Source organism: Dama dama, chromosome X (assembly GCF_033118175.1).
Source record: "Dama dama isolate Ldn47 chromosome X, ASM3311817v1, whole genome shotgun sequence".
In the NCBI taxonomy this organism is placed as follows: domain Eukaryota; kingdom Metazoa; phylum Chordata; class Mammalia; order Artiodactyla; family Cervidae; genus Dama; species Dama dama.
The window spans coordinates 22,011,064-22,140,403 of record NC_083714.1 but is presented as its reverse complement, the minus strand read 5'-3'; the positions used below and the strand labels follow the sequence as shown (position 1 = coordinate 22,140,403).

The 129,340-nt window shown below is 37.9% G+C and overlaps 1 protein-coding gene and 1 non-coding gene across 3 annotated transcripts; both read right to left on the bottom strand.

The window, feature by feature from the left end:
* Window positions 1–40,410: 40,410 nt before the first annotated feature.
* Window positions 40,411–128,951, bottom strand: WDR44 (WD repeat domain 44). 2 transcript variants are annotated; one of them, XM_061136953.1, is made up of 20 exons: window positions 128,483–128,951; window positions 102,013–102,046; window positions 95,273–95,347; window positions 86,664–87,300; window positions 86,042–86,172; window positions 83,540–83,635; window positions 82,118–82,254; window positions 80,375–80,458; window positions 75,078–75,184; window positions 73,934–74,085; window positions 71,618–71,756; window positions 70,265–70,329; window positions 58,242–58,355; window positions 54,585–54,707; window positions 51,833–52,024; window positions 51,523–51,624; window positions 51,191–51,306; window positions 49,974–50,101; window positions 49,438–49,572; window positions 40,411–45,758 (listed from the first exon to the last, which is right to left on the bottom strand). In XM_061136953.1, exons 1-20 carry the CDS (start codon window positions 128,557–128,559, stop codon window positions 45,664–45,666), a joined length of 2,739 nt encoding a protein of 912 aa, XP_060992936.1. In that variant the 5' UTR covers window positions 128,560–128,951; the 3' UTR covers window positions 40,411–45,663. The 2 variants fall into 2 exon arrangements, with proteins under 2 accessions (XP_060992936.1, XP_060992937.1); XM_061136954.1 differs by lacking the exons at window positions 40,411–45,758; window positions 49,974–50,101 and having other exon boundaries at window positions 49,440–49,572.
* Window positions 67,404–67,509, bottom strand: LOC133053200 (U6 spliceosomal RNA). Its single transcript, XR_009692135.1, has one exon. It is a non-coding gene; the product is annotated as a U6 spliceosomal RNA (small nuclear RNA).
* Window positions 128,952–129,340: the final 389 nt, after the last annotated feature.

The window sequence follows — 129,340 nt, the reverse complement described above, 5'->3', positions numbered from 1 at the left end:
CTGGGTCGCCTGGATGAGGATTTCTCACTAGGCTATGATCAGGGCATTGGTTGAGGTCTCACTCATCTCAAGGTTCAACTGGTGGGTTAAGATCTCCAGCTAAGGTGGCTCAGTGGTTGTTGGCAGGATCTGGATCCTCACAAGTTCCTTGGCTGAAGGCCTCAGCTCCTCACTGGCAGTTGGCCATAGGCTACCTTCAGCTGTTGTTCACATGGGCTTCTCCATAGGGCGTTTAGAACATGGCACCTGGCTTCATCAAAGTGAGCTACTGAGAGAACAAGAGACTACCAGAAAGTGGAAGCTTCAGCCTTTAAGAACCTAATCTTGGAAGTGACACCCCTTCAGTTTTGCCATCTTCTATGCATTCTATGCATCAGACATGACTGAGCAACTGAACTGAACTGAACTGAATTCATTAGATCCAGTCCCCAGCCAGGGGGAGGGTTACACAAGGGTTTTTGCACCAGGAGGTGGGGACCATCGGGGACCGTGTCAGAAGCTGCCTGTCACAGACTAGACCATCTGTCGTACTACATATCCTTTCCTGTAACTCTCTGATCTCATCTCCTATTGACTCTCCCTCTTGTACTCTGTGCTGGATTCACACAGGCATCCTTATGGTTTCTTGAAATGGCAGGCATTGCCCATCATCAGAGCACGTGCTGTTCCCTCTCCCTGGAAGGCTCCTCACCACATAGCTTCATTGCTTTATTCCCTCACCTCCTTTGGGTCGTGCCCAATGTCAGCTTCTATTAGGTCTTCCTTGACCTCTCTGTTTAAAATGGTAACCCTCCCTCCTATCTAAATTACCCTTCTTTACTTTTCTCCAAAGGGCATATCACTATTTTATGTGCTGTATATGTATTTATGTAGTTATTCTGTTTAGCGTCTGTCTTTCACACTAAAATTTAAGTTCCATGCATGCATGCTGTCACTCCACTCATGTCCGAGTCTTTGTGACCCCATGGACTATAGCCCGCCAGGCTCCTCTGTCCATGAGATTCTGCAGGCAAGAATACTGAAAGGTTGTATTCAGGATAGAAGGGTTGTCATGCCCTTCTCCAGGGGAATCTTTCCAGCCCGGAGAGGTAATCCGCGTCTCCTGCAACTTCTGCATTGCAGGCAGATTCTTCACCCACTGAGCCACCTGGGAAGATCCAGGTTCTGTAAGGGCAGGACATTTTGTCTGCTTTGTTCACTATTCTGTCTTCAATGCTTAGGGCTGTGCTGTCTAATAGAAATAAGATGCAATTACATACGTAATTTTAAATTTATTAGTAGCCACATTAAAATTCACTAAAAAGAAAGTGGTGAAATATATTTTCAGAGTGTATTTTCTTTGACCCAATATATCCAAAATGCTGTCATTTCAACATGAAATCAATATATAGGCAGACCTCGTTTTATTGCACTTTGCAGATACTGCGTTTTTAAGTCAATTGACAGTTTGCATTAAAGGAATCCGCTGTTGTTATTTTTCCAACATTTGTTCACTTCATGTCTCTGTGTCACGCTTGGGTAATTCTCACAATATTTCAAACTTTTTCTATTTGTTATGATGATCTGTAATCAGTATCTTTGATGTTACTGTTGCAAAAAGACTACAACCTGCTCTGGGCTCAGATAATGGTTGGCATCTTTTGACTATAAATTACTTTTTAATTAAAGTGTGTACATTGTGTTTTAGACATAATGTTATTGCACACTATATATAAACTGCAGTATGATATAAACATGACTTTTTTGCCCACACCAAGTGACATGTGGGATCTTAGCTCTCCCGCTAGGGATCGAACCCATCCATGTCCTTTGCATTGGGAGCATGGAGTCTTAACCACTGGACCACCAGGGAAGTCCCTAAACTTGACTTTTATATGCATTGGAAAACCAGAAAACTCAATTGATATTTGCTTTATTGCAGTGGTCTGGAACCAAACCCACAATATCTCTAAGGTATGCCTGTAAAAATTGTTACTGAGATTTTTGTTTTTACTTTTTTTTATAGTAAGTCTTCAAAATCTAGGCTTCACCTTACATTGTTCAGATACTAAATTTTCATCAGAAATCCATGATCTGTATTTAGATTCATAATACTAGTTGAAAGAGTAGATTCACACATCCAAATTGTTTAAAAGTTTTCTAGTAACTGTATCATATATTTAGTTTTTATATTTAAATATACATTAAGTAAAATTATAAATTCAGTTCTTCACTTGCACAAGCTTCATTCCATGTGTGGCTAGTGACTACTACATTGGACAAAACTGGCTTAGAACAATGCCCAGTACATCAGGGTCACTCAATAATTAATTAAAATATGCAAATTTATTGTGTGAGGCTTTTCCAAAGAGAAGATATTCATGGTTAGTTAGATGAGACAAATAAAGCAAAATGAAAACAATCATGATGCCATGCCCACTTCTTTGTATTGAGGCATTTGTAGCAAGCACACTGTAATTGTGGAGAGCTGTAGAAACTCCAAAGCACATTTATATCCATTAGCTCTTGCAGTCCTCAACACAGTCTTGAGAGGTACATAGAGCCAAGACTGTTTTTCCCATTTTACAGATGAAGAAACTGAGAAAACTAAGTCCTATGTTATTTGGCAGAGCAAGAAAGAGAACCCGGGTCTTCTAGTTCTTTGCAGTACACCAGATAGTGTCAGGTAACCAGAATGGCCTTGAGAGGAACTCCATCTTACTTCATCTCATTATGGATCCATCATCCATGAATTTGTAGTGATGGTGTGTGATTGGATACAATAATATATGCAATATAGGGGTATCTGAAAATGTTAAGAGCCCTATTACAAGTATGAGACATTCTAAATTATATAAACGTTATTGTGTGTACACTGACAGCCTATTGCACCACTTGGAATAATAGGAGGTTTCTTATTCCCCGGTCAAAGCCACAAACCTCACCCTCTTTGTTACTTTTTCTGAATCCACCTCCTTCAAAGAGTGTAATAAAAATCTACCCATAAATTGTTTGTGAATTTAAGGATAACCTTTTCCCCTACTGGAGGCTAATGATATGTCTCTGAAAATGCAAATGTAGGGGTCTTGAGTATTTCAAAGGTTGTAGAAAGTACTAGGTGTTACTTTGGACTGTAAATGCATGTTTCTGAATGGGAAACTCGTGAGAGACTGAATGGTCCAGGCTAGGGCAGGAAGATGAGGGTTTGATGCTGGGCAAGATGAGTGGAAACCATCTCTGGTGCAGAGTTGAAAAGAGCAAAGGACGACTTTCAGAGGCCTTTGGGGGCAGATAGATTGTATCAGAAAACTGCAGGGACTAGGATCGGAGCAGGGACAAGCATGGCGAAGGCAGACACTTGGAGCTGGAGCAGATTTTAGAAATCACCTAATGACTAGATTCTAGTTCAAACTGCTTCTCTGTATAGGAGGCAAGACGGGGTTAAATTCAGACACAGGAAAAGAAACCACTTAGGAGAAGGGGCCAGTTACAGGCCAGAGAAAGCACCTGGCTTGACACCTAGTAGGAGTACAATCAACATTTATTGAACAGAGACTTTTCTGGTGGTCCAATGGCTAAGACTCTGTACTCCTAATGCAGGGGGCTGGGTTCGATCCCTTGTCAGGGAACTAGATCCTGCATGCTGCAAGTAAGAGCCAGCACAGCCAAATAAATAAACATATTTTTTAAAAGTTTACTGAACAAAAAGAACCTTACTTCTGCTGATGCCAAAAAGGGCTCTTCATGGTAATAAATGCAACCAAGCCTGGAGGGCACACTAAGGGGAGAGGAGAGGAGTGAACTTTTACTGAGCTCCTACCATATTCCAGGCATCATGATCACTGTGATCTGACCACCCTGGAGAAGTCACAGGAACACAACAACCCAAATGGTCAGGGCCAGTGAGAGGGTTTATAATCAACATGAACAGAATAGCATAGTGGGTATGCAGTAGGGCACAAGAGTCTAATTGAACTAGTTCAACTTCTGGTTTTCTACTCTCTAGCAAAGTAAGCATAAGCAGCTCACTTTCCCCCATTGGAAAAAATGGGAATAACAATTAGTATCTGACTTTCATGTTTATGGAAATTTAATGAAAGAAGGTGTCTGGCACACAGTAAGCCATCAAATAAACATTGGTTGTCTGTGGCAGAGGTTATGTTTCCCAAAGATGCTAGAGCGTGATCTCCCATCCCATGTGCTCTTTATATATATATATATATATATATATATATATATATATATATATAAGCTTATTTATTTATTTATTTTTGTCTGTGCTGGGTCTTCATTGTTGCCCCAGGGTGTTCTCTATTTGTGGTGTGAGGGCTTTTCATTGCGGTGGCTTCTCTTGTTGTGGAGTGCTGGCTGTAGGGTGTGAGGGCTTCAGTAGTTGTGGCACATGAGCTCAGTAGTTGCAGCTCCTGGGCTCTAGAGCACAGGCTCAATAGTTGTGGCCCACAGGCTTAGCTGCTTCAAGGTATGTGGGATCATCCTGGACCAGGGATCAAACCCATGTCCCCTGCATTGGCAGGCAGATTCTTTACCACTGAGCCACCAGGGAAGCACCAACATGCTCTTTTTACAACAGGACTTTGATGCTTTGGCCTCAAGGTGAGACCAGCTACATAATTTTCTGGGTTCAGTGTGAACTGCAAATGCAGGACCCCTTACTTGAAATGTATTCAAAATTTTACTTTTACACTTACAATGACAGGAGAACATTAAACCACCAAGCATGGGGTCCTTCTGATGGTGGGGCCCTGTGAGACTGTCTGAGTAGCACACCCATGAGGCCACAGGTCTGTGTTGCCTCTCCCAGAATCCCAGTGGGCTTGTGACCATGGCAGAATGACACAATGTGACTTCTGAGGAGAGATCATAAAAAGTGATACACTGTCTATCTGGTTCTTTGTTGATACCCTTTTGGAGCCCTGAGCTGCCTTTATAAGCAATCTGTCTCCAGGATACCATGCATGGAGGAAGCCCAGAATGACCCCTGTGGAGAGGTCACCTGGAGAGACCCTGAGGCTACATGAAATGAAAAGAATGCCTGGGCAATCTCCTTCTACTATGGTGCCTCTGCAATTCCAGCTTCAATCACCATGGGGGACCACAATCACATGTGAAATTCAGCAAGAACCATCCAGCTGAGCCCTTCCTGAAATTCCTGACCCACGAAAACCAAGAACAATAATAAAATAAGTGTTGTTTTCCTAAGTTACTAAGTTTTGGGGTGATGTGTTATGTAGCAATGGATAACTGGAACACTATCATTAAAACAAGGAATTAAAACAGCCAGTAACAGGAGCAGAAGTGATATAGCAGAATGAAAGGAACTGTGTCTGAATGTGTGAAACTTGTTTGGCTCCTGTCTCAATCAAACTAGCTTTAAGAGAATTTTGAGACAATAGGAAATATTTGAATCTGGACTGGGTATTAAATGATATTAAGGAATAATTGTTCATCTTGTTAAATATGACCATAGCATGATGACTATGTTAAAAACAGTCTTCAGAGATTTGAGATGCATACTGAAGTATTTACAAATGAAATGACATGACCTGGGATTTACTTAAAAATGCTTCTGAAAGTGCCAAGATCATTCAATGGGGGAAAATGTAGTTTCTTAAGCAAATGGTGCTGGGACAATCAGATTTCCACACGCATAAGGATAAATTTGGATTCTTTTTTCACTCCATAGATGAAAATTAACTCAAAATAGATCAATAATCTAGTCATAAGCAGTAAATCTGTAAAACTATTAGAAAAAAACATAGATGTATATCTTTATGACCTTTAATTTGGTGATGGACTCTTGATTTGACACCAAAACCAAAAGCACCAGAAGAAGAAGATAGATAACTTGGACTTTATCAAAATTAAAAATGTTTGTGCATCAAAGTACATTATCAAGAAGGTAAAGAGTGGGAAAAATATTTGAAAAATCATGTCTTTTAAAAGTTTAGTATCCAGTATAAAGAATTCTTATAACTCAACAAGAGACAAAACTCCATCAAAAAATGGGCAAAAGAAAAAAAAATGGGCAAAAGACTTGAACAAACATTCCTCCAAAGACATACAAATGGCCAAGTAACACATGAAAGGATGCTCAACATCATTGGTCATTGAAGATATGCAAATTAAAACCACAATGAGATACCACTTCCCATCCACTAGGATGACTATAATGAAAATAATAATAATAAAGAAAAAATAATCATAATAAAAAAGAGACTGAGCTGCTGAATCTACTAGCCCTGCACTTCGAACTTCTGGTTGTTCAAGACCATATGTATTCTCATTGGTTAAGTAACTTTTTTAGAAATTGGGGTGTAGTTTCTTTACAATGTTGGGTTGCTTTCTGCTGTACAATGAAGTGCATCAACTATATGTATACATTTATCCCCTCCCTCTTGGACCTCCCTCTCACCTCTGATTCTACCCCTCTAGGTCATCAGAATAGTATGAAAAGGCAAAAAGATAGGACACTGAAAGATGAACTCCCCAGGTCGGTAGGTGCCCAATATGTTACCAAAGATCACTGGAGAAATAACTCCAGAAAGAATGAAGAGACAGAGCCAAAGCAAACAAAGCACACAGTTGTGTGATGGTGATGGAAGTGACTGGTGATGGAAGTAATGTCCGATGCTGTAAAGAGCAATATTGCATAGGAACCTGAAATGTAAGGTCCATAAATCAAGGCAAATTGGAAGTGGTCAAACAGGAGATGACAAGAGTGAATGTCAACATTCTAGGAATCAGCGAACTAAAATGGACTGGAATGGCTGAATTTAACTCAGATGACCATTATATCTACTACTGTGGGCAAGAATCCCTTAGAAGAAATGGAGTAGCCATGATAGCCAACAAAAGAGTCTGAAATGCAGTACTTGGATGCAATCTCAAAAATGACAGAATGATCTCTCTTCATTTCCAAGGCAAACCATTCAATATCACAGTAATCCAAGTCTATGCCCCAACTAGTAATGCTGAAGAAGTTGAAGTTGAATGGTTCTATGAATACCCACAAGACCTTCTAGAACTAACACCCAAAAAAAGATATCCTTTTCATTATAGGGGACTGGAATGCAAAAATAGGAAGTCAAGAAACACCTGGAGTAAACAGGCAAATTTGGCCTTGGAGTACAGAATGAAGCAGGGCAAAGGCTAGAAGAGTTCTGCCAAGAGAACACACTGGTCATAGCAAACACCCTCTTCCAACAACACAAGAGAAGACTCTACACATGGACATCACCAGATGGTCAACACCGAAATCAGATTGATTATATTCTTTGCAGCCAAAAATGGAGAAGCTCTCTACAGTCAGCAAAAACAAAACCGGGAGCTGACTGTGGCTCAGATCATGAACACTTTATTGCCAAATTCAGACTTAAATTGAAGAAAGTAGGGAAAACCACTAGACCATTCAGGTATGACCTAAATCAAATCCCTTATGATTATACAGTGGAAGTGAGAAATGGATTCAAGGGATTAGATCTGATAGACAGAATGCCTGTTGAACTATGGACGTAGGTTCGTGACATTGTACAGGAGACAGGGATCAAGACCATTCCAAAGAAAAAGAAATACAAAAAAGCAAATGGCTGTCTGAGGAGGCCTTAAATATCTGTGAAAAGAAGAGAAAAAAAGCAAAGGAGAAAAGGAAAGATATACCCATTTGAATGCAGAGTTCCAAAGAATAGCAAGCAGAGATAAGAAAGCCTTCCTCAGTGATCAGTGCAAAGAAATAGAGGAAAACAATAGAATGGGAAAGAATGGGAAAGACTAGAGATCTCTTCAAGAAAATTAGAGATACTAAGGGAACATTTCATGCAAAGATGGGCTCAATAAAGGACAGAAATGGTATGGACCTAGCAGAAGCAGAAGATATTAAGAAGAGGTGGCCATTGCAACAAAAAGAATAAAATACTTAGGAGTATATCTACCTAAAGAAACAAAGGACCTATACATAGAAAACTATAAAACACTGATGAAAGAAATCAAAGAGGACACAAACAGATGGAGAAACATACCGTGTTCATGGATTGGGAGAATTAATATTGTCAAAATGGCTATTCTACCTAAAGCAGTCTATAGATTCAATGCAATCCCTATCAAGCTACCAATGGTATTTTTCACAGAACTAGACCAAAGAATTTCACAATTTGTATGGAAATACAAAAAACCTCGAATAGCCAAAGTAATCTTGAGAAAGAAGAATGGAGCTGGAGGAATCAACCTGCCTGACTTCAGACTCTACTACAAAGCCACAGTCATCAAGACAGTATGGTACTGGCACAAAGACAGAAATATAGATCAATGGAACAGAATAGAAAGCCCAGAGATAAATCCACGAACCTATGGACACCTTATCTTTGACAAAGGAGGCAAGGATATACAATGGAAAAAAGACAACCTCTTTAACAAGTGGTGCTGGGAAAACTGGTCAACCACTTGTAAAAGAATGAAACTAGAACACTTTCTAACACCATACACAAAAATAAACTCAAAATGGATTAAAGATCTAAATGTAAGACCAGAAACTATAAAACTCCTAGAGGAGAACATAGGCAAAACACTCTCCGACATAAATCACAGCAAGATCCTCTATGACCCACCTCCCAGAATATTGGAAATAAAAGCAAAACTAAACAAATGGGACCTAATGAAACTTAAAAGCTTTTGCACTACAAAGGAAACTATAAGTAAGGTGAAAAGACAGCCCTCAGATTGGGAGAAAATAATAGCAAATGAAGAAACAGACAAAGGATTAATCTCAAAAATATACAAGCAACTCCTAAAGCTCAATTCCAGAAAAATAAATGACCCAATCAAAAAATGGGCCAAAGAACTAAACAGACATTTCTCCAAAGAAGACATACAGATGGCTAACAAACACATGAAAAGATGCTCAACATCACTCATTATTAGAGAAATGCAAATCAAAACCACAATGAGGTACCATTACACACCAGTCAGGATGGCTGCTATCCAAAAGTCTACAAGCAATAAATGCTGGAGAGGGTGTGGAGAAAAGGGAACCCTCTTACACTGTTGGTGGGAATGCAAACTAGTACAGCCGCTATGGAGAACAGTGTGGAGATTTCTTAAAAAACTGGAAATAGAACTGCCATATGACCCAGCAATCCCACTTCTGGGCATACACACTGAGGAAACCAGATCTGAAAGAGACACGTGCACCCCAATGTTCATCGCAGCACTGTTTATAATAGCCAGGACATGGAAGCAACCTAGATGCCCATCAGCAGATGAATGGATAAGGAAGCTGTGGTACATATACACCATGGAATATTACTCAGCCATTAAAAAGAATTCATTTGAACCAGTCCTAATGAGATGGATGAAGCTGGAGCCCCTTATACAGAGTGAAGTAAGCCAGAAAGATAAAGAACATTACAGCATACTGACACATGTATATGGAATTTAGAAAGGTGATAACGATAACCCTATATGCAGAACAGAAAAAGAGACACAGAAATACAGAACAGACTTTTGAACTTTGTGGGAGAATGTGAGGGTGGGATATTTCAAAAGAACAGCATGTATACTATCTATGGTGAAACAGATCACCAGCCCAGGTGGGATGCACGAGACAAGTGCTCCAGCCTGGTGCAATGGGAAGACCCAGAGGAATCGGGTGGAGAGGGAGGTGGGAGGGGGGATCGGGATTGGGAATACATGTAAATCCATGGCTGATTCATATCAATGTATGACAAAACCCACTGGAAAAAAATAATAATAATAAAAAAATAAATAAATAAAAAAGAAAAAAAAAAAAAAGAAGAGGTGGCAAGAATACACAGAAGAACTGTACAAAAAAGATCTTCATGACCCAGATAATCACGATGATGTGATCACTCACCTAGAACCAGACATCCTGGAACGTGAAGTCAATTGGGCCTTAGGAAGCATCACTACAAACAAACTAGTGGATGTGATGAAATTCCAGTTGAGTTATTTCAAATCCTGAAAGATGATGCTGTGAAAGTGCTTCACTCAATATGCCAGCAAATTTGGAAAACTCAGCAGTTGCCACAGGACTGGAAAAGGTCAGTTTTCATTCCAACCCCAAAGAAAGGCAATGCCAAAGAATGCTCAAACTACTGCACAATTGCACTCATCTCTCATACTAATAAAGTAATGCTCAAAATTCTCCAAGCCAGGCTTCAATAATATGTGAACTGTGAACTTCCAGATATTCAAGCTGGTTTTAGAAAAGGCAGAGGAACCAGAGATCAAATTGCCAACATCTGTTAGATTATCAAAAAAGCAAGAGAGTTCCAGAAAAACATCTATTTCTGCTTTATTGACTATGCCAAAGCCTTTGACTGTGTGGATCACAACAAACTGTAGAAAATTCTTCAAGAGATGGGAATACCAGACCACCTGACCTGAGAAATCTGTATGCAGATCAGGAAGCAACAGTTAGAACTGGACATGGAACAACAGACTGGTTCCAAATAGGAAAAGGAGTACGTCAAGGCTGTATACTGTCACCCTGCTTATTTAATTTATATGCAGAGTACATCATGAGAAACGCTGGGCTGGAAGAAGCACAAGCTGGAATCAAAATTTCCAGGAGAAGTATCAGTAACCTCAGATATGCAGATGACACCACCCTTATGGCAGAAAGTGAAGAAGAACTAAAGAGCCTCTTGATGAAAGTGAAAGAGGAGAGTGAAAAAGTTGGCTTAAAACTCAACATTCAGAAAACTAAGATCATGGCATCTGGTCCCATCAGTTCATGGCAAATAGATGGGGAAACAGTGGAAACAGAGACAGACTTTATTTTTTTGGGCTCCAAAATCACTGCAGCCATGAAATTAAAAGACACTTACTCCTTGGAAGAAAAGTTATGACCAACTTTGACAGAATATGAAAAAGCAGAGACATTACTTTGCCAACTAAGGTCCGTCTAGTCAAAGGTATGGTTTTTCCAGTGGTCATGTATGGATGTGAGAGTTTGATTATAAAGAAAGCTGAGCGCTGAAAAATTGATGCTTTTGAACTGTGGTGTTGGAGAAGACTCTTGAGAGTCCCTTGGACTGCAAGGAGATCCAACCAGTCCATCCTAAAGGAGATCAGTCCTGGGTGTTCATTAGAAGGACTGATGCTGAAGCTGAAACTCCAATACTTTGGCCACCTGATGCGGAGAGCTGACTCATTTGAAAAGACCCTGAAGCTGGGAAAGATTGAGGGCAGGAGGAGAAGGGGATGACAGAGTATGAGATGGTTGGATGTCATCACTGACTCGATGGACATGAGTTTGAGTAATCTCTGGGAGTTGGTGATTAACAGGGAGGCCTGGCGTGCTGCAGTCCATGGGGTCGCAAAGAGTCGGACACGACTGCATGACTGAACTGAACTGAGGTCATCAAAGATCACCAAGCTGAGTTCCCTGTGCTATATAGCAGATTCCCACTAGCTATCTATTGTACACGAGGTAGTGCATATATGTAAATCTCATAAATAAATAGAAGGAAGGGAGAGAGAAAGAGGGGGGGAGGAGAAGAAAATAGCAAGCATTGGCCAGGATGTGCAGGAATTGGAATACTCATACATTGCTTGTGGGAATATAAAATGGTGCAGCTGCTATAGAAAAACATTTTGGCGATTCTTTGGAAAGTTAAACATGGAATTACCATATGATCAAGCAATTCGTTTCCTAGGTATTGATATATATCCAAGAGAAATGAAAGCATATGTCCATACAGAAACTTTACATGAATGTTTATAGCAGCATTATTCATAATAGCCAAAAGGTGGAAACAGCCCAAATGTTCATCAGTAGATGAATGGGTAAGGAAATTTTGGTCTAGCATATAATGAAATATCTTCATCCATAAAAAGAAGTGCTGATAAATGTTATAATTTGGATGAACCCTGAAAACATTATGCCAAGTGAAAGAAGCCAGACACAAAAAGTCACATATCATATGATTCTATTTACATGAAATACCCAGAAAAGGCAAATCCATAGAGACAGAAAGCAAATTAATGGTTGCCAGGGATTGGCAGAGGGGGGAATGGGGAGTAATTGCTTAATGGACATAGAGTGTTCTTCTAGGATGATGAATAAGTTCTGAAACTAAGAGAGAGATGGTAGTTGCACAGCATTTTGACTGCACTAAATGTCACTGAATTGTACATTTTAAAATTATTAACTCTAGAATATTATTCCAGTTTTAAAAAGAAGGAAATTCTGTCATGTAATCCACATGGCTGAACCTTGAGGACATTATGCTAAGTGAAATAAGCCAGTCACAAAAGGACAAATAGTGTATGATTCCACTTACACAAGATACCTAGAGTGGTCAAAATTACAGGAACAGAAATAGAATGGTGGTTGCCAGAGCCTGGGGAGAGGAGGAAATGGGGAGTTGTTCAATGGGTATACAGTTTCAGTTTTAGTAGAAGAAAAAGTTCTAGAAATCTGTTACACAGCGGTGTGATTGTAGTTTACACTACTGATAAATACACTTAAAAATGATGAAGAGAGTAGATTTTTTAAATAATTTTATTTATTTTTGGCTGTGCTGAGTCTTTGTTGCTGCACAGGCTTTTTTTTAGTTGTAGAGAGCAGGGGCTACCCTCTAGATGTGGTGTGCAGGCTTCTCATTGCAGTGGCTTCTCTTGTTGCAGAGCAAGGGCTCTAGGGTGTGCGGGCTTCAGTACTTGCAGTTCCAGGTCCCTAGAGCACAGGCTCAATATTTGTGGCACACGGGCTTAGCTGCTCTGAGGCATGTCAGATCTTCCTGGATCAGGGATCTAACCCATGTCTCCTGCATTGGCAGGCAGGTTCCTATTCACTGAGCCACCAGGGAAGCCCAAGAGTAAATTTTATATTATGTGTTTTATCAAAAATAATTCTTAAATAAAAAACTGGTTAGCTGTATGTTATTCAAATTTAACCTTAAAAAGTACTACAGCAAAAAAAAAAAAAAAAATGGAGGCATGGTGGTAGGTGAAACTAGTTTAGCAAAAAGCTGATAATTGTTGAAGTGGGTTAAGGGTATCTGAAGATTCATTATACTGGTCTCTCTTCTTTTGAGTATGTTGTATATAAAATTTTCCATAATGAAAAGTCAAGAGAGAAATGGTGCATATAAAACTATATAATACATATTGTCCGGTTTCAGGAATTTCTCTAAAGTTACTCTAAAAGTCTAGAGTAAATCATGCCCTGACAAACTGCCTATGTCTGCTGATTTGGCATGAATCAGGTGGCAAAAAAATAGACTGCCAAGAAAAACAGAAAGTGTTGGGAACGCTGATGCCTAGGGGAACACACTCATATAATTGTTCTTATGTGATAATCTGCCTTTTAAAATGGCGTGCTATGCCCAACAGCTACTAAAAGTCCATAAAAGATCACCAAGAGAAAGAAAACATGACAGTCCGAAAATTAATGCATAGGCAGCATTTATCAACTAAACATCTTACTAAAATGTATTGTCCTCATCCGTGACTACAGTTTCTGTGACACTCAAAATTATGTGTTAAACAAATGTACCACCAGGGCTGCCATACTGAATACTGAACAATTCTAGAGAACTCCAACCACGTCCTAGGCTATGTGAGTGGCACCCCCTAGGGACGTGGATGGACAACTTGTTCAGTCCCATGCAAGTGGTCCGATGCTGTATTAACTCATTCTCCTCATTCCCCAGGGATATTTTGGTTGGGAAAAAAGTTATAAACAAATAAAATAAACAAAACCCAGAGTCTTGGAGTGCTCAAGTGAAGTCTTTTTTTAAAATCTGTTATATTTCTTTAATTCATATAAGCGCTACTTTGTGGTTTTTAAAAAATATTTTATTTATTAGTTAGTTTGGCTGTGTCAGATCTTCATAGCTACGCCCAGATGTCTCACCAATTAAGGTGTGGGATCTTAGTTGCCGTACCAGGGATTGAACCTGCGTCCCCTGCATTGGAAGGCCATCCTTAACCACTGGACCACACAGGAAGTCTTTCAAATGGAGTCTTAATCTAACAAAAACAAAGTTAAAATTTCTAATTACAAGTGAATAATGTCCATTTAGAGATGAATGTATAAAGAAGATGTGGTACATATGTACAATGGAACATGACTCAGCCATAAAAAGGAATGAAATAATGCCATTTGCAGTGACATGGATGGACCTGGACATTGTCATACTAAGTGAAGTATATCAGAAAGAGATAGACAACGTATATCACTTATAGTGGAATCTAAAGAATGATAAAATGAACTTATTTACAAAACAGAAACAGATTCACAGACATAGAAAACAAACTATGGTTACCAAAGGGGAAAGGTGTAGGGGAGGGATAAACTGGGAGTTTGGGATTGACAAGTATACACTGCGCTGTGTACTTAGTCGCTCAGTTATGTACACCTCTTTGCAGTCCCATGGCTCCTCTGTCCATGGGGATTCTCCAGGCAAGAATACAAGACTGGGTTGCCATGCACTCCTCCAGGGGATCTTCCCAACCCAGAGATTGAACCTAGGTCTCCCACATTGCAGGTGGATTCTTTACCTACTGAGTCACCAGGTAAGCCCTACACACTAATATATTTAAAATAAATAACCAACAAGGACCTACTGTATAGCACAGGGAACTCTGCTCAATATTCTGTAATAACCTAAATGGGAAAATAATTTGAGAAAGAATAGATATATGTATTGTTGTTGTTCAGTCACTAAGTCATGTCCGACTCTTTGCAACCCCATGGACTGCAGCACACCAGGCCTCACTATCTCCTGGAGTTTGCCCAGGTTCATGACTATGAATACTGCCTTCTCGTGGTGAAGGGGCTTGTGTAACTCAGTGAAGCTATGGGCAAGTTAGACCTCTTACCTGAGAGAAGTTAGACCTCTCTCCTGATCCACAGACTTATATAACACATCCAAGTGCCTACTCAACCAACCCTACCTGAATTTAGTAGAGGTGTGTTAAAATTAATCTGCCCCAAATAAACCTTCTCATCTTTCCCTACAATTGTTCCAGAGGCTCACACATCTCAGTGAATGGCAACTCCGTGTTTCCAGTTGTTCAGGCCCCAAACCTTGGAGCCAATGCTACATTTGTCTCACACCCTACATCCAGTCCATCAGCATATTCTGCTGTCTCTACCTTCTCTGTATAAGATCATTTCTCACCATCTCCGCTGCCAATACTCTGGTCCAAAGGGCCATCCTCTCTTACTTAGGTGCTCCTTGGGTCTTCTTGCTCGCAGGTACCACTCCTTCAGTTTGTTCACAGCATGAGAGCCAGTGCAGTGCTGTTCAAAGGAAAGTCAGACCACAGCAGTCTGCTCAAGACTCCACTGACCCCTCATTTCTTTTTTTTTTCATTTATTTTTATTAGTTGGAGGCTAATTACTTTACAATATTGTAGTGGTTTTTGCCATACACTGACATGAATCAGCCATGGATTTACATGTGTTCCCATCCTGAACCCCCCTCCCACCTCCCTCCCCATCCCATCCCTCTGGGTCATCCCAGTGCACCAGCCCTGAGCACTTGTCTCATGCATCCAACCTGGACTGGCAATCTCTTTCACACTTGATAATATATATGTTTCAATGCTATTCTCTCAGATCATCCCACCCTTGCCTTCTCCCATAGAGTCCAAAAGTCTGTTCTATACATCTGTGTCTCTTTTTCTGTCTTGCATATAGGGTTATCGTTACCATCTTTCTAAATTCCATATATATGCGTTAGTATACTGTATTGGTGTTTATCTTTCTGGCTTACTTCACTCTGTATAATGGGCTCCAGTTTTATCCATCTCATTAGAACTGGTTCAAATGAATTCTTTTTAATGGCTGAGTAATATTCCATGGTGTATATGTATCACAGCTTCCTTATCCATTCATCTGCTGATGGGCATCTAGGTTGCTTCCATGTCCTGGCTATTATAAACAGTGCTGCGATGAACATTGGGGTGCACGTGTCTCTTTCAGTTCTGGTTTCCTTGGTGTGTATGCCCAGGAGTGGAATTTCTGGGTCATATGGCAGTTCTATTTCCAGTTTTTTTAAGAAATCTCCACACTGTTCTCCATAGTGGCTGTACTAGTTTGCATTCCCACCAGCAGTGTAAGAGGGTTCCCTTTTCTCCACACCCTCTCCAGCATTTATTGCTTGTAGACTTTTGGATAGCAGCCATTCTGACTGGCGTGTAATGGTACTTCATTGTGGTTCTGACCCCTCATTTCACTCAGCAAAAGCCAAAGTCCTGACAGGGGTTTATGCCCTCCAGTGACCATTCTGCCCTTCTCACTATCCTCATGTGGGAACTTCTGGTTTGGCTTTCCTGCTGTTTCTCAAACAAGCCAGGCAGGCTCCAGCCTCCAGGCATTTGCCCTTGCTGTCCCTTCTGTCTGGAATGCTGTTACCTCAGACATCCTGGAGGCTCCCTCTCTGCCCACTTTCAACCTTTGCTCAAATGCCACCTTCTCAGTGAGACCTTCCCTAAACAACCTATCTAAGCTTGCAACCCAGCTCTGCCCTCAGACTCCCTATTTTTTCTCTTCCCTGTTTTATTTTTTTCCCAAAGCACCCTATTACCTATATATTTTCTTTAGTGTTGATCTTTTCCCAGCTCTGTGTGAGAAGAATTTTTGTCCTTTTTTTTTTTCATCGCTTATATTCACAGCACCTAGAACAGTGCTTGGCACATAGCAGGTGCTCAATAAATATTTGTCAAATGACTGAATAATGTCAAACTCCTATTCAGCACAATTGTTTATAGTATGAAGAAAGTGTGTGATCAGAAGACACAGAAGTATTGTTCTCATCCCTAAGTATTGCTTTTTATACCACATCTTATAATAAAACTTGAAAACACAAGATATCTGAGCTTAATATATTTTGTTCTTTTATACATATATTTTTAAAAGTCTTTGTGGAATTTGTTTCAATTTTGCTTCTGTTTTATGTTTTGTGTGTTTTGGCTCTGAGGCATGTGGGATCTTAGCTCTCCAACCAGAGATCAAAAGTGCTCCCCACTGCATTGGAAGGCAAAGTTTTAGCCAGTGGGCCACCAGGGAAGTCCCTGTATTTTGTTCTTAATGAAATAAAAATAATTTAATCTTCTAAATGTGTTATCATAAGTATTTTGGTGTCTTATAAAATGTATAAAGCCTATGAATCAAATTGTAATCATTTCTTAGGGCAATTAATCTCCCAGTAAAACGCTTTTGTTGTTTGATTTTCTACTTTAATTCAAATGAGCATTATCTTGAGCTGTTGGTGGAGTTCCAGCCACACATGATAATTTTAATTTTGGTCAAATACACTCGGGAAATGCTGCTTAGTCTATTATCTTGTGTGAAACTACTCCATCTCCTTGGTCCTTTACCAGATTTTCTGGACTGCTACCAGCTGGGTGACTTCAATGGTCTCTTGTTCTTCTGTTTTGCAAGTCAGCCTGAATCTCTCGTCAAGTGCTTGCTGTAGCATTTGCTTTTCTGCTAGTATTAATAGTTAGAGAGCAATTTTTCCCTCTTAGAAAATTTATTTTTTTGTATCTAAGACTTAATGGCTATTGACTTCACTTTCACATTTCTCATGTAATAGCTGGAAATGTCTAAAGGTTCTATATACATTGGACTTCTTGTTCTCCCCACATGAAAAGTTTTCAAGATTTTCTTTCTCTATAATTATGACTGTTAGTCCATTTGAAACTTTGGGTCTGGTGTCAGCCTAAATGTTAAATTCTTTCTTCCTGTCCTTTTTGCAAAAGCTAAACATTTGAACAAATATAATATATACATATAATTATGTATATATCACATTTGTGCATGTATTTACATTTTTGTTCATTATAACAAATTTTGAATAATCTGTTAATTAGTATCATGAATAATTAAAATATATTCCATACACACACACACATACACATGGCTTCCCTGATGGCTCAGTGTTTAAAGGATCTGCCTCCATGCAGGAGACACAGGAGACCCTTGTATATGTGTGAATATGTATGTGTGTGTATACATATATATACACACAAAGTCTGTGTATATACTTCCCATGCATATTTATCTACTTTTGCTGTATATATGTATTTTATTCATAAACAGTATGTAGTATCTCCCCCTCTTTCATGGCCCATCTTCTAAAGTAAACAAGCTTCCACCGCTTCTTCCTTTGTTTCTTAGCTACTTGCCACCTAGACTCTCATCTCTGCATGACACAATCTTCTCATCTGAAAGTAATCACCATATTCAATAACTTTTCCTCAGTCCTGATTACCTGACTTCACAGTGTTCCTCATCCCCTCCCTCTTAAATCTCTTCTCTGACGGCCTGGAGTCTGTGACATGATGAAAAGGTGGAACTCAGGGCAAATATCCTGCTTTGGAACTTCCTATTTGCAGGCTAGTTTTCTTCCCAATCTCTGGCTTCACGAATCCTAAGTGCATTTTTAGCTGGATGTTCTGTTGTTTCGTAAGGTGAACGGGTCTGAAATATATAGCTCCTTATCTTCCACACAGCCTGCTTCCCTAGCTTCTCTCTTTCTGTCAATGACAGCATCACCAGACATAAAACCTGAGTCATCTCTGACTCCTTTCTTGACTTCACACCCACACTCTGTCAATCACCCAGCCTTGTTGATTCTTTTTTTTAATATTTGAATTTATGAAATATTTCAAACACATAGAATGAAGCATAGAATAAACACGTATTTAACCACTGCTCAGTTCAGTTCAGTTCAGTTCAGTCGTTCAGTCGTGTCCGACTCTTTACGACCCCATGGACTGCAGTATGCCAGGCCTCCCTATCCATCACCAACTCCTGGAGTTTACCCAAACTCATGTCCATTGAGTCGGTGATGCCATCCTGCCATCTCATCCTCTGTCGTCCCCTTCTCCTCCCACCTTCAATCCCTCCCAGCATCAGGGTCTTTTCAAATGAGTCAGCTCTTTGCATCAGGTGGCCAAAGTATTGGAGTTTCAGCTTCAGCATCAGTCCTTCCAATGAATATTCAAGACTGATCTCCTTTAGGATGGACTGGTTGGATCTCTTTGCTGTCCAAGGGACTCTCAAGAGTCTTCTCCAACACCACAGTTCAAAAGCATCAATTCCTCAGTGCTCAGCTTTCTTTACAGTTCAGCTCTCTCATCCATACATGACTACTGGAAAAACCATAGCTTTGACTATATGGATCTTTTTTGGCAAAGTAATGTCTCTGTTTTTTAATATTCTGTCTAGGTTGGTCATAACTTTTCTTCCAAGGAGTAAGCGTCTTTTAATTTCATGGCTGCAGTCACCATCTGCAGTGATTTTGGAGCCCATGACATATATTAATATTTTTCCATATGGGCTTCAGAGGTTTTCTTTTTAAAGCTTTTTCTAGTTTTATTGAGATATAATTGACATATATCTCTGTATAAGTTTAATGTGTACAGCATAATGACTTGGTGCACTTATATTGCGGAATAATTACCACAATAAGTTATCATCTCATATAGTTACAAATGTAACTCATATAGTTACAAATCTTTTTCAGAGTTTTTCAAGAAATAAGATGTTATTAATATATTTCAGATCTACTTTACACCTCTCTCCTCAATCCTATTCCTCACTCCCTTACAGGTAACCACTACGTAAATTCCAGGTATAACTTCCCATTCAAGGCTTTATACTTTTACTACATGTGCATTGGGGTTGCAAAGAGTTGGACACGACTGAGTGACTGAGCATACCCCTATGCATTTTTCCATTAATAATATATGGCATTGTTTAGTGTATTTTAAAATTTTTACATATATAGCGTATTGTACATACAACTTGGTTTTGTAATTCAACATAATGATTTTGAGTGTTATCCATGTTAATACATTTATACCTAGTTCATTCCTTTGAACTGCTATACCCTATTCCAGTGTATGAATATACTACAATTTATTTACCCATTTTCCTTTTGACTTGTAGGTTATTTCCAATTTTTCAGCATCAAGAATGATACTGGATGAGCATTCTTATACATGTTTCCTTGGGTACCTATGTAAAGTTTCTCTGGAGTCTGTATAGCCAAGACTGTCCTCACCTTTCCCATAAACTAGCAAATTGTCCTTCCAAGTAGTGGTACAGTATTGCACAAGCTATTTATGAAAATTTCCCTTTCTCTTCATTCTCATTACTATTTGGAATTTTCAGACTTTCTTCCAAAAGCATTAACATTCTGTTTTCATATTTGTGCTCAGTCGCTGAGTCATGTCCGACTCTTTACAACCCCATGAACTATAGCCCGCCAGGCTCCTCTGTCCGTGGAATTTTCCAGGCAAGAAAACTGGAGTGGATTGCCCTTTCCTCCTTTAGGGGATCTTGCCCACCTAGGGATCGAACCTGTATCTCTTGTGTATCCTGCATTGGCAAGTTGATTCTTTACCTTTAGTGCCACCTGGTTTTCATATTTGAGTGTTTCATTAGCCTGGGATTTAATTTTGTGAATGGTGTGTGGTAGTGATATTGTAAATCTCTTTCAGTCTGGACAGCCAGTTGTTCTAGTATCATTTAGTAAACAGTCCATCCTCTCTGTTCTTATATTTCAATTCACTTCTGTCATATACCAATTTTCCATATATGAATGAGTCTTTTCTGGTTTCTCTGTTCCAATCCATTGAACACCTTATCTATCCTTCTGCCAATAGCACAATGTCTTCATTGTTATGTCTTTATAATGTCATCAAATCTCATAAGGGAAATACTCTCATATTGTTCTTCAAAATGTGCTGGTTATTGGCACTTTTACATATGAATTAGAGGATCAACCTATCAAATTTCACAAAACACAAAAACCTCTGGGGATTTTTATTGGAATTGTATTGAACTTATAGATCAATTGGAGAAAATTGATCTCTTTATGATATTGAGTCTTCCTATTACTGAACTTGATATACTTCTTCTCTCTTTAGTAATGTCATCTTGTCCTATTGTGAGTATGATTATTTTTTTTCTTTTTACATTCATCTTTTATCCAGTAATCTTGCTGAATTCTTATATGAAATCAAACAGTTTGTGGATTATCTTAGATTTTCAATAAGTGGACAATCATATCATTTGCCAGTAAGAATAGCTTTGTCTCGTCCTTTCCAATTCTTATGCTCCTTTTGTTTCTTTCTTATTGGATTGACTAGATTGTCCAGTATAATGCTGGATAGCAGGTGCAATTTCTACATCAATAAGAAGATGGTAACGAAAACCCTATATGCAAGACAGAAAAAGAGACACAGATGTATAGAACAGACTTTTGGACTCTATGGGAGAAGGTGAGGGTGGGATGATCTGAGAGAACAGCATCAAAACATGTATATTATCAATTGTGAAACAGATCGCCAGCCCAGGTTGGATGTATGAGACAAGTGCTCGGGGCTGGTGCACTGGGATGACCCAGAGGGATGGGATGGGGAGGGAGGTGGGAGGGGGGATCGGGATGGGGAACACATGTAAATCCATGGCTGATTCATGTCAATGTATGGCAAAACCACTACAATATTGTAAAGTAATTAGCCTCCAACTAATAAAAATAAATGGAAAAAAAAGAATGCTTCAAAAGTATTATGAACACGGAGGATGATATTAATGATTTTTGGTAGATACCCTTTATCAATTTAAGAATGTTTCCTTCTATTCTCTGGTAGCTCAGTCGGTAAAGAATCTACCTGCAGTACAGGAGACCAGGGTTCAATCCCTGGGTTGGGAAGATCCCCTGGAGAAGGAAATGGCAACCCACTCCAGTATTCTTGCCTGGAGAATCTCATAGACAGAGGAGCCTGGGGGGCTACAGTTCATGGGGTCGCAACAGTTGGACACGACTTAGTGACTAAACCACCACCACCAGCTTCTATTCCAAGCTCACTAAAATTTTTGTGTTTCACCTCTTTCTAAACAGAGATTAAATAGTGTATTGCCTCTTTGTAAACAGATTAAATCATTATTAACAACATTTTATTGTAATGGAGAGCTTATTTTAGAGGCAGATCAAAATTACGAGAGAAACTATTCATATTCTCTGACTCAGCTATCTATGTCTACATAGAGGCAGACCATTTGGATCCCAAAGACATAAGCCCCTCATCATGGGAGTCACCTGAATGTTACATGTAATTCTTAGGAGTCAAGAGAGAACTTTTGAATGTCTTAAGAATCCAAATGTGTATAATGGGCAAAGAGAAGAGTCCAAATGACATTCCTGCCATTACTGGTAGGTGCTGGTTTCTAGTCACAGGGATATGCTGAAAGGAAGGCATTGAAAGGGCTCAGTGCTGTCAGGTAATGGAAGAGAGAAACTGACTATATTGACAAAGCATTTTGAGAAAGGAACTCCTGGTATTTTTCAACAAATCCTACTAGGAAAATGGGTTAACTATTTAGAAAAAAGTCTATAATCACTCCCACTCCATGCACATTGAAAAATTAACAAAAAATCAATCTGTAAAAAACTTGAAGAAAAGGTAAATGAATATTGGTTATCTAGATAAGGGAAATTATTCTATGTATGAGGGTGAAAGCAAGAGACTGGATCATATAAAACTTCTGTAAATAAAGGGATCATGACTTACAAGATCAACAATAAACTAGGCACAGAAATAATATATTTATTGTATGAAGAACCGATTCTCTCTTAAGATAAGAAACACAGAAAGATTGATCTGTTCACAAAGTGGGAGATAAAAATAATGAAGGATTGAAAGCCTGTTCAGCCTCACTAAAAATCAAAGAGAGGCAAATTAAAACAATTGTTAAATATCATTTATTGGTTATCAAATCAGCAAACTTTTTCTTGAAGTGTGACTATTGGTAAGTTAGAAACTCCTGTTCATTGTTGGTGCTTGAGTTTGCTATAGCAATGTGACAGTGTGGTGGGTGTTAGAAATATGCACTCATGGCTGCCCATCATCTTTTGAACACCATTTCTATTACGGTTGCCAAATTTAGCAAAGAAACATATAGGATGCCTGGTTAAGTTCAAATTTCAGATAAACAACAAATAATTTTTAATATAAGTATATTCCAAACATTTATGGGATATACTGGTTCTTAAAAATATTTGATTATCTGAAATTCACACTTAACCATCTTGTATTTTATCTGGCAACGTTCTATACTTGTGGGAATTCCAGGTTTATAAGGCCCATCTCATATTCTCTGTGTCCTTTGCAGTTAGCCTGCAAGCATATGACCTCAGCTTTGCTTTCAGAAGACTTAGACTCTACAGTAAGGAAGATAATTAAATCCAGCTCTGCATGGAGCTTTCATTCTTGCTGACATTGGTGATGAAAAGTGGGGTTCTGGTTTTGTTTTTTTTTTTTGGTGCTGGTGACAGTGCAGGGCAGTGGGATTTTTTATAGTGATGTTCAAGACCACCACATACCTACAACTCTAAAATGTGCTATTTACTTAGATTATGATATATTTTTCATCAAACTTGTTCTGTGACCTGGTTTGGAGCATCATTTCTGGCCATTTAGCCTTGATTATTCAGTCCTCCCAACAATTCTGTGAACGACTCAATATCCTTTAATAAATTTATTTTCTGCTTAATCTTCCAGAGTCAGCTTCTGTTGCTTTCAACTAAGAAACCTGACTGAGAGACAATATGTATCAAGAGCCTCAAAAATGTGCATATCCCTGAGTAAAATCAGCCAGTCACAAAAGGACAGATACTGTCTAAGTCCATTTATATAGGTTCTTAGAGGAAGTATATTCATAGAAAAAGTAGGGTGTTTGCCAGGGGCTGGAGAGAGCAGGGAGTAGAGAGTTAGTGTTTAATAGGGACAAGGTTTCAGTTTGGGAAGATGAAAAATTCCTGAAGATGTATGGTGGTGATGGTTACACGACAATGTGTATTACTTAATTCCACTGAACTGGATGCTTTAAAATGGGTAACACGGTGTACTTTATGTTACGTATACTTTACCTTGATGAGGAAAACCCCTACAATAACCTAAGCCAGTATAAATATATACAATATATATCTAATATATTATTAATATATCTAAATATATACAAAATATATGAAAACTCACATTCCTGCAGGGAAAAAAATGTGCATGTCCTTTGAGTCCCCATTCTAAGATGTTTACTTAAGTGCAGTCTATACTGTGGAAAAAATTTGTATACAAAAGTGTTCAGCCAAGTGTTATTGAAGAAAACTAAAACTTTGGAAACAATCTAAACCTCTAATATTAAGAGAATGATTGAGTAAATGATGGCATATTTAGAGAGCAGGACACTGCAATCGTTAAACAGAATCATTAAGGAATACTTAGGGTCATGGGAAAATGCTACCATAGTAAGTGACAAAAATCAAGATAAAATTTACATGTATGGTATGCTAACTATTGTGTTAAAAAAAAGAGTGAGGAAAAATAGCTGGAAGAAAACAAGTCAAAATGGAACAAAAATGCAGCCTTGGAGAAGGGTCCTGGTTCCCCCTCCAGGGACATACATAACAATATCTTTGAGCTGTTTTGCAGATACTGAAAACCCCACCAGGTGGGAGAAGGTAACTGTGTGCTTCCCACAAACACAGTCTTAGATCCCAAACCAGCTGGAACCAGATAGTTGATGATGCTGACTCCCACTTATCTCACCACCAACCAACCAGAAGAATGTCCTTGAGCTGATCACGCCCTCTTTGAATTGTTACCATAAGACTCCTCTACCCCTTCCAGGTCTGGACACATAGTTTTGAGGGCATTATCCCTCTGTGGCCCCCTTTGCCTGGCAAAGCAACAAAACTATCCTTTTCTACTTCAAGAAAAAAAAAGAAAGAAAGAAAGAAAAAGAAAATTTGCCAAAAAAAAAAGAAAATTTGCCAACCTCAGGTTGCTCTGGGTCATCAGCTTATTTTTCCCCCTACTTTTGAAATACTTTTCCATTTGTTACACAATGAATAAGAATTGCTTTTGTAACCATAAAAAGAAGCCTTTTCTCTAAACTTATTGGACAACCTATACCCCACCAGGCAGGCTCATGCCCATTGTGCAAACACACTGGATGATTTCTTTTGGGGCAAGGACTGTGCAGGCATAGGATTTTAGAGTGACATCTCAAGGCAGGGCAGGGGGGCAGAAATGCAAAAGCACTCACTGCTTCTCTCAATACCCATTCCTGGAAAAATATCCGAAGTGCCTCGGAGTAATAGCTCACTTGTTGATTATGATTGTTTGGTTTTTACATGCTTGGGATTCGCTTCTGGTATTCCTTTTGGGGAATGCCTCCTGTATAAGGTGGCAAAGTCCAGCCAGGCAGATCTAGAGATTATAATTTGATGAACAGGCCTGTTTCTTACACGGAGACAGGTGAGCCTAGGAAAGACGGGGGCAGGGTGGAGAAGGGGTCGTATGCAAAGCAACAAAGTGCATCTTCTCAAGTATCCATTTGATTTCTGTGCACTGTGCTGTGTTTAGTCGCTCAGTCCTGTCTGACTCTTCCCGACCCCATGGGCTGTAGCCCACCAGGCTCCTCTGTCCATGGGATTTCCCAGGCAAGAATACTGGAGTGTGTTGCCATGCCTTCCTCCAGGGTCCATTTGGCTAGCTCAGGAGTAATTTTAAACAGCATTTTTATATAACAACAAACTTGAATATATTATGGAGCTAAAAGCAAAAATTGCCTGGATTTTTAAAGTAAAACCCAATACTTCAATGAAATCTTATGCTCACAGCATTTATATGCCCCTGCACAGAACATCTCTGCGCACAGAGCCCCAGGTGGGGTTTAACTGAGAATAAGGCCCATTTTATTTAACAACTCCAGACTTATTCAACGTGACTAAGTAAATGCATGGTAAGCATTTCTTTTTTTCCCCTCACAGCTTGTGCAAGTTTTTCCTCCTTTGCCTACTTGGTTTATGTCCTGGAGTTTTTGCACAAAACTGGCTAACATGTTATTTCTGTTCAACTTCATCTGAATCCAGTGTCCTCAGAGGGATGTTCTTTATCAAAGCTTCCAGATATGTTCCATGATTACAGAGTCAGCCCTGAAGTCCAGCTTGTAGGTTCCTCTTTTAGAATCTCTTAAACAAACCGTTGTCCTTTTGTAATAGTTCCTTCCAAGTCTTTACAGAGATCTCTGTTCTCTCAAGTGATCGCAGGACATTTCTGACTGAATTGTGAAACACTCTGATATTCTAGAAAGAGAAATGGGTCATGTAAAAACTCTAATGGAACACACAGAGATCCATTTATTCATCTATTATTTCAATGACATTTATTAAGCATCTACTATGTACTAAGCACTGTTCTAGATGCTGGAGTTTCAACGATGAGCCAAATTTGACACCCTCTTACCCAGTGCAAGAGAGAGATCTGAGTTAAATAAGCACAAATACTTAAATAAGCACAAATGATAAGAATAAATAAACAGGCCTTCTCAGCCACCTCAACTCTGCTCTGGTGTGTGAACAAGGATGTCTAGAATACTGGCTCATTATTCTCATCTTTCCCACCTCCTTATTATAGAATTATACATCCACACCCTTTGCCATGCAACTTTGCAGTGCATTCCACCCAGTAGAGTAGATGGAGTATATTTCTTCATTCTATCTACTTTGGGTTTGAGCATGCGACCTACTTTGATCAAGGGTTCCATTTGGCCCAGCCAAAGTGGTAGTGTACCAGTTCTGAGCAGAGACTTTACCATCTTACAGAAAAACTGGAATGAACATTTTGGCCAACCCAATACTTTTGCTTCCGTCTTGTACTCTTGCCAGCCACTTAAAGATGACTGTCTCCAGGTAGCTGCTCCTCTTTGGCTTGGATCCTGAAAGGACAAGCAGACCTCAGAGGCCAGGCTAGTCAATCCCAATAGAACAAAACCAGCCTACAGAACCATGAACAAGAGACAAAGATTTGTTGTTGTATCTGGAATTTGAAGGGTTGTTATTATAGCGAAACCTGACCAGTCATCAGGTTATGGATAGTTATTTGAGGACCTACTGTATCCAAGGCTCTGGGCTAGGGGTTGGGTTTAAGAGGTTAGCAAACCCACTCTTCTCATGAAAATCACAGATTACCCCCTTTGTTTGGCTGCCATATTTTTCTCATTATTTTTTATTTTCTCTTTAAAGTGGGGCCAGTAAAATATGCTAAAAATATGTCTGAAACCCCAATGTTACTGATCTGGTCTTGAGTTTCTACCTTCCACTAACCCCTCAACTTAATTGGGCTCCTAGAATGGAGGTATTACCATCACATTTTCATTTCCAATGACATGGAAAATCTGTCTCCCTTGGGGGGAAAAAAAGGTTTCCTTTCCAGTGTCTGGGAATTGAAAAGATTGGAAACTACTCTTATTTTAAAATTCTGTCTTAAAAAAAATAAAATAAAATTCTGTCTTAAGTTATGAAAATCTTTCCAGTAATTTAGTGCCTTTAAGGTGTTTCTCAGATGTAAGCAGAGTATGCCCTATCTGGCTGTTTTCTATCCAAAAGCATGCAAGGTAGAGGTCTCCTAAGCTTAGCTCTATGAGGAGAGATTCGTCAGTCACAAAGCTTATATAGAAATGATAGGGCCCCTGCTAAAAAGTGACAAATTCATTTAAAACTTCCAGCACCAGGCCCGAGCACTTGTCTAAAGTAATTAGCCTCCAACTAATAAAAATAAATGAAAAAAAATAAAAAGCAAAAAAATTAAAAAAAAAAAAAACAACTTCCAGCAAAGGGGGGATTCCATGGTGGTCCAGCAGTTAGGACTTCATGCTTCCACTGCAGAGGGCTCAGCTTTGACCCCTGGTCGGGGAACTAAGATCCCACAAGCAAAGGATACCCAAAGTGTTATTTACATCATCCTATTTAACCTTTCCAACACTCATAGGGTTTAAGTCTTCATTGAAAGCATTACTGAGCACCCACTATGTGCCAGATATTATTCCAGACCCTTCTGGGCATATCATTAAACAAAATAGATAACAATCCCTGATTTCGGGGGCAATGAGGGAAGACAGAAAAGAAACTATTACAATATTAAATAAATTAATTAAATAATATTCTTCAGTCCAGTTCAGTTCAGTCGCTCAGTTGTGTCTGACTCTTTGCGGCCCCATGAACCGCAGCACGCCAGGCCTCCCTGTCCATCATCAACTGCCAGAGTCCACCCAAACCCATGCGCATCGAGTCGGTGATGCCATCCAACCATCTCATCCTCTGTCATCCCCTTCTCCTCCTGCCCTCAATCTTTCCCAGCATAATGGTCTTTTCCAATGAGTCAGCTCTTCGCATCAGGTGGCCAAAGTATTGGAGTTTCAGCTTCAGCATCAGTCCTTCCAATGAACACCCAGGACTGATTTCTTTTAGGATGGACTGGTTGGATCTCTTTGCTGTCCAAAGGACTCTCAAGAGTCTTCTCCAACACCATAGTTCAAAAGCATCAATTTTTCAATGCTCAGCTTTCTTTATAGTCCAACTCTCACATCCATACATGGCCACTGGAAAAACCATAGCCTTGACTAGACGGACCTTTGTTGGCAAAGTAATGTCTCTGCTTTTTAATATGCTGTCTAGGTTGGTCATAACTTTCCTTCCAAGGAGTAAGTGTCTTTTAATTTCATGGCTGAAATCACCATCTGCAGTGATTTTGGAGCCCAGAAAAATAAAGTCTGACACTGTTTCCACTGTTTCCCCATCTATTTGCCATGAAGTGATGGGACTGGATGCCATGATTTTAGTTTTTTGAATGTTGAATTTTAAGCCAGATTTTTCACTCTCCTCTTTCACTTTCTTCAAGAGGCTCTTTAATTCTTCGCTTTCTGCCATAAGGGTGGTGTCATCTGCCTATATGAGGTTATTGATATTTCTCCTGGCAATCTTGACTCCAGTTTGTGCTTCCTCCAGTGCAGCATTTCTCATGATGTACTCTGCATATAAGTTAAATAAGCAGGGTGACAATATACAACCTTGATGTACTCCTTTTCCTATTTGGAACCAGTCTGTTGTTCCATGTCCAGTTCTAACTGTTGCTTCTTGATCTGCATACAGATTTCTCAGGAGGCAGGTCAAGTGGTCTGATAGTCCCATCTCTTTCAGAATTTTCCACAGTTTATTGTGATCCACACAGTCAAAGGCTTTGGCATAGTCAATAAAGCAGAAACAGATGTTTTTCTGGAACTCTCTTGCTTTTTCGATGATCCAGCGGATATTGGCAACTTGATCTCTGGTTCCTCTGCCTTTTCTAAAACCAGCTTAAACATCTGGAAGTTCATGGTTCACATATTGCTGAAGCCTGTCTTGGAGAATTTTGAGCATTACTTTACTAGCATGTGAGATGAGTGCAACTGTGCAGTAGTTTGAGCATTCTTTGGCATTGCCTTTCTTTGGGATTGGGATAAAAACTGATCTTTTCCAGTCCTGTGGCCACTGCTGAATTTTCCAAATTTGCTGGCATATTGAGTGCAGCACTTTCACAGCATCAGCTTTCAGGATTTGAAATAGCTCAACTGGTATTCTATCACATCCACTAGCTTTGTTGGTAGTGATGCTTCCTAAGGCCCACTTGACTTCACATTCCAGGATGTCTGGCTCTAGGTGAGTGATCACACCATCGTGATTATCTGGGTCGTGAAGATCTCTTTTGTACAGTTCTTCTGTGTATTCTTGCCACCTCTTCTTAATATCTTCTGCTTCTGTTAGGTCCCTACCATTTCTTTTATTGAGCCCATCTTTGCATAAAATGTTCCCTTGGTATTTCTAATTTTCTTGAAGAGATCTCTAGTCTTTCCCATTCTAGGATATCATAATTACTGTGTAAAAAGAAAAATATGACTAAGTACGATTATCTTCTTTGGGAAAGAGTTACTAGTATCAGACGTGGGTTCAAATCTCAGCTCTACCACTTAATAACTAGGTGATCTTGGTCAAGTTACTTAACTTCTCTGAGCCTTCGTTTTCTCATCTATACAGGCAGGGTAAAACTTCCCCTGGACTACCATTTTGGGGACTGAGATCACGCAGGTACAATGCTTCCCACCTTGATCCATGGTAAGCATCAAGGACTGGTAGCTGCCCCTGTTGAGGAGTCATGTATGTTGCCTGAGATCTGAAGGGCATGATCAGGATTTGCAACCATATTTTTTAAGCTTGTAAATTGAGAAATAATTTCAAAATTACAGAAAAGTTGCAAGAATGGTACAGAGACTACCTCTGATTACTGTTATAACACATGCTCTCTCTGTGTATACGCATTCATTTTTTCTGAACCATTTGAGAATATTACATAATTTATGACTGATCGAAAGTGTCAGTTGCTCAGTCATGTCCAACTCTTTGCAACCCCCTGGATTGTAGCCCATCAAGCTCCTCTGACCATGGGACTCTCCAGGCAAGAATACTGGAGTGGGCTGCCATTCCCTTCTCCAGGAAGATCTTCTGACCCAGGGACTGAACCCAGGTCTGCCGCATTGCAAGTAGATTATTTACTTTCTGAGCCACCAGAAAAGTTTATGACTAATTATCCCTAAATATTTCAACACGTATTTCATAAGAATAAGGATATTCTTTTATATGACCACAGTATAGTTATCAACTTCAGTAAATTTAATATTGTTACAATTTTATGTGATCTACCATCTTATTCCAATTTTGTCAATTGACCAATAATGTCCTTTATAGCATGATCCTCCCATACAGGGTCTAGTCTAAGATCATGTATATATTTAATGGTCATGTCTCTTTAATCTGGAGACATTTCCATAGACTTTGTCTTTTACGATATTGATATTCTCAAGGAGTACAGTCCTCACTCTCCTCTTTATTTTTTCAATAGAATGTTCCTTATTTGAGATTTGTTTGACATTCAGGTGATGCATTCTCAACTGAAATACTACAGAGGTGATGCTGGGTCCTTCTCAGGGTGTCACACCTGGAGACACCTTGGTGATGTTAATTTTATCACTTGGTCAAGATGTTATTAAATTTCCTCACTGTATAGCTTTTTTGTTTTTTTTTACTATGCGATTAACAAGCAATCTGTGGGGTAATACTTTAAGACCATGCAACTATCCTACCGCTAATCAAAGTCATTGATGACTCTGACCAATACTTAACATGATGTTGATTTTCCAACTCAAGTACTCCTTTTGCCTTCACCATTGCATACTCTAAACAAGATCCCTTCGTGTCCTCCATTTATATATGTATGTATGTGTTTCTATCTATTATTGGTATGGACTCATGGCTTTCTATTTTTTCAGGGTTTCATATTTCATTACCATACTTATTTTGCTTCTCAATTTGTCAGAGATTTGACTTATGGCCCTTTCAAGCTGGTTCCTGTTCTTGTGACATACCCCCATCATTTATTTTGAGCACTTCCTTAATTTCTGGAATAACAGCATGTTCCAGGACCATCTTGTGCCTACCTTGTCTAGCCCTGAAATCAACCGTCTCTCCAAGTTCTGTGTAATAAGATCTTTTGATTATAGCTTGAGGCTCTTTTTGTCACACCACAGCTAGGTCAAGCCTGCAAAGACCATGGCTACATTGGGGGGATTTGCATGGAAAGGCGCATCTCTGGGGTACAGGATAATTCCTGGGGAGTTATGGGCAACAAAGTTGTCCAGAGTGTAGAATTTTTTGTGGTAAGCAAATGGAAATCAGTGAAGGTTTCTAATCAAAATTCTTGATTGGAAATCTCAGTAAAAAGATTGGGGAAGGGGTGAGCTTGAAGACTGATTTAGTCAAGATTGAATTTCTTAGCTGGGGATAGACAGTATGAACAATGCAAGTATATACTTGATTTCCTTATATTGAATAAAAAGAAAATTATGTAAATTACTTCTCTCAAAATTTCTTCGTGTAATATAGGAGCACAATCGCTAAGAAAAACGAAACCAGCAGAAATCCCAGTTTCATTTTTGTCCATGTAACATGTTCCTTCTGCCAACTTTTTTTTTTTTTTTTTTTTTGAGCATCATCTCCTTTCTCTGGCTGCCCTCTAGTGGAAATGAACTGAAATTACACAATGGCCTAAAACCAGATTGCTAAAGGGAAAATACACTGATGTATAAACGGTGAGAAATAGGTGAGATCACCAGTTAGAGCAGGAAGGACTTGAAATATCTTTGTGTTCAGTCCCTTATTCTGCAGGTAGGGATAATGAAGCCCAGGGAAGGGGGAAGCTACTTGTCCAAAGTCAGAAAGCCAATGAAACAGTCAGAATACAAGCTGATCCTGGAACACACCATCATTTCAAAGAAATCCTTGACAACTTTCCTATTACAAACAGCCCATTTGGATGTAGAAGAGTTTACTTAAATTTTTTAATACTTTGCCATCCAATATATATTTTTCAGAGTTTCATTTTTAAGAACAAGAGGGGAGCGATCAGTAGTTATTCCCTTATATGAAACACCTCAACCCATTCTCAATTTTCTGGTTTTTATTTATTTATTTATTTATTTATTTTTGGTTTTTATTTTCAATGTTTATTTATTTGGCTGCCTCAGGTCTTAGTTGTGACATGTGGGATCTAGTTCCCTGATCAGGGATCAAACCTACGTCCCCTGCATTACAAGCTGGATTCTCAACCACTGGACCACCAGGGAAGTCTCTCAGTTTTCCTTTTTTTTTTTTCCTTTTTTTAAATAGTAGCTTTTAAAAGATATATTTTATAAACCATAGGATTCATACCATAACTACTTGACAGCTACCATCATTCCTTTCAGATACATGTAGACAAGCTCTTCTTTAACAGTTGAAAATTACTTATTATTCCCTTTTCTCCTTGAATATATAGTTCTGTTCCTCTTCTCCCAGATTTGTATCCTAATATAAGATATTTTCATTCTTGGAAATGTTTGTATTGATCATCCTGCCATACTTCTTTGCAGCAATATACAGATACACATGTTAAACTTATATTTTTCATTTCGTGTGACCAAGATGCTCTAAATACTACCACTTTTCTTCTTAATTGAGTTAGCCTTACATTTATATTGCTGTCAGGCTCGATGGCAGAGAAGGCAATGGCACCCCACTCCAGTACTCTTGCCTGGAAAATCCCATGGGCAAAGGAGCCTGGTGGGCTGCAGTCCATGGGGTCGCTAAGAGTCGGACACGACTGAGCAACGTCCCTTTCACTTTTCACTTTCATGCATTGGAGAAGGAAATGGCAACCCACTCCAGTGTTCTTGCCTGGAGAATCCCAGGGATGGGGAGCCTGGTGGGCTGCCGTCTGTGGGGTCGCACAGAGTCGGACACGACTGAAGCGACTTAGCAGCAGCAGCAGCAGTACATTTTGATTGGAAATAGAGTTCTAAATGAGGTGTATGAGGCAATTTTCGATTAGTTCATATTTCTGTGGCTGACTAGTTCTTACCGCTAAAACAATACAGGGTTCAGCTTCACTTTATTCTGATTTCCCTTTCCAATTATAGACCTAAGCATTGAGGAAGATTATTCACAAATTTAAGTAGATGAGAATTTTGTTATAATATTGCCATTCAATTCTTTGAACCCTTTTCAAGTATATTAAAAAATACTGATCTATTATCAAAGTGATTTTTTAATGGTTAGCTGACAATTAGGTATTCATACAATTTTGTTCGAAGCAAAGAGTTGGAAACCAACACTACCCCATTGTTGTAGTCACTCATGTCCTCAGCCCCAATAATAGTATTTTGAATTGTCCCTCTCTGTCTCTATGGAGGTTTTTACACCCTAGGACCATTCCTTAGAGTAACTTTTGAGATGGGTGAGAAGCATGGTTTTTTATTGTTCTGCCAAGGGAGATACAGGTGATCATGAATGGGGGAGGCAGGAAAGGAGATTCTTCAGGTTGCTTCTTTCTCAGGCAGATGGATTTTAGGAAATCTGAAAACATATGAAAATGGAGGGTCTGGAAATTGATTCCTACAAAACTATCTTTGCTTATCTATGCTTACAAAACTACCTTTGCCTACAAAACTATTTATGCCTTGGAAAATCTTCATGTACCCTCAGGGGTATGTGTACTTATCTCTAACAGCTGCTCCAACCAAGGAGTTCTAAAATGTTAGTGCTTATCAGAATTGATGGTGAGTTTGTAAATATGCACATTCTGGAGCCAGATTCCCTTTGATCCTGATTCAGGAAGCCTGGGGAGGCCTGGACTCTGCATTCTAAGCACACCTCCTTCCCTCTCATCTGAGGCAAGTTGTCTGTGCGTGCCTGACACTCAAGAAATATTTGGTTAGAGTATAAGGTGCAGAGGATAGTTTTTGCCCATGGGCTGTAGCATATACACATACCCTCATTTTCTTAGCTCAGGCTCTAGGGCAAGCCTCTGAATGAAGCTAAAGTAGCTGCCTCGTGGGTTCTGTTTGGCCACACAGGCCCCACAAGAGTGAATAAACCAATAGCAATTCATGGATGTTGGTTCCTGACAAAATTAATCCCCACACAGCCTTGCTCCCTCCGTTCCCCCCACCTCCTACTTGCTCCTGCCTCACTGGGCAGATGGCAGATTTTCTTAAGATTGGTCATGTGCCATGATTAATCCACAGGAAAAAGAAAGGTGGTGCATCTTTCAGGAATAGTTGCAGGCAGTGGTGTGCTGGTGCCAGCTTATAATACCTATGAGAGATCATTAAATTTGCAAGCCATGTATTAGACAAAGGTCGGAATTGTCAAAGCTATGGTTTTTCCAGTAGTCATGTATGGATGAGAGAGCTGAACCATAAAGAAAGCTGAGTGCGAAGAATTGATGCTTTTAAATTGTGGTGTTGGAGAAGACTCTTGAGAGTCCCTTGGACTGCAAGGAGATCAAACCAGTCAATCCTAAAGGAAATCAGTCCTGAATATTCATTGGAAGGACTGATGCTGAAGCTGAAGCTCCAATACTTTGGCCACCTGATGTGACCAATCTTGTTAAAAGACCCTGATGCTGGGAAAGATTGAAGGCTGGAGGAGAAGGGGACGACAGAGGATGAGATGGTTGGATGGCATCACTGACTTGATGGACATGAGTTTGAGCAAGCTCTGGGAGTTGGTGATGGACAGGGAAGCCTGACATGCTGCAGTCCACGGGGTCCCATAGAGTCAGACACGACTGAGTGACTGAACTGAATTGAACTGATGTATTAGACAGTCATACTTAAAATTTAAAACACAAGATAAATTATAGTGAAGACAAAGGAAATAAGTACTCAAAAACTCATCACTTCCTAATTATTTTCCTACCTTTTACTATGTTTGTTCATTTTTTTTTTTTTTTTTTTTTGGTTGCCGTGAGCCATGCAGGATCTTAGTTCCCTGACCAGGGATTGAACCTGCGTCCCCTACAATGAAAGTGAAGAGTCTTAATTGCTGGACCACCAGGGAAGTCCCCCTTTTACTATAATTTTTGATCTTAAGGTTATTTACACCTATTAGCTGCATGGTAAGACTACTATATAAACATGCATTGCTGTGTATCCCTTCTCAAGTCCACACTAGGTGATGTAACACTGGTAGCTTGAAATTGGCTATAGTGAGAGTATTGACATGGCAGAAATGGCAGATGGTACAAATGGAGGCTTTCTTTTAGAGAGCTGACTGTTAAAACATTTCCCAGCACACCACCACTGGTTGTTGGCCTTGGGAAAATTCATGGCCACATTTGACCACCTTTTGACCTTGCTCAAGTCAGTTAGCTGCTTGAACATCTATTCCTAGCTCAGGGACTTTTAAATTTGAGGGTGCAAAGCAGTCTCTTAGAAAGATGTGAAAAAAGATTCCTGCCTCTCGCCTACAAGAGGTTATTGTTCAGTGTGACCCAGGAGTGTGCATGGTTAACAAGCTCCCAGGTGCTTCTGAGGAAGGTGGACAAATCAGACATCCCACAATTTAAGTGTTGCCCTGCCAGACTGAAGGGAGAAGGCCTTGAAAAAGGAGAAACAAAATGTTCTGTTCTCGACATTAATGCTTGAGAGCGAAATGCTTTCATGTAATTGTTTACATTTATAAGATGAAAATAAATCCTGTCCCTAATGGAGATGCACAGAAGCTTGACTGACCAAATCCAGTCTCTAATGGATTATTCCTTTGATTTAGCAAATGCCCACATCAAGGTAAAAATAGAGCCAGTGAAGTCACACATAATTTTCAATCTCTCTTCTATTACTGTAGCCTTTTTCACAGCGGGCAACTCAAGTTGGACATTTGTTGAGCATCTCATACTTGTAAGGCCCTGTGATCAACTTTCAGATACATTCTAAGGGTCAGTTCATAACAATTGACCATGAAGTGGAATCATTCTCTTGTGTACCTGTTTCAACTTGGTTCCTGGAAGTTTTAAGGCTTTCTACCACACTCCACTCCCATCGCCATCCGGATCTGTTCCAGCGTTTGGTGCTTCTGCAGCCTGTCTGCACTCCCACCACCTCATACTTAGGGATTTGCTCTTGCCACATACAGAACTTCATGAAGATCTTTGTTTTTTACCTCATCCCAAACTCATCTTTTGGAAGACACTCCTGATTATGGATTGTGAATTACCAAAAGCAAGATTCGATTTAAGTTCTCTTTGATCATTATTATAATATTCAGCTTTTTTAGAAAGCAGGTTAGTTCTGGTTTGCTGTGCTTTAGCAAACACTTTGTTCTGTAGCTAACTTAGGTTAGTTTCGCAGTTCACTAAAATGCACGTGAAATTTCTTTGGGGATTCAGCAGATTGATATGGTTCCTTCTTGTTTTTTGGTTCCCTGTTTGGTCTGGTCCCAGGAGAGGAAAATTACTGCCATCTGCTCCAATATTCCTCCTCACTCTTCCCAGCTAGGGACAGTGAAAAATCTAAGGCCTTTTGTTCTCCTAGCAATTTTAAGTTATGCTTTTGGTCTTCCTATCCAGATAATGAATAATATGTACTGCAGTATTTTATTTCTTAAAGTTTATTTATTTAATTTTTTGGCTGCGGTGGGTTTTTGTTGCTGCATGCAGGCTTTCTCTAGTTGCGGTGAACAGGGGCTACTCTTCATTGCAATGCAGGGGTTTCTCGTTGTGGGGGCTTCTCTTGTTGTGGAGCACAGGCTCTAGGCACGTGGGCTTCCATAGTTGCAGCATGTCAGCTCAGTAGTTGTGGTGCTCGGGTTTAGTTGCTCTGTGGTGTGTGGGATCTTCCCGAACCAGGGATGGAACCTGTGCCCTTGCATTGCAAGGCAGATTCATAACCAGTGTACCACGAGGGAAGCCCCAGCACTGCAGTATTTTAAATGTCAGCTAGAGGAGACAATATTTACTGATTCAGCTGGTGGATGTATTTGGAGGAAAAACATTAGGGAAATACACTGATATGGGGCCTGATCAGTTGTAATTAGAAATTCTAGGTGTAGAACTCAGACTGTGCCATTCTGGTGCCACAGGTCAGAAGTTCTAATGCCAGCATGAACATAAATACATTAACAACACAAAGCCACACCTGTCCTGGCAGTTGGGTGAGAGAGGTGATGGGCTTGGCTTTATCGAGGTTCCTAGTTGCCATAAAATGCAGCCAGCTCTTGGAGCAGCTGAATTTACTGCAGTGAAGCTCTCAGGGATGCTCTGACTTGGGACCCCCAGTGCCCCCTTCTGGTAGTTTTGGTTATTGTTGGTATTGGGCTGTGAGCCATCAATTTATTGTCATAAACATGGTCCTACATTCCACATGGGGCTTCTCAGATGGCGCTAGTGGTAAAGAACCCACCTGCCAATGCAGGAGACCTAAGAGACGCAGCTTTGATCTCTGGGTCAGGAAGGTCCCTTGGAGGACGGCACGGCAATCCAGTCCAGTGTTCTTGCCTGGAAAATCCCATGGACAGAGGAGCCTGGTGGGTTACAGTTCATAGGGTTGCAAAGAGTCGGACATGACTGAACTGATTTAACACAACATTCCATATTCCAGAAGTAAGTGACCTTGGTATGGCCTCTAACGGTGACGAAGCTTGGAATACCTTAGACAAAAACATGAGGCCCATAGTTTGTTTTGGAGTCTTCTTATCTCCCATATGTTTCCCTTTCTTCCTTCCTGGTACCTTCCAACATTTTCTAGAGCCCTGTTTTTCTTTATTCTCAACTATTAGTTAATGCCAAGTGATAAGGAAAATTAACTGATACCACCTTAACTAGTTATTTCTTCCCAGGGAAAAAAAACCTTCAAGACCCAAACAAATGAAGCTATAATAAGGGAAGTATACTAAACGCAGAGGAGTTGATATACCTGGATGTGGTGACTGGCCTTGTAGACAGGTAGGGCAAGGTGAGCCAACTCTGTTACCCACCCTCCTTTCTCCTACTAGTCAATTCCATAACCAGGAATTCCATCTCCAGAAATGAGCTCCCTGAGTTGACTTCAACAGACTTCACATGGCTATGACTTTGCAGGTGACATAAACTGTGACTGTCTTGCATATCACAGGTTATCTAGCTATCTGCTGAGGAAACAAGAAAGTGAAAGAATTCTTAGCTATACTGCCTCTGAAGGAATGCTGACCAGGCACATGGACCACCAGAGTTAGAAGGAATCTTAATCTAAATATCCTATTTTGTTAGGCTCTCAGAGAGCCTTTTCCTAATTTCCTAATTTCTCAGAGAGCCTAATTCCTTAGCTTTCCTGAAGTCACAAGGCCACCAGAACCAAGGCTACAAACCCAGGCTCCCAATTCCTTTGCAGAAGACTTTTACAGTAAATCTATGATATTGCTTATCCTTAGAAGTTCAAGCTTTATACTTCCATTTTAAGGATTTATCATCTTAAGTCAGTAATTAGAAATTCTGACAAAGATATTTGCCTCTATATCTTTACTATTATTCATAGTAATAAAATACAGACAGGTACACCCTCAGTATCCATACATTGCTTACATTGTGTCCGTATGATAGAACATTTATGCACCATGAAAAAATATGGAAACTGTCCATGATGTGTAGTATGAATAGTATTCAAATTATCTTGTATAATTATATAAGCTCTTAAAAATATACATGCATAAAAATAAAACTAAATATTCTAAAATATTAATATCTGTTATCTCTGACTTACAGTATTATGGGTGATTATTTCTTAAACTTTTTGATATAAGTCACAGTTTCTACAATGTATAAGTATTAAAGTAAAATAAATATTTTAAATTAGAAAGGATTTCTTTTGAATTTGTGTCACTTTATAGATAAGGTATGTAGCTACTGAAGCCTTGCTTCTACCTAAGCCTTGCTACTAGTCCCTGCCAGCAATCAACATATATAACCCAACTCTGCCCTCACAAATGCTTCTTCGAGGGTAGTAATTTACATGGAAATAATCCGTAAGTCATGGTTTCTCTATAACTTTTTGTTAACTCCTCCTAAGATTTAGGTTTCCCACAAAATTCAAAATTGAAAAATGTGTAATGGATCTGCCATTATTTATGCTCTACTGCTAATCTGAAGAGGCCTTATTAACAAAAGGCTTCCCTGGTGGCTCCGTTGGTAAAGAATCTGCCTACAATGCAGGAGACCCAGGTTCCATCCCTGGCTGTGGAAGATCTCCTGGAGAAGGAAATGACAACCCACTCCAGTATTCTTGCCTGGAAAATCCCATGGACAGAGGAGCTTGGTGAGCTACAGTCTATGGGGTCACAAAGAGTTTGGACATGACTTAGCGACTAAACCACCAATAGCGGAAAAAAGTTTCTATCGTATTAATGAAGAGTGCTCTGATTGTGACCTTTGAAGGAAAAGGCCATACCTTATTATCTTTTATTCTTTACAGTACCTCAGAGTAGGAACTCAGAAAATATGCAATAAAATGATTGAAATCATAATTGTAATGCCTTCATGAATTTCTGAGATCCAAAGCATATTAGACTCTCTCAAGATCTTGACACAGATTAAGCACTGGATGTTTGCTGAATGAGTGCAACTCCAGTGGAGCAACAGGACAGACTGTAAAATTGCTTTAGAATAATGCTAAGAAATGGCAACCCACTCCAGTGTTCTTGCCTGGAGAATCCCAGGGATGGGGTTGCACAGAGTTGGACATGACTGAAGTGACTTAGCAGTAGCAGTAAACATCTGAAAGCAAGGCAGGAAGTTGTCTACAAAAGAATGCCATTGTTTATTTACTAAATAAGTATGGCTATCTATATGATCAAATCTTAATAGAGAACAGATAATATAGATGAATCTAATTTTAAAAGGTGATGTTGAGTAGAGAAAAAAGGCACTGACCTAAGTAACTGAAAATGGTGTTGTGACCAAATATTATGACATAAAAGACAAATGACTTTATGTAAAAACTGTCTAGTTGGTAAATGTGTTTCTCCTGGGGATATGGGTTAGCAATTCTGAAACTGCTGAACATGTTATGTTGTGATTGAACAAATAAGTAAATGGATAGTGAATGGTGGGAACCAGGTGGCTCACTCTTGGAGAAAGAGGTTATTCATAAGCAAGAGGAGGAAACTAGAATAATCTATGCACTAATGGATCACTCAGAGACATCAGCAAGGATTCAAATCCAATTTAATATTGAGATACATAGAAAATTTTATAGATGTGGATATCAACAGAGATTTGTATGCATGCATATATTTCTTTGCTCTGTCAGCTGAGATGGCCTAAAAGAAACAACACCCCAGTAGCAATGAGCACATCTATCACCCAGATCTTCATTTTTAATACCAGTCTCTAATAAAAGGAACCTGGATAAGTGGTTGATTACAGAACTGGAAACATATGAAATGAACCTGGAGCATGTTAGGAGTGACATAAAGAAAGGAAGTGCTCAAAAAAAAAAAAAAAAGTCAAAGGGACATAGAAGCCAACTTGAAAGAACAAGTTGAAAGACAAAATAATGCAGTGTTGGACTACAACTCAAAGTATAAAATAATTACCTGTAAGTCCAAGCTGATACAAACAAATGGTTGAATAAATAAATAAGGGAGAAGAGACCTATCTCCTGTACTAAGCAGTTTCAAATTAAGTTATACAGATACTTGCTTCTCAAGGAGGTGGGCCTTTACTCTTCCCCACCCCAAGAGTTTGGGCTGTGCTTAGTGATTCACTTCCAAAGAACAGATTTATGGAAAGTGAGAAAAAAGTAACTTTGTAGTAGAGAAACCTGACAAACACTCCTCAGCCAAGTGATAAGTCATGCTGGTACTATATATGCTTGATGCGATGTCATGAAGGAACAATCCACCTCCGTGAGCTTCCTCCCTAGAGGCTACAGCCTGTTGAAATCATGAGAAAAATACCAGACAAACCCAACTGAGGGACATTGAACAAAATACTTAACCAGTACTCCTCAAAACTGCTGAAGTCATCAGAAGCATGGGCAGCAAGAGAGAACATCATGGCTAAGAAGAGCCAAAGGAGACCTGACAACCACATATAATGTCACATCCTGGATGGGATTCCTGAACAGAAAAAGGACATAGGTAAAAACTAGTGAAATCCAAATAAAGCATGGAGTTAATAGTAATGTACCAGTGTTGGTCCCTTAATGTGAAAAATGTGCCACTGTAATGTCAGATGCTAACCACAGGGGAAGTTGGTGCAGGGGTTATGTGAACTATGCAAACTTTTCTGAAAAATATAAAACTATTCTAAAATAAAGTTTATTTAAATTAAGGAAGCACAATATGCCTAAATGAAAGGTATTCTGGACTGGATCTTGGAACTGAAAAAGGACACTAGTGAAAAACTGGTGCAATATGAATAAAGTTGGGAGTTTACTTAATAGTATTGCAGCAGTGTGGATTTTAGTTTTGATGAATGTACCATGGTAATGTAAGATACTAACATTAAGGGAAACTGGGTAATAAGTACATGGGAACGCCATATTTCCTTTGGAACTTTTCTGTAAATCTAGTTATTCCAAAATAAAATTTAAAAAATGTAGTGCAGAGTAGCTGGACATACAAGCTAGCTCGATCTGCTTGGGCCAGCCTAGATAACCTGTAATCTACATGATGACATTTGATTTGTTGGGGAATCTGCAGTGGATCTCTCCCCTGTTTTCCATACCACCCTTCGCACTGGCCCTGCTGTATCAACCTGAATGCATTTCATGTGCATGGATCTACACCAGCCATGTGGTTGTGGTTAACAGGGGAAACCTGGGCTCCCCAAGACTAGATGACTTACATCTAGAGAACAAAAGAAAATAGAATGGACCAAGCTTCAGAACTGAAGGGAACAGGAAAGCAGTTGCGGGGAGGAGTCTGATAATCAGGAGTTAGTTTGAAACAGAAGACAGGTAAGATTTTGGGGGAAATAGACAATGATTTTAGGCTGGGAGGAGGGGTGCCAGAGACCAGTGAAAATGTTGCCTTGGTTAGGTACTTCGTTTTTTCTGCCTTACCTCTGGCTTACTCATAAGGTCTTTTACCCACGTTATCTTTGCTACTTGTACTATTAGATGAACAAAGACTGGCCTGAAAGTTAAGTGGCTGTCATGAGTTACTAGGAAGCAAAAAAAAAACAGAGATTGGGAATAGGATGAGAAGGGGCATTCCTAGGGCTACAGCCACGAGACAGTTCCAAGTCTCTTGCTTGTTTCTGTGGCCACCTTCTCCATCAGACTGTGAGCTCTTCTGGCACACAGACGCTGTCTTATTCTTCTCTAGTCCCAGCAATGGTCTGTACATAGGAGATGTTCAATAAACATATGCTAATGCAGAAGCAAGGCAGGAAACTAGAAACCAGTGAAACTGGGCATGATTTTCTTTTGAAAACTTATGGGGAAATATTAAATCCCAAACATAGTTTTATCCTGAATCCCATAATAAAGACTTAAAAAATTCCGAAAATTTGATTTTTTCATATCAATAAGGAGAGCCGGCTCTCAAAATTTGAAATTGGAATTTGGGGAATGGATATATTAATGTTATACATGTATTTCAAAGAATAAAAAGCAACTGCTTAGCTGTATAATGTGAAAGACCAGAGAAAATGGCATGCTAAATTATGTTGTCATTCATATTTTAATTCCAATTAATGTAAACAAGATAAAGGCAAGGGAAGGCTTGTTATGACTCTTCAAAGAGTTTTTAATGAAATGTGGCTTTAAACTTATTTAGGCAGCCACACTAACTCGGTGATGAAATTTTCACCAGAGAAAGGGAAAATAAGAAAATATGGTTACTTTTTTCAAAAGCTAGATTTATTCACTTTAATAGACTGTTGCCCTAAGATAAGATTGTGCTTGACTTTTTTTAGTATTAAAATGTTCTCTCTTTTATGATGGTGGCTTCCCAGGTGGCTCAGTGGTAAAGAATCCACCGGCTAAGCAGGAGATGCAGGTTCAATCTCTGGGTAGGGAAGATCCACTGGAGAAGGAAATGGCAACCCACTGAGTATTCTTGCCTAGAAAATTTCATGGACAGAGGAGCCTGGCGGGTTACAGTTCATTGGGTCACAAGTCAGACATGACTTAGGAACTAAATAACAAATAAATGGTGGAAGTTTTTTAAAGTGTTGAGTTGACAAAAAAGGCCTGGTGCCCTATTGTCAATCCTTAAAATACTATTCATCAAAAAAATATATATTCATCCATGAAATATCAGTATCTGAAAAGTGCTTCCGCTTCCACATCCTCCCCTCCCTTTTTTTTGGTCTAGAAGTGTACTGAGGGATTCGGGAAATGCAGTGAGAAATGTATGTCTATTGAGTACTAGCTAGGTACCAAGTTTTACATATACATGATTTTCACTAAATCCTTATGATTTCAGTGAGATATTCTTATATTGCAGATAAGGACATGGAAATTAATATAAAATAACATGCCCAAGGAAGGTGCTCAAAGAGGAAACCAAATCTAAGTTTATCTAATTCTAGAATCTGTGCTCCTTCCAATAATACCACACCACTTAATACAGTGAGTTTCTAATACAGTTCATTTTAGGGAAAAATACTGTTCAATTTTTCTTTACATACATCTTGATGCTACCTTTTCAAACTCACTTTCTGACTTGTAACTTTGCAGCATATTTATATAATGATAAACCAACATTTTAAAAATTAAATTTAGAAATATCAGTATTGTTCTCTTAAGCTTGCATTCCAACTATTTTGCCTTTGCCTTTTTGTTCAAGAAACCACATAAAACCCATCAGGAAATATTCATATGGCAACACCCCGATTATATGCAGTTGAAACATCCAGCACCACAGCAAGACTACGAGGCATCAGGCAGAAGTCAGCGAAACCCAAGCAGCCTCAGAGAGTTGAATACACTGAGTTCTCTGAGACACTAGACCAATTCCACTGCCATCCAGACCTTGAGACTAAGAAAGAGACCAGTTAGAAAGCCAATGGCATAACAACTTGATCTGTCAGGCAGAGTACAGGAAAGTGAGCAGAGAGATGGGGAGAGGATAGTGAGGAAGGTAGGAGGAGAGGAAGGAGGAAGCATGTCGCTGGGAAGAGGAAGAAAGCAGCATAGAAATAAAACCAAGATAAACAATACAGAATGAACTAGAAAATCCAGGACACTCAAGACTATGCTGATTAATAAGGATATGATCATGGCTCCTCAGCTTCTCACTTACATACTGAAAACCACTGCAGTAAAGAATGTATAAGCATAGAGATGAATTGGTAGCAGTATTCATTTTAGAACTAGAATTAAAAACTATTTTTCTTAAAGGTATGTAGCTAATGCATTATAATTTAGGGGTCCAAAATTTGATCTCTGCTTGCTAAAAATCAAATTAACAAGACTTTTATTTTCTTACATTTCTCAAGTTACTGAAGTCATTGGAAAATAAAATCACATGTTTAACAATTTTTGGCCACCAACTTTTAATAATACATATTTAATTTTCAGAAACATATGCTAACCATCAACAACATTATTAGGGTTCCATCAACCCCAGATGTTATTTCATTGGTACATTATCAATATTTACAAAGGCTTCCAAATTTAACAACAGAAAACAAAACAGCTTAATTTTTAAAACTACAATGCTTTAAAAAAATGTAAACAGTCCATTTTTACATTATTGTAAAAAAGAAGACTCACTCCTTAATGCGGCTTAATTTTTTTTAAGTGAGCAAAGCCTGGTGCTCATGGATAAAGAATGAAAAGAATTCTTTACATAGAAACATTGTGCTCCAGTGTGGCAAAAAAAAAAATTATATATACACATACAAAGAAAAGAATCTTAAGTCCACAATTTAGACCACACACACAAAAAAAATCGTCCCCAAATTGAGAAATTTATAAAAACCATTTACACATGGTTGTTGACCTATTGAAAACCTATATAACATTTTTAAAACAATAACTCAGTCAAAAGATACCACTTCTCTTAAAAATGAAATTTTGTGCAAAAGAAATTATTTAAGCTAGAAACAAGACACTCCTCCTCAATAAGAGGCCAAAAGAGCCACTGAAATAATTTAACTCTGTTAGATTTAGTGCATGTAACCAAAAGGCACACACATGTGATTAATATATTAATATATTTTCATGCAGAAACCTGTGCATGTTCACAATTATATAACAAAAACACAAACGTAACAAAATGTAAAGCCTAATGTTTGGCAATGTTATTCTAGCTACATTCCTTTCTAGTCTATCAATCCAGGGTTTACTAGATCATTAACACTGCCTCTCAAAAAATATATTATATTTGAACAACTTCCAATAAAAATTAAAAAAAAGGATGTTAACCTGAAACACTATGATTTTTTTCAGTCCTGGTACATACAGAAACTTACTGATATGTTTATTTTAAATGTCATTTCAAATTAAGATACATTTTTCCTTTTGTTAATAAACACTTTGATTGCTCCAGTGAAGTCAGCAGAGAGAAGAACTTCTGTGTTGTCTGTCTTCATAATACCTTAAAAGCATAAAAAAAAGTTTTTCATTGATTTTAAAGGAATATGAAGTCTGCTGCTACAAGCCTGTCACATGCCCATGACCCTCAACCTCTGGGGTGGGAAGAACCTCTCCCCGCCTTTTCAGTCTATTTCCCGGCTTGCTCCCGTAATCCTTTCATCCTCTCTGAGGCTCAATTCCACTTTACCTTGTCTTAGCTGCTCTTTTCCTGGCATAGGGAGATTATGGTCCCTTGGGGCCTGGATGCCTGGATTTAGTCCCAGGCAGCCAAGGCCTCTAAATTGTCTAATTCTTCATTTCATGGCAAGAGTGTGTGTGTGTTAGTCACTTAGTCGTGTCCAACTCTTTGCGACCCGATGGACTATAGCTCACCAGGCTCCTCTGTCCATGGGATTCTCCAGGCAAGAAGAATACTGGAATGGGTTGCTGTGCCTTCCTCCAGGGGAATCTTCCTGAGCCAAGGATTGAACCTGGGTCTCCTGCATTGCAGGCAGATTCTTTACTATCTGGGCCATCAGAGAAGCCCTCACAGCAAGAGGCTAGTGTATTATTCAGCCCCAGGACTGGAGTGTTGGCAAGATGGGATCAGCTGGGCAAGTCTTTTGCTAACAGGGTTCACTAATGAGATTGACAGTAAGGTTTACTGTACAGCAGACATACTGCAACTGCCATGAAATGCAGTACACATGATTGCTCTGTGAATGCTGACAACACCTTTTGCCTTTCCAGTCCATACTGAAGAACTATGTAGCTATGCTGAATGGCAAAAATGCTTACCTCTTACGTTTGCCGGTAAAAACATTTAACAAACAAAATTCAGTGTTAACGATTATGCACAGGCAAAAATTGTAGACTTAAGAAGTGCTGATTTGTAAGGAAGCAGATAATCCAAACTTTAAATGGACAGTTGTGTACAGGATGAGTTAGACAAAATGGTTTCACTTAGATTTGCTAAAAACATATGCTAAACTTTTGAACATTCCTAATACACTTTTCATTTATCTCAAAGTACCATCATGCAGCAGAAGCAGCAGCAAACAACTGACAGATATCAGAGAGGCTGGAGAAGAAAAGAAATCATACATATAAATATAAAAATGTTTTATAAGATACTATATAATGAAGATGATAATATCTATTACACATCAGGCATTTTGCTAGATGCATGTGTTATCTTTAATTCTTATCACAACCTTGTTTCTTTTTTAGTTTTCAGCTGTATCTTTTTAAAAATTGAAGTATAATTGATTTACAATACTGTGTTAGTTTCAGTTGTACAGAAAAGTGATTGAGACATGCATACACTTGGAGGTACATAAATATGTACATGAGCTTCCCACATGGCACTAGTGTATTGGACCTGCTTGCCAATGCAGGTAGATGTAAGAGACATGGGTTCGACCCCTGGGTTGGGAAGATCCCCTGTAAGAAGGTATGGCAACCTACACCAGTGTTCTTGCCCAGAAAACCCCATGGACAGAGAAGCCTGGAAGGCTGCAGTCCATAGGGTCGCACAGAGTCGGGCACAACTAAAATGACTGAGCATGCACACACATATATGTACATATATATTTTTTCCATTATAGGTTGTTACAAGATATTGAATATGTTCCCTGTGCTATATAGTAAATCCTTGTTATATATATTTTATATAAGGTAGTGTGCATCTGTTAAACCCATACTCATAATTTCTCCCTCTCCTCTTCCTTTTTGGTAACTGTAAGTTTGTTTTCTATGTCTGTGAGTCTGTTTCTGTTTTGTAAGTTCATTGGTACTATTTTTTAGATTTCATATATAAATGATATCATACTTATCTTTGTCTGTCTGACTTACTTCACTTAATATAATCGTTAGGTCCATCCATGTTGCTGCAAGTGGCATTATTTCATTCTTTTTAATGGGTGAGTAATATTTCTCTCTCTGTGTGTGTGTGTGTATGTGTATGTGTGTGTGTGTACTGTACCTTTGATTTGCATTTCTCTAATAATTAGTGATATGGAACATCTTATCATGTGCCTGTTGGCCATCTGTATGTCTTCTTTGAAGAAATGTCATTTAGGTCTTCTGCCCATATCAAAACCTTATCAATGAGGTATTATCACCATTTTAAACATGAGGAAAATGGAAGCTTAAATAGTCAAATATGTCAGGAATAAAGAGGAGGGCAATCAGATATACTTTATGGTCTCATACCCTGGGTTTGAGAGTATTCTTAGAATATACCTACACAGGTAGAAAATAGCAAACACAAATCTGAGTATGATCCAAAGTTGTGCCTCTTTAAAAAGGACCCAGCGAAGTGGTAACTGAACAATGTTAATACTGTGCGGTTTTGAGAAGTCTAAAAAAAAGCACTTTCCATTTTTCCTCAAATAGTTTAAAAAGCTAGAATTTTCTGTGCAATATGTAGGGGAATGTACAGAGTGTAAAAAGGAATCATTGGACAAAAAGAAAAGAAAAAACCCAACCAAACGACTTAATTTAGAAGACAGAAACAGGATTTGACTGTGAGGGAAAAAAATGAAAAGAAATATTTCCAAACAGGCATTTAGTAAAGGTGTAATAATTCTGAGTTGGTTTATTTTTAAATCATGTAATTGAAAGAAGTGCTAGACTGAAGCTTGTCTTTGGTATCAAAATTTTGCTTCACAGACAGAAGAAATAGTGTATTTAGTGCAGTGTAGAGTGCAAACAATACCACAAGGGAAACTGCTTGAGATTAAATAAACATGCTTGAGAACTTTTAAATGTTCAAATAATTTTAGAAGCACTCTTGGTACACTGTATGTATTGCTGTGTCTTTATAACACTCTTCAAGACCTGGTGTAGTCTCTAAAGTGAGAAAACGCATTTACTAAAATATTCTGCAATCGAGTATAACAATACAAACTGTATTTGTTAACAACTGGTCCAAATTCACATGGCTTTATCTTGTTCTTAAGAATTAACAGAAAAAAAAAAGAATTAACAGGAAAATAATTTTTATATAATTGGCACTTACTACTACTACTTGATGGTTTCTTTTCACTTCCTAATCTGAGCATTCTATATAACTGAAAGGACTCTTCATTATTAAAGCCTTATTACAGGCTTGGAGATACTGGGTTGACCAAAAACTTCATTCAGGTTTTTCCACTGGATATGAGGGAAAAACCCAAACAAACTTTTTGGTCAACCCAAGAGCTATCTATGAGAAGCTATATATTTGTGGCAAGAGAAAAGAATACTGCTTTCATTTTGGTTTAACTCACTTATTCAGTAATTCTTTATTAAGCATCTACCATATGCAGGCAAGCACTGGGCTAGGCACTGGCACTACAACAATAAATAAAATACATAAAATCTGTGTCCTCACAGAGATGATACTGTAGTGGAAGAGAAAGGTGATATATTTTGTATATATTTATGTCTTGTTTGCATTTCTCTAAAGAGAACAACTGTTCATAAAAAAATTACAACCTTTCAAAATTTTCATTTTTAATTCCCAGGTGAATTTAAGAGAAGTAAAACCTCCAAGAATTATGTTACCAAAACGTTCAGAAATGAGTATCTGTCAACCATTATGTTGTATACAAGAAATATTCTTCATATTCATCAAGACCTCATAATACTCATAGATCAATGAAGCTACTAAAGGCTGATCAGAGAGCATGAAGGACAAATAAAACACAGGTACCTACCAGAGGGCATGGTTTCCAACACTTCGGCATCTTCACCTTTTTCATTTCCTTCTGATTTTTCAGATTGCACATCCAAAGACAACATCAAACTTGGGTTTGGAGCAAAGATAGCTGATGTAACAACTGCATTATGTGCTGTAAAAAAAAATCGACTTTAGGATAACTAATAAGCTTGATTCTAAACATCAAGATAAAAAGTATAATATGCAAAAAATATAATAGTGTATGTTCTATACAAATATCTTTAGAAATGAACAGATAAGTAACTCAGAACTATTTAAAACTCAAAAATATTTTCTTAAAAAAAAAAAGACCAAAACCACATACAAGTTCTGAGATTCCATGACGTCTCAAATTTTACACAAGTATAAGTTCTTCCTTGGTATAGAGAAGTCAAACAAAGCCAATACAAACTGAAAGCAGTTAAAACTGCCAAACTCTCTCTCTGAAATAATGCCTATACAAATTTACCTATAATATATCTTCATTTTAACTTTATTTATTTAAAAGACACACCAAACTGGGCATTTGCTTACCTTTAATACCTTCCCAAAAGTCATTACGATCTCTCCTGACTGAAGTAAACTTGCTTAAGTCATGGTAAGTACTCCAGATATAAACATACTTATCTTCTGAGCCACTAACAAGGTAATTAAAATCATGGCTAAATTTAGGGAAGAAAGAAAAAGAATCAAAGTTGTGGGGCTTTTTAGGGGTTTCTCTCTATCAGAGCTCCCTAGTTTGAAACACCTAAGAGAACTTGCTGAAATACAGACTCCTAGCCTCACTTCAGAGGCCCTAAACATTGATATGGGTGATATGGTTGATATTGGTGGCCAGTGGCATTCGTATGTTCATCAAGGTTCTAGGTAACCGGTGCTGGGTTAACCCATACTGGGAGGAATGCCTGTTGCTGCTGCCTTGTCTCTAAGTCATGTACGACTCTGTGACACCAGGCCCGCCAGGCTCCTCCGTCCATGGGATTCCCCAGGCAAGAATACTGGAGTGGGTTGCCATTTCCTTCTCCAGGGGATCTTCCCCACCCAGGGATGGAACCTGTGTCTCCTGCATTGCAGGCAGATCCTATACCACTGAGCCACCAGGGAAGCCCTCAGGAGGAACGTCTACTTAAGAGATAAAAGAGAGAAGCTGAATACTTTACTAATTAAATTACTGGGTAATTACTGGGTAGTTCAAGAAAAACAGAGAACTGGTAAGAAAAGGACTGAAATAAAGAGGGCTATAAAGAAAGAAGAGGTAGGTATTTCAGGAGAGCCTGCAGACCCTAAATTAAAAGTTCAAATAATAATGACATGTAAAGGTATAAATACAGGACATTGTACCTTAGGGTCTCAAAATGCTTTATTAGTTTCTGTACTTAAAAGGCCAAGGGTGAGTGGTGGTGGGATAAGTCTCCTCTTAGAAAGCATACATGAAAGTACAAAAGCACAAATTCTGGAGCTGGGAGTCTTCTAATCCTGGCTCTGCTACTACCAGTGTGACTTAAGGCAAATTACTTAATTTTCTGGATGTTGCTTCCTCATCAGCAGAGAAGGAGCAATTCTAACTCTACCAAACAGGTGGATAAGGTAAGTTCTGTATGATTGATAATATGAGATACCAGTTGTAAAAATCCAAAGTAACTAACACCATTATACATAAACATATAAACATAAGGTATAGATCAATGGAAAAATGGGAGTAGGGGAGAAATATTGTGATCTCTATGGGGAATTCCTCATTGCCAATTTACCTGAAACTTGCTTTGATCTGGCTGCTGCTGTTGACGTAACCTTTATACTTCATGGACAGCGACAAATCTCTAAGATCATATAGTCTGATTCTGGAGTCATTTGAGGTTACCAGTATCTAAAAACAAATCAAAGGAAAAGTTAAAAATACCACCATTTAATCTGTGTTAAGGTACAACCAAAAAAGGGTGTTACACAAATATAGAATATACCTCAAAACTAGAAAAAGCAATATTCCATAAGAAAGGAAATATATTCTTAGCCAAGATATGAAGAACTTACTTTCAGGAGTCTATATATAGTGTGGAGAGAGATGGTTTTGAATACTTAGTACCTTATTTTCTCCAGGTAAAGGCTCAATGCCAGTAATTTTTCTTCCAACCTTGTTGCGCCCTCTAGTAGATCGGACATGTATCTGTGTGTGGTATTTCAAATGCTAAAAGGAAACCACAATTTAAAAAGATCAGAATTAGAACCTCAAAGATCATCTGAGCTAACTCACAGACAAACATGGTATTAATATTATTTGTCCCAATTTACAGATAAGGCAGTTAAAGTCCAGGGAGGATATGCCAACTTATTCCAAACCACAAAAGGGTCTTCCAAGTATTCAAGTATGTAATTTATACAAGATTGTCATTTACCTCTGTATCATAGAAAATACACCTTCCATCATATGTTCCAATCACTGCATATTTGCCATTCTGACAGAAATTTGCAGCTGTGATCAATTTTGTTTGACCATCTACTTCATTCCACAAAGCCACTTTTTTGTCAGGTATGTTCCAAAGGCGGAGCTTTCCATCCAAAGACCCACTTAGAAAATACCTGTCATCCTAAAAAGGTGGCAAAAGAGGAAGCTTTCATTTTACCACATGAAGAAAAACTAATCAGCAAAATCAATACGTCAAGTCTATTAGAAATAAATGTTAAAATATGTAAGATTTTATTTTAAAAATATTACAGTAAGCATTATTTTATTCACTAAAAATAACAATTAGAAACCTCAATATTCATTTTTGAGAAATGAGGTTCTAATCATTTATCATATCCTTAAACTGCTTTTCCCAAAGAATAGATGTTAACAGACAATGGAGTAAGTATCATGTAGAAGTGTTTTGTGATCAAATAAGTTTGAGAAATTCTGGGTTCTCTGTTAATATGTGTTCTGAATCTTTCTGCGGGGGGTTGGCAGGGGGTCAGGTAGGGACACCTAGCAGGGCTAGCACATTCAAGGAACATGCTTTGGGAAACACTACCCTATAATGGTACATTTGCCCATACCTTCCTTGGGATACATGTAATAAATACATGGATAAAAAAGTAACTAATGTTAGTTAGCTCACAGAACCAGTTAATTTTTGGAACTCCAACACCCCGTCAGCAGAGAATCGCGTCACTATTTAAATTCTCAACCAAATTTTCAATTTCAAACCAAGGATTCTCAGATGGGGGCAAACAGGCCCCACAGGGGACATCTAGCTATGTCTGGAGACATTTCTGATTGTCACAATTTAAGGGGTGGGCGCTACTGACATCTAGTGGGAAGAGCCCAGAAATGCTGTTAAACACACTACAATGCACAAGACAGCCTTCCCTCTCTACAAAAAAGAATTATCCAACCCAAAATGCCATTAGTGCCAAGGTTTAGAAACCTTGTTCTAAACTAAACCAGGCCTATCACAAAGTTGCTTTAATTTTTGGTAACATAAGAATTAAAGATAAGATAAAATAATTAGGACACCAAAACATGAAACAGATTTTCTTTTCCACTCAAGATTATTATTCTTACCTACTTCTGAAGCCTGTCAAGGATAACCTTCATAGAATAGGTATTTTTACAGATATGGTATAGTAGGCTCAACTCAATGTATATCAGTAGAAGTGCTGAACAAGTAAAAATACTTTATCTTTGTCTTACAATTCATTATATACACATATACACATGTGTATATGTGTGAGTATCTCTATTTTGCTATTTCTTTTATAACCCTGCTTCCTTCCAAGTTACATTATTTGATACAGTCATATTGCCAAGGAAAATGTCAACATCACTCCATTCTTCCCCAGCCCCTCTCATAAACTCTCCAGGTAAGTAGAAGTTTTAGAAATAAGGCTTTTCGGTTTCTAAAATAAAACCAAATAAAGGTATAGGAAAATTGCTGACTAAACAGAAACCTTTATGATAAAGTACTACATGGATAACTATCACCATCTAATACCCCTCTCTTTCCACTCTGATACATTATAGTTAAAATAGAGGTGGGGGATTTTGTTCACAGTTGCTGACAGGGGTAAATCCATTCTTCTGTTGCATCCTTAGGTGACAGGATGGGGGTATTTTTCAGAAAGAAGCCTCGAGAGCTTGATGGTCAAACTGATATGGTGTTAACACAGATTAAACATCTTTAATTTTCAAAAGTTCTTAATAAAGTACTTTATTAATGCCTATGTTATAAGCCTGCCCAGGGAGGGAAATTATATTGAGAGACAAAAGTCATTCTTCTTTCTTAATCTGAGGAAAGAGAGAAAGAAATGTGAATATAATTGAAAGTCTGCATTAAAAAGACAACGGGTATTAACATATAGAGATGAGGACACGATTGGAAATGTAATCATATACACCAACATAGGGGAGGGAAAGTCAACAAAGGTCAGCTCAAGCCTTCCACTTATTTCAACCTAGCTGGTGAAGCAGTGCCAACACATGACATCCCTGTGCTTACAGCTGCAAAGAACTAAAACTTCTCTAGCCTTATGCATTTTAGTGGATCTATCTTACAAGGGCATCAGATAGGTCTGGAGTCCATGAGAGTTGACTTTTCTCCTTTAGTTGAAATCATATGAAATTCCTTCTGGAAGAAAGATATTACAGGATTTTCTACACTGAAAATGAGTAAGAGGAGATCTCAAGATTCACAATGTTTCCAGATATGAAACAGGAATTCAGTCTATCTTGTAATGAATTTTGGTCTTTGCCACTTTCAACCTTTTCTTTATCTCTTCCCTTCCTGACTCTCCTGCAACTAACTATTCCTGCCTATATGCTTCCCTTTCTTATTTACCTGCTGTATTTTCTTCTTCCACCATCTCCAACCTCTTTCCTCTTTAATAGGATATCTTATTTATTTATACCCTGCAGGTTTTATTAAAGACTTGGGATGACTTTTCACTAGTATATTGATATTTAGACTATAATATTTCCAGCTCTTCTAATGCAGATTAGTACAATATTTAGTTCCTTTCTTATTTCTAAAGCAGAATGAAACATTAAATTAAGTTGCTGTAAACTATATGGCTATTAATAATTTTTTTTCCTGTCGTCCAGATATCCTCCAGAGAAACCTGGTTCCCTCACCTTCCTCATAGTATAACAAAAAACATGTAAACACTTACTCTCGGATGGAAAGCTATGGCAGTGACAAAATCTATATGCTGAAAACAGCAAAGGCATTCTCTTCTGGAAATGTGCCATAATCTGACTGTTTTATCCATTGAAGAAGAAAGCAGAAAGTAGTTCTATGGAGAAATTGACATTGATTATTTTATCATCATATAAAAAAATATTTACATCATAAAAGTGAACTTTTAGTTTTAGTACCTCAATAGTTTTGTTATTATTATTACTGTTATATGCAGGATCAGACAGCACAAAAGACATCCAATTCACTTGGACAATCCCATTTTTCCCCCAAATAGTTAAATACCATATTTCTTTGATTCTAAGACTTTTTCACATTACATATTCTGAAATGAGGATGAATCTTATGACTTCTATTGAAAGAAATTTGCAAGATGCCAAGAGAGGACCAGGGTGTGCCTTAGTCGTTGGAGTCTGCACCTACTGGAAGTTAGCATCACTTCGGTTATTTTCACATTGATAACACTAGTGAATTTTAACTTACATGAGTTCCCTAACTGTCACTTAACATGCCTTCAAAAAGATCACCATCCAAAGCAGCACGGAAATGAAAAGTTATTGTGCACCTGTCACACCTCAGGCAAAAAAATTAGAGAATAGAAACTGTTAAATGTCTCAGATTTTTCAAAGCTAGAAGAGGGTAGTGTAACTGACTTAGGCATTATGATGGCTCATCACCAGAAACCAAACATCTATTTGTCAAAAGCTTCCAGCTGGCTGAAGCTCTTTAACTTCTAAACACAAATCTATTTAAGGGAAGAACTATGAGTTATGCTGAACAAGGAAACGCAAATGAAATCTTAGTATTCTTTGGCATGAGTAAAGGTGCTAAACAAATTGAAATAATGATGATATTTACTGAGTACTTACAGTATGCTAAACATTGTTCTCAGCACTATATAGCAACCCTATGAGGTATGTACATTATTATCTGCTTTTGCAAATGAGAACACTGAGGTAGAGAGGTTACATAATTTGTCAAAGACTATACAGCTTGTCAGTGGCAGAGCTGCAATTTGAACCTGAGTAGTCTGGCTCTAGGTCAGGCTCTAACCACTATACTACTGTGCAGAGTGCTTATGAAAAATGAGATGCTTTGTTATTTGCTTAAAGTATAAAGACTCTTTAATCTTTGAATGTAAAAAGACTAAGCACAAATATGGATTCAGATATGTTACTGTACTGATACATATATACTATCTGGGCTAGTGTAAAAATCTGTATATTTTATGTGGTATACCTATTTTAAAATAAAGATATATCTTACAACTAAAAATAAAACTTTGACATGAGAAAAAAAAAGAAAAAAAGAGAAAAGAAAAAAATCTAAAAACCCAAAAATAAAAATATAAAATAAAACCAAAATAATAGAAAAAATAGAATTTTGAAAGATTTATAATAACTTTTGAAACATCTAATAACAATTCTTTTTATTTTCAAGGTCCACTCAGTTCCAGAAGTTTTGAAGAGTATATACAGTTTGCTTTATATTTGCTGATACTTAATAACAAGTGTATAAAAACTAAATCTATGGTCTGCTGTTCATTAAAACTGAATTTATTCAATTCTTCCAACAGTCCATTGGTTTAAGTATACAAAAGAAATACTAAAACATCCCTAAAAGTGAAGATGTCGAAGACGTGTTAAGACTGGTTCTATCATGCTAAGAGATTTTTGTTCAATAAATACTTATTAACTAAACAAAATTAAATAGTTTTCTTGAACTAAGCATGGTCTTATGAGTCAGAAAAATTAGATTCAGATCTAGGTTCTACCCATAACTAGTTTTGTGATCTGGGATGGGTCAGAGGCCCAGTCTTCTAATCCACAATATGAAATAGCATCCACCTCACAGCACTAAGAAGGTAAATGTTAAAAAAAAAGAACTAACAAGGTAATTCTTGCTACCTGGCACAAAATAAATTTTCAACAAACAGAAAACCCCTTATAAATATCAACTGTGCTAGATACTGAAAGAAACAACAGTAAAGAAAGTCAGACCCATACTCTTGAGGGGTTTAGAATCTCATTGCCAATAAGACCTAGAAACCTACATACATAAACAGTTAAGTAACAAGAAAGTTTAAGGGAAGAGCACACAGACAAATGAAGGCCTTAAGAACAAAACTGAGGTTTTCTGGAGAAGAAATTCTGCCTTAAGACTCCAGTATGACACCTGCTGTGCTTTCAAAGTCTGCCCTACAGATTTTAAACTTGCTTGGCCCCACAACCGTGTGAGCCAATTCCTTAAAATAAACTTCCTGATGTATGCATTTCCTCTTGATTCTGTTACTCTGGAGAACCCTGACTGATACAGCAGTCAATGGAGAATTAATTTCTTCAGTTAGTTTTGCATTTCACAAAAAATACTGGCTTGCTTTAAGACAGTAAAATGAGTGTAGGGTTCCCAATTAGGTGCTTTGTACTTCTTATTCTAGATGAACATGATTAGAGTGAAGGGGGAAGTACAAAGGTACAACTGGGGCTCAATTTAGAATTAGACTACCAGGTGAGGCCCAAGCTTGTTCCAGGAGGTTAGAGAAAGATGTTATGAAATGCACCCATAATATCTACACAAATATGATAGGTGCAGCAATTCAGAAGTGGAGTGACTCAAAGCTGAAGCTCAGGGAAGCCTGACTCACTAGCATGTGTGCACGCTCAGTCATGTCCAACTCTTTGGAAGCCCACCAGGCTCCTCCGTCCATGAGATTTTCCAGGCAAGAATACTAGAGTGGGTTGCCATTCTCTTCTCCAGGGGATCTTCCTGACCCAGGGGTTGAACCCACATCTCCTGCATCAGCAGTCAGATTCTTTATCACTGAGCCACCTGGGAATCTGACTTGCCAATACATACCAGTGATATCTTTGTGATACGTGAAGTTCTCTTGACATAGTTAAAATATATGGGCATTACCAGTATCCTTGCTAGTATTTTGTTAACTCAGATGACTTTTCTCAATTTAAGGCTTTTAAATATTACTTTCCCCCACAAATTCTTAATATATATTAGATTCTGATTACTGACAAATTTTAATACAAGGGAAGTATATTGAATAATGTAAAAATTAAAAAAAAATTCCAAAAATGGCTTCATGTTTCAGATATCTTAAATGAAATTTAAAATATCTCTTAAAATTTTTGCAAACTTCTAAGATATTTGAATGGTGGCAAAATAGCCCACTACTCCTAAAATAATCTTGCTCTAAGGAAAAAAAGCATAAAATGAAGACTTACCATTGATTTGTAGAATATAATTGTTAAACCTAAATTAATAATTTCATGAAGGTAGCAGACTAGCTCCAAAACAGTCTTGATTGGCTAGGTCAGACTTCATCTTTGTAGTTGAAGTCATATGCATTTTGCTGAGGACAGTTATTTTGCAAAACTACTTTATAAAAGAAGCAAGAAGTATAAGTATATAGACAGATCCAGATAGAAGCTGTTAAGTAACATAAACATTTTCTTATTAGCCTAATCTATCATTTCTCTTTTTTAATTTCAATTAATTTGTAACTCCCACAAAGTAGTTACAGACATTCAGACTTGATGGTGACAATCATACAAATAAAACATTTGTTCTTATCCTAAAAAGTTATGCAGAATACAAAATTCAAATAAGAATTTCTTACTTTAGACCAGGAAAGATCAAGCAGATCAGCAGTATGTCCTTTATATTTGCAAAACGGCCGTTGTCGAAATGGTGCATTTTTATCATCAGGGTCTTCATCAGTTCCACTGCATACCTATTTAGACATGAAAACAAATGTTAAAACTAGAAAAACAAAAGCTTCATACTCTTTCCTCCCTATTTGTTTTCCCATCATTTTGTATGATGTTTGACTAAAATCTTGACCCACTGAAACCCAACTCCTCTTTATGTTGAATCTACTATTTATTACTTCCTTACCTCCTTGTCCTAATAAACCAGGATCATCTCTAAAGACATTGTGCTATTGCAATCTTTCGCTCTCTAACAAAGCTCCCACTTTGTTTTTTTTTTTAGCATCTGTTCCTTTAGGAGAGGTGGGAGCAAATACCAGGGGATGATCATGGGCTCAATAAAGGACAGAAATGGTAGGGACCTAACAGAAGCAGAAGATATTAAGAAGAGGTGGCAAGAATACACAGAAGAACTGTACAAAAAAGATCTTCATGACCCAGATAATCACCATGGTGTGATCACTCACCTAGAGCCAGACATCCTGGAATGTGAAGTCAAGTGGGCCTTAGGAAGCATCACTAAAGCTAGTGGAGGTTATGGAATTCCAGTTGAGCTATTTCAAATCCTGAAAGACAATGCTATGAAAGTGCTGCACTCAATATGCCAGCAAATTTGGAACACTCAGCAGTGGCCACAGGACTGGAAAAGGTCAGTTTTCATTCCAATCCCAAAGAAAGGCAATACCAAAGAATGCTCAAACTACTGCACAGCTGCACTCATCTCACACACTAGGAAACTAATGCTCACATATTCTCCAAGCCAGGCTTCAGCAATACGTGAACCATGAACTTCCAGATGTTTAAGCTGGTTTTAGAAAAGGCAGAGGAACCAGAGATCAAATTGCCAACATCTGATGGATCATCGAAAAAGCAAGAGAGTTCCAGAAAAATATCTGTTTCTGCTTTACTGACTATGTCAAAGCCTTTGACTGTGTGGATCACAATAAAATGTGGAAAATTCTGAAACAGATGGGAATACCAGACCACCTGAGCTGCCTCTTGAGAAACCTATATGCAGGTCAGGAAGCACCAGTTAGAACTGGACATGGAACAACAGACTGGTTCCAAATAGGAAAAGGAGTACGTCAAGGCTGTATATTGTCACCCTGCTTATTTAACTTACATGCAGAGTACATCATGAGAAACGCTGGGCTGGAAGAAGCACAAGCTGGAATCAAGATTGCTGGGAGAAATATCAATCACCTCAGATATGCAGATGACACCACCCTTATGGCAGAAAGTGAAGAAGAACTAAAGAGCCTCTTGATGAAGGTGAAAGAGGAAAGTGGAAAAGTTGGCTTAAAACTCAACATTCAGAAAACTAAGATCATGGCATCCGGTCCCATCACTTCATGGCAAATAGATGGGGAAACAGTGGAAACAGTAGCTGATTTTATTTTTCTGGGCTCCAAAATCACTGCAGATGGTGATTGCAGCTATGAAATTAAAAGACGCTTACTCCTTGGAAGGAAAGTTATGACCAACCTAGACAGCATTTTAAAAAGCAGAGACATTACTTTGTCAACAAAGGTCTGTCAAGTCAAGACTATGGTTTTTCCAGTGGTCATATATGGATGTGAGAGTTGGACTATAAAGAAAGCTGAGCGCCAAAGAATTGATGCTTTTGAACTGTGGTGTTGGAGAAGACTTTTGAGAGTAGTCCCTTGGACTGCAAGGAGATCCAACCAGTCCATCCTAAAGGAGATCAGTCCTGGGTGTTCATTGGAAGGACTGATGTTGAAGCTGAAACTCCAATACTCTGGCCACCTGATGCGGAGAGCTGACTCATTTGAAAAGACCCTGATGCTGGGAAAGATTGAGGGCAGGAGGAGAAGGGGACGACAGGGGATAAGATGGTTGGATGGCATCACCAACTCAGTGGACATGGGTTTGGGTGGAATCCAGGAGTTGGTGATGGAGAGGGAGGCCTGGAGTGCTGCAGTTCATGAGGTCACAAAGAGTCAGATAGGACTGAGCGACTGAACTGAACTGATCATGATTGGTTTAAGCTAATTATGATGAGCTCACTCTCTTTTCCACCGATGATTGGTTTAGGCATAAGCATATGCTAGAATTTTCATCAATAAAACATGAGGGCAGGTTGTTTGGGGATGAGGAGATAGGGAAGGCTTCTAGAAAGATTTCCTCACTCTTAAAAAGGAGTATTCTAAAGGGACCGTCCTCTTTTCTGCCTCTGAACACTGTTGTCTGCATGTGACAGTAAGTCACCAAGACAGTAGCAGTCATCTTACTACCATGAGGGGACCAAGTTAAAGAGAACAACAGATAATGAATAGCAAAGCAGGAGGATGGAATGACTTTGTGTCTCTGATGATATAACTGAGCTGCTGAATTAACCAACTCTGGAGCTGCCTTACCTCCCGACTGGCTGCCTTATTGTTTAAGACATTTTCAGTTGAATTTCTGTTATTTGAAGTCAAAAGCATACTGACAGGTAGAGGTGGGTAGAAAATAATGCCATGCATGTTTGCCATGCATTTATTTTACAATATGCTTTTGTATTCATTATCTGAATGAATCCTAACAACTCTGTGAGGTAGGTATTACGATTATGAAGATGAAGAAATTAAGAAAAAATTGAGGCTCAAAGATGTCAAAATAACATATTAAAGGTCACACAGCCACCTGTAAACAGCAGAACCAAAGCATCTAACTGTAAGTCCAGAGGTTGGTCCTCATATGTTTTAGAGGATGTTGCCTGAGCAAAAATACAGAAGCTTAGCTAAGATGTGTATATTTAGGGAAGAGTAGATAGAATGATGAGGAGGGAGAAAAACTTATATGGAAAAAAGCAGAGGATTGGGACAAAAAGGTACTTTGAGGCCAGATCATAAAGACCCCTGGATTTGCAGTTTAAAATTTCAGACATTCTAAGGTAATGGAGAGCCAAGACAAGTTTCTGAAAAGAAAAAAAACAACATGATCTGACTGGGACTTTAGAAAGAGAATGCTGGGTAATAACATAAAAGGTGGTTTGGAAAGAGAGTTGGGGCAGGAAGAGCAGTCAGTAAGTTTAAGAGTAATGAGGGCTTAAATAAGACAGTGGCCATGAGGACAGAAACTACTCCTGTTAGCTGTTAACAATCTTACAGGTTATAAAAACATCCTCACATCTACTGTGGAGGGAGACCAACAATATCAATGCCCTGACCCTTTGCCAAACACTCCTAATGCTGGATGACTACAGCTACTTCCTCTAATTTTACTGTCAGATTAGTGAGCACCATGGGAAGACACAAAACAAAACAGGCTTCTTGCCCTATTACATCAAATTCAACTTTATGTTTAATAATCCTTTTCATTTAATTAACTCTTTAGTGTATTGCCCCTAGCCATGATTCCAGGTCTCTTTTTTTCTCCTTAAACATCCATTTTCTTTCATGTATATCTGAATCACTTTGCTGTATACCTGAACCTATCCCAACACTGTTAATCAACTATACTCCAATATAAAGTTAAAAAAACATCCATTTTCTTCCCCTTGTATTCTACATATTTTTAAAATACTTCATGTATTTTTTATTATAAAGTAATACATACTCAGTATAGACAAATCAGAAAGCATAGAAAGTAGAAAAACTAAATGATCTGAGAGAATAGCATTGAAACATGTATATTATCAAGTGTGAAACAGATCACCAGCCCAGGTTGGATGCTTGAGACAAGTGCTCGGGGCTGGTGCACTGGGATGACCCAGAGGGATGGGATGGGGAGGGAGGTGGGAGGGGGGTTCAGGATGGGGAACACATGCAAATCCATGGCTGATTCATGTCAGTGTATGGCAAAAACCACTACAACATTGTAATTAGCCTCCAACTAATAAAAATAAATGAAAAAAAAAAAGAATTACCAAATGAAATCTTATATATTTTATCTGTATCTCTCTGAATAGATATATAATGTAGAGAGGTATTTTTATCTCTATGTAAATATAATGTATATATTAAACCTTATTATGAATATTTCAAATATACACAGTAGATAAAATAATATACAGTAACATAAACTCCATGCGTCCATCACCTTTTTAATGATTATCAACATTTTATTCATCTTGTTTTATCAATCTTCCCACTTTTATATATTTGCTTATATTTGCTGGAGCAGTAAAAGCAAGATCTAAACATCAGTCATTTTATCAGTAAATATTCTATATGTATCTCTAATAATCTCTCTTTTAAATATAACTATCATTACATTATCATACCTAAAAATACCATTTGTATCATCTAATATCTAATTTATATCTAAATATCCTGATTATATAAAAATGTCATTTTAAAGTTAGATTGCTTTGAAAATTTGTTAACCTTTTGATATTTATTAACACTTACTATATACCAGGTATGGTATATAACTTGAATGCAAAAATAAATATTTCTAATCTACTTATAATCTATTCTCAGTATTTAAGTCAGAATAAGCCTTTTAAAATATGTCAGACTATGTCATTCTCTGTTCAAAAATTCTCCATCGGCTTCTTTCTCGGAGTAAAAGCCAAAGTCCTTGCAGTGGCCTACATATTATGGCTGCCCCATCTACACCTCCATGACTTCATTTTCTATTATTCTTCTCTTGCTCACTGGCTCCAGCTACCCAGGCCTCAATGCTATTTACTGAACATACCAGAACTCCTGCCTTATCACTGTTTCACATGCTGCTGTTCCCTCTACCTGGAATGTTCTTCTCCTCCACATAGCCAGATAGATGATCCCTCTCTCACCTCCTTCAAGTTTTCTTCAGATGACAACTTCTCAATGAAGCTTTGCTTGTCCACTGTATTTACCTCCCATCACCCCACTTTTTTTTTCCCATGAAAATTTTCGCCTTCTAATATATTACAAAATTTACTTGCTTTGTTTCTCTGTCTTCGACCACTAGAGTAAGTTTCATAAAAATAGATTTTTTGGTTTCTTTTATTCACTACTATATCCCCAGCCTTCATGGATCACAGCCTTGTCATGCAGAAGGGGCTTGCATAACTCAATGAAGCTCTGAGCCATTGAGCTCAGATATTGATCATAGCAAACACCCTCTTCCAACAACACAAGAGACGACTCTACACATGGACATCACCAAATGGTCAACACTGAAATCAGTCTGATTACATTCTTTGCAGCCAAAGATCGAGACGCTCTACACAGTCAGCAAAAAGAAGATTTGGAGCTGACTGTGGCTCAGATCATGAGCTCCTTATTGCAAAATTCAGGCTTAATTGAAGAAATCAGGGAAAACCATCAGGCCATTCAGATATGATCTAAATCAAACACCTTATGATTATATAGTGGAAGTGACGAACAGATTCAAGGGACTAGATCTGGTAGACAGAGAACCTAAAGAACTATGAACAGAGGTTCATAACACTGTACAGGAGGCAGTGACCAAAACAATCACCAAGAAAAAGAAATGCAAGAAGGTAAAGTGGTTGTCTGAGGAGGCTTTACAGATAGCTGGGAGGTGAAAGGCAAGGGAGAAAAGGAAAAATATACCCAACTGAATGAAGCATTCCAGAGAATAGCAAAGAGAGATAACAGGCCTTTTTCAATGAAAGTGCAACGAAGTAGAGGAAAACAACAGAATGGGAAAGACTAGAGACCTCGTCAAGAAAACTGGAGATACCAAAGGAACATTTCATGCAAGGATGGGCAAAAGAAAGGATAGGAAATGTAAGGACCTAACAGAGGCAAAAGAGATAAAGAACAGGTGGCAAGAATACACAGAACTATACAAAAAAGGTCTTAAGGACCTGGATAACCATGATGCTGTGGGCACTCACCTAGAGTTAAACATCCTGGAGTGTGAAATCAAGGGGGCCTTAGGAAGCATTACTATGAACAAAGCTAGTGGAGTGATGGAATTCCAGCTGAGTTATTTAAAATCTTAAATAGTGATGCTGTTAAAAGTGGTGCATTCAAAATGCGAGCAAATTTGGAAAACTCGGCAATGGCCACAGGACTGGAAAAGGTCAGTTTTCATTCCAATCCCAAAGAAGTGCAGTGCCAAACTACCGTACAATTGTGCTCATTTCACATGCTAGTAAGGTTATGCTCAAAGTCCTTCAGCTAGGCTTCAACAGTATGTGAACCAATGTACAAGCTGGGTTTAGAAAAGGCAGAAGAACCAGAGATCAAATTGCCAACATTCACAGGATCACAGAGAAAGCAAGCGAATTCCAGAAAAACGTCTGCTTCATTGACTATGTGAAAGCCTTTGACTGTGTGGATCACAACAAACTGTGGAAAATTCTTCAAGAGATGAGAATACCAGACCTCTTTACCTGCCTCCTGAGAAACCTGTATGCAGGTCAAGAAGCAACAGTTAGAACCGGACATGGAACAACTGATTGGTTCCAAATTGGGAAAGGAGTAGGACAAGGCTGTATATTGTCATCCTGCTTATTTAACTTATACACAGAGTACATCATGTGAAATGCCAGGCTGGATGAATCACAAGCTGGAATCAAGACTGCTGGGAGAAATATCAATAACCGCAGATACGAAGATACTACTACCCTTATGACAGAAAGTGAAGAGGAACTAAAGAGCCTCTTGATGAAGGTGAAAGAGGAGAATGAAAAAGCTGGCTTTAAACTCAACATTCAAAACTAAGGTCATGACATCTGGTCCCATCACTTCATGGCAAATAGAAGAGGTAAAAGTGGAAGCAGCAAAAGATTTTATTTTCTTGGGTTCCAATATCACTGCGGACAGTGACAGCAGCCGTGAAATTCAAAGATGCTTGATCCTTGGAAGGAAAGCTATGACAAACCTAGACAGCATATTAAAAAGCAGAGACATTACTTTGCCAGCAAAGGTCTGTATAGTCAAAGCTGTGGTTTTTCCAGTAGTCATGTAAAGATGTGAGAGTTGGACTGGAAAGAAGGCTGAGCACCAAATAATTAATGCTTTTGAATTATGGTGTTAAGACTCTTGAGAGTCCCTTGGACAGCAAGGAGATCAAATCAGTCGATCCTAAAGAAATCAACCCTGAATATTCATTAGAAGGACTGATGCTGAACCTGAAGCTCCAATACTTTGGCCACTTGATGCAAAGAGCCGACTCGGAGGAAAAGAACTTGATGCTGGGAAAGACAGAAGACAAAAGAGGGCAGTAGAGGATGAGATGGTTAGATAGCACCAACTCAATGGACATGAATTTGAGCAAACTATGGGAGACAGTGAAGGACAGGGGAGCCTGGCGTGCTGCAGTCCATGGGCTTGCAAAAAGTCAGACACGACTTAGCAACTGAACAACAAAGACGCTCAGTAAGTATTTGCTGACTAAATGAAGACACAATACCAGACCTTCAGATGCCAACTAGTGGAGCATAATGGTTAAGAGCATTAGATCTAAAGACAGATCAGAAAAATGAAAGTGTTAGTCGTTCAGTCATGTCCAGCTCTTTTTGACCCCATGGAGTGTAGCTCTCCAAGTTCCTCTATCCATGTGATTCTCCAGGCAAGAATACTTGAATGGGTAGCCATTCCCTTCACCAGGGGATCATTCTGACCCAGGGACTGAACCCAGATATTCTCATTGCAGGCAGATTCTTTACAATCTGAGCCACCAGGGAAGCCCAAAAGACTGATTAGAGCTGGGTTCTAATTCTGGTACTGTATCTACCTAGTGTGTAAAACTGGTATATTACTCAATATCTCTAGGCCTTCTTTTCTTCATCTGTAAAACAGGGTTCTTAATAGTACTTCACAACAGTACCAGGATTGTTGTGATGTGAAGACATAAAATGTACTTAGTGAAGTATATGGCAGAGAGTAAAGGCTCATAAAACGTTAGCTGGTGTTACATAATTTGATATAGTATATAGTAAATGCTTTTAACAGAACTATGGGCAAAGTACCATGGGAACAGTGAGGGAGCACTGATTAAATTAGGTGAAGCAAGGAATGTTTCAGTGAGGAGAAAAGTCTTAAATGAATTTCCCAAGCAAAAGGGGAAAAGCATATGTAAATACATGAAATCAACAAAGGGTCTGACATTTTTGTTGGGGCATGAACAACCAAGTGGCTCAGAACATAAGGTTTGGGAGAGGGAAGGGTTGGAAGTAACAGTGAGAGCTGAGGTCAGGCTGATCTCTGAAAGACTGAGTCATCTAAGGGATTTAGACTTAATTCTATAGGAAAAAAAGAGAGCCAAAAGGAGTGCTTAAACAGTAGAGTAACATGATCAGATTTGTTTTACAGGAAACTAATTCTGCTGGCAGTGTGGATCAAAGAGTGGAATCTGGGAGAACAGCTATAATGGTCCAGGTAAGAGATAAAGGCCTGGATTGTAGCAGTGGAAATGAAAGGAATGGCCAGATTCCAAAGACATTTCTGAGATTAAGTGGACAGGATATGGTAAATGAGTAGACACTGAAAGAGATAAGAGAATGAAAAGTGATCACAGCTTCTAACTCAGGAGATGACATATTTATTAAACAATGACCTGATGTCAAGTATGTAGACCATCAAAGGAGTGATTTTCTCAGGAAAATGGTAATTCTGTTTTGGGCATATATTATCATTGTCGATATCCGTCTTCTCCCATGCATTGCTCGTTGGCATGAATTATCCATGGCAACTTTATATTTTCAGTGCCTAAGACATTTTTGACATTTAATAACTGTTTGTTGGCTGAACCAAATATAAACTAGTGTGCATTTTTTTTTTTTTAGCTCTTGAATGTAAGCTAGTTTTTTTTTGTTATTATTATTTTTTTTTAAATTTTTTTATTAGTTGGAGGCTGATTACTTCACAACATTTCAGTGGGTTTTGTCATACATTGATATGAATCAGCCATGGATTTACACGTCTTCCCCATCCCAATCCCCGCTCCCACCTCCCTCTCCACCCGATTCCTCTCGAAACATCCCACCCTCGCCTTCTCCCAGAGAGTTCAAAAGTCTGTTCTGTATTTCTGTGTCTCTTTTTCTGTTTTGCATATAGGGTTATCGTTACCATCTTTCTAAATTCCATATATATGTGTTAGTATGCTGTAATGTTCTTTATCTTTCTGGCTTACTTCACTCTGTATAAGGGGCTCCAGCTTCAAAAAATATGGAACGCTTCATGAATTGCGTGTCATCCTTGCGCAGGGGCCATGCTAATCTTCTCTGTATCGTTCCAATTTTAGTATATGTGCTGCCGAAGCGAGCACACTAGTGTGCATTTTTAATAAAATACTGCATGTGCACAATTTCACAAAAATTTCGTCTCACTTTCTCACAGTTAAGTCTTTTCATTCGAGTTTTAGACTCTAATGATTTTGAAGGAGATCAGAATGTCACCCCAAAACATGCCCCTTTGCCTAAGGATTATTTTGAGCTGAAGGGAACTGAGAAGAAAGAGAGACAAGAAAAAACATCTGCCCTCCTCCTTTCTATCTGAAAGCAGAGCATAAAATGCCCTTTGTGAAGCTGTCTCCCCCTTACCTCTCCCTTACCAGGAAGGAGAGAATCAATCTTACCTGCCTAAACAGAATCTTAGTAAATAACCGTTACCTTCCATTAGTTTCCTCAACAGATTTACCTTCTCACAATTTACTGCCCCTAAAAGACTAAACTCCTTTTTCTTTATCTTGTCACTTTTCCACTAACTTCTTGCTCTTTGTTAAAATGATACATAAGCTCCTGTGTATAACAGTTTTGGGGGGTCTTCATTCTTTCCCTAGGAAGGCCTCTATATGCATACATAATAAACTGTCTCTCCTCTTAATCTGTCTTTTGTCAGATTATTTCATAGATCCCAGCCACAGAACGTAAGATGGTATAGGCAACTTATTCCTCCCCTACAATCTATTCTCAAAAATTCTAAGCAGAAATTAAATTCTATAACACCCATATTGGTATTCCACTAATCAAGCGCACCAAACACAAATATATTTATCCATTTATCCATTGGATAGAATTTTTAAGTAATTTGACCTGTGAGTAAGAAAGAAAAAGTAATAGAGTGTTTCTGAGTTAAAAAGGTAACTTATGGATGTTGATGCCATTAAAGATGGCTCAAAAGAGCAGAAGCAGGGTTGTGGGTAGATAATAATAAAAAACATTTTCAAGAATGATCATTAATATCTAACCAGCTGCTCAAGTCAGACACAAGGGAATCATCCTATGCTACTCATTTTTTGCCCCAGGTAGTGAGTTATCAATTCTTTCTTTTATATTTCTCAAATTCAGCTCCTCTTTAAGGTGTCCAGACTCATTGCTATCATAATCTACCATAATTGAAGTACTCATTTCTTTATGAAGTTGAAAGCCTCTTTAACAGTCTCCCTGTCTCTAGCCTGGAACCTCCATCCAATCTGTCTTTTACACTGCTACCAGAATGCTCTTTCCAAAACAAAAATCTAAACATTTTAACTCGGCTTCTGATCTAAACCCCTCAAAGTTCATCCTTCCCCAGTACCTTGAGGATAAAGTTCACGTCTTGGTTTAACCTGTCTACCTTTCCCACAACTCCCACACATGCAGCCTTTGGTCCAGCCAGGTAGTATCTTTAAAATGCCATGCTGTTTCAGCCTCCACACTTTTGCACTTGGTATCTGCTCTGATACTCCCCTTCCTTCCTTGTCTTACATAATTGACTCCTCGTTCAAAAGCCTCCAGGGAGCTTTTCCTGACACCCTGATTCATAAGGCTAACTTGTATATTTGTGTCGTATCTTCGATAGAGTATTACCATCAAATACTATAACTGCAGGCATATCTATTTCACTACTCAGCAAGGTCCCTGAGGCCAGAAAATAAGTCTCCTTTGATTCTGCAGAATCTAGCAGTATGTAGAACATGTAACAGACACTCAAAAAACATTTGTTGAGGGAGTATAGTTAATTGATGTGCTTAAAGAACATGTAGGTGGAGAGAGCCTTTATATAATGTTATGTGAAAAGGGTAGCATGCACAATAAGATTTCATTGTTGTTTAAAAAACATAAAGCTCTTGAAAGAAAACAAGAATTTTGGAGCCAAAGCCAGTTCAGGACTGGAGGTAGTGAGTGAATATCTTAATTGAGAATGGACAAAGGACAAAACTCAAGAGAAACAGCAATACTTAAGGGGGTGGAAGAGGAAGAGACAGCAGGGGTACAGGCAGGGAACAAGGAAGAGCAGAACCATGGAAAGCTGAGGGGAGTACGTTCAGAGTGGGGAAAACTAGTGTCAAATACTACAGAGCGAATGGAATCCCAGCAAAATACTACTGAGCAGGTGAACATTTTAGGTTCTCTTTGTTGACATCACCTTTGCCTCACTCAATACATAAGCACTACAGGGGACAGCTTAGAATAATATTTTGCATTCTGCTTTTTAGGTTTAAAACTGGTTATATTTAACTTTCCAGCTCTGAGACCAAATGAAAATCATTAAGATATTTTAAACTACCTGACACTGGGATAAAACATTTACTAAACCAAGAAGATGGAAAAATTAAGGTATTTCAGTATCTTTTTTTCTTTTCTTAGTTACTTCTTATTCAGGTATTCGTTACTTTTATTATTTTAAAAATATCTAGGGACTTCCCTGGTGGGCCAGTGTCTAAGACACTGTGCTTCCACTGCAGGGGCAACAGGTTCAATCCCTGGTCAGGGAACTAAGATCTCACATGCTGTGTGGTGTGGGCAAAAAATAGGAAAAAATTTTTAAATAAAATATCTCACGTGGATTTGAGGGGAGGGAATTTTTTTTGTTTAGATTTACATTAGTATGGTAGCTTGAGTAATATTAGTTACTGTCTGACAACCTTTAACCATCACAATTTTTCATTTACTAATTCTAACAGAAGGAATTCTCATTTCTAATGCATCCAATTTTAAGTGCTTTCATGAATCTGTAATATCTGATAAACAATAAGGTACTTTATGGTAAAAGAAAAATCATAGCATATAACAATAGTAACCATAAAATAATGAACATACCCCTGTATCTGTATCAGATTTTGATGAATTTAGACTTTCCTGAGAAGGTGATGGGGACACACGTCCTAAAATGACATAATAATTGTAAAAAGGCACGTATGTATATACAACTGTATACACACACACAGAAAACATCAATCACAAATAATAATACAGTAACACCTAATTAAAAGTCACAGAATGTATCATTCTAGAAAAATGTATTTTTCTAAACAAGCAAAGCATTAACTCTTAGGCACCAAAGTATTTGTTCTTATTATTTTTATATAGACTCTTTATAAATTGGCTTAACCACATCTCCAATTTAATAAAATATTGTTATATCCTCATTATTCATTGTGAAGACATTCTTGTCAATCAGAACAATTAGCAACATGAACAATAAAGGGGCAAAAAGTGTCTGAGCTGGGTTAAATCTCAATGGCCACTGAAAATAGTCTTTCTGCTCTAGGCAGGGCAATAAAGGAAATGTATAATAGACATAGCTTTACTTTCTGTCAACTCAATATCATCTCAAATTATGTTATTAGAACATATTGCAAACAACCTCATGGGGCTACTAAAGTATATGGGCCCTGCTGGCCAGTTTAGTGGCTCTCCCTAGATTTCTATGTTCCTCAAACTACTATTTCAACTATATTCTATACTCCTGCCCATGGTCACCTCTATTCTTTTTTCTCCCATATCTTAACTTCATGTATTCAGCCTTGGATGATTGGATAGCAAGAGGTTTGTGGAGAAAATGTACTGCAGTTAAATAATAATGACAATAATTACAAGAAAAGAATCCTATAAACTTAAAGCTCCTAAAACATCAATTCTAAACACTTTGCTGATAACATAATACAGAAATATTTTACATAGTTGTAATCGTGTGTACACACATCATATTCTGGGGTCTCTCTTTTCCATTTAACCTAGTTTCATATACTCTTTGATGTATTGACAAATAACATTTACTTTCCATGGCTTTTGTTTCCTTAATCATTCTTTACTTATTAGATGTATGTATTATTCTCATTCTTTTTCTAGATTAATCACACATTTCATTTTAACCTAGGATAGAACTGAAAGTTACCAGGGGAACCAAACAACCTTGTCCTCAATAGTTCATGAATTTAACTCTGCAGTATACCTGATAAGAGATAAAGTCAAAAACTTTGTGGTAGTTTTTTTCACTGGGTTTAGATGCTTTTTGCTGATGACTTCTGTCTTACTTTTAGGTTTGTGGCTTTTATGGAAAGTAGTGGTTGATGCAAATGATTGCCAGATAAGAGGGCATTATTACACCTAAAATGTAAAAATGCCAGATGTCTCCAGATTTTTTAAACTCCACCAATAAAGGAAAAATACCTTCTGTATTGTATTTCATTCGCATATTGTTGAAATAGTCAAAAGCATTTTTTAAAGCCCATATTCTCACTACATTGTCTTGTCCAGCAGAGGCAAGTAATCTGCCACAGTGAGAAAATTTCATGGTCCACACAGCTCCCTGTGAAAACAAAGGAAGGTTCAAAGTTGAAAAGCTGAGACATTATTTTTCAGCCAAAAAAAAAATACTTATAAGTTGGATGCCAAATTGTACATACAGTAAAGTCCCTGCACATGAACAAATTCCATTCCAAAAGTGCCTTCATAAATCCAATTTGTTCTTAAGTCCAACAAAGTTAGCCTAGGTACCCAACTAACACAATCAGCTATATAGTACTGTAATAGACTTATGATACTTTCCAAACAAATAATACACAACATAAAAAATTAAGGCAACATTTTTAATCTAACAGTACAGTACCTTGAAAAGTACAGTAGTACCAGCTACATCACCACTGCTTTTATACTTGCTTCCAGACATCCTGGACTTAAAATAAGGATACTGCACTACTGTACTCTACACAGTACAGTAAAGTACACAAAAGCACAAGCACTTGTAGAGGATGCACGCATGTGACCATGTACGCCAGACACGTGAACTACGTGATTAGACATGTGATTAGACATGTGAACGCTGGTTCGCATCTTTGAAAGTTCGCAGGTTGAAGGTTTATATGTAGGGGACTTACTGTATACTAAAATAATGCTCACATTACTAGCACCACTTAAAGCTAACAGTCCAGTGGTGCTATAATACCACAAAAGGGGCTTTTGAAGACAGGGGAAAGACAGCTGAGCTGCAGTTTGCTATAATGTAAACTAACAACTTCAAGACCCACATATTGTCCACATATTAATGAAAATGGGAGATCTGAGGTAGCCAGAAACCTTCACTGCAAAAGTACAAATCCTAGTTTGTGGTCTTAGTCTCCTAGCTGAACATGACAACAAGTGGGATAGGAGGGGGCACAGCCCTGAGAATAGCAATAACAACTCCTGAGGAGGGCTGAGGGAAGAATAAGGTGCACCTTAGCAGTAACCCTCACAGCACTGGGCATTTGGAAATGCTGCAATGGCGTGGTCTCATTCTGTTTTTCTCCCCAGAAAAAAAAGTTTTGTAACATATTGCTAAAATTCCCAGACAGACAGTACTGAAAAGGATGGGGAGGTACGTGGGGGAAAGCAATAAAGAATGTGAATCCTTAAATTGGAAACGCCAAATCCCAAATAATCTTATAACCACTATTAAATTGATAACATACATCTATGCAGATCAAAAAGATCATCCAAGTTAGAGGTAACAGTTTATTTACTGGAATATTCATTTCCACAAAATTCCCACAAAAACATTAAGAAATTTGTCATTTGGAGCTTATTGCCATGAGATTTTAACTTAAAACTGGAAATACTGAAAGAGACTCAATACAGTACAAGGAAATTAATCAGATTCCTTAAGGAACTTACTATAAACAACTCAAGCTTTTTAAAAACTTTTATTTTATTGAAGTGTAACTGATTTACAATGTTAATTTCTGCCATATAGCACAGTGATTCAGTTGTAAATATAATACATATTCTTTTTCATACTCTTTTCCATTATAGTTTATCACAGGATATTGAATATAGTTCCCTATGCTCTACTACTCAAACATTTTATGTGTAGATTATAAGCACCAAAATAAATTCAAATCTGGTTGCCACCTGATATGTATAAGCCAACTTTTAGATTTAAAAATGTAAATAGATAAGTAGATCCCCTGGTCAAAGACCCACAGCATCTCTTATCCAGTTCTGAGTTTATTACACTCTTCCTTGTGTTTCTAGCATTTTCAGGGGGTAACTGTGATGTACTTTGTGAACTTGACATCTACTTTGGTACATTTTAAGACAACCTGTACCTCTACCTCTCTCTTTGCTCTTTCACTTCACAAAATATACTGAGCTTCTGAAACATTTGTATAAATTATTTAAAATATACCAGGGAACATTTTAAACATTGTTCAAAGTGACAGATCAACCTTAATTGCTTTTAAGTTTGGTACCTTTCTTTGGTAAAAGGAAGTTTACATAGCTTTCTTAATGATACAGGCCTAGAGTTTACTTATAAGTCACTTCTTGAACAACAATTCAGAGACGGACTCTGCATTACTTATTCATTAAATCATATTAATATCAATTCACTCTTCATGGCTCAGGCTAGCAAAATTATATACATAAGAAGACATCAGCTTTATAGAAGCCAAATTATTCCTCTCAATGAAAACAGAATCAATCCTAAAAAATGAAAAGGTTGCTTACCATATGTTCACCACTAAGATCTTGTACCACTTTGATCTGATCAAAATCGTAAGGTCCTTTGAAGCCATGTGCTGCTTTGAATTTAACTGGTCTTGTGTACGGCATTCCTTCATCATCACTTGATGAAGGATCATCTTGATCAGTATGAAAAACTGAATAGAAAAGCAATAGAAAGCATCACTAGCTAATGTAGATATTGCTACAATCATATTTTCATATCTACTGCTTACCAAGAAGATTCATTAATTGGAAAAAGCAAAATCTGTCTACTACTAAATAGCATATTGGTTTAGCAGCATGGAGTCTGGTAGTACCAGACTGCCTGGGTCCAAATTCCGCTCTGTCATTTATTATCTATGTGACTATGGGCAAGGTATTTGACCTTTCTGTGCCTCAGTTTTCCATCTATAAAATGGGATAATAATGGTATCCCCACTGTACTCAGTCATGGGGGTTTCCCTGGTGGCTCAGTGGTAAAGAACCCGCCTGCAATGCAGGAGACATGGGTTCAACCTCTGGGTCGGGAAGATCCCCTGGAGAAGGAAATGGCAACACACTGAAGTATTCTTGCCTGGGAAAACCCATGGACAGAGGAGCCTGGTAGGCTAGAGTCCACAGAGTCACAAAGAGTCAGATATGACTTAGTGACTAAACAACAACAATAATGGTACTTACTTCATAGACTTTTTAAGAGGAGTAAATGAGCTCATACAGGTGAAAGTGCTGAGAACAGTGTTTGGCACAGAATAAATACTACATAAGTGCTTATTAAATAAAACAAATGAATACAGTTATAACAAGGGCACAGGAAGTTAAGGTACAGAAATTGAGAAAATTTACCTAATTTTGAGAATATTTATAAACATTAGTCTTACAAAACTAATTTACGACTGATTATTGAACAATCAACTCTTCCAAGTTGCCACAGTCGCAAAATATGTACAAATTCATGTTTAAGATAAATAAATTTTTCTTTCCACTCATAAAATTGATAGTGAGTAACATGATTTATTGAAATGCTAAGATAAAAGCTATAAAGATTTATTACTTTCAATAAAACAGAATGTTTCTTATAAACCTCAGGCTAAACTTAAATGACTACAAATCAATTAAATATTCAGTTAAAGGGTTCTATTTCCCTTACCTTCATCTCTAACACTTTTAACTTTATTTACAGCACGTTCACCATATTCCTCAGCAAGGTGCTTCGCTCTCTTTACTGATTTTCCTAGGAACTTCTTTAGTTGAGTCCTTACCAAAAATGTGAAAAAAAAAAAAAACCAACCCAGATTACTTCTTATTAACTCAACTAACTGTAAAAGTTCAACAATTCACAGATAATCTCATCAGCTGTGACTGGTAAAGTGTATCATTTTGAAATAACTCCTTTTTTATATAAATAGTAGGTGTTTAACTCCCCAAATCCCTTGTTCTATGGAACAAATATACTCAAATCAATATGGCTACAAAGGAAATATAGGCAGTTCTCCCCAATGACAGTATCATATCCTCTACAGCATTATGTCACTAGAGGAAAACAAAGGTATAACACTCTTTGGCATAAATTGCAGCACTATCTTTTTGGATCTAACTCCTGGAGTAATGAAAATAAAAACAAAAAAAGTGGGATCTAATTAAACTTAAAAGCATTTGCACAGCAAAGGAAATCACAAACAAAACAAAAGACAACCCACAGAATGGGAGAAAATATTTGCAAATGAAGTGACCAGCAAGGGACTAATCTCCAAAATATAAAAAACAGCTCCTGCCAGCTGAATATCAAAAAAAACCAAAAACCATACAATCCAATTAAAAATGAGCAGAAGATCCAAAGAGACATTTCTCCAAAGAAGACATATAGATGGCAAAAAAGCAGACAGAAAGATGCTCAACATTACTAATTATTAGAGAAATGCAAATCAAAACTACAATGAGGCATCACCTCACACCAGCCAGAATGGTCATCATCAGAAAGTCTACAAACAATAAATGCTGGAGAGGGTAGGGCAAAAAGGGAAACCTCCCACATGTTGGTGGGAATTTAAATTGGTAAAACCACTATGGAGAACAGTATGGAGATTCCTTAAAAAAATAAAAAAAGAACTACCATGTGGTCCAGCAATCCCACTCCTCTGGGCATATATCTGGAGAAAAGCACACTTTGAAAAGATACATGCATCCCCAATGTACATTACTCACAATAGCCAAGACACGGAAGCAACCTAAATGTCCATCAACAAAGGAATGAATAAAGAAAATGAGGTACATATATACAATGGAATATTACTCAGCCATAAAAAGAATGAAATAATGAGATTTGTAGCAACATGGACGGACCTAGAGGTTATCATACATAAGTGAAGTAAGTCAGACAAACACAAATATCATATGTTATCACTTACATGTGGAATCTAAAAAAACGATACAAATGAACTTATTTACAAAACAGAAACATACTCACAGATTTCGAAAACAAACTTACAGTTACCAAAGGGGAAAGGTGGAGGGGGGAGATAAATTAGGAGTTTGGGATTGACATTTACATACTACTATATATAAAATAGATAATCAACAAGGATCTACTGTATAGCACAGGAAACCCTATTCAATATTCTCTAATAACTTATATGGGAAAAGAATCTGAAAAAGAATGAATATATGCACATGCATAACTGAATCACTTTGCCGTACACCAGTCAAGCTAATATGATATTGTAAGTCAACTATACTCCAATATAAAATAAAAATTAAATAAAGTTATTATAAAATAGTGGCTATATCCCCCATGCTGTACAATATATTCTTGTAGCTTATTTTATACATAGCAGTGTGTATCTCTTAATCCCCTACCCCTATCTTGCCTCTCCCTTCTTCCCTCTCCCCACTGGTAACCACTAGTTTATACCTGTGATACAGAGATTAAATAAATATAGAGATTAAAAACAGATAAACCATTTTAAAAATCACAATAAGGTCTCTGTTATTTATAACTGAAGTTATATTTTTCTGGTTAACTATAGGTTTACTACTACTATAAGCAAGAAAGCAGATATTTTAGCCAGTTTGTATGAGACCATCTCTAAAATACATACATTTGTGCCTTCTTCAATGGTACTTAATGCTTAATAAGTTTCTTTAATAAATAGGGTCAGTTACCATCTTTACTATTCTTTAATACACCTGATGCTGGGAGGGATTGGGGGCAGGAGGAGAAGGGGACGACAGAGGATGAGATGGCTGGATGGCATCACCGACTCGATGGACATGAGTTTGAGTAAACTCCGGGAGTTGGTGATGGACAGGGAGGCCTGGCATACTGCGATTCATGGGGTCGCAAAGAGTCAGACACGACTGAGCAACTGAACTGAAGTGAACTGAACTGAATACACCAAGGCTTCTCAAATGATTGCAAGTGGGCCATAATAATGGTTCCCCTCTCAGCCTTCAAGGCAACAGGGTAGGGTCCAGAGAAGCCAGAACCCTGGGTCAGTCTCTTCTGGCCATCAGCTGCCTCATCAGCTTACCCCAGGATTCAGTGCAAATAATACCATGTTCTGAACATCATGATGTGAGACGAAGTTGAAAGCACTGCCATGTGGAATGGCTGAGCAATATATGAGTCCTTTTTATCATTTTCCTGATTCTTCTCTTGCAATCAGAGTATTCTCTGACATTCGTATGTGCTAACTTATATCTGTCATGGTTTGATGCTTCTATTTTGCTCTGAGATCAAATATCAGATGACCAGACTTTTTAAAATTATGTAAGAAGTATAAAGGTTTTCAATAAACCTGAGGAGCTTTTCTTTTTAAAAAATAATGAGCTTTACTGCATGGAGCACTCTTTCCTAGATGTTTATATGCCTCCTGAATAATTCTAATTATACGGTCCTTAATAGTTGCCACTGCTAGACAGCCAGGGTCCAGATGGCTGAGGTGTTATCATATACCTCCACTGTGGGCATACCTTTTCTAAAAAAATCTCAATGTTTTTTTTGCTATACTTTCCACATGAGGAAAAGATCAGACTTGAGTGGAGAACTCGCTTTGGCCTTAGACTAAATTATTGCCAATTAAAGGACTTCCAGATGTACAAGCTAGATTAAGAAAAGGCAAAGGAACCAGAGATCAAATTGCCAAGATCCACTGGATCATAGAAAAAGCAAAGGAATTCCAGAAAAACATATATTTCTGACTCATTGATGACACTAAAGCCTTTGACTGTGTATCACAACAAATTGTGGAAAATTCTTAAAGAGATGGGAATACCAAACCACCTTACCTGTCTCCTGAGAAACCTACATGCAGGTCAAATGCAACAGTTAGAACTGGACATGGAACAAAGGACAGTTCAAAATTGGGAAACGAGTATGGCAAGGCTGTATATTATCACCGTGCTTATTTAACTTGCATGCAGAGTACATCATGAAAAATGCCTGCCAATCTGGATGAATCACAAGCTGGAATCAAAATTGCGAGGAGAAATTTCAATAGTCTCAGGTATGCAGATGACACCACCCTCATGGCAGAAAGTGAGGAAGAACTAAAGAGCCTCTTTATGAAGGTGAAAGAGGAGAGTGAAAAAGCTGGCTTTAAACTCAACATTCAAAAAACGAAGATCACAGCATCCAGTCCCATCACTTCATGACAAACAGATGGGGAAAAAATGGAAACAATGACAGACTTTATTTTCTTGGGCTCCAAAAATCACTGCAGACAGTGACTGCAGCCATCAAATTAAAAGATGCTTGCTCCTTGGAAGAAAAGCTGTGACAAACCTAGACAGCGTATTCAAAAGCAGAGACATCACTTTGCCGACAAAGGTCCATATAGTCACAGCTATGGTTTTTCCAGTAGTCACGTATGGATGTGAGACTTGGATCATAAAGAAAGCTGAGTGCCAAAGAACTGATGCTTTCCAACTGTGGTGCTAGAGAAGACTCTTGAGAGTCCCTCGGACAGCAAGGAGATCAAACCAGTCAATCCTAAAGGAAATCAGTCCCAAATATTTATTGGAAGGACTGATGCCAAAGCTGAAGCCACCAACTAATTTGAAAAGACCCTGATGCTGGGAATGACTGAGGACAGGAGAAGGGTGTGACAGAGGATGACATGGTTGGATGGCATCATTGTCTCAATGGATATGAATCTGAGCAAACTCTGGGAGATAGTGAAGGACAGGGAAGCCTGGCATGTTGCAGTCCATGGGGTCGCAAAGAGTCAGACACAACTGAGTGACTCAACAACAAGGGACTTGTGTATAATCAAGGAAATCCTACATGTCTACCACTGTGCTAGATTTTTTTTTTTAAACTTTTTATTTATTTGGCTGCACTGGGTCTTAGCACATGGAACCTTCTCTGCCACATGCAGGATCTTTAGTTGCAGCATGTGGGATCTAGTTCCCCGAGCAGGGATTGAACCCAGGCCTCCTGCATTAGAAGCTTGGAGTCTCAACCACTGGTCCACCAGGGAAGTCCCTGTGCTAGATTTTTATACAGGGAAAAAGAATGGTATGATCAAAATCCTTTTGGAACATATTGTTGTTGTTCAGTCATTCAGTCACGTCTGACTCTTTGTGACCCCACGGACTGCAGCATGCCAGGCTTCCCTGTCTTTCACCATCTCCTGGAGCCTGCTTAATCTCATGTCCACTGAGTAGGTGATGCCATCCAAACATCTCATCCTCTGTTGTCCCTTTCTCCTGCCTTCAATCTTTCCCAGCATCAGGGTCTTTTCAAATGAGTCAATTCTTCTCATCAGGTGGACAAAGTACTGCAGCTTCAGCATTAGTCCTTTCAATGAATATTCAGGATTGATTTCCTTTACGACTGACTGGTTTGATCTCCTTGCAGTCCAAAGAACTCTCAAGAATCTTCTTCAACACCACAGTTCCAAAGTATCAGTTCTTATGGTCTAGTTGTTTAACATGTATTTATTTTTTAAATCAGAAAACAATTTAAGATAATATAAATAGCAAATGTATGGTATATAGACTATGGCTGTCACTGAAATTGAGAACAGGAAAATCTTTACTATGAACTGGAGTAGTCAGGAAGAGTCTCATGTAGTTGAGTTTAGAAAGACAAATAGGATTTGGAGCAATGATGTGAAATGGAAAAAGCAACTTCAAGAACAATCATGTTCTTCTACCAACACTTCTGGTACCTATCTACCATTAGAAAAATAATACAAGCATGAAGCAAAACGTTATTGGTCATTTACTGTATGTCAGATGCTATAAAATTGACCAAGACAGCCTCAAGGAACTCATAATCCATTGCCTGAGGGCAGGGAGTGGTGGTGGTAGATGGACAAACAAACTGGCCAGAGCATAGATTTAAAACAGTATGACAGTTCTCATATATAAAATACACACACACACACACATACACATATATAGTAATAGAAGCCTGAAATGAAGAAATTGGATGTAACTCACGTTTTCTGTTTTAACCGTCCACCATCAGTATCTGTTTGTTGAGACTGTAACTTCTCTTCATCGTCTGACTGTGCTGCATCATTACTACAAGAAGAAGTCATTTTAAAAGAAGCCATTTCTCAAAACTTCTCAAAACTCTCTATGTATACTTACTATACAATTGACTAATCAGTGTTAAGAAAAAAAATGTTTACATGCTTTATATAGGTTTAATTTAAATGACCCTGAGAATTAAAAGACTTGAAAGATGGTACAATGCATAAAACATAAACAAATGCAATTCAGGAATTTATGAAAAAACTAACACAAAAAAGGCATTGTGCTGGGTAAAACATGCTGCGCAGAAATGACAAATTAACTTGTAAATATCTTCCTCCTTACTTATTAGGCACATCATGTGAAAGCTTTGGTTTCACAGAAATTACTTCTTGGGTCTACATGTTTCTCATAGTAAAGTCAATCATTTCACTCTAAAGACACTGACCCTAAAAAGACAATACAATTATTTATAAAATTTCTGATCTTTAAAGCAAGGTTTCAGAAGACCAGGTATTTATCCCACATGGCTTTTTAGCCTCTTATGTTTTAATATTCTCTCTAGAATAATAAAAATCATTTTAAAAGAAGACAAACCAAATACTACAATATTTAAGATATATCATGGAATCCAGTCCCATCACTTCATGGCAAATAGATGGGGAAACAGTGGAAACAGTGGCTGACTTTATTTTTGGGGGCTCCAAAATCACTGCAGATGGTGATTGCAGCCATGAAATTAAAAGATGTTTACTCCTTGGAAGGAAAGTTATGACCAACCTAGACAGCATATTAAAAAGCAGAGACTTTTCTTTGCCAACAAAGGTCCGTCTAGTCAAGGGTATGGTTTTTCCAGTGGTCATGTATGGATGTGAGAGTTGGACTATAAAGAAAGCTGAGCACCAAAGAATTGATACTTTTGAACTGTGGTGTTGGAGAAGACACTTGAGAGTCCCTTGGACTGCAAGGAGATTCAACCAGTCCATCCTAAAGGAGATCAGTCCCGAGTATTCATTGTAAGGACTGATGTGGAAGCTGAAACTCCAATACTTTGGCCACCTCATGCGAAGAGCTGGCTCATTTGAAAAGACCCTGATGCTGGGAAAGATTGAAGGCAGAAAGAGAAGGGGATGACAGAGGATGAGATGGTTGGATGGCATCACTGACTCAATGGACATGAGTTTGGGTAAACTCCGGAAGTTGGTGATGGACAGGGAGGCCTGGCATGCTGCAGTCCATAGGGTTGCAAAGAGTCAGACACAACTGAGCCACTGAACTGAACTGAACTGAACTAAGATATATATTTCCCCCCAAGTAACTGCACAGTTATAAGAAAGAACAAAGTTAAATGAAGAAAATGTGACACACATAGGAATATTATTCAGCCATAAAAAGGAAGGAAATCCAGCCATTTGTGACAATATGGGTAGACCCTGGGAACATTAAACCAAATGAAATAAATCAGACAGAAAAAGACAAATACTTTATGATATCACTTAAATGTGGAATCTTAAAAAAAAGAACTTATTTTAAAAAAGAGAGGACAAAGTTTAAGAATATATACATTAACTGACTCTATTTTAATTCTAACTTTAAAAAAAGAACACTGAATGAAACCAAATTAGGGACTCTCACAGTTCATAAACAGAACTCTTCACCACTTCGAATTAAATACTACAAATGATGAATAATAACATTAGGCCATACCTTACATATTCCTTAGTCCTTCTCATGATGTGTAGAGTGAGAGGATTAATACCCGTTGGCAGTTTCTCTTCTGCAAGACTCAAAGGTATTTCTTCTCCAGTATCTAGGTTCTTAATCATTACACTGGCTAAAATTTCCTGAAGTAAAAAATAACACCAAGAGTACCTATAATTTAATTATCTTTTTGAGTCCACAAAATCCTAAAAAATTTAAGCTTAAGAACTCTCTGGATACATTCAGTACTGTGTGCAATAATTTTGTAAACATTTTTAGTGAGATACAATTCCCACACCACATAATGTACACATTTAATATATAATTCAACAGTTTTTAGTACACTCAGAGTTGTACAATTACCACCATTATCTAAGTTTGGAACATTTCTGCCTCCCCCAAGAGAAACCCTATATCCATTAGCTGTCATGCCTTATTCCCTTTTCCTCTCAGTTCCTGGCAACCACTAATCTACTTTTTTCCTCTATGTAATTGCCTATTCTGGGCATTTCATATAAATTATATTATATAGCATGTAGTCTTTTGTGATTGGCTTCTTTCAGTTAGCATCATGCTTTCAAGGTTCATTCATGTTATGGCATGTATCAGAATCTCATTCCTTTTAACTGCCAAAAAATAGTCCACGTGGGTGGATATACTACATTTTATTTATCTATTTATCAGACATTTGTATTGTTTCCACACTTTACCTAGTTATGAACACCTATGTACATTTTTTGTGTGGACATATGTTTTCATTTCACTTTGCTGTATACATAGGAGTGGTATTGCTGGGTCATGGTAACTCAATGTTTAATATTTTGAGGAACTACAAAACTGTTTTCCAAAGTACAATAATTTTTTTAAAATGTATTGTTTAAAAGAAACAAAAACTCAGATTTTGCTTCAAAGCTTCATTCTGAATAAATTAGCCAACAGATATATACTAAATTTTAAGTTAAGAATCAAGCATTGAGCTTGTATATACTGTACATCATCTACGTGTATAATGACACATGTATATAATATCAAGTTCCTTTTAAGCCTACTTCCTATAAAACATAGGCCTTGGCTTTCAATACATTTATTCTACCATATAATTGTGTGAAAGGGCAAGTTTAAGTCAGAGTTAAAATTTCAGCACATCAAAAAAACAAAAACTAAGACAATCTTCAATTTTCATTTTTTCTTTTACAATATGATTTTTTACCTAATAGCAATAAACTTATTTTTTTGATCATAGTAAAATATATATAATACAAAATTTATCATTATAACCACTTTTAATTGTATAGTTCAGTGGTATTAACTACATTTACATTGCCATGCAACCACCATCACCATTCATCTCTGGAATTTTTTAATCTTCTCACTATGACCTTTATATTTTTTATTTTCAAGAACAAAAAAAAAAAATTTTAATTATACCTCATCAGTAAGCTCTCTCCCAGAGTTGGATCTAGGTCTCTGAGGGCCCATCACTTCACCTGCTATTGTCTGCCCATCAGGTGCTTTTCCATTTTCCTGAAATTATAATTTTATAAACAGAAAGTAGACTGAGTCAGTTTTTATAAATATTCAATTATTCATTACCACACACAGTTCTAAAGAATTCCATAATACAGATAATGGAGCCTACTGAAAATTTAAACAGAACATTCCATTTCAGTCTTTTATTATTCCCATCATGCTAAAAAACATTAGGTACCAAAAGTGTCGCTGCTCATGAAATAATGTCTGAGTAGTCTTGAAAGCAAATAAATGTTCTATTTGAACTTGATCCAAAATCAGTTCTCTGCTAGTAAAATTTGCCATTAATCAGGACTATACACATGGATGTCTTGAGGGCAGGGGTTGGCAAACATTTTCCTGTACAGCCAGATAGTAAAGATTTTAAGCTTTTTGCTTCACATATAGTGTCTATTGAATATTCTTTTTTTAAAAAAACAATGCTTTAAAAATACAAAGACCATTTTTACCTTGAGAACCCTATAAAATCAGGCCACTATTGACCTCTGCTCTAAGGCTATGAAAAGACCATTGTGTCTTTTTGTGTGTATGTGTGTTTTGAATTTTATTCCAAGTCCAGTGGCCACAGAATCCTTGATTTTCTAAAAAAAAAAATTAAACATTTTTATTTTATATTGAAGTATAGTTGATTAACAATGTTGTGTCAGTTTCAGGTGTATAGCAAAGTGATTCAGTTATATATATACACATAGCTCTTTTTCTTTTTCACTTATTAGTTGGAGGCTAATTACTTTACAATATTATAGTGGTTTTTGCCATACATTGACATGAATCAGCCATGGATTTACATGTGTTCCCCATCCTGATCCCCCCTCCCACCTCCCTCCCCATCCCATCCCTCTGGGTCTTCCCAGTGCACCAGCCCTGAGCACTTGTCTCATGCATCCAACCGGACTGGCGATCTGTTTCACAATTGATAATATACATGTTTCAATGCTATTCTCTCAGATCATCCCACCCTTGCCTTCTCCCACAGAGTCCAAAAGCCTGTTCTATACATCTGTGTCTCTTTTTCTGTCCTGCATATAGCGTTATCGTTACCATCTTTTTAAATTCCATATACATGCATTATTATACTGTACTGGTGTTTATCTTTCTGGCTTACTTCACTCTGTATAATGGGCTCCAGTTTCATCTGTCTCATTAGAACTGATTCAAATGTATTCTTTTTAATGGTTGACTAATATTCCATTGTGTATATGTACCACAGCTTCCTTATCCATTCGTCTGCTGATGGGCATCTAGGTTGCTTCCATGTCTTGGCTATTATAAACAGTGTAGCTCTTCTTTTTCAAGTTCTTCTCTCATTTAGGTTATTACAGAATATTGAGCAAAGTTCCCTGTGCTATACAGTAGGTCCTTGTTGATTATCTATTTTAAATATAGCAGTGCGTATACGTCAATCCCAAACTCTCAATCTACCTCACCTACTCTTCCCCCCCTCCCACCCCTGGTAATCATAAGTTCAATTCTCTAAGTCTGTTTCTGTTCTGTAAATAAGTTCATTTGTGTAACTTTTTAAGATTCTGCATATAAGCAATATCATATGATATTTGTCTTTCTCTATTTGATACTTCACTTAGTATAATATCTCCCAGTCTGCCAACCTGCCCCATCAGAGCTACCATGTAAGTAACCCTTGAATTCCAGAATTTGGCAGAGGTAGAAATTCATGTTACCAAGTTCTTTCTATATTGCCTCATATATGGATGTATAGTCTACTGTATGAAGGCTTTTTTATTTTTTTTTTCATGATTAGGACAAGGAAATTGTAAAAAATAAAAGTTCCCAATTTGACCACTATGTGTGTGTGTGTGTGTGTGTGTGTTAAGTCGCTTCAGTTGTGTATGACTCTCTGCAACCCTACACTCCTCTGTTCATGGGATTCTCCAGACAAGAATACTGGAGTGGGTTGCCATACCCTCCTCCAGGAGATCTTTCCGACCTAGGGATCGAAGCCTCATCCCTTGTGTCTCCTGCGTTGGCAGGCAGGTTCTTCACCACTAGCGCCACCTGGAAAGTCCTTTGACCATTATAGGTCAGATAAATGAAGACGGTAGTTGGTATTTTTAATAAATACTACATATAGCAGCATCTGTCACTTTTTGAACACACATACCAGGTACCTGGCATACTTTAGCTCATTTCAATCTTGCAATAAACCTTCAAGGAAGGTTTTCCCCTCATTTTATCAATGAGCCATTTCAGACTCAGATGTTAAAAAGGTTGCTAGAATCAGTCAGCTACTTAGTAGCAGAGCTGGACAAGGGATGTGGTAGCCAGGTTTTGGAGACAAGGAAATATTTGGCCTGGAGAAGAAAGAAGGTTCAACAATCAACAAACCAGTTAGTTGCAGAAAGTTGAGACAGCCTGTATCAAATATAACACATAGTCACCAACCTGGGCAGTAACTATTTTATCTCCACTGGTAGCACTTGCCAAATCAAGAGAAGGCTGAGAATCTTTGACTGTACTCTCTGAAGCCATGCTCGTAGTTAGGAGAGGATCAGATGTAATATTCTCTTTGGGAACTGCAATAATAATAATATAATAACAACAACAACCAATACTTATATGACCTTATTCATAGCTTAAAAGTGCTTAAACCTTTATCTGATTCTTAGAACAATCCTATGAGAAAAGTGGTTTCATTACTCTCTTTTTATATTAGGGGAAACCAGGGTTCAAATAAGTTATTTAAATTCCTCAAGGCTATACACCTTATACATGAAGAGATCTGGGGCTTGAATTCAAATCCTAAGTCTCCAAATCCTATGTTCTTTTCACTGTGCCACTCTGGCTCTCCAATGGTAACAGATTTGAAAGCCTGCTGAAATGTTTAATTACAATAATGCAACAATACCAATGTAAACATTTTGGCTTTCTGTTACTAAAATACATTTTATAACTTGGTCATCAATGTGGTTAAATACAGCATAAATTGAAAAAAAAAAAGCAGAAAGGTCAAGTTTCAACTCCCCAAACTCCCCACAAAGATCCTTATTTCTCAATTAATACTTACCATCTAGATCAGGTGTCTTAAGAGCCTCAAACTCCAATTCACTCTTCTTTTTTCTTGGTGGTGGAGCAGGTCGAGATGGAGGTGGGGGCCTAGGAGGTGGGAAGTTAGCTGGAGGGGGTGGGCGTGCTGGAACAGGCTTCTTTGTACTAGCTACTATATCAGGTTCTGGAGTAAGCTGTCTTGGCGGTTTGGCAGGTGCAACTTCTTCCACTTCAGCAAAATCTTTCATAGATAAGGAGTGCGAGGATACAGATTCTAGAACATCACTTTCTTTGACTTCCACTTCTTCCTTGTTCAACACTTCTGTTACAGTTTCAGGAATATTAAGCTGTGCAGTTGAACTTATTTCAGTTAACTTTGTGGTTTCATCTACTGGCTTCTCACATGTGTCATCAGAAGGAAAACATTGTTTTGATTCTAATTCAGTTTCTTCAGATACATCCTGACTCTCTGCCTTCTGAGAATCTTCCTGCAGTGCTTGATCTATGGCTAACAGTCCAGGTATATTGCTAAGATCTCTTCCAGCTGTGAGAGGACTGGCAATAGCCTGATCAGACTGTCCTTTTCCTTTGGAATCCAAAGAATCATCTTCAAGCTGTAGTACTTTCTGACTCTCCTCAATAATACTTTCAATAATCTGATGAAAGGTTAAAAAGTAGTTTAAAAAAACAGTGAAGTGATTTTCAAGAACATAATATTAACTAATCATTTATATTTTACTTACTCTGTGCCAGGCAATGTTCTTAACATTTTACGTGTTTTAATCTTTATAACAACCGTATAAGATAGCACTCTTACTATAGTCAATATACAAATGAGGGAACTAAGTCACAGAGATTTATTCAAGGTTACAAAGCTAGTAAGTGATGAAACCAGTATAAATGTAGGGAGCTTGGTTCTGTACTGTACTGTACTGTACTGTAAGAAACTGTACTCTTGATCATTATAACAAGGAATCTGTGTTAGTCTGTGTAATCACAGAAGTTCAATCAACTCTGTAAAAAAAAAAAAGTTTAAACCTAAATTTACATTCAGATGCTTCATGTCATAGTTTATTTACATATTTATGCCAAGTTAGTTGCAGTAATAGCCTGCTGGTTTGAGTCTAGTTAACAAAACTATGAGAATGAAAACCACCTTATACAAGAATTCAAGCTGTTTAGCTCTGAACTCAGGCCTGAACATGAAAAGCTAGCAGATCCAGAGAGATTAAAGTTCTTAAACAGGCTACATCTAACCCCCCGCTCTGCAAAGAGATGTCAGGAGCATCAGCAGTTCAAATACCCAGCTCATCTTGCCTTTTTCCCCTTTTATGTCTTATCTATAGTTGAAAAATACAGGCAGGCTTTCTGTTACTTCTACCAACATTTACAAGAAAACGTATTTTCTACTCAGTCTTGTCATCATTAACACATTAAATCTCCCAGCCCACTCACTTATCTTTCTACCACAGAGCCATAGATGACTTCTGCTTGCTCAACTCTTTGGCTCCAGAAAATTAACAGACCGTCTCATGAAACTATCCTGATGTGATTTACTACAAATCTGTGCCAAGTTGAACTGGATAGTATGACATTCAGTAATATTAATCCCTGATTTTGCAGCATATTCTATATATGATTTTTTGTCAATCTTCACATTTTTATCCTAGATCTACCTCACTTTCACCGGAGAAATATTAACTAGACTCCACCTAATTTGTGAATTAGGTAGTTACTGAGCACTGAGTCCTTTAGCAGGAACAGAAGCCAGATTATAGTAGGTTCAAGAAGGAATAAGAGGTGAAGGGCATCCTGGGTGGTCTAGTGGTTGGGAGTCTGCCTGCCAACGCAGGGGACGCGCGGTTCAGTCCTTGGCCTGGGAGGATCCCATATGCCGTGGAGCAGGTGGGCCTGTGCAGTACACCACAACTACTGAGCTCACATGCCACAACCACTGAAGTCCACGCGGCCTAGAGGCTGTGTTCCACAACAAGAGAACCAACTGCAATGCGTATACAACGAAGAGTAGTTCCTGCTCTCCAGAACTAGAGAAAGCCAGTGTGCAAGGACAAAGATCCAGCACAACCAAAAACAAACAAATAAATCTTTTAAAAAAAGAGGTGAAGACACAGGGACAGCCAGTACAGTCTATGTTCTCAAAGAGCTTGGCTACACATGGAAGAGGGTTCAAGAAAGTGCTCCAGCATTTTTATAAGTTGAGGGGAAGGTGCCAAAGGAAAGGAAGATAAGTTCTGGAGAAGAGAAAGGGTCTGCTGTGTATTAGATCCAGTACACACATTTTCTAGTCAATCTTTACACAGCTTTTGTAAGGTAACTAGATTATCTCTCTTCTACAAAAGCAGCCCCACCCATCAGCAGAAAATTGGATTAAAGATTTATTGAGCATGTCCCTGTCCATCAGAGCAAGACCTAGTTTCCCCAACAGCCAGTCCCTCCCATCAGGAAGCTTGCACAACCCTCTTATGCTCATCTATCAGAAGGCAGACCGAAGAAGCAATAACTACAATTCCACTGCCTCCAGAACAAAAACAATCACAGAAAGCTAACCAAAATGATCACATGGATCATAGCCTTGTGTAACTCAATGAAACTCTGGGCCATGTAGTGCAGGACACCCAAGACAGATGGGTCATGGTGAAGAGTTCTGACAAAGCGTGGTCCACTGGAAAAGGGAATGGCAAACCAGTTCAGTATCCTTGCCTCGAGAACCCCATGTAAAGTATGAAGAGGCAAAAAGATATGACACTGAAAGATAAGCCCCTTTTCATCAGGTCAGTGTCTAATAAGCTACTGGATAAGAGTAGAGAAATAGCTCCAGAAAGAATAAAGAAGCTGAGCCAAAGCAGAAATGATGCCAGTTGTAGATGTGTGTTGTGATGAAAGTTACAGATTGATGTTGTAAAGAACAATATTGCATAGGAATCTGGAATGTAGGTTCATGAATCAAGGTAAATTGGACATGGTCAAGCAGGAGATGGCAAGAGTAAACATCAACATTTTAGGATTCAGTGAACTAAAATGGATAGGAATGGGAGAATTTAACTCAGATGACCATTATATCTACTACTGTGAGCAAGAATCCCTTAGAAGAAATGGTGTGGCCCTCATAGTCAATAGAAGAGTCAGAAATGCAGTACTTAGGTGTAATCTCAAAAACAACAGAATGATCTCTGTTCGTTTCCAAGGCAAATCATTCAACATGACAGTAATCCAAGTCTATGCCCCAACCACTAATGCTGAAGAAGCTGATGATGAACTATTCTATGATGACCTATAAGACCTTCTAGAACTAATACCAAAAAAAAGATGTCCTTATCATCACAGGGGATAGGAATGCAAAAGTCAACAGATACTTGGAGTAATAGGCAAGTTTGGCCTTGGAGTACAAAACGAAGCAGGGTAAAGGTTAACAGAGTTTGTCAAGAGAACACATTGGTCATAACAAACACCCTTTTCCAACAACACAAGAGATGACTCTATACAAGGATATCACCAGATGGTCAATACTGAAATCAGATTGATTATAATCTTTGCAGTCAAAGATGGAGAAGCTCTGTAAGCAAAAATAAGACCTGGAGCTGACTGTGGCTCAGATCATGAGGTGCTTATTGCAAAATTCAGGCTTAAATTGAAGAAAGTAGAGAAAACCACTAAACCATTCAGGTATGACCTAAATCACATCCCTTATGATTATACAGTGGAAGTGACAAATAGACTCAAGGGATTAGATTTGGTAGACAGAGTGCCTGAAGAACTATGGATGGAGGTTAGTAACACTGTATAGGAAATGGTGACCAAAACCATCCCAAAGAAAAAGAAATGCAAGAAAATAAAACGGTTGTCTGAGGAGGTCTTACAAATAGCTGAGAAAAGAAGGGAAGCAAAAGGCAAAGGAGAAAGGGAGAGATATACCCAACTGAATGCAGAGTTCTAGAGAACAGCAAGGAGAGATGACAAAACCTTCTTAAGTGAACAATGCAAAGAAACAGAGGAAAACAACAGAATGGGAAAGACTAGAGTTCTCATCAAGAAAACTGGAGATACCAAGGGAACATTTCATGTAAAGATTGGCACAATAAAGGACAGAAACAGCAAGGATCTAACAGAACAAGAGACTGAGACGAGGTGGCAATAATACACGGAAGAGATGTACAAAAAAGGTCTTATTAACCCATATAACTACAATGGTGTAGTCACTCACCTAGAGCCAGACATCCTGGAGTGTGAAGCCAAGTGGGGCTTAGGAAGCATCACTACAAACAAAGTTAGTGACTGTGATGGAATTCCAGCTGAGCTATTTCAAATCCTAAAAGATGATACTGTTAAAGTGCGGCACTCAACATGTCAGCAAATTTGGAAAACTCATCAATGGCCACAGGACTGGAAAAGGCGTTTTCATTCTAATCCCAAAGAAAGGCAATGCCAAAGAATGTTCAAACTACTGCACAATTGCACTCATTCCACATGTTAGCAAGGTAATGTTCAAAATCCTTAAACAGTATGTGAACCAAGAAATCACAGATGTATGAGATGGATTTAGAAAAGGCAGAGGAACCAGAGATCCAACTGCCAACATCCATTGGATCATAGAAAAAGCAAGGGAATTCCACCCAGAAAAACATCTACCTCTGCTTCATTGACTGCACTAAAGCCTTTGACTGTGTGGATCACAACAAACAGTGGAGAATTCTTCAAGAGATGGGAATATCAGACCACCTTACCTGCATCCTGAGAAACCTATAGGCAGGGCAAGGAGCAACAGTTAGAACCGGACATGGAACAATAGACTGATTCAAAATTGGGAAAAGAGTATGTCAAGTCTGTATATTGTCAACCTGCTTATTTAACTTACATGCAGGGTACATCATGCGAAATGCCAGGTTGGATGAATCACAAGTTGTAATCAAGACTGCCAGGACAAATATCAACAACCTCAGATATGCAGATGATACTACTCTAATGGCAGAAAGTGAAGTGGAACTAAAGAGCCTCTTGATGAGGGTGAAAGAGAGTGAAAAAGCTGGCTTAAAACACAACATTCAAAAACTAAGATTATGGCATCTGGTCCCATCACTTTTGGCAAATAGATGGGGGAAAAGTGGAAACAGTGGCAGATTTTATTTTCTTAGGCTCCAAAATCACTGCGGATGGTTACTGCAGCCATGAAATTAAAAGACACTTGCTCCTTGGAAGAAGAGCTATGACAGACCTAGACAGAGACTTCATTTTGCTGACAAAGTTCTGCAGAGTCAAAGCTATGGTTTTCCAGTAGTCATGTATGGATGTGAGAATTGGACCATTTATGGCTGACTGTGGAAGAATTGATGCTTTCAAACTGTGGTGTTGGAGATGACTCCGGAGAGTCCCTTAGACTGTAAGGAGATCAAACCAGTCAATCCCAAAGGAAATCAACCCTGGGTACTCATTGGAGGACTGATGCTGAAGCTGAAGCTCTAATACCTCGAGCCAACTCACTGGAAAAGACCCTGATGCTGAGAAAGACTGAGGGCGGAAGGAAAAGCGGGCAACAGATGAGATGGTTGAATGGCATCACTGACTCAATGGACATGAGTATGAGCAAATTACAGGACACAGTGAAGGACAGCAAAGCCTGGCGTGCTGCAGCTCATGGGGTCACAAAGAGATGGACATGACTTAGCAACTGAACAACAACCATACAAAAGCATGAATCTGAGACAGAGGCATTAAGAATTTCGCCCAAGGTCCCACAGCTAGTAAACTACAAAGTCAAAACTGAAATCCAGGTTTTTCTCCAAAAGTCCAGGGTTCTTTATACCATTCTACTTTGGACAGGAAAAAAAAAGAATACTAAATTCTCAGGAATTACATGAAAAAGAGGTAAAAGATGAAAATTTGCAGAGAGGGAATTTCGAGATGATAGAAAGGAGTGAATTTAGGCTTCTTAGCCTCTGATGGGCTTCCCTGGTGGCTCAGCAGTAAATAATCCACCTGCAATGCAGGAGCTGCCAGTTCTATCCCTGGGTCGGGAAGATCCCCTGGAGCAGGGCATGGCAACCCACACCAGTATTCTTGCCTGGAGGATCCCCATGGACAGAGGTGCCTGGTGGGCTACAGTCCATAGGGTTGCAAAGAATCAGACATGACTGAAACAACTTAGCACGCCACAGCACAGCCTCTGACACCTACATGCAGTGGAAAGCAAGGTTATCTGCTAAAAGTGGGCACCATGATATGAGGTGAATGTAAAGATTTCAAATGATAACTATGCAAAGTGAAAAGGCCTACGCCATCAGAGAGGTTAAAAAAAGGTTGAAAGTCTTAAGCCTTCCCTCATCCCTTACCTGAAGACAATCTCTTCCTTTTTTGAACTCCTATCAGTCTTGCTGTTCATTATAATATGAATTAGAATATAATAAATGCAGAGTAGTACATGAGCTAACTCTGTATAAATATTTCCTCTACACCTGGAAAGCAAGGCCCATGTTTTCTACCTCTTGATATGCTCCCATAACACCTATTTATAGTACCTAGCTCTGTTTTTTTTCCCTCTGGGTTTCAGGAGGCAGCAAACAGGGAAAGAACAAGAGAACAGTGAGAATCAAAACTATGTTTCCTATCACCTCTCTGCTTCAAAAAACTCATTCCTTTCACAGCGACTGTAAAATAAAAACCAGATGTTTTAGCATGACATAAGAGGTATTCCAGTAATCTGGCCCTAAATTTGGTTTCTAGACTCATCATCAAACATTCCGCACATTCCGAATCTCCACGCCTTTGTTTATGCCTCTTCTCTTCCACCTCTGCCTGCCCAAATCTTATCCATCCATCAAGAACACCAGTTCAGATGCTACTTCCTCCTTCCCCATTCCTATCCTCAAGCAGAAAGTAAAGTCTCCCTTGTTTTTTTGTAATAGCTTGAGAGTTTATTTGAATACTTACTACATTCAGTTTTGTGTTGATCTAATTTATTCTACTAAAATGTAAGTTACTGAGAACAGGGATTGTGTCCTGATCCAGCACATAACTCCATACCCTGTATCATTAATGTTGGATACTTAATTTACCTGAATGGCCTAGAACTTAAAAACTAATACCTAGAGTCTTAAGACTCACTCTATAGCCCTATGTGCGTGCATCGTCAATCAGTCATGTCTCTTTGCAGCCCCATGGACTGTAGCCTGCCAGGTTCCTCTGTTCATGGAATTCTCCAGGCAAGAATTATTGGAGCAGGTTGCTATTTCTTCCTCCAGGGGATCTTCCCAACTCAGGAATCAAACCCACATCTCCTGCATTGGCAGGCAGATTCTTTACCACCGAGCCAACTGGGAAGCCCTATTGCCCCATAGTGTTTACTATTTTTTCAGCTTCTAAACGCTCCTTAAAATGCCACTTTTGAGGGTGGTGGTAGTGGTTTAGTTGCTAAGCTGTGTCTGACTCTTGTGACCCCATGGACTGTAGCTTTTGAGGGTGGGGGGCTACTAACTATACTTAGTTATAGTCACTCAGTCGTGTTGTGTCTGACTCTCTGCAATCTCATGGACTGTAGCCCACCAGACTCCTCTGACCATGGGGATTCTCCAGGCAAGAATACTGGAGTGGGTTGCCCTGCCCTGCTCCAGGAGATCTTCCTGATCCAGCAATCAAACCCAGGTCTCCTACATTGCAGGCAGATTCTTTACTGCTGAGCCACCAGGGAAGCCCAAAGGAAAACGTAGGATCAATATTAAAATTTTTAGTCCATTAATTTTCTAAATTCCATAAGGGTATGACAATGAATCTTCAGGGGTGGTGATTTTGCCCAGTACCATTCCCCTAGACAGTTGGTGATGTCTGGAGACATTTTTGGTTGTCAAGATGGGTAGGGGTGGGTGGGGGTTGGGATCTGACATCCAATGAGTCAAAGCCAGGAATGCTGCTAAACATTCACAGAACAGTCTCCCCTTCCCTCCACAACAAACAATTATTCATCCCAAAGTGTTGCTGTTGAGAAACTCTGGGGGAGATGTGTCATCTCATTGGCCTCTGGCAATCTACCGACTAGAACAGTGCCTGGGGCACAGAAAACACCCAAAACTTATATAAATGAATGAACACACACCATTCTTTCTCTTTGGTTTTTATTCCAATACTGTTAACAACCCATTGTCAACATTTTTATCTTATACTCAGTCTCTTTTAGTAAATCAAACTCTGAAGGTTCATATCATCAATTCCTTAAAAAATATCAAATGTACTACAAAAGTAATGACTTCTTGTAACCTCTAACTCCTCAAGACATCAGAATTTGCTGCACTAAGCTTTTCAATACCTTTACCTCTTGGTACTAACCTTAAGAGTAGCTATAGCTTACTTTAACAAAAATACAAGTATGAAAAATAAAAATATATTATAAAACATTTTTCAAAATACTGATTCAAAGATAAATTACCAATTAGTTGGATTACAAAATGACTTCTAAAAAGTCTTATGTGCTTTGAATCAAATTCAACAGATTCAAGGAACATTTACTGAACATTCAGCATGTACAAGGTACTACGCTAAAATAATATAAAAAAATTTCCACTTTAAATATACCATATAAATATGACATCTGCTAAATTAATATTGACATTTTATCTTACCAACCTTTTTAGATACATCTTGTTTCAGTTCTTGTACAGTGGACTCATTTCCAACTTTGTATGCAGAGCTCTCTGTTTCCTATTTTCAAAAGAAAAGAACAAACCAAATGATGACATCTTTTTTTAAAACTGTTTAAAATGGCTACAAATTAGAAATTATAGCATTAATAAATCAAAGGCCCATAAAGGGCTTAGACGTTTGGGTACTGATAGATTCCCAGAGATTTTATGCCAATTGGGACAATTTAATTTTCATAAGAAGGTTACCAATCAGCAATTTTCTATTTTTCTACTGTAATAGGATATTTTCTTTTAAAGTGTACCTAACTTTTTAACAATAAAAAACTGTACAGGAATATAAGAACTACTAAGTACTTTTGCAGCTCAAAAAGGTTACGAATTTAAGCAAAGGGTTGAATCAGAATTGCTATTTTTCCCAAAGTATTGCTCCATAAATATGGAAAATGTGGAAAACCATATTCAGAGAGTTGTTTTCTTGGAAACTCTAGATGCTTTAGATAAAAGGAATCAAAATTTAACTGGTATTAAATGAAGTTCCCCAAATAGTAACAGATGAAGAAAATTAAACCCACCAAAAATACATATATATCTACGTATACATTCATATACACATACGTACATATATATATATATTTGAGAGGTTAAAGAAGGTAGAAATGGATGCTGCATTTCTGCTGGAAAAAATTTGCGTAAAATAAGACAACCATACATTTGCAAATCATAACAGTATTCTTTTCCATCTTAAATTTTCTTTACATTTATAAAAGTACAGGAATTTGAATGCTACTACTGACACTGAGAAAAAAATTTTCCTAATTCTTGGTGTCCATCACAGAGTTTGTCAGGAAGTCACTATATAACCATTTTTAACTGACCTAAGATATATAAGGATGTATGTATATATTAAGGTAGCAATGACACAAGTATCAGGATAGGCTCCAATAATCTCTCTACTCCAGAGATTATTATACTGCTAAAGATTTAATATGCTAGATGTATTTCTGTAGGACTGTGGGATTTCCAATATCTTCAAGCTGAAAAGTTGTTTCATTGAATTCCTCTCAGCATTTGGGAAATACTACCAATCTTATATAGATTATTCTAGAGAAAAGTTGTTTCAGGGGATTTGAAGTATTAGATAAAATCTAATCTCTACCATAGTCCATGAGCACCTAATATGATTTGGCTCCTGCATGCATCTTTCACATTCAACATTCAGAAAACTAAGATCATGGCATCCAGCCCCATCACTTCATGTCAAATAGATGGGGAAACAATGGAAACAGTGACAGACTTTATTTTAGGGGGCTCCAAAATCACTGCAGATGGTGACTGCAGCCATGAAATTAAAAGACGCTTGCTCCTTGGAAGAAAAGTTATGACCAACCTAGACAGCATATTAAAAAGCAGAGACATTACTTTGCCAACAAAGGTCCGTCTAGTCAAAGCTTTGGTTTTTCCAGTAGTCATGTATGGATGGCTTCCCTGGTGGCTCTGCTGGTAAAGAACCCGTCTGCAATGTGGGAGACTTGGGTTCAATCCCTGGGTTAGGAAAGATCCCCTGGAGAAAGGAACAGCTGCCCACCCCAGTATTCTGGCCTGGAGAATTTCATGGACTATTCCATGGGATCACAAAGAGTCAGACGCCACTGAGTGACTTTCACTTTCGCTTTCCCTTCACTTTCATGTATGGATGTGAGAGTTGGACTATAAAGAAAGCTGAGCACCGAAGAATTGATGCTTTTGAACTGTGGTGTTGGAGAAGACTCTTGAGAGTCCCTTGGACTGCAAGGAGATCCAATCAGTCCATCCTAAAGGAGATCAGTCCTGAATATTCATTGGAAGGACTGATGCTGAAGCTGAAACTCCAATACTTTGGCCACCTGATGCGAAGAACTGACTCATCTGAAAAGACCCTGATGCTGGGAAAGATTGAAGGAGGGAGGAGAAGCAGATGACAGAGGATGAGATGGTTGGATGACATCACTGACTCAATGGACAGGAGTTTGAGTAGGCTCCAGGAGTTGGTGATGGACAGGGAAGCCTGGCGTACTGCAGTCCATGGGGTTGCAAAGAGTCAGACACAACTGAGCAACTGAATTGAACTGAACTGCATATTTCATCTATATTGATCACCTCCCTTTCCCATCATAACCCCAGAATTATACTTTGGCCAACTGGATGGTTCCTTAACATCCTTAGTGTCATAGCTCAAGCATTATTATATTATAAAAGTCTTCCCTGATCACTTTAAAATAGCCATGTTGACAAGATGAGAGCAAATTCTTGAAAGCTGCTGATTGTTAAGAACAGTTCATACATATTAGAGAAACACCTTCAACTGTCCTACAAATTAACTGCATGCATGTGTTCCAAGTCCCTTCAGTTGTGTCTCACTCTTTGTGACCCCCTGGACTGTAATCAGTCAGGCTCTTCTGTCCATGGGATTCCCCAGGCAAGAATACTGGAGTAGGTTGCCATGTCCTCCTCCAATTACCTTCTAATAACTGTTCATTATTAGTAGGGAAGTCAGAAGCACTGTACTACCTTAATTTCATAGATATTTTCCCTAAGTTAACCTAAGAAAAATACATACCAATAATTCTTGTACCTCAATTTAATTTGATTTAATTAAGTACTTACAAAGATCACAGACCAAAACTGCCAAGCAGTGATTAGGCTTCTATTTTATTTGGCTTTAAAAAACTCTCTTAGACTTTGAACTTTGAAAGATAATCAACTCCTATAAGGTAAACTGCTGCTAAGTCCTAGTTTTAAGGAGTGATACTGTACCTACCAGATGATCTAATCTCTAAAGAGGTTAACTAGATTTCTTAGTAAAATCTGATTTGGTATATAGTCATCTATGATTCTCTCCTTGGTAAGGTCTAAGGTCCAGGCCCTTCCCCCAGCACTTCAATCAGGCTGAGGACAAAGCAATGGAAGCCAAGCATGTGCCTGCAGACAACCAACATCAACTTAGCTAGACTTGAGACAGTCCTCAGTTATTACCTTCTTCTGGAGATGGGCTGCCCCATTACAAAAGCACAGTACCAACTAAATCCCGGTTCCCACCATCAGGCCATTTTTCTTAATTCCTACCTATCAGAACCTAAGAAACATGCTTTCTTTTTTTTTTTGAAACATGCTTTCTTAAAATGTATGGTTTTTCTATCCAATCTCCATTCAATTTCCAGCAATTCACACCATTGTTTCCCTCCATCTATATTGGATATTAAAGAGTCATTTGTACCCTCCTCATAGTATTGAGTTGTAAGATTTGAGCTTTTTAATTTTAAAAAGCACACCACCAAAGGACCTAGTTTCACAAATCATTTGTACAAAGGTGATCTATACTCAAAGAAATCTTCATTATTATCTACTAAAGAACATTAAGCTAAAAATGTTAGTTACTAAAAAATTCAGGTCACTTCTGTTTTAGTAGTGAGGAAGGGGAAGTTATTAACTGTGACTAAAGTGAAATTTTAAAAAAATGCTTGAGAGATGAGATTGCTGTTCTTTTTTCAGAGGAGAGGAAAAAAAAAACAAAAAACCCAGGAAACTCAAATAGCTGTCATATGCATCCATACATTCCTATCAACCCCATCTCTCCATCAGAGTCTTTTGCTTTAAAATTTTAAAGTCCAGATTTAAAAAAATTTTTTAATTTATTTTTAATTGGAGGATAATTGCTTTACAATGTTGTGCTGGTCTCTGCCATACATCAACATAATGAACCAGCCATAGTTATACACATGTCCCCTCCCTCTTGAACCTTCCTCCCACTGCAGACCCCATCCCATCCCTCTAGGTTGTCACAGAGCACCAGTTTGAGCTCCCCGAGTCATGTAGCAAATTCTCACTGGCTATCTTTTACATGTGGTAGTATATATGTTTCTATGCTCCTCTCTCCATTTGTACAACCCTCTCCTTCATCCTCTGTGTCCACAAGTCTGTTCTCTATGTCTGCGTCTCCACCGCTGCCCTGCAAATAGGCTCATTAGTAACATCTGTCTAGATTCCACATATATGCATTAATGTACGATATTTGTTTTTCTCTTTTTGAATTACTTCACTCTGTATAAATAGGCTCTAGGTTCATCCAACTCATTAGAACTGACTCAAATGTGTTCCTTTTTATGGCTGAGGAATATTCCGTAATATATATGTGTCACAGCTTATCCATTCATATGTCGATGGATATCTAGGTTGCTTCCATGTCCTAGCCATTGTAAATAGAGATGTAGTGAACACTGGGATACATGTGTCTTTTTCAATTATGATTTTCTCAGGGTATATGCCCAGTAGTGGGATTGTTGGGTCACATGGTAGTTTTATTCCTAGTTTTCGAAGGAATCTCCATACTGTTTTTCATAGCGTAAAGGCCAGATTTCTTAACCTGACATTCAAGACTCATGGAAATATGGCCCCAATTTATTTTTCCAACATTCCACCACTGAAATGTTTACATTGGTCACACCAGTCTTTCAACACTCCCATCAAATTCTCTCCTTTGCATACTATTTAGTTCATACTATTACCTAACATATAATGCTTTCCCATTTTTTCTCTATCTACCTATGTAAATATCTCCCAATTTTCAAAGCCTAACACAAGTTCTATCTCCTCCCAAAAACTTTTCTCTGCTATTCCAGGTAATACTGCCCTCACCATTGTTCTATCTTCCCATTCCTCCTCCAAACTCCTTGTAGTACTTAAGATCCATTCTAGTCTACAAATATCAATACCTCATCTATTATCCCTTCTTATATATAGCTCTCTTCTGTGAGCTTGTAAAGTCATCAAAAGCCGGGACTATATCAAACTTTTCTTTAGATTGCTTAAGATATCAACAGATATGCTGTTATACATAATAAGCACTCAATAACCCATGTACATCCATATCATAGAATATTACACAACAACAAAAAGGAATAAACCATTGATACAGGCAACAACTTGGATGGATCAATTGAGCCAATCTCAAAAGGTTATATACTACATGATTCAATTTTTAGGACATTCTCAAATGACAAAATTATAGAGATGGAAAACAGATTAGTGGCTGTCTAGGACTAGGGATATTGTGGGGGAGGTGGTGGGTATGACTTTATAAAGGAAGATCTCTGTGGTGATAAAATCTCATCTTGATTGTGGTGGTGGTTACACAAATATACACAAGTAATAAACTGACACAGAATTATACACTTACACTGTACTGATGTCAAATTCTTGGTTTTGATATACTATAATTAAGACATAACCACTGGGAAAAATAGGTGAAGGATAAACGGGACTTATCTGTACTATCTTTTCAGCTTTCTGTGACTCTATAATTATTTCAATATAAAAAGTAAAAAAAAATACAAATATCTAACTTCATCTTTATTTACTAAATATGTACATTTTCTACCTAATTTTATTCAAGCTAAGGACAATCTATAATTACTGAGATAAAATAAATTCCCCAAACCTATTTGTGATAACCTAAAAACATCTTACAATCTAAGTGGCTTTTAAAATCTACAAGCATAACCAGCAACAGTCTGTGGATGGGGGACTGGGAAATGGAGGGTGAGGAATGGGAGGGAAGCTACAATTTCAACCATCTTATTTCCACACTGAGTGAACTTTAACCATGTCCATGCATTATTTTTTAAATGGTTTTATTAAATAGTTCATATAAAGGATTTTTATAAAATATAAGGATGAAAGAATTATGATATAACCTTTCTTAAGTACTCAGTTTAATAAAAAGAAGTCTTATTATTAGCTTTCAAGTCTCCTGTATATTCTTCTCCATCTCCATTACATTCTTTACCCCCTCAGAGATGACTGATATCCTAAACTTTGTGCTTATCATTCCTTGCTGTTCTTTAGTTTTACTCTGCTTATATCTCTAAACAATATATTCTTTAATTTTGCATGTTTTGAGACTTAATATAAATGGAATCTTACTGCACATATTTTTCTGTGACTTGTTTCCCCCCAACTCGACACCATAGTACTGAAATTCATCCATGTTATTGCATATAACTAATTCATTCATAACCACTGTACAGAATATTCCATATGAATATCCCATAATTTATCAAAGATTATCAGTATCTAATATATATAAATAGAAGGTAGAGACAGTGGAACTGAAAAAAATATATGGCATGTTTGAAATTATACATACATATGTACAGACATACACACAAACACCACCATATACAAACATACACATACAGTATATATTCTATTTGATGTAAATAGTTCTGTTTGGTGATATTCCTGTATTTAAAATGGTTCTCATTGGCGTAATTTCTCAGTATCAAATTTCTTTGCTTGAATATAAGGCTAGGATTGATTTTTATATGTAGTTATGATACCCATACATGTGCCCATAATAAATATACAAGTGTTTTAGTTACTTTATAAAATATACACATACACAAATACAAGTGTTCCTTTATTCTAAAAATTATAAACCAAATAAAAATTAGTAGAAATCTACAAAAGACTTATAGTCCCTTCCTTACAGTACAGTATTTAACTAGGTTACTTCCAGAATACTTAATCACACCTCAAATAAGATACAATGATAATATTACTTAGCAAAAAATAAGTAATAGAAAGCAAAAGCAGAAAATGAAGAATTACATAAAAAAGAGAAAAATGAATGAAAAGTGTATGTGATTTTTAGAAATACACTTATGACTTTCACAAAGCACAACTTACCTTTAATGCTGAAATCCCAACTTTTCCTGGATACCTGTTCAGAAATAAAAGCAAGAAGGTGTTGAATAGTGGCTATGAGAAGGGAAATCCTTCTATACACTCATTAAAGGCAAGCCCATATTTTTAAAAACATTTATATATTTTGTCATTTAAAAAACTCTTCTGAAAAAAAAAATAAAAAACTCTTCTGTACATACAGAAGATGCAGAGAACATAAAAAAGTAAAGAAAATTAAAGTGACCCATAGTCTTACCACCAAGAGATCTGAGTTTGTATCTTTTGTTTTCCTACATATATAACACTATAATTAGCATTAATGTGAATATAATTTTGTATTCTTCCATAAATTTCTTTAGAAGTGGAAATGCAGCTTAAAAGTATACATGCTTTTCAGCGTTTGGAGAAACTCTCAAATTGCTCTCTAGAACAGTTGTGCCAATTTACACTCCCATTGCTCTACATCTCTGTTTCTTAATAACCTTGCCAAAAATGAGTGTTATTTTTAAATGTTTAGAAAATTCGATAGGCAAAAGTATATTTCACTGCTGTCTTAATTTGTGCTTCCTTGATTTATAGTGACGTGAAGTGAAGTGAAAGGCACTCAAATAAAAACCCGACACATTATTTTGGAAAAAAAAAAACAAAGTCGCTCAGTTATGTCCTATTCTTTGCGACCCTACAGACTATACAGCCCATGGAATTCTCCAGGCCAGAATACTAGAGTGGGTAGCCTTTCCCTTCTCCAGGGGATCTTCCCAACCCAGGGATCAAACCCAGGTTCGCATTGCAGGCGGATTCTTTACCAGCTGAGTCACAAAGGGAAGCCCAATGGATGAAAAGCTTCATATGCATTAGACATTTACGTTACTTCTAAAGAGAGAGAAACCATTTTTGTTCATAGCTCTTTTTTGCTTTGTTTTTTACTACAATAAAACTCAATTCTTAAATACAGGCTACTTTAGATATGATAATTTTAAAAAGTAACTTTTCACTAATTATTTTCACCCCCCATGTTTTTCTTCAAATAGGAACAATTTGATACCTGCTTCAAAACATAAAAGAGTGACATACCCTTACAGCTGCTTATTATATTTCAGGGTTACACACTAAGAAGCTTTTAAATCATAAATATTAATAAGCCATTTCTAAATTTTTTAAATGCAGTGATCACAGATGATACAATTTTGTGTAGAAAGGTGCCTTCAAGATCTATCTAGCCATAGAGCCTCTTTTTACAGGTAAAGAAACTGAGGTGCTGAGAGACTAAATGGCTTTCCCCAAAGTCACATATTTAGTTAGGGGCAGAATCAAGAGAAGCATCAAGTCCTACTACCAAGCTTCTCAATGTGCCAAATTGAGTAATCTTTGACCTCTAATAAAAAAAAAGTGTGATTAAAAAGCTACTTTTGCCACTCAATAGAAAATCAACCCCTTTATTCAACGAACATTTATGAAACACTTACTATATATCAGAGACTAAGGAAAGGAAGATGATTAAGACACAATCCTAGTTTAGGGGCTTTTTAGAGCTTGTTTAAAAAAAAAAAAGGTGGCTGTATAAAATAGTACCTGCCCATTGCAGAGCCTGGATAATATAATTTAATCTTAATAAAGGATAATTTCCAGAAATGAAAAAATTTTATCCCCAATTACTTGTTTTCCCTGGCAAACATATACTGCTCTGTAACAAAATCCTCTTTATCCAGAGGTGATTAGGACCAAGGCTATTCCAATTTTTAAATAAGGAATCAAGATTCTACACAAAGAATGTGTAAAATAATACAAGTGCAATCAAATCAATAACAAAAGGTTAAAAAGCAAAAACAAAAAACCTTGAAGAGGCTCAAATTCCCATGTAGCACATATTCTGAATTCCAACCAAGAAGAAAATCACCTGCCACAGAGGTATAGAGACAAGAGGAAGTAAGATTTTTTTCAAAAAACTTAAGCCCCATATGAGGTAGAGAAGGAAAGAAAAAGAAAATCTGCCTTCCTCATGACTTCCACTTTGAGAAATCTGATCAGGTTTTTTAGCTGTCAAAAAAAGAAAAAAAAAAAACAGAATAGGGCACATTTTTCTCTCTTGTATGTAACTGGTTTCATAAAGAGCTCTAAGTTATAGATCAGTTGTTGACATACAAGGAAACAGTTCTGATTGGTTATGGTGGAGCTTTACATATAACTATGTACAAACCATAAAAAATAATTTATTACTTCCTTTTGAGAGCCAAGGGAATGCAGTGAAAAGAACATGTACAGATAGATGTTGCTTGAATATTGTTTCTGCCGTTTACCTTCTGTGTGATCTTGATCAATTCATTTAATTTCTCCAAGCCTCAATCTCCTCCTTTGGAAAAGGGTAAAACCATTTACACTTCATAGGATTAAGTGAGAGAGCACATGGGGCACACACAATAAGCTGCAGTTTCCTCAGCAGCTTTGAATTGCTCCATTGAAACTCACAAATAATGAGTGTCACCAAGTTTCTCCAAGGGACTTTGGCAGTCTGTCAGTAGTGAGCAGCCTGAGACCAATTTCTGGATACAGAAAAGATACCCTACAGCCCATAAAACTCCAGCCTATTTAACAACAGGGAACATGAAAAACACCAGATTATACTGAGCTGGGGATTAAAATGGGATCCTGCTTGCATTTTGTGATGTCATTAAACAAAAAACTAATAAGAAAAGCCACTCATATTTGAAACATAATGTAAATATTAAAAGGTTGTTAAGGTTTTGGTAGGTAGTAAAATACTTTGTAGCTTCTTCCAGTCTGATTAAGCCTGAATTTGTCTTTAACAGGTAGTCTGTAAGACCAGAATTTTTTGTGATAAATTTTTTCATCCATTTATAGAACATTCAATTCAGTTAAGTCGCTCAGTCGTGTCCAACTCTGCGACCCCATGAATCGCAGCACGCCAGGCCTCCCTGTCTATTGCCAACTCCCGGAGTTTACTCAAACTCATGGCCATCGAGTCGGTGATGCCATCCAGCCATCTCATCCTCTGTCGTCCCCTTCTCCTCCTGCCTCCAGTCCCTCCCAGCATCAGGGTCTTTTCCAATAGAACATTACCACCTAGTAAAAACTGAAAGCATACTTATAATTTGCAAAGTTAGCTAAAATGATTTGTATCATGTGCCAAAATGTGAAAACAATTCATTTCACTATAAGAAACAGTAAATCATTATTTAGTATTCCCACATGAAAAATTCTTAATAGGGGCCTTGTAATAACAATTACACAATGGCCATCAGTTACTAAGCATGTGCCAAAAACTGTGCTAAGACTTGATTGCTTTAGCTTCTTTAGTCCTCACAACTTTCCAATGAGGTATAAGTTATACTATCTTCCCTATTTTATACAACAAAAAAACCCTGAAGCTTGGGTCAGATGGGGTAACTGCACTGCTAGTAAATAACTGGGCCAGAATTTGACCCTAGGCAGTCTGACTCTAGTGTCCACTCTCTCAACTACATTGCAATGTTGCCTTTTTTCTGTGTAAGGCCTTAAAAGATGACAGTTATGAGAATATTCTAAGCAGTGCTGTGAATGCACACCAAAGTAAAGGTAATTAGCATTGCTTCTTGGGTTGGACTAAACTAATTAAGTCAAAGGCTTGAATCCTGATCTGCCTTTAACAACTACAATTAACATCTAATTGATTTGGCACTGCTAGGAAATAAAATAATGAAATGTTCCATATAGAAAACTGCCAGAGAAATGAAGCTTCTCTTTTCAGTGCCAAACTTCTGAAAGTGTTTTAATTATTTGTGAATTTCAAATTTCAAAAGCAGCCTGTAAATAAGTACATTATAGGCTAAGCCTTGCCATTTCAGTAATCTTGCTCTAGAAAATACCTTCTTAAAGGATATACATTTTCCCCTTTGCTATTGACTCAGAATAAGTATGCTCAAATACTACACTATATGGTAATACAGTAATGCCCTTCACGGACTGTAAGGCACAGAGGTTTTACGTGCCTTCACACTACAGGACCCTAGGCTACCATGCTTGGAACGTCTGGGTTTTATAGCTTTACACCTCCCTGCTCGGTGGAAGCGGCCACTTTATACAGCTGGCCGTGTGCCTGTCTTTAAAGCTCTCCTCCTCCTCTCCTTCTGTCTTTTGCTTTTAGTCTGGGAAACCGGGTTTTTAAAAATGTAATTGTAGTGGTAAAGAAAGAATCCAGATATTATGAGGATCTCCCCAGACAACCATTCAACTCTTCTTTGTAACTCCGTCTATACATTCAAAGTAGAGATAATATTATTATACTATTTCAGAGTGATTATGTGCCTAAAGGCAATTTATTCATGTTTGAGTTTGGGGACAAGAGAAATAAGGGACTAGATCAAGAAAATTTAGTTCTACTCTTGGCTTTCCCAACCAACTAACTGCAAGACCTTTAAGCAAGGGTTTTTAGAAATCCGTAATTTTAGGAAAGTTTATTTTGAGACCCTTCATTAATTTGGGAGTGAAGATGTAATTTTTATACCATGATTAATGGTCTAAATTTTATACCCTCTGATTTCCCTTAAATTTGAGATACATCATAGAAAACATGGACATATTCCAGCACACACACACAGACATCCAGAAATGTCTGGTAAATACTGATACATCTAGTTAACTAAAAAAATACTCCTTCAAAATTTTCTGTAGATACTAAATATTAGATTCCTCCTTATTTAAATGTTAAGGTTAGTAATTCTTCCCATAAAAAGCCCCAATTTTCCCATAAAAAAGTAAATAAAATAATTTTTATTACACCCCATACATATGAGAAATCTTTAAGAAAACCAAAGTAACAGGTAGATATATTTAAGTATTGGTAGTTCACCACATATTTAAACAAAACTTTTATAAACCAAAATGAGAACTTCAAAAGTTCAATTTTCATTGCAAAAGTTTTTACTATAGGTTATTTTTAAATCAAATATTTTTGACACATTTAAATATATGACTAACAAAGCTTCATTGAAATAAGAAATGTGCTTCTTACAAAGCTGAACAAAAATATGACTTTAACAGGCGAAACTACCTTCATCACCTAATAGTATAAAAAGAATCTTCCAACATATTCTAATTACAAATGCAGTAAATCTTTGATTTTGCAGCAGAGTTTCTGAAATTAAAGACAATGTCTATCAATGGTACTATTAAACATGAAAACAAACAATTTCTGAAACAACTCCAAAATAGAGTCTAAGTTAAAAAAATATTGGTATTCTATTAAACAAAAAAACAACAACAAAAAACCCACATGGCTTACAGATCAAATACTAATTTTTAGTGTAGCTTGCACTCAGGTTTTGAATATAAAAACAATTTTAAGGTTAGCATTTCAGCAACTTATAATACAGATAGAACATTTTAATTCGTTATATCCTGTTTTCTGTAAAAAGTTAATTTCATGCATTCACTACATTGAGTTTATACTAACGAACCTCATGTTTGAATATAAATCAATGTGTGACAGATGCTTTCTCCCATTCCTATCCATTTAGCATTTTAATTCTAGAGTTTTCCTTTTGCAGCTAGGGTATTTGTGTTCACTACCAAACAGTAAGGATGTAACAGAAGCAGAAGAGATTAAGAAGTAGAAGAATACACAGAAGAACTATACAGAAAAGGTCTTAATGACCGGGATAACTACGATGGTGTGGTTACTCACCTAGAGACAGAGATCTGGAGTGTGAAGTCAAGTGGCCCTTATGAAGCATTACTATGAACAAAGCTAGTGAAGGTGATAGAATTCCAGCTGAATTATTTAAAATCCTAAAAGATGACACTGTTGAAGTACTGAACTCAATATGTCAGCAAATTTGGAAAACAGCAGTGGGCACAGAACTGGAAAAGGTCAGTTTTTCATCCAATCCCAAAGAAGGGAAATGCCAAAGAATGTTCAAACTACCCTACAATTGCGTTCATTTCACATGCTAGTAAGGTTATGCTCAAAATCCTTCAAGCTAGGCTTCTGCGGTACATGAACTGAGAACTTCCAGATGTACAAGCTGGATTTAGAAAAGGCAGAGAAACCAGAGATCAAATTGCCAACACAATTGGATCATAGAGTAAGTAAGGGAATTCCAGAAAAACATCTACTTCTGCTTCATTGACTACTCAAGTTTGTTGTGTGTATCACAACAAACTGTAAAATTCTTAGAGAGATAGGAATAGCAGACCACCTTATCTGTCTCCAGAGAAATCTATGCAGGTCAAGAATCAACAATTAGAACTGGACATGGAACAACATATTGGGTCCAAATCAGGAAAGGAGTAAGTATGTCAAGGCTGTTTATTGTCACTCTGCTTATTTAACTTGTATGCAGAGAACATCATGCAAAATGCTGGGCTGGATGAAGCTCAAGCTGGAATCAAGATTTCTGGGAGAAATATCAATAACCTCAGATATACAAATGTACCACTCTAATGGCAGAAAGGGAAGAGGAGCTAAAGAGCTTCTTGAGGGCAAAAGAAGAAGGTGAAAAAGCTGGCTTAAAACTCAACATTTAAAGGCTTCTGCACAGCAAAGGAAACTATAAGCAAGGTGAAAAGACAGCCTTCAGAATGGGAGAAAATAATAGCAAATGAAGCAACGGATGAAGAATTAATCTCAAAAATATAGAAGTAACTCCTGCAGCTCAATTCCAGAAAAATAAAAGACCCAATCAAAAAGGGGGCCAAAGAACTAAACAGACATTTCTCCAAAGAAGACATACAGATGGCTAACAAACACATGAAAAGATGCTCAACATCACTCATTATCAGAGAAATGCAAATCAAAACCACAATGAGGTACCACTACACGCCAGTCAGAATGGGGGCTATCCAAAAGTCTACAAGCAATAAATGCTGGAGAGAGTGTGGTGGGAATGCAAACTAGTACAGCCACTATGGAGAACAGTGTGGAGATTCCTTAAAAAACTGGAAATAGAACTGCCATATGACCCAGCAATCCCACTTCTGGGCATACACACCGAGGAAACCAGATCTGAAAGAGACACGTGCACCCCAATGTTCATCGCAGCACTGTTTATAATAGCCAGGACATGGAAGCAACCTAGATGCCCATCGGCAGACGAATGGATAAGGAAGCTGTGGTACATATACACCATGGAATATTACTCAGCCATTAAAAAGAATACATTTGAATCAGTTCTAAAGAAGTGGATGATTAGCCTCCAACCAATAAAAGTAAATGGAAAAAAAATAAAATAAAATAGAACTAAAACAACTATAAAAAAAAAAAGAGATGGATGAAACTGGAGCCTATTATACAGAGTGAAGTAAGCCAGAAAGAAAAACACCAATACAGTATACTAATGCATATATATGGAATTTAGAAAGATGGTAACAATAACCCTGTATGCGAGACAGCAGAAGAGACACAGATGTATTGAACAGTCTTTTGGACTCTGTGGGAGAGGGCGAGGGCGGGATGATATGGGAGAATGGCATTGAAACATGTAAATTATCATATGTGAAACGAATCGCCAGTCCAGGTTCAATGCATGAGACAGAGTGCTCAGGGCTGGTGCACTGGGATGAGCCAGAGGGTTGGGATGGGAAGGGAGGTGAGAGGGGGGTTCAAGATGGGGAACACTTGTACACCCGTGGCGGATTCAAGTCAATGTACAGCAAAACCAATACAATATTGTAAAGCAAAATAAATAATTAATTAAAAAACAAAATGGTTCTAATTAAAAAAAAAACTCAACATTTAAAAAACTAAGATCACTGGCATCCAGTTTCATCACTTCAGTGATGGGAAGCAGTGACAGGTTTTATTTTCTTGGGCTCCAAAATCACTACAGATGGTGACTGCAGCCATGAAATTAAAAGACGCTTGCTCCTTGGAAGGAAAGTTATGACAAAGTTATGAAAGTTATGACAAACCTAGACTGCATGTTAAAAAGTAGAGACGTTACTTTGCCAACAAAGGTCCAACTAGTCAAAGCTATGGTTTTTCCAGTAGTCATATATGGATGTGAGCGTTGGACCATAAAGAAGGCTGAGTGCCAAAGAACTGATGCTTTCAAATTATGGTGTTGGAGAAGATTCTTGAAGAGTCCCTTGGACTTCAAGCAGACCAAACCAGTCAATCATAAAGGAAATCAATCCTGAATATTTATTGGAAGGATTGATGCTGAAGCTCCAGTACTTTGGTCACCGGATACAAAGAGCTGACTAACTGGAAAGGACCCTGATGCTGGGAAAGACTGAAGGCAAAAGGAGAAGGGGGTAGCAGAGGATGAGATGGTTAGATAGCACCACCAAATCAGTGAACATGAATCTGAGCAAACTCTAAGAGATAGTGGAGGACAGACGAGCCTGGCGTACTGCAGTCCACAGGGTTACAAAGAGTTGGAAATGAATTAGCAACTGAACAACCACCACCAATGCAGTTTAGTATCTACACAACATTATTTTTAAAATGTTACATGGCATCAAAACATTGCTCTGGTCATTTTGCAGAGCAGTATAGGAATTATTTTTTCTTTTATTAACTCTGACCTGATCCAGTGATAACTTTCAGACACCTTAGGTGACATTTTATTAGAATAATAAGGTCATTACTTCCAAAGGTAGGTGCTAATCACTGGGATTTGGATCTGACGACAATAATTACAACTTATCTAGAAGCTGCTCACTAAGTTTCCATAGAAAGCAAAATGTCAAATCCTTTCAATAATACTGCATTCAATTCAAAATATGCAAGCAATGCAATATTTTATTTATAACTCTCTTAGCTTGATTTTGTTGTTGTTTTTGAGTCACTAAGTTGTGTCCTACTCTTTGCAACCCAATGGACTGTATCCCCCAGGTTCATCTGTTCATGGGATTTCCCAGGCAAGGATACTGGAGTGGGTTGCCATTTCCTTCTCTGGAGGATTTTCCCGACTCAGGGATTGAACCCGTATCTCCTGCATTGGCAGGTGGATTCCTTACCACTGAGCCGCTGGGAAGGCTGAGCTTGATTTTGCAACTTGCTAATAAACCTGACTCTTTAATTTACTGATGTTGAGAACATCAGTGGGCTTCCCTCATAGCTCAGCTGGTAAAGAATCCACCTGCAATGCAGGAGACCCTGGTTCGTATTCATTCACTTAATAGAAACAAAATCAATCCAACAGAAAATGCATAGCAGGAGACTACTTTTAAGGGATTTTGATACAACATAATAACTGTGAGTTTTCTGTCCCAGGTGTTAAAAGTGAGCATACTACCTATAGACATTACCTAGTGTTAAAAAGAAATGTACAGTAATTCTTTTCAAAGTTCTAAAGGGATTTTTTTTTTAAATCAGTAAAAAATTTTTTCAGTGTTTGAAGGAAGACTCATTCAGACCACTGTCTCATTTCACATGTGAGGAAAACAAGGCTGAAGAAGGTTAAATTAATACCTTCATTCAACATTTACCTATTGCTTACCTCATACCAGCACAGTGCTAGGCACTGGTTGGAAAGTAGTGAACAAGGCAGACAAGGTCACGCCCTCCTAGAGCTACGCTAAGATGAGAGTCTGATTAGGACCCGGGTCTCTTTACTGATTTGAACAACACATGCAGCCTGTCAGTTTACCCCAAGAGATCTAAAATCCCTTCCTCCTTTCACACGGGCAGGTAGCCAGTCAAGTGAAACTGGTCATTTATTAAAGTCTTAATTATCTAGGATTGCCACCACAAATTCTCCAGCGAAGGTTTGGGGGTTCCCAAAGACTGAAAGGGCACCATGACACCAACCTCAAAGTAGAAAGGCTGTAAGTTTAGCTACCCAGTAAAAGAACATGAACTGGAATCAGGACACCTGAGTTTTAGTTGTGAATCTGCCAGTAACAATGTATGTGACCATAAAAAATATTTTGGGGCAGTTTTTCCAACCTTTAGTTATGGCTATTTCAAGCATGCACAAAACTGGGATAATATTATGAATCCACATGTATAAAATGTTGACCATGGTCAATAGTGATCAATACCAATATACCTCCCTCCACTCCCTTGCCAGATTATTTTGAAGCACATCTCAGAAATTATTTAATCTTTACCCATAAAAATTTCAATATGTATCTAAAATATAATTATAACACTATTATCAAATTTAGCAATTCCTTATTATAAACAGTAAACATTCAGATTTCCCAGATCATCTCAAATTTTTTTTTACAGTTGGTCCATTTCAATCAATATCCAAATAAGCTTCACGTGCCATATTCAGTTGATATGTCTCTTTCAATCAGTAGGTTTCCTTTCATTTTTTAATTTCTTGCAGTTCATGTATTTGAGGAACTAGGCTGTTCATCCCAAAGATGATTTTTCTCGGGTGGTGAAACTATTGTGAACGATACTATAATGATGGCTACATGCTATTATGCAGTTATCCAAAACCATAGAACCTACAACACCAAAACTGAACCCTAAGGGAAACTTTGGACTTTAGGTGATTATGCTGTGTCAGTGGAGGTTCATCAGTTGTAACAAATGTACCACTCTGGCGAGGGAATGTTGATAATGGGAGAGACTATACATGTGCTGGGGGAGGGGGTGTGTGAGAAATCTCTGTACCTTCCTCTCAGTTTTGCTGTGAATCTAAAACAGCTCTTTAAATAAGTCTTAAACAAACAAACAAAAACACTAGGTTGTTCATCCTGTAGAATTTCTCATTGTCTGAATTTTGTTGACTGCATCTCCATGGCGATATGTCGTAAGGAATATTTTAAAGGAGACCATACAGAAGAGATTGGAGGGACGGAATGGACACACATCCAAGGAAAAGTACAAAAACCTATAAGACCAGTATCAGAGAGAATGTGAGAAGATTTAAAAAATACCAGAGACAGTTTTTCATTATTTTAATTTATATTAACAAGAATAACAAAAATAAACTGCAGTCTGCTTATACGTGGATAAATTATATAATGTAATAGGCTGGGCTTCCCTGGTGATTCAGATGGTAAAGAATCCACCTGCCAATGCAGGAGACGTGGGTTTGATCCCTGGGTCAAGAGGATTCCCTGGTGAAGGAAATGGCAGCCCACTACAGTATTCTTGCCTGGAGAATCCCATGGACAGAGGAGTCTGGCAGGCTATCAAATCAGACACGATTTGACTGAATGTACATACGTGAAAAATATATTGATTCTTTTTTTTTCCAATTAAGATTGCTGATAGTCAAACCAGAAAGGGAAAAATAAATTATAGAATGAGGAAATTGAATTCCAAAGCATTCAAAGAGATAAAAGTACCTGGCTACTCTAAATGAGTTCAGTTCTTCTATCCTAGACAAATTATATCCTAGCAAAAGCTGAGAATTTATAGAGTTCAATCTCTAAAACCTCTGAAGAATCAGAGTATGGAAGAGGATATTAGGGAAAACTTTGGTGGTCAACACTGGAAAGCAAGTAGTGCTACAAACTATAAACAGATTCACTTGATGTCAATGTCAAGCAAAATTCTTAAACACATGATGAAATGGTTTAAGGGCCTTAGGTGTAGGGAAAAGATACTCTTATTTAAGAATAAGCATTCACAGAAAGCCAAACATGCAAAATTAACCTAATTTTCTTTTTTGATAGGGCTACTGGCCTAGAACATAAAGAGCATATTGTACACACAAAAAAATCTGGATATTTTTGTATACAAATTTGTACTAAATTTTATAATTCTCTCAAGATATCCTTTTAGACAACAAAGGGATGTAGGCTAGAATACACTTAGGTGGGTTTGTAACTGGCTAAACATTACTCAAGGTGTGCTGATTAATGGATCAATGAAAAACCATAAGGAAGTATTAATTTTTATTGTGCTCTATCCTACTCGATATTCTATCCACTTGATGTTCTAATGTCTTAAACAAAGAAACTGATGGCATATCTACCAAATTTACAGATGGCACAAAGTTGGAGGGCTTAGGGAATATACTAGCAGACAGTATCCAAAATATATTTCAACAGGTCAGAACCACCAGCCAAATCTTAACAGAATATAATGTAGTAGGGATAAATGCAAAATGCATGACTGGGGAGATGTGACTTAACAAATCACATGAAAACATTCAGGTACTTTTGTTGATTTCTCAGACAGAGTAAAGGCTGTGATATGACTGCTGAAAGAGTCATAAAAAACTGCTATGACTTCAGCATATGACTGCTGAAAGAGCTAGTGTGATCTTAGGCTGAATTGCACGCATTCTAAGTCACTTCAGTCATGTCCGACTCTTCGCGACCCCATGGACTGTAGCTCTCCAGGTTCCTCTGTCCATGGGATTTTCCAGGCAAGCATACTGAAGCGGGTTGTCATTTCCTTCTCCAGGGGATCTTCCTGACCCAGGGATTGAACCTGCGTCTCTTATGTCTCCTGCATTGGCAGGCATAACAAAACTATTATGTCCTGAACAAGGCAGGGGGTAAATTCCCACTTCCACTTCCCACTAATAACAACACACTTTAGAATATCATGTGTCATTGGGATATCATATTTTAAAAGAAACACTGATAAAATGGAACATATCCAAAAGAGAAACCAATTTGCTGAATGTTTCAAAAACTGAGTAGGATGATACAAAGTACTGAGGATGGCTAATCCAGAGAAGATAAGACAGAAAGGACTGCCTCTTGACTTTTTTGACTTTGGTTTTAGTTTGCAAAGTATAAGCAGTGACACTTTGCATATAGGCTAATTTTCTTACTGAAGTCTATCTTAATTTAACTTTTAAACTGTTATTCTATATTTGATATGTACAAGAGTATAATGTAGCATGTACATGTAATTATGAAGCACAACCAATAAACTAAACTGTGACACACGAGGTTACCCGAGAATGAGAACAGCATCAAGATGAGAGCAGCACTGCGGGCCGGACTCCGATGCCTTTGTCTCAGAGGGAACCACTAGCCCAGACCTGACTTACTGTGCCCTTACTTCTTTTTAAAATGCCATGTATCTCTGAATAATATATTAAGTTTTGTTATTTCTGAGGTCTGTTTTCAGGAATGCACTTACAAAGACAAAAAGAGTTGGACTCTTAAAATTAACATGGCGAAAATCTTGGTATTCATGTCAGAGTAAATAAAGGCGACCCTTGTCACCACTCAGTTGTGTTTAAGTCTCACAACTGTGCCCATACTTACTGGTCTCCTCCTGCTTCTCCCCCACCTAGGGTTACCACATTTAGCAATGATAAATATAGGCAGCTCAGTTAAATCCAGTTTAAGTATGTTTATCTGAAATTGGGATTTAACTGGGAGGCCTGTATTTTATCTGGCAACTCTACCCTATCCCTAAATTAATTAGGTGGACAATTAATTCTGTGCTCTGTTCGTGTGTGATAAAGGAACAAAGTGGGAGGATTTGTATGGCCAATGTCATTGTATAAATATTAATCTAAGTATTAAACAGCATTTACCGACTAGGGAAAAAAATAGAACATCTGTGAATTTAGTCAAAGCTCTTCCAGACAATGCATTCAGTAGACCCGCCCAAATGCAAATATTGTATATACGCTATTATATACATTTTTCAAAAACACTCTGTGAAGAATAGGAACGTGTATTATTAACAGCTTCATTATTTTGACTTAGATCAAATCCCTCAAAAAAACAAGATGGCTACTGTAACAAACTGATAAATCTCTTGATATGTAAATTGACTTATAACCATTATTTATAAAGATATATCATTTGAAACTGTCCTCATGTTAAAAATGAACTTAACCTATATAGGTCAAATAAAGATCAGCAGTCAACTTTCTGGATAAATATCAATTAAAATTATGTTGTCATTAAAAAGGGATTAGGTTACTGTATTTACAAAGTCATTTTAAGGACAGGCTTCACTTTATAAAGGGGATATTAGAAATATTTCAGATACTTTTCAGTATTTTTCAATCAAGAAAACTAATGAACCTTCTACGATATGAGGTAGAACCTGCTTTTCAAATCTGTCTCAACATCTTCCCACAACCTGAAGCACAAATAGCTCCTAGATTTGAATGGCAATCAATACAAGTGTGCATTAAGAACACATACAGATTAGATTCCCCAAATAGAAGCCAGCTGCATTCCCTTCACTGTCTTACTGCAAAATCCGCATTTTGAAATCAGGTATAGACATGGCTGACTACTGCAGGAGTCTAACTTGTTTTTCCCAGCTTCAGCAAGTGGTTTCTCTCTAGGCAATCACTGGATCACCTTTTCCAACTTTTAAACTCAAATCTTCATCACTCATGCACTAAGGCTTTAGGATAATCAGTGCTTAAGTCCACTTTAAAAAAGAACATGGAACTTCTGTAATTTCAAAGAGGCAGATCCCATAAGCCATTCTACCTCTAGTTTCTCACCCTTTATCTATAGACAGATCCTTCTGCCTTTGGGGTTTGGTGTTTCTCTTACCTCTTACCTGAGAGTTATCTGAAAACAAAACAAAACAAAACCTGTAAGCCTTCTGAGAATAGGGCGGAAGGAATGTGCAGACTAAACCTGGCACCTGCTTCAGAGTCAACTAAATAACTAGGAACTCAAAGACCCACTACACAAAATCTAAGAATGATCTCACATTTAACATCCCCATTTCTAGACTTCTGGATGAAATTGGGCAACACAGAAAAATGGTCTAACAAGGTCTTCTTTTCTTTTTCTGTCAGTAAAAGGACTCGTTTTTTATTTTAGGTTCTGAGGAAAAAAAGTAGTTGGCTCTGAAGAAGCCTCTTGTCAGGTTGCAAAATTCCTGACAGACTCTTAAGGAGGTTAAAAAGAGTAATGACACGGAAGGAAGGAGTATAGAGTGAGTCAGTGAAACGAAAGCTGGTGGCTTGGCAAACACTTTTCTTATAAAAAGGTGACTACCAAGGGCTTTGTGGAGAATTGCCCCATAGCTTGATTTTGTTTTTATCTACCTTTTTTTGCCTTTGCCATCAGGAAAATATAAAAGTAGGATGAGCTTAAGCAGTACATCAACGAACTGAATCAAGCAGAGCAAAGAACAGCTCAACTGTACAAAGGTTTGGGATTCTAAGGTCCTTGAGGTAAAAAGGAGATAAGCATAGATAAGGCCCTAGCTAGCCATTAAAATAAGCAGGTAATTAAAGGGTTTTGATTTCCAAAGCCCAGCAAGCTGAAATACGAAGATCTGATGGCAAACTAAGACCAACACAAAAGTGCTCAGTCTAAATTAGTAATCGGAAAGGTTCTGGTGCTCACAAAACACTGACATGAGGATTTCTTCCCACTTAGGCCAGGAAAGAGAAAAACAAAAACAAAGTAAAAATCAAAATAAAAAACAAAACCAAACTTCAAGTTGAACAAGAACAGTTCAAATTTAGAGAATAATATACTGGGTTTTATTTTTTTTTTAAATCTTGCTCTAAGTGCATAGTTTTTAAAAATTTGTTCACTGGAATGAAAATGTATACACTGATGCATATACATCATTAATAAATGCATTTATTAGTTACATTCTTATGGCAAGTTTTACTAGATTATATGCTAAGCATAAAAGTCCCCATAGAAGGTTTCCCTTCATACATGGTAATACTGGCTTATTAACAAGATTAATAAAAAATGGAGAATATACTTATGACAGTTATCTAATAGGGAATTAACCAAATCCTCAAGATGTGAATTAATACTTTTAATATTCTTTGAAATGCCATTTTAAACTACTATGAAAGTCAAGAAGCAGAATATGTCTAAAACACCTAATGACTATTTTATCACTGATGTTAACAGAAAGAGATGGTGAAAAAGTTTGGCACAATGGTTCTATGTTTTCTGAAAGTGGGTTTTGTGGCAACATTTGTAAGTGATCTATAATGAAATCAAAGGAAACTTTATAATGAAATATAATTCCAGTCATATATACAGTATTTACAAACTTGAAGTGGACCTTAAGCAACTAAATATTGTCTAAAATGACAAGCTGATTTTTCGAAACTGATTTATGTAATTCATGTAGTTTTATGTCATATTTCTGAAAGAACAGCTTGATAATCTATTTATTGATAAAATAACAGAATAATCACTTCTCTAGGCCTACTCAAGAATTCTAAACTAAAAACATTCTATCCTGCACATTTACAACCATTCAATAAATACTCACATTCAAATAGTAACTCCAGGGTAGGGCAGCTATATCAACATTCCAAATTGTCAAACTGGGTTAGATAAAAGTCACATCTATTAATGATTTAAAATAATTTCTAGAAAATTGCAACAGAAACAGATGGCTAAATTTACGACTGTATGGAAAAAATCAATATTAATGCAATCGTGCTAAATCACTTTGTAACTTACTTCTTAGAAAGTAAACAAGATTTTTGTCTACAGGCCACTTTACAGAAGCTTTATCAAGTTAATGCGTTAATATGATTTTTAAGTTATCTAAAACATTCATTGGTGTACTAATCTTTTTTTTTGGTGTACTAATCTTAAAAAGTAAATGTCAATAACTTCTAATGTCATCCCACATAAAAATTAAGAGCACTAAAGAACCTGTCACAACTCCCCTTTTTAAAAAATGTAAATAAATCAATTATATTATCAATGAACTGATTATTCAGACTTTGATATTCTTTTTCTCCTTCTGAGTTCACTAGTTATCACCAAAGATTGGCAGAGGAACAAAAAAAATCAAACTAAATCACACACAAAACATTACTGTCATCTCTGATAAAAGATTTGATGGGAAAGGAAGTTGTAAACTAATGACTGAACTGAGGGTTTGGTGTAACTGGTAACATTTAATTATTCATATTCTCCCTCAATATTATGAATAATAGAAAACTGGACATACTTCAGTAATTAAGCATTTTAGTTTATAAATTCCACTTTTACAATTTATCTGAATTTCTACTTCTGCATTCTTTAATGAAGATGTATTTAAAGCTTGATAAAATATTCTAGAAAAATCTCAAATTACCTAGAATGCTTACCTATATAAAACAATCTGTAGGCCAAGTTTACTATTAAAAATATTATTCATCCTTATTTCCACTTTAAATAGTAATTACTGAGAATGTAATTTTTCTAATTAGCTACTGGAATGCATTTTTCCCATTAATTTGATAGCCAAAATGTTTGACCAGCTGGAAAATATTAAAAACCACCACATGCATTCATTGTGACTGCTAGAAAACACCTCTGAAGAGGAAGGTGGGGGCGGGGAGAAACATTGTGTTTCCAATTAGTGACTTGTAGCTAAAAATATGAACCAGAGTTATACTGCAAAAAAAAAGGGGGGGGGGGGTAATGTGGTCTAAACAACTAACAACAACCTACAAAACAATTACAGAAAAGAAAAATCTGGGATCAAGACTTTTTGATGGAGCACAGAAGTCCAAATCAGCAGTGTCTCACATCTTGAGGAGTTTTCCCTTAGAACACAGAAAGAACATAGAAAGAACAAAGAACATACCCTTTGAAGTGTAGTAGCAGTGTCTGGGATTCCAGCTTTTTCAGGAGCAAGGTCATTTTCTGACCTAGCTACCATAGCATAATCAATTTCTTTAAAGCATAAAAAGAAAAGCATTTAAAATACTGCTTTTTGATGTTTTCAAGAGTGAATTATACACACCCAACTGGCAGGAGAGTCAGCCTCATCATTTTAATAATTCACATTTAAAACATATCATCGAAAAACATTTATAGCTTAGAAAGGTGAAGTGGGAGGGACCTAATGTTTTACATCTTCATTCAAAATCATCATCTAAGGATCACAAACTAGTGAAATTCCACTTTTGCTAGCTGATCCCTGTTCACCCTGAGCTGTTTTTTATTTGCAAAATTAACATAGTAACTGTCCTGTCTCACAAAAATTGTCCTATCTTACAGAATTGCAGGACAGTCAAAGAGATAATGTAAATAAAAATACTTTGAAAATTAATGTCCAACATTAATTGACGGTATGGCATTACCATTCTTTGCATGTTTAACAACATTCAGGACTATAATACTTCTTTATTATTGGGAATACATTCAATCCTGGGGGGGGGGGGAGTTGGTAACAAGAAATCGATATGATTGCAGGATAACTGGCAACACTTCCCAAGGCTTCACTGTTAACACAGTATTTACTGAATACAGAATGTCCCCAAGTTACAAAGGTCCTATAAATCTAAACCATCTTTGCCTTAGTCCCCTCCATTTCTTCCCTTCACTCTTACAGGAACCAGTGTGTATAGGAATGGGAAGTGGGAGTGAAGATTTGAGAGAAACCAGGAAGTTCAAAAGTACTGCTAGAAGAAATTAGGAAGGGAAGTGGAAAACCACAGAGTATCCCTATTGCTACCTAGGATAGGTGATGCTTTCGAACTGTGGTGTTGGAGAAGACTCTTGAGAGTCCCTCGGACTGCAAGGAGATCAAACCAGTCAATCCTAAAGAAAATCAGTCCTGAATATTCATTGGAAGGACCGATGCTGAAGCTCCAATACTTTGGCCACCAGATACGAAGAGCTGCCTCATTGGAAAAGACCCTGATTCTGGGAAAGAAAGAGGGCAGGAGGAAACGGGGACAATAAAGGATGAGATGGTTGGATGCCATCACCGACTCGATGGACATGAGTTTGAGCAAGCTCTGGGAGATGGTGAAGGACAGGGAAGCCTGGCATTCTGCAGTCCATGGGGTCGCAAAGAGTCAGACACGAATGAGTGACTGAACAACAACAACACATCAACTGCAGACGTCTCTCTACCTAGGAAAATAAGGCAAAGGTTAAAAGTTAACAAACAGGAGCTTTGACCTGGGATACAAGAGGTATAGCAAAGTTCACTTAAAGGAAAAAAGACTGATCTCGGTAACTAGCTTTAATCTCTAAAGCCAATCCAATAAAGATAAAATGCCAATTGCATAATACTGACAAACCCACTCACTTTCACTCACAAAGGTACTAGTTTTATCAAGCTACCTATTCCTTCTGCTCACCTATCTTCCACTAATCCAATGCTCCACTGTACCTGTGACACTAACCAATCCCACTTACCAATGCATCTGCTATAACCAATCTTTCCCTTATTCATCCCCAAAGACCCACCCATTCATTATATTTCATCCACCACTGTTTCTTCTCAGTTGTTAAAGAAGAATAAATTATTACACTGGGGAATCTCTGTACTAATACCTTGAGGTAAGCTAGGAAGGAGAAAGCTGAGGGTGAATAGGGTAGAACTGGGGCTGAGTAGAAATGTTCAAACCACCTTTCATTTGGGTAGATAAGCATATTTTAAAAGAGTGATTTTTTTTTAAAACCACACAAATTGTTAATAGTACTGCTAATAACTAGAAAAATAATTTCCTCGGTCTCCCAGTTTAAATAAAGACGTTTAGAAACAAATTTAAAAGAGGACTATGGATATTAAGTTCATCCATGGCTAGTCTTTCCAGTTCAAGAGTGATGCCAGAAAGAACACTTTTACCTCTTCTCTTGATCCTAATTAGTAACCAGGATGCCTGCTTCTGAGAAAATGGGTTTGAATACAGCTCTATATTCTATTTATTGGTTCTCTAAAGAGTTTGACCTGTGGTTCATAAGAATGCCCACGGTTCAATGAGTTTGTACTGGAGCAGTCTACTACAATTAGTAGTGGTCAAGTACATTTTATACAGGTATGGCTGGCTCTGTATAGGCTGCCTACTGGAAAACATTACAGTTTTCTGTCAGTCATTTCCAAAATCTTTATGGTTCATCCTTGGCCTTTAAAAAAAAATTCTTATCCTCCCCTCCCCCTTTATTTAAAAAATTTTAAGGATTAGGGTCCTGTGGATGAAGTAAAACCTTTTCTGCTCAGTAGCCTATTTGTGCAATTAAAATAAAGTTCTCCTTGGGGCATCATCAGAATTTAGTAACCAGAGTTTTGAATAGGATAAACTAATCTTAAAAGGCTTTAAACTCTTAAACCATTCAAATGATTTAAAAATAAAAATTCAAGCCAGGAAATTTTAATTTAATCATTTCACAAACTCACAAGCTTACTACATAATATTCTAACTCAGAAAGATAAACATTTCTTGAAAAGTACACAAAGTATCTTAAGAGAAATTCTACTCTGATTTTTAAAAACACATTACTTATGTTATTGTTATATATAGAAACACATGCCAAAATTGGCTAAAGCATTAAAAGATTAATCACCTCAGTTAAACTGAAAGATTAATTAGGCATATTTAGAAAGACTAATCAGGCATATATTTATTACTACACCATATAATATTAACAAGCATGAGCACCAAAACAAATATTAACATAAACATTATATAAACTACTATATGAACTACCAGTTTATATATCCTAAATATTTATTCAACATTCTTATTTTTAGCAAGACAAACGTGTTTGTAACTTAACTATTTTAGTTATTTGAATTCTGAGGTTTTTACGACATTTTAAAAAATAGAACATAATAAAGATCCGTACAACTATTCAATCTTTACGTTTCTTTTCCCATTTATCAAAGGCTGCAAAAGAAAGATAACCTTTCCTATTAAACTTTTAAACTGTTTTCCCAAGTTAGAATGAAAAGTCCAAACATTCTTTCTACTATCTACAGAAATAATTTTAGGTAGAAGCCAGATTATTTATTTGTGAGTTGATGAATCAAGGTACTTTTAAGTCACTTCAGCTAGCTGGTGATGACATAGGGTCTAAAGTCATATTTGTATATATTTCTTTTTTTCGTCAGTTTTTTTTTCCATTTATTTTTTATTAGTTGGAGGCTAATTACTTTACCATTTAAGAAATATATACAAATATGTATTTGTATATATTTCCTAAATTTCAAGATCGAGTGACCATTTAAGAAATAAATAAATGGTCACTCGATCTTGAAATTTATTCTAGCTGATATGACAAATGGATGGCCATTGGATGCCAGTGATGTAATGCATTCAATCTTCAAGACAATGACTAACAATGGAACTGATAAAATTAGCATGAGAGAAATATTGCCTAAACATGTTCCTGTTAAATTCTGTATGTTTAAAATGTTTGGAGACAAAAGGGTTTTGTGAACTTAAAACCAATTGACCCTAATGGAATGCCAAGCTGAAACTGTCAGACAGCTGCAGTTGGTAATAAAATGTTAAGATCTGAAGGGCTTTAGCAGAACCTGATTATATGGTAATCCTAGTATCTGAGAAGGCAAAAGAGCTAGAAAAATAACTGATAGGCTGGTTGCTATAGTAACCAAGATAAATTTGTATACGGACTGGGGAAAAAATATTGGGGTTGCCATCAGGTACGAGGCCCACATTATGTCTTATGCGGTTTTTCCACAATTTTGAATCACGAGATGACAGACTAATACAAAGGCTGCTCAGTCTGAAATAAGAGAACAGATAAGATTCCACTCTGAAGAGTAAGGAAAGCACCCAATTAAAGGTTTAGCTTGTTAGCAGAGTAATATCTGACAGCAAGGGTGGAACAAACCTTGTGAAAGTTTGTAGAAATTAGCTTAGCTATGGGTAGAAAACAAAAATGTAGGTTAATTAGCAATTCAAGTTAAATATCAGTAGGGCATCATAAAGTACCTACAATTTTTATTACTTTAAATTTTGTTTGAGTTAATTCTTATAGACTATTAATCTCTCACAGAAAGGGTTGTTTAATTCACTGTGTAGGTGCATATCTAAAACAATACTAAATACTGTGATTTGTCTGATCTCAGTTATCCATGTCCCAGTAAGCAGTCTGAGAACCTGGTCTCTTTCTCTCGGCTTGGGGGGCTTCCTTCACCACCTACTCCCTCACCATCACCACCACCACCACCACCCTGTCCACCACCTACATACCGCAGGAAGTAATTACCAGAATTGCAGGCAGAGTTTGAGGAGGAAACAGCCTCTTCAAGGTGTTTGCCTGGCAAATTCACCTGACTTTGTAAAATCTAAACAATGAACTAAAAAGAACACAAGGACTGTCATGTACTGTGAAGGTTATACAGGTCTCAAATAACAACAATTAGAAGTTACTTTTTGTTCTGTAGGATCATCACTAAACTGTCAACATCCTAAAACTATCTAGGCTTTCAACATTTTTAAAGATCAAATTTTATCTACCCTATTTTTTGAAGTAGGTTATCCCAAGAACAGAATAAAGTTTTCAGTTTATAAGAGTTTGTACAGATTCAAATTGAGTCCCCAAACTGCAGTGCTGCTTCGGACTGTCCTACTTCCCTGAGTCACCAAACTGACAGCTGGAGGCCACTAAATTTAGAGCCTGAATTCACTAATTAATATGTAAAAGGTCCCCTCCTACCTCTACATGATGGTACATGGTGTGACAAAAAAGCATATGTAAATATATTTCTATAAATCCACAAAGCCAATGGCAATCAAATATAATCCATAATTCATCTATGCTTCCAGGCCAACCCATGAACAGCCATTTTTAATAAGGCTGTTAAATAACAGCTTATCTTTAATAGGGCTGTTAAATAACCCATATCACGCAAATAATTTTTAACTGAAATGCATCAATTTTCAATTCAGAGAGAAATGTTTCTGAAGTCTAAGTGAAAAACTGAGTTTTCAACAAAGGCAGTTAGGCAACTTTTTATTTTTTAGACCAAACAACTCTTTGGGACAGTTTGATCTCAGTTCTTATGACTTAAAAATCAAGATTTGGGTTATTACTCCAATCTAAAATAATAGACTGCAACCGACTCTAAACTAACAAAACAAAACAAATAACCATCCCTGTTCATATAATAACTGTTCTGTCACCGTTTTTTCACCCAGACTTGAAGAAAATTAGTGGGCAAAAGTGAGGATCCTAGAACATTTCATGTCCTCTGACAGCAAGACATGAAAGAAACAGAATCATGGTAGATGTAGTTGACTACCTCAGGAGTCCCACTAACAGAGTATGTGCCAGAAACCTACAGCAGGGATAACTGCCAATACTTTCCTTCCTTCTACAGACAAGGCATCATGGTATAAATGAGGAATCAGGAGACTTGGGTTCTAGTTCTGAGTTTGCTGCTAATCAGCAATGTGTCACTTCCCCTCTCTAAGCATAGTTTCTCTTTCAGTTAAATGGAAGGGCTGGGCCAAATGATCTTCTGTCCCTTCCTACTCTAAAAATTTTGCCATTTCTTCCAATAAACAAATAAAGAATGCTCAAAACATCACGTTTGTTTTTACAACATGTTCTCAGTGCCAGCCTTTAGTATGTGTATGCATAATCCACACAAAATAGCACAAACATTCATTTCACATATAATTTATCCAGTAAATATCTAATTTCAAATCTACAGGTCTTAAATCATGTACCAAATACCATCAAGTCTGTTAAACTCTCCTCAAATTAAAGATGAGGAAATGAAATGACTCATAGTCCAGGGCCTTTTTGTACTATACCAAACTTCCTCCTCCCTTTCCTGCTTTATCAAAAGATAGCATGATAGCAGAAGATAATTCTAGACAGTGAAACTGATCTGGATTCAAGTCCTAACTTTGCCATTAGTTTGCTGTGGCACCTTGGACAAGTCACTTTCTTTTCTCTGGGCTTTGGCTTTCACATTTTACATGAAGGAGTTAAACTAGATGTCCCTTCCAGCTGTAACATGCTATGATCTTATAACAGCCCTATATGACAAAACAAAATACACATTCTTGAAAGAGAAAGTGGGAATTTCTAGTCAAGAGAACTGAAGTTTTGGCTGCTAGTTTTAAATATATGCATCAGTTCAATTTAGCAAGTTGGTCCTAAAGCATTTGACTCAAGTATCTCTTGGAGGAAGTCACCTTGAATACACACACACACACACACACACACACACACAGCACACACCCAGTATGGGGCAGCTATGATGTACTAGAAAAAAAATACTGGAGTAGGAGTCCAAAGAAATGGTTTCAAATCCCAGCTGTCACTTACAAGCTGTGTCCCCTAGGCCAACTTAGTAACCTCTCTGAGAAAAGAATAAGGAAATCTGACCTAAAATATCAATCAAAATAAAGCACTGTAACTGTGATGTATATGCAAAGCTGGACAAGTGGAGATGATCTGCCACTGTGGAAAAGTAGCTGCATTCAAATCAAGTCTTCCTATAAAAAACTGGGCTGATTTTTAACTTTATTAACTCTGATTTCAAAGAGTAGAAGAACAAAGCTGAAGACACCATTGGAAAAGAAGAAAGAAATCAGTTTTAGGAAATGGATTGTTTATCTGGATTCTGCTAATTACCAAAACATATGAGATAACTCTCAACAGCCTACTCAGTTTACTACACTCTAGTGAAATGTTCTGTGTACTCTAGAACATGCAATGCAAGGAATATTTCTTAAAGTGCCCAAACCGGGTCAGTTAACCTCTTAGACTGCAGGTGGTGTAAATCTCCGAGTGTATCTCAAGGGACAGAAGATAATTCTAATAACTGATATCTGATGGTACCATATGTTTTCACAAATCAAGATTTCTCACTCATTTCTAGGTTGTTAGTTACCCAGCCAAGTTTCCTCACAGTACCTTATGCAAATAACAAAAACTGTCACAAAGGACAGAGGGCAAGTTAATAATGCCCACCTTATGCAGTCCTCTCAGTACTGCTAGTTTTTTTCAGATTAAATTCTCCAGTTGAGTTTAATTTCCTTTGAAATCCCCTCAATAATGCAGGATGGAGCCTTGAAATTCACAGACTGACAGTTTTACCCATAGAGCTCAACATCCTCAATATTTGGGCAGATTAGAGTTAAAATCAGAAGGCTGGGTCCTAAGAGATGTTTTTACTTTTCACCTAGCATATCAAAGGATCAAAGTGCTTGAGAAGTTTATTATCCCAGGAGGGAAGAAGTGACTAGCAATTCTATCAAAATGACTCATTCAGTTTAGATAAGTTAAATAAATCCAAAGTTGTGCATACTTCCTCCCAAAGTAAGCACCCTGTGAAGTTAAATTTGCTAATTACAAGAAAGGAAGGAGAAGGGAATGAACACTGGAGTTCTTTCTGCCAGGTACTGGACTATTAGGCAGTTTACACAGGTCCTGATGTAGCTGTTCTTCACAATTAAATATTACATTCATTGAAAAGAAACAATATTCATACAGCTCTAAATTTATTAAATCATGATTACTTTAAGGGGAATACCAGGAAGGCAAAATTTAATTTCAGAGGACTTCAATATACTTGGAAATCCAAGTCAATTTTCTATCCTCTACCATCTAGCTGTGAATTTGTTTCATATATTGAACTTGAAGGAGATTCAATGCCATCTCTAGATTGGCCATTGCCACCTTCAAATCCCATACTAGTGATTTGAAGGTTGGTGGAAACACACTCATTAACGACCTATCAACGTACATTTTCTCTGCTTTTGTTGCTGTAACTTTTGGGGTACATATTTTATATATATATATATATGGGGTACATATATGTATAATACCTATTCAGTTTTAGAACGACTTCTAGAATGTACAAATAACATTAATTTGCATTAAGGTATTTCTTCCACGGGTAAGCTTGCAAATTGAAGGCAGCTGACTTCTGGAACCATATTAGTGACTTTTACAGTAACATGACAAATTTTACCCATTTTCAAGTTCTTATAGCACGAAAATGTATTTCACTGCCTCTAGTGCCACACAAGACCAGTAGAAGAGTTCGGTGAACTCGCTTTAAACATTATTCCAACTTGGAAGAGTCGGGAGTGGGTCAGTAGAAGTCCCAGGCAAGCGAAGTATTCCAACTACTGTAGTTCCTACTCAGAATCTCCCTATTAATCACCACTAAAACATTTTGCAGAAACAGATAGAGCACAAAGCTGTGGCTCTCCTTCCAACCACAGATTACTCAGCACTTGTTTGTATCGCTGTAGCCGGTTGTACACATTTCTGTATGGCAACTCTTTTAAGACCGCAGTCTCGCTAATGGTAAAGGACCTCGTCTTCGATTTCCTCTGCCTCACGGCAAGGTGCTATTTTAATAAAACACCGTGGATCTAGAGTACATCAGCTAGAGGACTCTCCTAAGTAAACACCCAGTCTTCCCCCTCCCCGCGCCCCGCTCCTTTTCTTTTTGTACAACCAAAAGAGGACGGCAAAGAGGGAGAAGTAGAGACACCTCTGAATCGGATAGGTAAGCTAGCGGCAAAAGAAGAAGAAAACAACAACCAGCACTGCAATTTCTCCTGTTACCGCTCCTTTCATCTATGGCCCCCAAGGCCAAAACGGATGTTTCAAGGTAAGCTCTGAAACCCTCAAATACACATCTCCGGCTCTCGAGCTCATAAACTGTCCCACCTCGCAGAAAGCTGGACAAGAGAAAGAGGCTCCGAGAGAAGCCCGGGGACTGTTTACCAGGGCCAAGTGGGGGGTTTGCCCGAGGTGGGCGATCGCCCTCCCCCGAACTCACTCTGAAGTAGCCGAGGGAGACGCAGAGGGGCTGCGGCGGCGGGACCTGGAAGGGGTGTAGGGGGGAAGGCACAGGGGAAGCCGGGAGACGGGGACGCCTGGCTTCTGGGCCAGGGCTCCGGTTACTCACCCGATAGGGTCGCCGCCCTCTAGGTGCACATCTTCAGGGGCATCAAAGAATTCCTCCGTGTCGCTTTCCGACGCCATTTATAGGACACACCCGCGGGTGAGGGGGCCGGCGCCGCCTGGAGGGAGGGTGACTCTCGTCTCCTCCACGTCGTCCTCCACCCCGGCGAACCGTGGGGAGGTGGGTCCCGGGAGGATGAGGAGGGAGCAGACGATCTGAAGAGAGGAGCTGGACAGGGGGCCGCCGGCAACTGTCGGACTGAGGCAATAACCAGCAGAGCGGCCGTCTGAGGAGGCGGCGGTGGATCCAGGGACTGTTGCTGCCGCCGCTCCCGGCGATAGGTGTGTGAGGAGAGCGAAAGAGGCGGTGGCTCGCCTCAGTGGGGGAGGGCGGGCGCGCGGACGGCGGCAGCTCGGATATCTCCCGCAGCAGCAATTACAGCTGCTGGGAGAGCTAGTTGCCCGCAAAACACGGACGCGCACCTACCCTCGCGAGATTTCGGGAGGGGCCGGTGAGGCGTGGGCGGGGCGAAGAGGAGGCGGGGGCGGTTCCTGAGAGGCAGAGCTCTGATTTTTTGCACTCGAGAAGCCTATCAAGACGGCGCAAGCGCCGTTGAGGGCGTTAGGTGAGGGCCGGAAGTAGCGGAGAAGGGTGGGGATGCGTGTTCTGAGGGGAGGAGTCTAGAGCTTACGCCTGACCGGCGCGGTCCCCAGACTTTGTGGGAACGCGCCCGATGTAGGTGGGGTCCGGCAGAGTGTCCCATCCACTAACTCTGCAATTCTAAAAAGAGGCATCTTTAGAGGGGTGATTTGGAGTCTGCTTTTTTTCTTATGAGGAAATGGTGTCGGGATAAGTTGGCAT

Coding starts and splice junctions, on each gene's coding strand:
- WDR44 (XM_061136953.1), bottom strand. CDS start 128,559: ATGGCGTCGGAAAGCGACACGGAGGAATTCTTTGATGCCCCTGAAGAT. Junction 86,173..86,663: donor TAAGACACCTGATCTAGATG/GTAAGTATTAAT, acceptor TTATTATTGCAG/TTCCCAAAGAGAATATTACA. Junction 51,625..51,832: donor GTATTTTCTATGATACAGAG/GTAAATGACAAT, acceptor GTTTCCTTTTAG/CATTTGAAATACCACACACA.